We start from the raw sequence: 144,179 nt of genomic DNA, 5'->3' as shown, positions 1-144,179 counted from the left end.
ACAGCTCCAGCCGGCACTGTGCATGTGCGTGACGGTGGTGCCTTCACGACCCCAGCCGGCACTGCGCATGCGTGTGACGATGGTGCCTTTACAGCCCCAACCGGCACTGCGCATGCGCGTGACGGTGGTGCCTTCACAGACCCGTCAATTGTCCGCCCTTTGAGAGAGGCCGTAGCTGCTCTCAGAAGGGGAACAGTTGACGGACTGTTTATTGTTTTTATTGTTTTTCTTTTCATTTTTTCAAGCTGCGCCCTTGGCTCGAAGCCTGGATGCGTTAGCGGAAAATGTTTTATGACAGAAAAATCAATAAGTGTGTGACATGTGTTTATGCGGACTTGAGGATGGTGTTGAGGCATCTCTCGAGGCGGCGGGAACACATTTAGAGCTGGGGAACCGTAGACTTCCAGCTCTGTCACAGAGGGGAGAAGGAGGGGCTGTCACGCCGCTCGCTTCTTCTTCCTCGACTGCTGGCCGAAATTGTGGGTTGGCTGCGCCTGGGCTGCAGCCGGAACCGGAGATTTTCTAGGCCAGCTCGCCCTCGTCCCCTGCCTGGGCTGGGGACTCGGGGCGGATTGCGACCTTCGAGGGAGGCAGAGGTGGAGAGCCTCGTCCTCCTTCTTTTTCGACTGGCATCTCCTCTGCATGGAGGCAAGAGCGGAGCCGAAAATCCCCTCGGGAACGATGGGCATGTCAAGCACATCCTCCTTTTCCCGGTCTGGGAGGTTGGTGAGGTTGAGCCATCTAGCTCTTTCCTGCACCACCATGATCCCCATTGTTTTGCCCGTGGCCTGGACGGCGCAGCGTTGGACACGGAGACAAATGTCTGTGACCGCAGCCAACTCGTCCAGAACAGCCGGTCCAGGATTACTCGACATATCCTCACAGAGCTCCGCTTGGTATGCGGTTAGCAGTGAGGAAACGTTCAGAGCCCTGGCGGACAACGCTGCGGCTCTGTAGGACCGTTCAGTCATGGTCGACTGGAAACGGTCCACCTTTGCTGGCAGCGTGGGGTTCCTGCTTGGTGACGGGCCCATCCTCGGTAGGAGGTGGGCTGCCACCAGCAGTTCCATCGGCGGTATGCGGAGCAGGCCGAGCCTCTCCATACCGTCGCAGTCTAGGGAGGAGGCACCCTGGATTGGGGCCTTGTTGCTAAAGGGTCGGTCCCTCCACGAGACCGACACCTCATCCAACATCTCCGGGAAGACCGGGAGGAGTTGCCTCCTTGTCCTCGTTGCTTGGGGAGAATGTTTCCCCTCGTAACGGGACCTGGCGGTCTCCTTGGCCATTTCGGGCCACGGGATGTCTAGCCTGGACGCAGCGCGCTGACACGCGGCCTGCAGGTCCATGCTCAGACAGGGCGAAGCTGGTGTGCTATCGCCCGGGAGAGCAGCCATCGCTCCCGGCTTTGCCGTTTGAGCCGAAGACATGAAGATATCTTCTTCTTGCTCATCCGAATCAGACAGGAGGAACTCAGAGGTGTCCTCTTCGTCCTCCATGTAGTCTAATTCCAGGACATCCTCCGCGGGCGAGACCATGGTGAGGTCTCGCCGGGAGCTCCCGCCTGGTGAGGCGTGGGGCTCCGTTCCCGCGTCTCTTGCCGCCACCGGGACCCGGCCTGACACGGCGTGGGATCCCGGTTCTGCAGCTGCCGGTGTTAGTGAGCCCCAGACCGACACAGTGAGGGGCTCAGTCTCTGCGGCGGACGCCCCCGTGTCTTGATTGCCAAACGGCGAATCAGTGGACATGAGGGAGTCCTGTTCCAACAAGCTAGCTTGGTGTGCTAGCCGTCGGTGGAGGCTCTTTCGGGTGAAACGGGCACAATGCCCGCACGAGCCGGGGTTGTCGATAGCCTCCTGGGCGTGTTCCAGCCCGAGGCAGGACGAGCAGACCTGGTGTGAGTCTGTGCCTGCTATCTTCAACCCGCAGCCGCATGACCGAGCCTCCGAGTCCCTGACTCCTCTGGTGTGAGGGGGAGAGGCGTCCATCTTGTTCGCCTCGTGGCGTGGAGAGGACCCGCTCGTAACAGGTACGTCGTTGAGAGAAAAAGTGTTACCAACCCGTCCTTAATCCGGAGAAAAAGGGACGGTGTGGGTCCTTTGTTCTCAAAGAATATTGACTGGTGTGTCAATATACTTCTAATCCTTTTCTCCTCCGTGAGAGAGAAAAAGAAAAGCGTCCTCGCTACCGTGGTGTCGGTAGTAAGGGGAAGCTAGCTAGCAACAGGTGCGTAGCTAGCTTGAGAAAAATCAAAACCTTACCTTACTTTCCGGGGAAAGAAACGGCGAGGTCGATTTTAATACTAACTGGCGTTAGTATTACCGTCTTCTTGCGAAGCAGAAGGAGTAGCCGGCGAGCGCCCGTCGACCGAAATGGTTATATTTGGGTTCAGTCTGTGGACCGTTAAGCTTGTCCGGCTACTATAGAGATGTGCTCTGAAGCGAGAAGAGGTGTTTGAATGACGCATGCGTCGTGGCGCAAGCTACTTATAGGGGGTGAATTCCCTGACGCTGACGTCAAGATCACCAGCCAATCAGGATTGGCGTAATGAGATTGATGCTTCTGTTTGCTCCGCGATGAGGCGCATCCCATAGTGAGACATCGAACGGAGTGTTATGAATGAGAACTACGGTTCTATGAGTCCCGGATGACCGCCAGAGTTCCCTGTCACTCAGAATTATTGTGTGCTCGCGAGAAGATTCTGGGAACAGATCCTCTGACGACACCGGCTGATATAGCCGGTGTCATGTGGGTCACAGGTGACTTTGTTGTTATTGGTACTCGAGCTGCGCATGCGCGCGATGGACATATCCAGTGCTTAAAGCACCGCCTCTGGCGGTCATCCGGGACTCATAGAACCGTAGTTACAGCCGTAACTATTGTTTCATACCTCAGCCTGGTTCCTACCTCGTGTTGTGTTAGTACAGAGTTATGTCGGCACATGTTTATATGTTTGCACAATGACTACTTTCACTTTTGGTACTTTAAGTATATTTAGATTATTATACTTAATAAAGACCATTCAAGCAGCACGTTTTTCCTCATGTTTTTGAAAATATACTGTAGAGATGAAAGCTGCAGCTGCTACTAGTGTGTACTGAATGGGCGGCAGCAAAGCGTTATGGAAATGCAAGTATTCTGATTGCTGTCTGTGGTTCTATATGGGTTGTGGCAATCATTTTGACAAATAATAGCTCGCAGCAACGTATTGAAAAAATAACTATAAACTATAAATTAGTTCATTTTTGAAACCATGAACTTTAGTTCAACATTTTGAATTATGAACTATGAACTGAACTAGTTCATTTTAAAATGTGTGAACTGTGAACTGAACTAGTTCATGTAGAAAGTGAACTCTCCCAACACTGTCTGTATGGATGCGACACAAAGGCCTCTGTTGTGGGAGCAAATAACAGTGAAGTCATTCAAAGCCCAAATCAAATCACACATGCAGCCGACTGTAACCTGTAGGGATACGTGTTAGACAGCAGGATGTAACAAAATATTTATTTTTGTTCGGCATATTTTAAGCAAAGTTCCCTAAAACTGGAACGAAATGCTAATCATAGTATGCTTCCATCATTTATTGCAACAGCATGAGATGTTCTCACCAGGGTGTAAGAAAATCACATAATTAAATGAACACAAGTGTCTCCTCTCTAAATCAGGTACATCGTGGCATTTAATGTTTGCTTCCCACCTGAGATGGCATTTGTTATGGCATATGTTATGAATTAGTCTCCACTGTCAACATACCAGGTGGTGATTTTATTTAAGCTGTCATGATTATTTGGGCTCGCTGCTAGAGGGTGTTGCGGAGGGAGCTATTCATTTAATTTCCCTCCGTTTAATATTAGTACATTTACAATCTAAAAAAATATAATAAGGGTTTATTTTTCCATCATGTTGTGATGAGGCCTAATGGAAATGACCCCAACTGGCCTCATAATTAAATGATACAAAATAAAAGCTGTTGTTATGGACAAAGCTAAGGGAGGGATTGTAGTTTGAGTGACCAACATCACTTGCCAGTAAAACATAAGAAACTTACAGTGGTGCTACGTTGTCTTCAACCATCCATCCAATAGTCAGTTCCTGGAACATAAGCAGGTTTCTGGGCACTTCCAATCATTGCCTTTTTACTTGGGGGTTTGGACTCGTAAATGTTTAGGATATTGCTAATGGAGAAGTCTGCTGTGTACGTATTTTGGTGCGTCTGTAAGATGCCAGCACCATATCTGCTGACTGCATCCTCTCCGTGTTTTCTCTCACTGATGCCCCTCTCCCATTCTCCTTGATCATGGCTACTGTTGTCATCTCCTGTCCCCCAGCGTAATGAGTCAGTGTGTGATGTTGGATGGCTGCTGACAGTGTGTCCCATGACTCACATGGGGTTGGTACTGTTGTCCCTGCACATCTCAATACTTCCCCCCCACCCACTGTGCTCCTATTTCTCGCTAATCGTGCATCTGTTTGGGCTGTACCTCCCACAGTGGGTAAGGATAAAAACAAATAAAATACTGTCAAGGTGACACACGACATTAACCCTCTTAAACATACAGGGTCCAGTCGGCCAGCTATGCCAGTTTTCCATAGCCTTTATTGTGTTTCTTCTGTCACATGCTTCTCTTCTCTGGAGTATGAGAAGCTGAAACAATAAAAGCTGGAGAATAAAGGGACAGAGCCAGAAAGCTGGCTGAAGGCACAAAGTGTTGGCCTGTGGAGAGTCCGATGATGACAGAGGCCAAATTGACATTGGAACTGAGGCAAACTGTTGGTTTAATTGCATGCGCTCATGCAGCAGCGATTTGTACTCTCATAGTACTTTGAGATATGTAGCGCTCCTCGTTAAATTGGCGCTTTTTAATCTTTTCATCACACCAGTGTGTTTTTCTTCATCATTTAGATCCACATGCGAAGAAAGATGTGGTTGTTCTCTGTCCTGATGACATGTCAGCTTCAGCTTATCAGCCTGTGACAAATGGTAAACATTCCTGTACTGGTGTGAGGCCTGCTTTTGACAGACACCCTGCCCTGTTTTATGTAAATACCACACTTAAACACTCCTGTTTTAAAGGGCCCGGGCTCTCGTAAACCTTGACAGACCCTCGGGCCGTGCCTCTGCCTGTTAAACACTGACTGTTTATGGATGCCTGTACCTGCATCCCTCCACCCGTAAACACTTTTCTTTGTCCTTCTGGGATAGAGGGTGGAGAGGAGATAATGTCTACTCATCCAGGAAGTGTTTTAGGCCTGTCCACGCTTGTGTTTTAAAAAAAGATATATTGCGTTGATGTTTTCCTTTGTTTTTGTCCACACTCTTGTTCTTTGTTCAAGTCTCTCATCCACAATAAAATGCCAAATCAATAGAAAGGCACGTAGCTTTCTTCAAGCGACCATGGACATTTGAGCTTCACAGCATTTCAGGCCATTTCCCGTGTGTTGTTTATCACCAGAGCCTGCAATCACATATATTGAAAAGCTCAGTTTGATCTGTTGTTTATCCACTTAGGAGAAGGTGTTTGACAAGATCAAGCTTTGATTGAAAAACTTGATGTTGTGTCTGAATGGAGGAAAAACAATGTATTTCCATAATCATTTGCATTTGTGTGGAACTGCTTTTAATCTCCCTGGTCCATGTTCCCAGGAGCTGCAGACCCCCCCCCCCCCCCCCCCCCCCCCCCCCCCCACAGGCTTCCCGTAGCCTCTCCCTGATGTTCCTGCTCTGAATGCAGACGGACTGCTTGGTGCCATTGTCATTGTTGAACCAAAGTTATTTTAATCACTCCGCCAACCCAACCCACCGTGATTTACTAGCCCGTAGCATCCATAGGAATCTACGCCAGCCAATTGCATTAAAGAGATAAATAACCCGAACAATAAAAGCGTTGTGAGGGAGCCGAATGGGCCCTTGAAATGCTCATCGTCCATTTGGTGCAGTAAGCAATGGGGTGGGAGGGGGGGGAGAGGAGATGCTGGGCTTTTAGTAGAAGGTTTTTTAGGGGTGATATTGTGATTGGTGGTTGAGGTGATGTCATGTCATCCATCTTAGGGAGCCACTTCATTAGGCTAATGGAAGGGCTGGACCACTCACCGTTTTCTGTAAATGTGTGTGTGTGTGTGTGTGTGTGTGTGTGTGTGTGTGTGTGTGTGTGTGTGTGTGTGTGTGTGTGTGTGTGTGTGTGTGTGTGTGTGTGTGTGTGTGTGTGTGTGTGCTTCCATTGATGGCAGCTTCCAAGGCTAAAGTGGTTATGAAGACTAAAGTGATTTTATGGGCCTGAATGTGTGTGCGCATGCCTGTGTGTGTGTGGCAGAATCGTCCCTCAGTGCGGTAATGACACTGTTTTAGGTGAGGGGAGATAATGCGATGCGTCTGAGGAGCTAAAGCACACCTTATTCCTTTGATGTTTAAACTACACTTAGGTTCTTTCAATGACTTGCAAAAATGTGAAGTGCAGAACGGGATACTTGCCTCGCTTTAGGGTAATATCAGTGATAGGCTTTGATTTGTCACTGAGTTAAATGAGTGTGTCACTTCAAATGTTCCTCTTGTGCAGAGTGAACAGGACAAATGGAATCGCTCTTTGAATTTGCTGCGCCATTCGGCCTGCTCTCTCTCGATGTCACTCTTCTCTCTCTTTTGTCGTCTCTTCTTCGTTGTCAGTTTTCCACCTGAAACCCACAGGATTTTCAGTCTGGACATGTGCTGTCTTTACGAGAGTGATTCGTCTGATTCCATTCCTCTCTTTGTTGTCCAGGCCATCCCACCTTCGACAGCCCATTTTATCCTCTTCTTTATGTTTTTCAGATGTCATATATAAGTCCTGCCTCTGGTTTGCTTTGTAACATCCTGAACTTATCTGATCTTCTGATCTCTTTTTCCCTCTTTTCTCTGGCCAACATCTCCATTATATATATAATATCGTATACAATATATATATTTTCTCTTTGTAAATCAGTTAAATAAGTGATGGTTAAGCAACAGAGCCTTCAATTACAACCTGATGATGGCCTTGACATGAGGCCAATGGGCCAGCCCATATATGTTTCAGTCGTTTTATAAAAAATAATGTGTTTTGCTTCCATTTTTCATAATGAAGTAAATGTTTACTGCAAAAGTCAACCCATAACGATGAACAACACTATTAGCGTTTTGATTGGTTTCCAATAAACCTTTCTTTTACCTCAGGGAAAATAAAGGCTCGATTTATGGCCCAAAGTTGTGGATAACATAACGCAGTGTGTCATTGCAGTGTAAAGTAAATACATCAACAATGACATCTTAAAACATCAAAGAAAGCTTGGTTTAAGTAACAGACATGATTTACTAGTTTTGAAACTGGTAATCTTTTTTTGAAATCCGCATTTTATTTTAAAAACCAGATACAAAGTGTTCTTCCTGTTTGCAATCATCAAATAGTATTCATCACGAGCAACTCTTTTTATTAGGAACTCTTATATTTTCTGGCATATGATGTCTTGTCTCAGGACATTAACTTGATATTACATTAATGTGTTCACACAATTTAGAAAATAATGTGAGTATTAACGTACTATATGTGTATCCATGCTTGCACAATAGAGGTGTTAATCTAGTGTTATACAAGCTGCGCTGTTATGTTTCATTCTAAAGCCTCCATATCTCTGTAAAAAAGAAAACAAACACAAAAAACTCTTGTTTTCTTGTAGCAACTTAAACATATGCTCACCATTACCATTACGATGTTTCAATGAGAGGCCGGTACCCCCCACATATTGACACCTGCTTCCAGAGCAGAGGCACACTAGCCAAGCTGTTTCTTATGAATATTAATTTCTTCACTATTAACTTCTGTTACTGAAGGTCGCGAGCCCCCCGGAATAGGAATGACAATACTACCTGCTTTTTCTGTATTATTTGTGACAGCCATTAACTCGCTGTCTATGTATGCCCGGATCTGAGGAATGAAGGATGTTGTGACATTCTCATTTTAAAACGTGTTTAGGTGGACATATTCTTTGAACTCTGGGATCAACTTTGATGTTTTGATGGATTGAAGCATGAAAATAGTGTCAATGCTTATTGGATTCCTGTCAAACGTGTGAGAAAGGAGAAGACAGTATTTTCTGATGTCATCTGTGAGAAAACAATCAATTGCTTGATGCAACCAGATACAACATTATTAGAGGACTGAGCTGATGGGGATGTTATTATCTGACGTAACCTGTGGGTCACAGGGTAAGGTGTGGAAGAAATGTGTGTGAGGTGATATATTTGCACATGTTTCTGATGTGTCAGACCCTTTTTCAAGTGATGGCATCAAACACTTGTTATCTCTGCCAGGACATGTGTACCCGTGTGTGTGTATCTGTCTGTCCGCTACTTATCTCGCTTAGAACTGGATCAGCCTAATATTTTTATTCTGCTTGACTGCTGACTCCTCACACCTCTTAACTGGACCCCCAAGTGATCTGCTTCACTAGCAAAAAGCATGTACGGCCTTTGGCTAGGCCAAGAAAGACCCTTACTAGTTGGTTGCATCCCACATTTTTTCCTTCGTTTTTGCGCCAAAACAAACATTTATACAAAGGCTTTGTCGTGAGCAATTGCTGATTCATTCCAAACTCAGCATGTTATGATCCAATAAATTAAGGGGTTATATGAGCTGAATAAACCCCTTTTTGTAATCTTTGCTGCTACCTTGATTGTGATGTATAGATAGATAGATAGATAGACAGACAGACGGACGGACGGACGGACGGACGGACATAGATATATGTATATACTTTAATGATCCCAATTTGAGAAACTGTTTTTCACAACTATTAAAACTATGCAAGTAGCACTTATCGGTTAACATGATGTTGTCAAGGGTCTTGTCTGTGTAAAACAAAAGTATACATTGTGTCTTCTGACTAAATATGGGTAAAATGTTTGCTTCTTTCATTGGAAATTTAAAGGCAAGGCAATGTGGTGTGAATGTTGACATGAACCCCTTTCCCATGGCTTCAGACTCGCTGTGTTTTCAGAGCTGTTTGTGCTGTGTGCCTATCGGTATTAGTGAACCTTTGCATATCAAAGCGCAGCTTGTTTGGCTTGTGTCCGGGTGCGCTGCACACCGCGGTGGCCTTTAACGCCTGTCCCTGGTGCAGATCGATTTTGTGCCTCGCCAGCAGCCCACTGCTAACCTTGAGGTAGGCTTGCGTAATGAGATCTCATCTGATGGCATTGACTCACACCTGACAGCACTGACACTCTTCCCCCCGGCCGGGGAGACAGAGTGGGGAAGGCTGGGTCCTCTGTGGATGACAGTACTGTTGAAAGATTCAACTTGTTTTTCTTCTAACTTCCCTGTTATATACATTTCCATCCTCTATAGCTGTTGCAGGTTTGGATGGCTACAGTTTTCTGACACAAATAACAGACGAATACTGTAAAAGACATATACTTGTTCAGATTAAGCTACAGCAGTTTTTAATCACACTTATTTTTCTAATGTGATTTAGAGTGACAGTATTGCATCACTTCAATCTTCTTTTGTAGCAAATAATCCCTCATTTAGAAGGCTTCTCTTGGTACTGTAGATGGTAGATTTTGAGCGTGTTTGTTCCATGATAACTAGGGAGATTTCAGGGTGGGCTTCGGTTTTATTGGAACCTCAGCAGCTGCAGCTCTTGAGCAGCACAGTTGAATTCAGAGTTCATTCACTGTGAGGGGGGTCTGTAGGCAGTGCTGGGCTAAGCATGGTCCTCTTTCTGGCATTAGCTGTGATAAGAAGCACCCTGTCTGTATTTTCTGGCCCAGATTAAAACCTCTGCTACTGCAGGCTGCAAAGATCATTTTTCACCAAAAGCACACACTTATTTTTTTACCGTGAAAAATCTGTAATTTAATTTGAAAATAATTAAAAAGTAGCCATCAGTGTGATACACAGTACTTCATATCATTTCATTTCAAACCTTTATTTAACCAGGTAGGTCCCATTGAGATCATTGATCTCTTTTTCAAGGGAGACCAGCAGGAACACAGCACAAGATGCCTCTTCCTATAGGGCCGACCATACTGAAGCTCACAGATGCATGTATCAGGCTACAATTGGATGAGATGGGACTGCGATAACCATTATCTGAGTGGTGGGTAATTGAAACAATAATGCACATGTTAACAGCTTGGAAAGTAGCATTGATCCATCATCTAAGATGAACCCCCTTTGTGCATTAAAGCCATGACTAAATGGTGCAAACTGATATTGCTCTCGGTCATGGCTAGGTCTACTTGGCTAATTTAAAAATAAATGAGCAAGAGGAGGGTTGTGAGGTGTGGAAGAGTGATTCTTCCACCTTGAACCAGCAGGGCTTTACATCCCTCCCACAGCCTGGCGTTTCTATCGATAGATTAGCCAAAGACACAGGCACGATTTTGCGGAAGTGTGGAATTGGAATTCAATTCCTGTATACCTGCGTACAGATGTAGACTAGTAAACCATGGGGAGCCAGATCGATGGGAATCTAACAGCCTTAGCTTCTGTGCCGCTCAGGAGCATCCTCTGCAGGTTATGTCCACGTTGTCTTCACATTCTTCCGCTCGTTCTTTCTGCCGTGCATTCCGACCTTGACACGTTCTCCTCAACCGGGCAGACTGCTTTGCTGATGGCGAACTTTCATTGGGTTGAAATGGCACTGAGTCGAGCTAGCCTATAGACAGAATGCTGCTGCGCTGGATGAACACATGGAAAATGAGATCACTGACCTACAGCAAAGGTTAGACTTCAGTAAGCATGAGCAGTCAGATGATGGCGGGGGTAGGTTGGAGGTTTAATAAACTACTGCTCGCCAGAAGCCTATTGTTTTACTTCTCTGCTCAGAACCACATGTGTGTGTGTGTTTTTGTGTTTGTGTGTGCGCGTGTTTATGGTGATGTTTCTGAAGCTGTGGCCCTCATTGCAGCTAGCTGTGTTAAGCTGAAATGCTGTTATTGATTACAATAGTGTGTGTGTGTGTGTGTGTGTGTGTGTGTGTGTGTGTGTGTGTGTGTGTGTGTGTGTGTGTGTGTGTGTGTGTGTGTGTGTGTGTGTGTGTGTGTGTGTGTGTGTGTGTGCATAATTGTGTATGTGAGCCTAATTGTGTATGTGAGCCACAGCTGTGCTGTCCGTCAGCCTCTGGCTTATCCAAGGGGGAAAAGGGGGTTTGGGATTTAGGCAGAGAGAAATACCAGTGTGAGGGAAGGACGAGGGTTTGAGACCAAAGTGCAGAGCAAACAAAGTAATTGTTCTATAATTGACTAATTTCATCTAATCCATATCCTCTCAGAAGAAGATGTTCTTTGTGATTTGATTTTTTGATCATAGCTATAATGCTTTTGTACTTTTTTAAAAAGTACTTTGTTTTGCTTTTGCTATATTGCTACAATGTAAATAATATGTCCTCAGTTGGGATACTACAATGAGGAAAACTCCTAAGTAAACCACCTAATACACATTTTACTAGAACAGTTATTTGTTGATGACACTCATACCCCTTTCACACCAACGCGGTTCCAGGTCCGGTTCGGAGCTGGAGCTTGAAAAGCACCGTTTTTTCCTGTTCACACCGCATTGGAGCCGCCTCTAACCTCCGGAATCCGGTTCGTTTCAAGTACCAAAAAGTTGTCGGTCTAAAAAGCAAGCACCGCATACGTCACGCTTACGTCGGAGGCGGGGGCAGGGGCAAGATCAACCTCTAACAACAACAAAAAGCCTAACCCTGTGTAATGTTGTTTTTATAGGCAATCATTTAAGCTTTGTTAGTTCCAGGTTTAATATGTGCAATAAGTTCATTTCAATAAACATTGAACCAGTCCGGCCCTCGACTAGTACCGATTTTTTTATTTTGGCCCACTGTGTAACTGTGTAAGAACTTTTGAATGTAGCATGGAACGACTGTAAAGTTGGTAGTAAAGTCGTCCCATTTCTTCCATTTCGTTTCGACAGAGCAAAACGAGTAGCGCTTCAATACAATCGGCCATTGTTGTTGTTGTCGATGTGAGGGGTTTCCGCGCGGTTTGGCTTTATGAAGCAGGCACGCAAACGGTTACGTCATGACGCAAACGATGACGCAATGACGCAGCACCAGTCGGGCTCTGAGCAGTGTGAACAGAGCGGGAGCTGAACCGAATAACCGGTTCCGAACCAGAAAAGCTCTAGCACGGAGCTAGAACGGGAAAAGCCTTGGTGTGAATGGGGTATCAGAGAGCTTACTTTGATATTTTAATGTTGTTTTGAGTTTCAGTCTAAAAGAAGACACACAGAAAAAAACGGTGGCAGTGGGAAGGTCGTGTTATTGGTGTGAGCTGCGACATTGTGTAACAATGGTCACCAACTAAAGAGGCACCCCTAGTCCTCATGCATCACTTCCTGTCTCTCTGTCCACTTCTCTCTCTCTCTCTCTCTCTCTCTCTCTCTCTCTCTCTCTCTCTCTCCTCTCTCTCTCTCTCTCTCTCTCTCTCTCTCTCTCTCTCTCTCTCTTTCTGTCCTTGTCACATGCAGTTATACAGGCACACTTATCCCTCTCTGTGTGTGTGCTGTCCACGTGTCTTTATGTGTTCAAGTTAACAATACCCACAAAGATACTTAATAACCCCAGCACGCACATGCATACACACACACTGCTATGATGTTCTCCCATACTCTGTCTTTACTTTGCAGACACCTGTAGGCTGTAGTTAGGAACACACAACCACAACACACACACACACACACACAACCACCCACGCACACACCTGATGTTTCCCACCTCTCGGCCAGAGTGTCAGTCTCTTTATGAAAGGCCTGCCTGGCGCCTAACTGTGAGGCCCTTTTAATTAGAGCCCTGCTGTTAAGCACCGGCCTCCTCCAGTAGTCCCAACCACTTCTCACACTCACACACCCTCTGTCTCTGTCACACTCGCCACCACGGTGCTTCCTTCCCTCTCCTTGTTCTGGGTGCCTGGTTCACATACACTATCAACAACAATAGTTTGTATTAACTGTATTTCATCCAAAATCCTTGGGAAAAATAATTTTCAAAAGAATGATTGAGTTCAGATTTTGCTTGCGTGCTTGGGTTTTATTTTATTCATGAGAATCTGAAACCAGTTAAAAAGGAAAACAATTGTTGGCATGCTGTACGATCTCACAAAATGAGAAACGGGAAAGCACGAATAAACATGCCCTCAGTTTTTAGCCTGAACAGAAATAGTATGAGAGGAAAAACATTTGAATACTATGATATTATACCTTCTGTTGTCTCAGAATAAAAAGTCTAGCTAATATATTATGATGAATTTTTTTAAAGGAGAAGAAACAAGGAACATTTTAAATATTGTCACAAGGGAAAAAGCCGTTTTTAAAAGGGAATTTTAACATATTCCCAAAGGAAAATCTTTGTTTTAGAAAACTGCATGAAAAAACACATTTAAAATAAAATAAAATATGAAGACCTTAAAAAGTTTGCTTGGAGGATTATCATTATGTGGTAGGTGATTGGAAGGAATGACAACACAACTCACCAAATACACTCAGCCTTGCAAGCTTCTGCACAAAATATTCCTGGCACACGAGCTGTTTGATCGCACCCGTAACCTGCATTCTCCATTTCCCTTTTCAAGCAAGTCCAAACCCCCTTAAAAAAAATCCCCAGGTCTCTCACATTCATTGATTCTCCTCTGCATCTGGCTGCTAGGATCAAAGCTCTATTGTGTTGGGGGGCCTCCTCTCTAAGCTGCTTTCCTAAGGAACTTCCACAATCAGGGGTAAGTTGATTAGAAACAATGGCAGGTGGGTAGATATTGTGTTGAATCTGGAATTCTGAGTTAAACTTCCCAAAGCTCCTGCAGTGTGTGTGTCACCCGGTTCCTGGCAGGAGGGGGGATTATAACCACACACTACACACATGATGCAGCTAACCCTGGTCTGAAATCCTAAAATGGGGGTTATAGAACAGCTCTGGTATGGTATGTTCAAACCACACGCGACAAAATATATTAAACGGCCAAGCGTGGCTAGCTACATTTTGCCCAGTCGCTAACTTGTCCTTACTCAAACTTAATCGAACGCTCGTTGGCGTTGTTATGTCGTTTAATAGCTCAGGGAACTGGGTATCGCAGGAACGGTTTTTACTCCATTTTATTCATACAGACGGGAAAAGGTATGGGGGGGAAAGGGACAAGAAATGTATGATTGGAAAAGTTGAGGCTTGCTTAATTTAGATTTGTATTGCGCATCATCAATCAATCAATCAATCAATGTTTATTTATATAGCCCAATATCACAAATGTTACATTTGTCTCAGTGGACTTTACAGTTTGTACAAAATATCAGTATGACAATACTGTCCGTCATACATCAACAAACGTAGGGCGCACATTTGTAGCTTCATATTACTGCCTTTCATTGTAAAGGACTGTTTCCTTTATGCCAATTATATGAACATAGCAGTGCAGTTGTCATCCATTAAGCTACAGTTCCCAGCAGTAACTATCCCCTTTAAATGAACTCTAAATGCTTGGAGGAAACAAGTGCTGCCTGCATCTGTGACTGCTTGTCTTCAGCTTGATGTGGGAAGACAGGTTGTTTAGGACCGTGGAGAATAGGCGATGTAGTTAGAGCAGGGTGGAGGAAAGGGAGGAGGAGAGGAAGGCTGCAGCTGTTGGTCAAGGGTGGGTCGGCAGAAATTACAACAACGCCCGAGAGGAGCACAGACCCTGTAGATAGATAAATAGATAGATTCCTTCAAATAACTCTTACAATCCCGCCTTTCGATGCAACCATCCTTTTCTTCCTCCTGATAGTCTTCCTCTGTTGGCGTCTGAATCGAGCCTTCCTCTTCCTCAGAGGAATAGACAGCCAGCTCCTGCTACGGCCCTTTTTCTGTTCACAGGGCTGGAGTTTTATCTATTATGAATTGTTTTTCTCTCTGTCTGCCCAGGGTTGCGGATATTGCCGTTAGCAGAGAAAAAGAGGAGTGAAGAAGAAGAGCGAAAGTTATTTTGCTAAAGGACATCTGAAGAGGCAGCTTTTCACACCCTCGCCCCCCCCTCTCTCCCTCCCCCCCCTCTCCCTCCATGCCCGCTTAAACACACTTCCACCTTCTTTCTCCTCTTTAAATATTGAGAATCGTTGCTGAATTCCTCTGGCCTCTTCCTTTTGATGCTACCGGCTCAGCAATAGAAATACACTTTGAAGGGATAAAACTGTCAGTATGGCAACATTTCCCCCCCCTTTGCAGGACCTCCCTGCTCCCCCCCCTGCAGGCCCCAATAAACGGGTCTGTGCTTTTCTGGTTCCCAAGCCGCACCCCCTCCCTGGCTCCCTGTGTTCTCGAGTCTGAAGGCCAAGCTCTCCCTCTGGGCTGGCTTTGGCTGCTCATTTTCACCGTATCAGAGGGTGGCTCTCAACAGGCTTGGCTTTTTAACCTCCACCATTACAAACACTCACACTGAAGAAGCAGAAGAAGAAGGAGAAGAAGATGGACCTGTATTGTCTTTACACAGACTGTAGAAGTGACCCAACTCTTTATTTAACCACTCTCCTGCTCCGAGAACACACATCCACACACTCATTCCTCTCTGATTGCTTTGCCTTTTTTCTTTTATAGCGCACATGGCTGCATTTTAGATGCTATTTAAGGTTTCGCTAACTAGTAGGGTGCAGACGCCTGTGTTGTGGGTAGCTGGAGAATCACACACAGCCTGAGTTTGGATGCAGAGCTATTCGGAAAGGCTGCATTCTTGAGCAAATGCTGTTAGTGTTCCCTGTTTCTCCAAAAGGACAAAAACAGTAAATAGCTGCTAAATTAAGCTGAAGCTTGTAAAAGTTGCAATGCGTCTCTAGGCCAAGCAACGGTCAAAACGCGGCTGGAGGATCCCCCCCCATCGAGTTCATGTTAAACAGGAGAGTGAATCCTGAGCAGAGAGTGCAGCAGACTAACATAGACGTGTTACTGCTTAACAGCCCTCTTTATGGGATCGCCTCTTTGTGTTTTAATGAGGAGGCCATAGATGGGTGGAGAGGAGATGTAGAGTGAGAGAGAGGAGGGGGGGGGGGTTGAGTCCGTTAGGCAAGATGAGCGATTAGAAAAGAGTGAGAAGGAATAGAGGATGGAGTGTTAGGAAGAAGTCGTTGAGAGGCTTAATGTCTCCTTCTCTCCGCAGGTCTAATTAGCAGAGAAAGAAGAGTGTGAGCGGCCCTCCTTAAAGTGCTGCTCTTCATTTTCTGCGTCACTTATTTTCTCTTCTAACTCGTACCACAAATGCTTTGAGAGGAAGGAAAACGCTTTTTTTCGTTTAGTTTTATAGCCTCAAAAAATAAATCCACTCTCTTTTGTTAAACAGGACTCTTTTGGCAAGCAAACGTGTGTGTGTGTGTGTGTGTGTGTGTGTGTGTGTGTGTGTGTGTGTGTGTGTGTGTGTGTGTGTCTATGTGCGCCTCATTCCTCTCTATTTACCTCCCTGTGAAAAGTGTTTTGAGCCCCCAGTGCAGTGCCATGAGATTGGCAGTTTGCTGTGTGCTGATAAAGTCACGGTGTGTGTGTGTGTGTGTGGTGTGTGTGTGTGTGTGTGTGTGTGTGTGTGTGTGTGTGTGTGTGTGTGTGTGTGTGTGTGTGTGTGTGTGTGTTGTGTGTGTGTGTGTGTGTGTGTGTGTGTGTGTGTGTGTGTGTGTGTGTGTGTGTGTGTGTGTGTGTGTGTGTGTGTGTGTGTGTTAAGTGTGCCTGCTGGAAGGGAGGGAGAACGAATATAGTGGAGGCTGGACACCTCAGGAATGTTTTTCCGATAACAAGTTCCCCCAACGTTCCAGAGCTCTGTTGTACAATTATGTGTGTTTTACAGCACTGTCTGTGTGTGTGTGTGTGTGTGTGTGTGTGTGTGTGTGTGTGTGTGTGTGTGTGTGTGTGGTGTGTGTGTGTGTGTGTGTGTGTGTTAGTTGTGTGTCCTGAGGGAGTAGAGGTTTTGCAGCTTTCTTTCTGTATTGTGATTGGCCACTTGTGTATTACGCTATTGTCTTTTTTTGTTATTTACTGCACACAAAAACACCTAAAAAATGCAAAATGATAAACACACACACACAAATTCCTACCTGTGGAGAGAGTCCAGGTCAATGCTTATGCGTAGTGTGCATCGACGCGGCGTTGTGCAACAGCAGAGCCGTCTCCAGCTCGCACGTACTTTACGTCTCTCTGCAGGCCTGCCTCATTAAACTTTCAGCTGAACAGTTAAAAAACGCTGCTGCTGTTCGGTCCCAACTGGCCGCGGCGTGAGAGCAGTCAATTAAATGCAGTCTGTCCACTGGGTTTGAAGTCAGATGGAAGGATGGCATTTGCAGCAAAACACCGTGCCGTGGCCACAGGTGGTGCTTTCTGAGCCCCGACATCAACCTTGCAGTCTGCAGTGACCCCGACAGAGCTGGAATATCTGTGTTTCTCTCCTGTCTGACTCTGTTTCCTTGTCCCCAGTCAACTCTGGAGATGGCATCGACTACAGCCAGCAGAAGAGGCAGAACATCGGGGATCTGATCCAGGAGACTCTGGAGGTGTTCGAGCGCTACGGAGGAGAAGACGCTTTCATCAACATCAAATACATGGTGCCCACATACGAGTCCTGCATGATCTGCTGAGCGGGGAGAGGGGAGTGTCCCTGACGTTAAACAGACTCTTGACTTTACCTGTTTCTCAGTTGTTTTTATCTGCCCCAAGCGCTAAAATTAAACCTTTATCTTATCACTTTCTTTATCGTAGCCCTTTCATAATCTCGTCGTCTCTTCACTCATTCTCTTTTTGTTTCCGAGCTGATCTTTACTCTGCCGCGCTCAAACCTCTCTACCCCCTCTATTATTTAGCATATCCTTTCAATAAATTCAGTACAAGTCACACTTTCTGTATCTGCGTATTAATCACAATCACTTATTAATACAAATAGAAGCTTGACAGAACAGATGTTCCTCTTTGAAATACAACAGTATGTTTAATATATTAGCCATGCATTGTTCATTTTTTCATTGCTTTCGTGATTTATTTAGCTGCTGATGAAGAATCCCTCGATGCACAGTGACTTTTATTTCAAACAGCGATATGCGTCAGATGACAAATGTGAAACTCTTTCATCATGTATAAATTGAAAATTACATTATTTTTAATATCAAACGCTCTCCTCTGCTTGATGCAGACTGTTGACTGTAAAAAGCGAGTTCTTTACTACTTCACAGGGAACAGCAGCTGTTGCCAGCTTACATTTTCGTCAGCTACAGCAGATTCTATTGCACAGTGACACCATTTCAAGGAAGAAAAAGTGTCAGGGTCCACAGAAACTGCTCAACCTGCTCCTGCTACATTCTTTGCCTTTTTAAAGCAAGCTTTCAAAATGTGTCAAGAGACGCATTTCCGCCAGAGCTTCACTTAGATATATGCACAATTTTGAAAATATTGAGTCGTTTACATTTTTTGTGTGGAAACTGTAAACACCCGAATGCCGTTATCTCTTCACTTGGAAGCTTTTCATTGGAAAGGCGCTAATGCAGCCTGGGAGGTAAAACAAAGAGGTTTGGTAAGATTATTAAGATGCAGGCCTGTCTTTTCATAAACTCTTGTTCTACATCTGCATTTTGTCTTCTCTACAATTGCTTGTGTTTCGTTGTACCACTGTACCCATTCTGTCACAAACACAGCTGGAGACGAAGCCTGTCTAAACATGCAGGGAAGGACGCATAGGAATGAAGACTGGCAGCATTCCTCCAGATAGCACACACACACACACACACACACACTTTGAACTCAAGAACCCTGCAGTGATCAGTGAATCCTCGGTGAGTATGTGGGCTTATTCGTGACCGTGTCTGACAACATACACATTATCTGTTAGTGCATCCTCACCAGCCAGTACCTGAGCAGGCTTAACAAATCTCGTATTTCTTAATGTGCTTATTTAAGGTGCTCTCTCCCACTATCCTCTCCCCTGCAAAACAGTGGAAACGTATTCCCTGCCACAATAGAAGTTTTAACCAGCCATATTTCCCCCCCGACACACACATATATATATACAACCCTGGGACCCACGGGGGAAACATAGTGTAATTGATTTCTGACACTCACAAGGACACTTGCACGTCTCTTATTGTAAGTCATGTCTCCAGCAAAAGCGACTTTACAGGCCTGCGGATGAATCTATTCTCAAGCAGAAGACAGGTTCATAATGCTCATATTTCAACCTCAGCACATCTTGAAAAGAATGTCACTGAATAGCTGTTCCACGCTGCTGAACCCGGCCGCTCTCCTCTCCGCCTGTTGCCTGATCTCTGCACTGAAAGACGAAAAGGAGTGCAGCGTAAGTCCCCTTTCAACACTAAAAGCATAATTCACCTTATAACTGCGGCTGCGTAACAAAACAAATGTAGCAACAGTGCAGGCACATGAAGTACTTTTAAAGGCGGGTACAATTTCACCTCGCCTGATGAGCTGATCGAACTCTGAACAGCCTGCGGTTTTGTCGAACTGTATCAGTGACGCCCCGCTGTCCCGCTTCACCTGTCCAATTTTACTCAGCCACAGGCCAGCAGCTGGCCAGCAAAGGAGGGAGATCTTAGAGGTAGAGAACTACTAAAAAAAAGGACAAAGTAAAACATGGCTTTTGTTAACCATTTTTGTTCACAGTGCTTCAATAGTGTGCTTCATAACTTGTCAAAAGCTCACATCTCTCCATCTGTTCATCATAGTCTTTGCTTCAAGCCAGCCCACAATGCAAGCCATAATGTACAGAAATTGCCCAGAGTTCACTTCACTTCTCCGCACTTAAAGGGCCAGGCAGTCTGATTGCTTTGGCTCAATTAGGTCACATCACAGGCGCTAATAGGCATTAAATGCTAAATGGTGTCCTTTTCGACCTCCTCAGGAACCCACTGAAGCTCATTAAAAAAGGTGACAGTCTCGAAAGGAACATCGGAGAATATTGTCCCCAATCAGGAGCTACACACACATACGCACATAGTCTAAGCATACACACACACACACACACACACACACACACACACACACACACACACACACACACACACACACATTGAATAATGGCAAACAATACCAAACAACAACACCAAGCTGTAATTGCTCATGCAAGTAATAGAGTGACCTGTGAAATGAACAGGAATGGAGGCAGCCAATGAGGTTATTTGGCCAATCAAAGGCATCAACGCATGGCTGGTCCAGGCGCACGGACTTGAAAGACCTAGCATGACATTACTTGAATTTCTCACTTATCTGGCTCTGTTCTCCAGAATGAAAAAAAGGCTTCAAAAACATATTCAGCATCGAGCAGAAATGGTCCTGATCATCATAATCTAACCCTTTCCCCTTAGTCATAATGAGCAATTGATCATTTTGTGACTGCGGGTGCCCCAACATACACAAGAAAATAAATTGCTTCCCATTCAGAGTATTTCCTCCAGTCATAGAGCACAGGTTGTAACATCATGCTCTACTTCCCAAAGGCAGATAGTATCTGTCACAGATAAAGTCACATTATTATTTTCAGCTGAGAGGATTTCAGGAGTTTTTTTTTTCATTGTCCATTGTGAAAGATCTGCCTCATGGTGTCAGCCGACAATGGCGTTGATCACGTTATTCAGCCATTGTGCAACATCTCTGTCTGTTTAGTTTTTTCTCAGCCCTGATAAGTGTTAGTTGAGTAAATAAATTCTGGCTTAGCTAAACATTCACAAATTCAAAGTAAATAACTTGCTGATAATGTTCTCTGTGTGTGTATTCCAATGTGTTTCTAGTGTAACACTCATTGCTAACTAGATTTTGGAAAACACATTCCGTGGTCACTGCGCACATGCTTCTGAAGCAGTGCATTTGGGGTCTTACGACCTCAACATTAACCACTGAGTGTGTAGCGCGTGTAGCGTTTCTGCACACCTGCCTTCGTCCTTACAAGGTCGGAATAACGTTCCTTTAAAGCGTGACCTGGGCTTATCCTCACTCTGCAATGCAACTGGACTCCCGAGGTCAACCCTAGACGATTTGAGGCCGTGGGTACTCACTCAGCTCTGGGGTTATTATTAACCTATAGCTAGCTCACCTCCTCACAGCAGCTGCCCCTGCCCTGCAGCCAGCAATAACTCCCACTGTGGAACATGCACACCGCTGATTGTAACACAAGCATTGTAGCAACACGGGACGATGTATACAAGTCATACACAGATCAACGCAGTCGACTACGCAGACAAGTGTTTACATGTGTATCTGGCATGTGCCCAACCAGCTACTCCAGCCATCAGGTTGTGCTGTTATCTCCGAAGGAACATTGACTTTCTGAAAGCTGGTACCATGGAGCTCAAGTTTGTCCTTGTGCATCTCCGTCTCGCCACATCACAGCGATGGCAGGCCAACAAAGGCTTTTGTAGTGCAGTGAGCTGCGCAACAAAAAACACACTGTTAGCGTTCTGTTGACAGAGGGGAAAACGGAGATTGAGGAAACTACAGAAAAGGCTAAGACTGAGGAAAGTGAGAAAGGGACAATTATAGCAGAGAAAAGGCAGCGTGGAAGTGTTTGTGGTGTGTGTTTGAGAGAGTAAACATGTTGGATAAAGAGGAAGACAGGGAGATACATTGCAACCGAGACAGACAGGCAGTCCAAGATGAGTCCAGCGCAGAGAGAAATGAAGGGAAGGAGAAACTGTGTGAGCTGCGTCGAGGTGGATGGATGAGAGTGGGATGTTGTGTCACCTGCTAGAGAGAGCTGTCTAGCTCTGGCCAATCCTGAGATTTAGGAGCAACCAGCTGCGGAGAAAGGAATAAGAGACCAAAGAAAAGAGTGGTGGGGGGATGCCGACTCCACCACTTGGTTATCTGTTTCCCCTCACAAGTGATAACTGGCACAACGGTATCATCCAGTCCCTTATCTAAACAAACAAGCCGGAAGTTTGCCGTCTTCCTGTGTTGTAAATCAAATAATTTATCCATGTGGGTCACACTTTAGGTCATCAAAGTTACATGTTGCAACATAACCCAGTGTACAGTGGAGGATCCATTTAGCATTCTGGATGTCTTCATCTGTCTTCCCCTTTATCACTTCCTTCCCTTTATTTCTCTTGTCCCTTTTTTTCTGCTGAGCTGTCTCTTTTATTCCGGTGTTATAGTCTCAAAAGGCAGATTGTTAGGACCAGCAATGAGAGGGATTGTGCCGTGCAACAGAAATAAATGCTCCCTTGGGAATGATTTGTCTTGTTCACGTCTGCCCGGCGGAGTCCACGCTCATTCAAGGAGCTACTGAGCATGTGCGAGACGGGACAACACAATGGAGATGTATCTCTCTGCCTCTCCATAATGCCAGGAGTCTGATTTGCAGGCTTAACTCAAGGGGAGGAAAAATACAAACACTATTTTGTGTCCTTTGTAAAATCCTCTGTGAAGCTCCCCTTAAATATTAATAAAGTCTGCTAAAATCTCACATCCTGATTTACTGTTTGGTCTGGTGAGCAATTCTCTTATCTGTGCTTATGTGTGTTTAATTCCCAAAGGACACCTCGCCACAGGATCTATCGTTCTCTGAACAAACGTGATCAATGAGGATTCTTCCCCTCTCTGTGTCACTCTCCTTCAACCATTTTCTCTGTTCTTCTGCAGGTCTTATCGCTCACAAACACTCATTTATTTTCCTGCTACGGGCTGGCAGGTGCACGGCACAAACAGGAGAACGAGCAAGTAAACAAATACAGGCTTCTTTGGGAGGAGCAGGGATGGATCCACACTGTTAATGTTTTGCGGGGACAGATGCAGCATCAGCTTGACTTCTTTAAGCCGCATTGACACCAATGTGTTCTCCACAAGGAACAAAATGAGGGGTGGGGGGAACTTGTTTACTAAAATACTTTAAGTGTCCCTTACTGTAAAATAGTAAAGTGTGATTTTAAGTGTCATTTCCTCCTGTTGATTGATGATTAGCAGGTTCGAGGTGAGACTTTGGGGCTTTCCATACCAAAAGTGGTTCCAGCTGTCACCGACCCCCCCTCCCACCACCCTGTCTGGGCACCAAAATGCATTTCCATCATTGGATTGCCAAACCACTGGAGCATCTAGAGTACAACAGCCAAGGTGACCTTTAACAAAATGGATAATGGTGAATAGCTGTGCTGGCGAGAATAGAATGGGTTTTTTAAAACACAGGAATATTGCAGCTTTATATTGAGCTGTGATAGATTTTTCCTCACGCCGCTCCACATTTTAGCACTCCTCCAAGTGACACCTCTTCCTGTAGTGTGTGAATAGTAAAGGCAGCTACACACCACCCTGAGACCAAAGAACGCGTACCGAAGGCGTCCCGACTTTTACGTCCGCTACGTCGCCTGCGTCGGCTACGCCGCCCGCCTACGAACACACCGCAAAGACTTCAGTCGACGAGTGGCAATAACTGTCCTTACCAGCAGGCAGCGGTAGTGTGTATTCGTCATTCAAAAGAGGCAACCGCCAATCAGAGTGATTTCTTTGGCCGCGGGAGGTGTGAAAATGTGCCGTAAAGCAACGACGGTGCGGGACACACCAACCTGAGTAGGGCGCCGCGATTGCCTGACGGCCTCTGACTCCCAAAATCGGGTAGGTGTGTCAGGGCCTTAAGGATAAAAGAAAAATAAGTCTTTCCCCTCAGTTTGGCTGAACTTATTGCCTGTATGGCGTGCCCACATCTCTTCTGGTCCACTTATGGCGCATTTCCACTACAGCGCGGAGCTCGCTTTAAGCGTGCCGAGCCGTGTGGGGCCCGTTTTTGGTTGCGTTTCCACTTAGCATAGTACCGGCTAGCGGGTACTATTTCACAGTTTTTCTGGCCCCATACAATCGAGGTTCTTTCCGGGCCAACAACCAGGCTGAGTCGGGCTGAGTATGCTAAACTAGAGAGAGAATCGCTGGCAAGGGGGCTACAACTACAACAAGATGAACATATTTGACCGCGATTTAATTGTAATACACGTTTCAAAATTATGCCGAAGTAACAACATACTGATACCGGTTAGTAAAAACCATGAATTAACGCTTTGACAAGTCTGCAGACAGACGGCAGGCGAAAAACCCTTTTAAAATGCGTGTTTTCTGGCTAAGATAACGCAGTATATTCTCCGACCGTCCACACTCAGAACGGCCTATACAGACATAAATAAACCAGCGAGTGTATTCGCCATGACACAGGCAGTCTGTGGTTTGTACTTGTTTAACTTTTGTCTAGTTTCTGAACAGATATGAGGAGCTGTGAGCTCTGAGGGCTAACAACTACCGGCTGATGTTATTTTTCTGGGGTTCTCATCGAAGATGACGTCACGGCTCCGCCTACACTGCGTTACTATAGATACTACGGGTATTGTCATACTGATATTTTGTACAAACTGTAAAGTCCACTGAGACAAATGTAACATTTGTGATATTGGGCTATATAAATAAACATTGATTGATTGATTGATTGACTACCCCAGTTCCTAAACTGTAATGGAAATGCGCCATAAAGTGAGCCAGTCCTAACAAGGCCTAACGAGGCCTAGCCATACCGAGCGAGGCCATGTAGTGGAAATGCGCCAATAGTATCCCTTTAATCTCCAAACACCAGCCACACAGGCCAGGGATCTGTGGGAAAACACTGACAAAGATCAAGCTAGGTCCAAACTATGCAAACTAACATATGCAAAATCTTTTTCTATCCCTTCCCTAACCCTAGAATCCGGTCGGCAGGTAGGTGTCAAATATAACATGATGGATAGATGTCCCCCTTCCCCCCACAGCAGCCCAGCCCCTCACTCACAGCTGTGGGAGAACTCACTGCAACTTAGGTTTCTGGTTCAGGAAAACCAGTTCTACCCACATTTAGACGGAGATCACAATACACGCCATCTTTATTTAAATCCTCTTTTAGGTCCATCCACACTAACACTTCTGAACGACAGGAAAACGTCTCAATCTATTCTTCTTTTTTCACATTTCGATTGAAAAACAACATTGTTTTGCATAACAATCAAAAGTTGATAAGGGGGGTGACTTATTTTGATCACTTCCAGACAACAATTTAGTGGTTCTCATTTACATATTTAATGTAATTCCTGTGCTGCTGCCCTGGGTGGGACTTTGATTGATTGTTGAATTTTATGATCGCAAAGTTGTCAGAAAAAACATACATAGTTAAACTGCAACAAATATGACTTTCGATCAGTATATTGACATAAAATGAGTGCTCACAAAGACTTATAGAGGCCATTAAACCTACTGATGTATGACGGTTGTGATTGGGTTGACTTCATGTCATCCCAGCACATCCCTTCTAACACATCTTGTCTCTCCATCAGTATTGTCTAAAACTCTAACTTTTAGAAAGACGAATAAATAATGTTCAGTCACTGACAATAACAAATGCACACACAAAAAAGTATGAAGGCAACAGTGCATGAACACGAGTATTTGTCATGTCATGCTTATGATACGGTTAAAATGAATTATAGCTACATTATGTATTTCTCTCTATAGGCTCTGTATATGCTGTGGTTGCTAGAAAGACATATATTTATGTTGCGCTGTGCTCACACCTTCCTCAAATTGTAAATGACCCAGATTCTGCTGGCACTTTTTCACCCAGTCCCCAAACTAATTACAAAAAAAGGAAAGATGTGGTTCTTGTTTGTATGTATGTGGGTTATCAGAGCCTGTGGGCCTTTCTTTGCCTCCTCCAGAGCAACTGGTGTTATCGCAGACAGCCGTGCCTCAACAAACTCACCAGCTCCCACTCACTTTCCGGCGGCTGTGGCCCCCGGGGCTACATCCAGCAACAGGGACCCTACTGAGGGCCCCATTGTCTCCATCAGCATACTTTCAGTTGAAAACCCAGGGCACTTTCTAAGCTCATTGTGAGTGAGCTAACAGCCTCTCTTCAAAAGGGGCTAAACGCATGTTCATTAATTATCTGGATCTTGTTAATTGGATTAATTGTTGAATAGAAACCGTGTTATTAAAAATGACGAAAACACAAGGGCAGGGGGAGCAAAAGGGGGATTAATATCGTTTCTGTTTACTCTCGGGCTGTCATAAGACACAAGCATGCACGGGCACACACACACACACATTTAAGTTTGCTCTGTCTGGCTAACGCTGCGTCTCTATCTCTAACGCTGTATTTCAAACATGCACTGTATGTGACCCAACTCAGAAGAAAAAGCACTAGGCAAGGTATAAATTACCATGCACACCGTCGAGATAAAAACCAAACCCATTTTCAAAGCTCGGAGTAAATGCCAGAGACTCTGTGACTTTTTCCGCCGCCTATATACTAAGAATAAGGCAGGAAAAATGAAACATAAAGTCGACACCATGAACAATTTAGCAATCTCCAAGTCACATGAAAAATGGGGTTCCTCATTCCCGCTGCCTATCTACACTCTCTTATCCACCAAAATCACTTATCAGTGTTTGACTTCAAGGAACGTTTTATCATTCTGGCTTTCAGATGTCACGCTGATATTGAGACCATTTTGATGACGGGACTAATATTGGCCTACATGTCCTGTGTTTTTGGTGAAGGTGCATCTGACAAGACATTATGCAGAAGCCTTATTAAAGCTCCTTTCCCACTACACAATAATCCCTTTCCACTATCTAATGTCGGATTTTGTCTTTAGGGGGAAAGGTCAGCATGAATTCCTGTACTAAATGAATCTGTAGTTATCAGAGGTATTTAGGCAGTGATGGAAACATGAAACATAATTTTCGCCGTTCGGGTGCTATGCTACGTGGCGTGTGTAGAAGTGAATGCATATATAAACTAAATGAACAGCGATAATAATTAATGTACTTGTACTTGTAAAATATACAAATAATGTCGTTCTTCAAACCACAAGAAGAAAATGACTCAACTGAACTTTGAGTGACAGTTAAAAAAAGGAGTGGATTGTCTATTTTCAGTCTATTTTTAACAGACCTGCATAGACATGCTACATTGTGGTAATTAAATGGTAAATGCTTCTGGTTTAGAGCTATTAAATTCACCGGAGGAACATTTAAATTTGAATGTGGACAGTTGCCAACAAAAGTCCAAATTGAAAAAGAAACTTTAAGAAATGATGATTAATTTAAACCCTTTGTCTGAGACTCAACCTATAGGTTTGACAATATTTATAGCAATACCAAAGCTGTATGTGTAGGGTGGATGAAGGGCAAAACAGCAGGATCCAGTAAATGTGTTGTATTGGTTGTTAAGGCAACTGCCTTCCTGCTTTGATGTGGAGGCTCCTGTAGCTCGCTGCACTGCCAAATGCTGTTATCCAGGGCCGGAGGAGAGATGAAAATATTAAGCAAGTTAACAATTTGTATATGTTGTACGTGTGTGGCATAGGCGTATGTCTTCTGAGTTAATTACACAAAGACACAATTTCAGTCTAATTAAACTTGTCCCAAGACATTACCTGATCTAGTTTATTTTCACACTAAGCAGGATGTGAAGAACTGGAGGTAGCTAGTTTGTGTGTGTTCCATTGATCAGGGATGTTAATCTTCGGGGGAGAGAGGTCCTCTCAAGGACAGCACAATGAAAAGGCTCTATTGATTAATGGAGCGTTGATCAATCGGTCCCAAGACAGATAACAAGATGTACAAGTCACAAATAACAAAATATATGTTGTGGGTTGTGGACAGCACAGGTTGATTATTTGTTCATATTTTGGCAACCTAACATCAATCTTCCACATGCAATTCCTAACTGAATACCCTCATTCAACTCACCAATTACTTACATCGGATTACTAGTAAACATAACAGATTGGTAGACTCATAAAGGTAATTTCTAAACAAGAATTAGACCTCGCAAAATGTATGTGACAAAATAAACTTCTGTGCTTTTAAATACTAACTGGAATGTTGTTTTCACACAGGATCGACAGCATGAAGGATAATGCTGCTGATCTTGTGTAACAAGGAGGGGGGAAGTGAGGCAACATAAAACCAGTTGGAACGGGTAAAAATGGCTATTTAATTGAGCAGCTGATTATTTCCCCACAGATAAAAAAAAGAGCTGAACATTTGAGTGTTGAAAATCAAAACGTATACAGGCAACTATAAAACAAACAAAGATATACAAATAAAACCTCAGCCTTCTCCACTTTGTAATCACAATATTGTCACGAGTAGGCCTACTGCCTTCAGTGTTTAGGTCATGAGACCACTGAAGACAGTGCCATACTGTTAGGGCACAGATAGTTTATTGGAGTCTAAAAATGTTATGTTAAGTGATATAATATCTATATTCGTTAGGAAAAGAAATAAAGAAGTGTGCTTTTCTGTGTTGACAACACTTCAGGGGTATTATGTGCATGCCTGTTCACTGCATTGGTTCAAATGTCTGTCCTTCATTCCACCATTCAGCCTGCCCCGCCCTCCTGGCTCGGATCTGAGCGTTCATTGGTCCTCCCATTAGTCCCCCGAAAGCCCCACTGGCCAATAGCCGACGAGGAGGATGGAGCCTTTCCGGTGGAACAGTCGCTCGCGCCTACAGTGGTGGAATCGAACGTCCCCGAGCGCACACGGCGTATAGGAGAGTACGGCGCACGAGTCTCTGGAAGGAAGATAACGGTTTCTTTTTTTGCCCCCGCTCGACTCAAACAAGAAGAACAAACCAAACCTGCATTTTAGGGGGGTTTACAGAGTCTTCTCAGTACAAGGAGGGAAGCGAAGGATTGGAGCCGCAAGTTTTTTTTTTCTTTTTCGTTTTTTTCTCCTTTTTCCTAAAAGAGGGATTCTGTGTTTCACTGTGGTTTGTTCTCCGTTCTCGCCGCAAAGATGATGGTCGGAGAGGTCGAAGTGAAGGAGCGACCGAGGCCGAGTCCCGACTATTTGATGCAATTATTAAACGAGAAGAAGCTCATGACCAGCTTGCCAAATCTCTGCGGCATCTTCACACACCTGGAACGGCTTCTTGATGAAGGTAAGGGGCCGGGGAGGGGGAAGAGACCACGGTGCGGTCCGATATCTGCTCGGCTTCGCTGGGCGTCCATGCTGCAGCGAGACCCGTACGCACACTGGCAACACAATATGCGGACCTAGGCAGGCAAAATAACACTCACAACACCCCACGAATAATTTCTCACATCCCAACAGGAGTTGTAACCCTGGTGATTGTTTCACCCTAAAACCACAGCGAGGTGGGGGATTTTAAGTTGTGTTAACACCACGGAGTTTGTTTCTGCACTCCTCACTTTATGGCGACTAGACGAAAACTTTATATCTTTCGCACAAAAACCAGAAATGCCTATCACTATCAGTGTATTAACACAATCTAACAACGGAGAGGTTTTTAACCACTCTTTAGGTGTATCCAAACCGTGTCTCAGTTAATTTGGACGGGGCCTGTTTCCACATGTTCCTCAGCAGTTTTAGCTTGGGTTAGCCACATTTGTAGCTAGCGTGCCTGGGTGTCTACATTCCGTTGAACTCTTCAGGAACCAAAGAGCGTAGCGTTAACTTCGCTTTTAAATAGAGACTGAACCCGTGAAAAGAACGTGTTAGACACATGTCTAGAAGTGTTACAAAAGTTGTCTTTCGTTGTCTTTATTTTAGCAGTGAGGGTTGTGTGAGTTGTTGCCCAGCGGCCGAGCTTTAAAGCACGGAGGAATGTGTCTGCTTGTTGCCCAAACAATGGCCAGTGAGTTGCTGCTGGGAGGAAGGGGAGTGTACGAAGATTATTCCAACGATCTAACTTTTCCATTAAAAAGGGCACCGTTTATTGTCTCCCTCACACATCTACTACATTACTTCCCTTTAAGCACGGGTATATCGGTTACATATCCTTGCTGCAGCAGTCGTCGTGTTTTTGCCATTCAAGCGTGCCTCACCAAAAATTGCGTCGCCTTTTTGTCGGCGGCGCCGTCCAGACGGGATTTCTCCCTCGTTGGTGTTTTCTACGCTTTGTCGCCGATCTTGGCACAAGCGCTGATAGACGAGGCTTATTCAACGTTTATGTTGATGGTATCAATAGCTTAAGCGGAAGGTTGGACCTATGCTTTATGTAACAGAGCTGGGGACACTAGAGAGCGCCACAACCCCCTGGCAGACTGTCCCCGTCCTGTGGGTACTATCCGACTGGACACCATGACACTGGTGAATAAAAACAATAGGCACTCTGAATACTTTTTTTATAGACAAGATGGGACATACCGAACAGTGCATAGTTGCATACTTGATAGTTTCGGTTGCATGTCTGGATGAGTAGGTTTGTAGTTGCCAAACCGGTCTGCAGAGATTGTCTTGCTTCACTGATGAGTGATAAACAAAGCACTCAGATTTGTTCCTTCCTCACTGCTATAAAATAAAGTTACATTTGTATAATATAAATACCCCTAACCAAATGAAGTTGATCTTATTTAAAATCTGAATGTTGTTTTTCATCTAATTTGCCCATTGCATGCAAACACATTAGATTCAGGTTGAGGCAGGCAGAAGTTTAAGGAGCTGAGCAGAACACGTGTTTTGGAAAAAGAGACACATTCCCGTGTTTGTTTGATGATATAATTCTCTTTGCACTCAGTTTGTCAACACAAGTATAACGTTTTCCACACCCCACTTATGCATACCATAAAGGAATTAATTTTTTCAAATACTGATTGGTTTATTGAGCTCAATTGGAAGTTTGGGGTTTTTTATTGAGGAGAAATAGGGAGGAAGCGGACATGTTTTTTGTTCCTGCTCGCTTTTTTGGCTAATCCCAGCCCCTATTGATATACAATAAATCAAATGTATCATGCATGCACAGTGTGTCCCTCTCCTTTACTCAGCCATGCAGCTTTTGGCACACAATTAAAGTTAACCCTCAAGGCAATAAATAGGTTTTAGGTGTGTGTGATCAGCAGTTATTTTAAAATAGAACAACACTTACTGGCTTTCCGTTTGCGAAACTTAAAAATAAAATAAAAAATCCAAACCAGAATAACCAAAAGTGCAGCAGTGATGGGCGAAACTGTAAACTCAGGAATATCAGTTATATCCTATTGTTTAAAAAAAAAAAAAACACGTTTGTTCCTGTGTAAGTTTCAAAATCACAAATAAACTGAACAAACAATAGCTGAGCTATTAAGCTATTTTCAAGTTTCCTGTGTGAATACTCACATTTTAAAGTAGGCCCATAGTCAAATTGTTTGCATTTTGGCTTTATCCTTTCCTTTATTCCACCTATGCAGAGATGAACTGTGCTCAATGCGGCAGCAGTACGTGCTTGTATCATGTATTTGTACGGTGTAAATACGGCTGTTCTAATTTCGACCATTAAGGATTTCACTGATTTATTTTTTGCTTCACTTTAAAAAGAAGTCATTTAGCTGATGTTGCTGGTGGAATTGATTCACTTTTGCTTTTAGAGAACAAGCTTTTTCAACATTTAGTTTGATGTCGGGCTGTAGCTTTAATTGGGTGTCTTTAGAGAAACATGTTTGTTATTGCTGTAGCTCAATCTTGTAATGAAGCACCGGTCCGTTGCTCATGTGCCACATTCAACCGATAAATGTTCCATGGCAGGGACACTTCCAACTCCCCAGCTCCAGTCTCAATCCTCCACAGAAGTCTGAGGTTTACAAGCGTTTCCACAGCACCAGCCCAAACTTCACCCTGCCGATAGTATTGCGTGTGTGTGATGAAAGCCACCCCAGAGCAGAGTGTCTCACTGTCTGGTTCCAGTTAGGGGCGGTTTGGTTTGCTTTACTCTTTGAAAGGGGCTGAAGCTCTCATGTGATTATCGGGGCCACCTTCCCCCCCACTTTGTGTCCCATACTGATGAAATTCCCACCTAGAGTAAAACAGAAAGCACAATCCAGTCAAAAAGGAGAACAGAATGCTCAGTGCTTAAAGAAATAGCCCACACGGCCACACCTTTGACCTAGAACTTTTAAAAATAGCTGTCACGTGTGTCTTATTTTTACAGTGTTACATTGTCAGGTGCTGCAAATCCTGAAGCTCAGAAAAGTTTTTTAAATGTATTAGATTTTTGTAATTTGAGGTTAATATTTGCACGATAAACTTTTTTTTTGATGAATGACATTTTTTTTGTTTCTGTAGTCTTTTCTGTGGCCTGCAATAAATATAAACATCACACTTTACTGCCATTTCCAGTCAGACAGGAGTGGATAGTCTCCAGATGGGAATTGTTAACTTGTGGTATTGTGGTGTGAAAACTGTTGACGAGAAAAGTTATTTTATCTGGTTTGGTGTGTGTGTAGTTTTATAATCTGTGTGTTGCAGGAGACTTCTCAGTCTCGTTAAACACTTGTGTCTTTTTGAATGCGAAGAGGAGAGAGAAGATGCTAAATGAAAAGCTATTCATTCCCAAGCAGAGGTAGAAACATAACCAGTCATCGTGAGGTTATAAAAAAAAAAAAAAAATGCCAAAGATAAAGTTAAGTCCTGATCTGTCAACAAGGCATCAGTCTCCGGAGGCACGAAAGTGTTTGTGCGATATTGTTAAAATTACAATGATGGCAATTCTCTTCCGAGAACTGTTTCATTAGCTTAAATCTAACTGTGAAATTCCCTGCTTTTGTCAGACTTAAATGAGCCCAATAAACACAACAAATATAACTGGTTCCAGTTAAATGCTTGAAACTTTCCCAAATTGTCCATCTCTCAAGAGTATACCCTCTCAACAGCTGCAGTCCCCCTCACCCACCCTGCATGTCTTCACAGCTGTTTCCATGGTGGAAGAAAACTGACACCACCCTTGTGGTTACGACTGCACCCACCCGGACGCCCCTGTTGCTTTCCCAATATATGTGTAGTCCCTCAAGGTCACTCTGGCCGATTGACAGGCCCCTTTTGAAATCCCCTTGCGTTGCAGTTGTTCATCTCCCTGAGGTGACACCTGCTATGGAGTTTTTTTATTTCCCTTTACGATGTGCCAGCCAACAAGCTGCTTCAAATTGCTATATTTTCTCTTGGCAGGAGGAGACAGCCCATATAACATCCAGAGATGTAGCGTGGAAGTGAAGTGCAGGCGATGTTGTCAGGTGGCAAAGTATAGGAGAAAGAGAGAGTTTTCATTTGGGTTTGTGAAGTCTTTGGATTTATCGAAAATATTTGTATTCCAAGCTCCCCTTTCCTTACAGGCTCATTTTCGAGCTGTGTTTGTATAGATTAAATGGTCCGTTGTTCCATAGCACGCTGTGTGGCGGAGTCGCACGGTGCATTGTACCATTTGTTCCAGCCTTCAGCCCCCCCTCTTTTGCATCTACAGTTTTGTGTCTGCTTGTTTGTCTCTGTGTGCCGTGATTTAACAGGACCTTCCCGGGAGAGCTGTCAGAGTTTTGGAGGACAAACTGTCCACTGTGGTGCCTGTGTGGGGAACTGATCCTTTGGGAACAACTGTTTAGAGAACAGATTTTGATAAATGGGAGACTGCTCAGAGTCTGTGTTAGGTTTTCTACCTGATGTCTCATATTTCTGTTAATCTGTCTATGTAGTTCTCCCAATTTTGTATTTGTCTGTCTGGTGGTTGCAGCGCTGTTCTCTCCTGCTGTTGGTTGACCCTTCACAAATCTCGGCACAGGGCTGGACCTGCATTAACCTCTGACACGCAATCAATTTAGCGGCTAACAAGACTGAGCACCGCTCGCAAAATAAGATACAGCTTAGAGCCTTGAGAGAGCACAGGAAGAGAGGAATGGGGGTGTTAGGCCAGGACTGTTTTTGCAAGCAGAAACCTGTTTTATTCCCCCACCCCAACCCCTTTCTCTTCTCCCCACATTCTCTCCCAAAGCACCACTTATAAGCTGGAATTTAATTAACCGAGAGCCATTCTGTGAGCTGGTTTACTGAGCCGTCGCCTCCAGTGAGGAAGCAGAATTGGAGGCTTTGTGCCGTCTTCCTCTGTCTGCCTCTCTTGCACCCATGCACCCCCTCTCTCTGTCTCTCCTCTCTGGTAATAAATTAGGCGGTGGCATGAGTCTGACAGGGTGAGGCGGAGGGGTTGCGGCGAGGCCGAGCGTCGCCCTTGCCTGTCTTCTTCCTGATGTGCCTCCTACCCAGAAGCCCCACCACAGTGTGAGCTTCAGTCTCTGTTCTAGCTGCAACCCTGGACCCAATCTCGCTCCCCTGCCACCCCCCAGCGGGTGCTGTGTGATAAAGTCATCCAACGACAGCTCTGGGCTCTTATCCTGGGCCCCAATCCCGTGAGTGCTGGGGCCTCCTTATCACAGCTGCCTCCGCCTGGCCTCATGTCTCCGTGCCCTACCCCGACTATCTGGCGCGCTGTCACCAAAACTAAGTGTCCTCCCTTCCATTACTGCCGGCTGTTAGACAACACATTGCTCGAGGCAGTTTATCTCTCCCTTTTTAAATTCCTCAAGCCTTAAAGCAGAGCAATCATATTAAAAGTAATGGGGAATGAGGTAACGTAGATGCACAGTTAATTTTGCTGAAGGGATTTCATTGTATGGTTTCTGTCAAGTCATAGTCCTGCATGTGCATGTGTGCTATGATGATAACAAGCCGTGTTAAACAAGGAAGACGAAAACAGCGATGTTGTAATAGTTATGTCACAACAGCTTCCCGACACAGACTTGTTCATTAAATGCGGCTGTTTATTTCCTTTTCTGTAACCAGGGCTCCACCCATTGCCCTTGACCGAATGTTTTCTACCATGTTTTTCTACATTATGTTGTGTCTCATGCAATAACATCTACGGGAAGCAACGCCCAATTCAGACAGGAACAGTCTATGGAGCAGGAGGTTCAGCAGTTTGTTTTTCCTTCAGTCAGACAAGGAGGAGGAGGGGTGGGCTGTTTCCCTGGCTGTAGTGACAACAGGAACCCTGCTCTTCATGTGCCCTCTCCCACAGAGAAGGTCTGTCTCTTAGCTTTCTTTAGATTAACTTTGATCACATCATGAATCCTAGCTCCATTCCTTCCTCCACACACTTGTGTGAGTACGCAGCACACAGAATATTTCTCAGTTCAAGTATGGGCCCCACCCTGTTACATTCTTTGAGTGCTTCAAATAACTCTCCCACCCCCTCACTCACAGTAGTCCCCCTTGTTGCCTCTCTCTTTCTCTTTGTCCAAGTTATTAGGCCTGTGAACTGAAAGAGATATAATGAAAAAAAGATTTTAGGAATCATACCAGAAAACATTTGTCACAATTTCCTGTTTCCTTCCCCTTTTTTTTAATCATAGAAAAATGAGCTGAATGCTCACTCTGTACCTCTCTGAATGGCCCACCCCTCTGCATTCATTTTCTCTCCTTTCAGAGGAGGAATGGCAAGCGAGCGTTGGCAGTCAGCTCAGGAATTTTACCGGGAGCCCAGTCAGAGCACTTAACCTCCAGCCTGGTGTTTGTTTTCCCCACACACTCTCATAGTGTGTTTTAGCTCGTCCTATGTGAATGCTGTCCACAGTGAGGCACAGGAACCTCTACGTTGCTTTCAAAAAACCCAAAATGAACATTGATGAATTTGATCTGTAATTTGATTTATTGCTTCAAGGCTGACACTAGCAACACTCACAAACAATCAAGTACTGTTGTGTTTTCTTAAACCTTCTAAATGTGTGACACACTCCCCCCTGTCTTACTTATTTGCCACATTTCCCCCTCAATCTCTAGCCCCATCCTCCCTTTAAACACCCCAGTGTATCAGTCTGCCTGTGGTTTGCAGCCGTTTCCTGTGTTTCTCAGTAGTTGTAGGCTAGCCGATAAATCAAAGATGAATAATTTACTTGTCCCTCTGCAGCCGTGTTGTTTCTGCGAGGCTTGGCAAGAGCAGGCGGTGCTGCCATAACCTTCCCTTAGGGCCACAGAGAGGGAGCTGGCATGAGGTAGAGAGGTGGAGGTATATTCCTCTCGGTATCACTGGAAACTCCTGTGTTAATCTGACTCCGATGCTTCTCTGACTCCCACAGCTTCAACTATTTTTTTTTTTTTTTCATGTCATAGCATTCACAGCACTCTCTTGATATTCTGCAACACACTTCTCTGGTCCACTGCCATTGTTGAGATTAAAAGCTATACTTTTGTCATTCATATCTTAACTACCCTGCTTGAATGTAGTTTTTGTGAACTTGCGTTAACCTCCAATGTCCCTACAAATTGTAAAGATGGCTCCTCTCACAATAAACCTTCACTTTTCATGTTATTTCCATTTATCTAGGGCAGCATTTGAAATGGATGTGTACCCTGAATGTTGAAGATGTGTTGTATAGATGTTTGCTACACTGTTGTTGGATGCATTTGTCCCTCTCGATATCTCTGGCTTTGAAATTGACAAATGTTGTGAAATTGAGGTGAAGGTTGCAGCTGTGATTATAACTCTCAAACATTGGGCTTTTTGATTCTATATCAGCAGCTGTCACCTTTTTAGAAATAATACCTTAGAAAACCTCATCAGTGTTTAAAGAAGAAATGAAGCTTTACTGATTGTAAAGTATATTTACAAGACAATGAAACAGATTTGATCAGATGTGTTGGGTTTAAAGCGCACACATGCCAGTAGCTGAGGAGAGTTGCCTCAAAGCAATCATGCTGAAAGGCTTTCTGCAAGTACACTGCGCTCTGTGTCAGTACGGCTTTGAGATGTGTATGTGAAGAAGTTAATTCCACACTGCAGCTATTTGAAGTTCATTGGGTTTGTACCACTTGTCCAACACTACCCTACCTTCATTCGCTGTCAGCCCATACAGTCATCAGATCAGAGATCAGCAAAGTACTGCTTAACTTATAAAATGTATGCTGACATGTTGCTGTTTGTAGAAGAATCACACAGAGCATTCACTTGTATTCACTTCTTGGCCCTTTCAGTCGCACAACGTGATCGTCTCGCCTAACAAGGTCTACATGTGTTGTATTTTACGGTGGCTGTCTGGCCTGCGGTTGTGTGCTCTTATGTAAAACATGATTTGCTTAGCATAATTTATACCGTGTGCAACACCTTCAACCCGAACTGATTGTAGCAGCACATGAGGGGAAGGCAGAGGTGTGCAACTGCAAGTGAAACTTTTTGTGTGACGCTTCTGTTTGTTTAGTGTTAGTCGCTGTTTGTGCTGCGGCTTACGTCTGTCCGTCCTTATCAGTTCATTGGTTTGGAGGAGATTACAGAGCTGTAACAATGGGAAGTTTTGTATGATGAGTTGTTAATTGGTGAAACAAACAGCCCCTTTAGCAACGTGTGAGACATGGGAAAGATAGGCATAAAAGCCCACATATAACTGTCAGGAAAAATGTGCCGTGTATGAAAGGGTTAGTGAGCATGCTCAGTTGATTGATTGTGTTCGCTGGAAGGAAAAAGACGAGCAAGGCTGCAGAGAGCGAGGGGAGGTGCTGAGTGTGATAGAGAACAGTGGGGGGAGACAGAGGATTCCTATGTTCTGTGAATGAGGTCATTTGGTTGGCTATGAGGAAGGTCAGTGACCCCTCCCTCAGCTCCACACTCCACCCCTCTGTCTCACCGTGCCTCCCCCTCAGATAATCATACACAATGGCTTTTTGTACTTTAATGGGCCGGACTCACACACTGGGTCATTCCTACCCGTTCACACAGAAGCGTGCACACAAGTGCTGTCTGTGACACTAGCCCAATACATTGAAATGTTTACGTATTGCCTTTAACACTTGGTGTTAGGGCTGTGCGATTATGGCAAAAATCATAATCACGATTATTTGGTCAATAATTGATATCACGATTATTTTGACGATTATTCATTGACCATTTATTGAACTTCAAAACAAATAATATTTTACCAATAAACAAGATCAATAAATGTGTTGGAGCGCACTTCCAAAACCATACTAAACATATATTATTATGATAAAATAAAATAGACCAAAACAAATTAAATCAAACATGTTGCAGTGCACTGTCACAACCTACTGAAAACTCCTTAACATATAGCCAACATTTTGGTAAAACATATTCAACATATTCCACTCAGTTAAACGTTGAAGGCTGGCCAACCGTCATGGTCCAGAAGTAACAGGAAATAAATGTTGAACTACAATTTAAGACCAAATAAAAACGTGTTGGCCACCATGGCAAATGCTGGTAGGGCTGCTCATGTCATCTCTTAAAGATTTTTTGCAAGAAATACCAGCCTGTTGACATGGTCTGGTTTCAGAGATGAGCGCAGGCAGGTGACGATATTGCCACCTGTACTGAAGACCCTCTCTGAAGAGGAACTTGTGGCAGTGCTGCCACATGACACAGGAAAAAAAGAAAAGACTCTGAACCCTTTCTTTGCCATTATATAAAAATAGTGTTGCTACAAAAGTATAAATTAGGCTTACTAATAAGACAACTCAGATCTGAAGCTACACAGTAATCTGCTGCAGCAACAGTGCAATAAAAAAGACAACATTAATAGAATCAAACCCATTTTTTGTTGCATTTTATTAGAGTATAAAAATAAATGCCTTTTAAAATAGGATGCAAGCAACACTAGTTTCTGAACTGATAGACTATAATCAATTTAAACAGAACAGATCTTAATGTTTGCATTCTTATACCATTTTGTACAATAATTATCATGAATAAGTTCAAACAAACTAAAACTTACAGCAGATTAATAACGGTATCTAAATTGAGTTTTTATTATATCAAAAACCTGTTGAAATGCTGCTGTTATTTTTACTGTCCCACAAAAGCGCGTCGCAGCCTCCAGGAATGCTTCTTTCACAACTTCGCCGTCTTTGAAAGACTTCATGTGTTTCGCAAGAACGTGACTGACACGATAAGATGCTCTGGCAGCAGCCTTGCTCTTGTTGTTGGGCCTGGTGAAAATGGACTGCTGTGCATTTAGCTGTCCTTTCAGGCCCCTCCCCTTTTGGAGCGTAGGGCAGAATTAGGAGGGAATTCCGTCTCGCAGCGTTTGTGCACTGTTTTGAAATGCCGCTCCTAAATTACGCGTCGTCGATAAAGCCACGCTCGCATTGCAGATGAGACAGATGGACTTTGAATTGGAATAGATACAAAAATAATGATCCTCCCACTCGGAGTGAACATTGTATATTTTGGGCTTTTTTGCTTCTGCCATAATTGCGGTCTTGTGTGTGTGCGGACTGTCGCTCCTGTTGACCATCCATGCTGTTGACACGGACAACGTCAGCGAACTAGTGCACTGCTCACCAGCCACGCCCGGACACATGGGGTGAGGCCGGCCAATCACAAAGCTTTGATGCGTTCAAGTGCATTATTCTGGCACGGGAACATTATGTTACAGGACATTAACGATAAAACAGAATATTGTTGTTCTATTTTTAGACACATCTCGCGATCGACTGGGAATCTCCCCGCGACCCTTCTTTTTAACTAGTTGCTGCTCTTGTTCTGACATCTTCGCTTGCGCTGAACACTCACAACACATGTCACTCCCACGTGGCCGAGTGGGCTTTTAGGGAGGGGCGAAAGCGCACCCAGCAAAATAATCGTATTTTGTCAATTATGCTGTTTTCCTAATCGTCGCAAGCCATAATCGTAATCGCGATTAAAATACGATTAATTGCACAGCCCTACTTGGTGTATTTTCTTAGCTGCTAAACGTTGCTTTATGTACAGTTCCAGGGCTCGACATTAACGACTGCCCGATGGCCCGGGGCCATCTAGTATTTAGCTCGGGCAATGAAGCCTCACCTGCTGGTTGCCCGATCGGGCAATCTATTATGCCAGTATCATGCAGCTCGCGGATCCAGTAATGAGTGACCCGACAGTAAAACTAAACATATCTATAACTAGTTTAGGTAGTTTGAGAGGTCATTAAAATAGCTAAGTGTGATATTCTAACCTGAAGTGTGTGTTTTGTCCGCTCACCGCTGCATGTGATCATGCAGAGCTGCGTGTCGACTCGTCAGCAGCAGCTGATCTCTCTCTCCCGTCAGATTAGACTTCACTCGCGTTTATGTCCATATCGATCAGATCCAGCTAGTTCTAGCTAATGATATGACTACCTGCTTATTAAAAGACACCTAAACAATAAGTGTGGCTATGCAACTGGGTGAGGTCACAAAGTATAGCGCAGCATTATGCATTTGTTTACATGCCCACCGGAACCCAGAGGCATTACCAACAGATCAACGCACAATCAACCCACACAGGACATCTCTTTCTCCACATTAAGTGTTAGACATTAGAGTTGACTATTCTTGTCTGTCACATACTCTTCTTGTCTGTCACATAAGTGGCACAACTGAAGCGGTATTGTGCTAAAGGGAAATCATTTTGACCGGACATTTTGACCGAAGAGATTTAGATTTGCCGGCTAATGGGAACTATGACGTCGCCATTTTGTGTGCTTCGCGGATGCGCTCGGCTCCTCTCGACTGCTGCTCGGGTCTGCTCGGGTCTGCTCGGTCAGCTTCCGGATGAGGAGGCATTCGTTCGACCAACTTACAGTAGATAACATTACAAACATTTTTAACAGGGTTCATACTAGTGTAAATAATGTTTGTTTTGGCATTAATAACTGAATGTAATGTTTTCTACTTTTTTACATCTGATGAAGGCATTTGCCTTCATCAGATGTAAAGTGTCTTGACCAACAACTTAAGTGTTTCTTAAAGCTATGCAGGGCATGCAAGCGAGCAAACACAAACAAGAACAAACAAGTGAAATGAAGAATAAAATTGAAATTGTACAATATAATATTGTGGTGGTTCATCTTATAATTCAGTCTAGAGAATGCACCAGACAGCATCTAAGACCTGCAAAAATCTAAATTTTCTAGGTGGACGGAGGCCCCCCAAACCCTTCGTGCCATTTCGTCCGCGCGCATTTTTCAGGGCAATCTCTATTGGGCTCAGGGCCATCTGTAAATTAGCTTAGATGGCCCACAGGGCCATCTCCCAAAATCCTTAATGTCATGCACTGAGTTCTATAAGTTGCTGAGTCATGTGGTTTGTTTCTGCAACCCAAGGCCCTCACATCTATATTGTTGCACCACAGTTGTATATAAAACATTAGAAACCTCTAAAGAATGGTTCTGTAACATGTCCTGCAGCAAACAAAGTGCCCAGAGTAATGTTAACCTGAATGCTCAGGGTTTATTGTGTGTGGATTGGTAGCCATATCCTTGTATAAATCTGTTGTCTCACTATGCCCTACGTCGGAGAACTGCTAATAAAAGTAAACATCAAAGCTGGGATCTGGCCTAATTTTGGAGATCAACTCCCAACCAGATAGTACACATTACTTTGACTCCTAATGCAGTTTAAAGAAGTGACTTTAGAAGTTAGTTTGATGTTCCAAATAATGCAGAAACACATCAACCTGTTTCTCTTGATTTTGTAGACACTATTGCCTTATCTTCCATCTCCGCTCAGTGTCAATACGTAGGAATGTGGCCCATAAAAGACAGAAGTGTTGCTTTATTGTTGTCTTGGATAAGATTACAGCTATAGCTCCTGTCTGTCTGGTTTTAGTGTTCTTTCTTGGGGAACGTGCCCGGACACGCACACTGACAGGCACACATAACAGTGGTTTGAGATTTATTTGATTACAATTGCTTTAATAGTTAGAATTGAGCATTTAGCTTGGATATATGTTTGTTATCACCCCCAGTATGTGAGTAGATCAAATAATGTATAGGAAAGCTTAATGGTGCTTAAGGGATGGTTAAAGGCAGCTGGGGACAGACGGTGTGCAGACACAGCCGAGCAGACAGGTGTGTGTATGAGCAAGGTGCCAGGGCGCCAGCTGCTGTTGACACCTTAAGGTGAAGAATAGTCTGCCAGGAGATGGACTTGTCTCTCTCTGTCCCCTCTAATCCTTCTCCCTGTCCCACCCTTCCTCTCGTCTCACCTGATCTTCTTTCTTAGGGAGTATTGGTTTGACGTGAGATTAGGCTGTTTGTGATGGTCGCTCTTTCGGCAACCTTATTTTGATTGAGCGTGTGACACTTTCGATGACCCAGACCCCGGGTCTACCTCTGCTCCTCCTCCCTCATCACCATGTTTATATACTACTCTCTGTCTGCACAAACACAAGTACTTGATGTTTAAACCATGTACATGCATTTCTTTCATCCTTTTATTTTGCCTTCCATCATTGCCATAGTGTGTTCCAGATGAGGAATTCAGTATCCTGCTTTTTCCCAAGGGAATGACTCATTTTCCTGGCTTTGTCTTTATACCTATTTATTTGAGGAGAGACTGCACCCAGCTTTCTTCTCATCTCTTGTCTCTCCAGATCTTTCTTCAATGGCTTTCTTCTTCCATCCGCTTTATCTCATGCAGCTTCCCTCTCTACTCTTATGTGAGTATGTGAGGCAAAATTACAGGCTACATTGCCTCTTTCTTGTGAGGACCAGTGGTGACATTAAAGGCCTGCTACGTGGTCTGTCACTTTGCATCAGCCCAGCTCTCACTGTCTGCGCTCAGGACTCTAGTATTCGCTTGGCTCTCCGCTCAATCACTCCCAGGCTCAGGCGCTGGTTGGTAGGGAACAACATGCCTGCACCCGCTGGCTGTATTTGCACATATTCATTTGCAATTGTTTGTGAAGTCCTCACACCAAAGTGCTTTGAGGCAAATCGATGTTTAAAGGCTTAAGCACACGGGAAGCTCGGTTAATGGCAGTGACTCTTTCTCCCCTGCCTTTGACACTCTGACCCAGTTTTTACAACGTCTTTATTTTTAAAATGCTCTAAATGGTACATTCAACATGACTTGGCAGAGCAAAGAGATCATCTATTTGATCTCCACGACGAGACATCCCAAGCAAACACACAGCGTGCAGATCCTTTGATGATTTGCAGACTACAGGGTCAGGGGGAGTCTTTTCCCTGTCTTTACATTGTCCACCCCTTTTTTAAGACGAGCGATCTTAATATCTGAAAATGCTTCAGGCTCCAAGAGTATTTCTTCAGCGTCTCTTAACAATGCCAGACCTGTTAGCTCTTTATAGAGAATCAATGCGAACCAGTTTAACTGAGAACTACCAACACTAGCAGACAATCAACGTTTGTATACTTGGCCATGAACAAGTTCTGGCAGAGCGCCACGCATATCCATCCAGATATTGAACTGATTTGTTGTGGCTATTTTGTCTTTTTGAGGTAAAGTTTTGATTCACATCCCAGGAAAATGATATGCGAGGTTGTAAACCTGACGAAGAGCCGGAACAAAGAGATAGCCCCTTGTGATTCTGTGTGTTCACAGCCACTGAGCCTGTTGGTCTCAAACTTTAGATGTTAGATACAAACCCTTGCAGGTGTATAACAACAGCTGACTCCTGACGTACACTTTGATGTGATATGTTTGTCTTCCTCTGTTCATTACTCATGTCCCCGAAGCCTGGCTCAAATACTGTGTTGTATTCATAGAATTAGTGTCAACTGTAACTAAAATCATGCCACGGTAACGATAGGTAAATATAGCAGCATGAAACACTAGCTGATTTCAACAGGTGAAAAAAAAGTCCCAGATTATTAATACACACATGGATATACACTCCCTGAACACTCTGACTGAGAGGTTTTGATTGGACGTTATGGCCATTTCTACGGCTTGGTTAGTTTAATGTTTAGTGTGTATCAAACAGGAACATATGACATTGAACTGTCTTTATTAAGCCTTTGTTGTTGTTTTTCCCTTCAAATGCAACCCAATACAAGCACACAAGCTACAGCATGTGTATTAGCCATAGCATTGAACCAATGTCTGTCTGGCACACTCTTATCAGCAGCTGAGGATGATAACATTCATAAAGGTAGGAGTTATTGCAGGGCTGTTGTATTTGATTGCATCAGATTATAGAAGTGTTTTCTTAGTAATACTCATTTTATTAAAGATAATTTATTTAAACTGAAGCCTGTATCTGATTGCGTCCGATTATAGTCTTTTCTTGGTCTCTTAAAGGAAATGCTGCATTAACAGCAAATCTCTTTGAGATAACTCTGTCTTGGATAATGAACTCATAGCTCTGCTAAATGCACACACCTTGTCTTATTTGGTGCTGGCTACAGGACAGTGTTTCATTGTTTTCTCTCTTGACAGAAGACACTGAAACCTTAACAGTCTTAAAAGAACGTGATTCAAAAATAATGACTTCCAAAACATTCAATTGTCACTTTATTCTAGTGTTGCAAGGTGTACCGATACTTGAAAGGTACCGTGATACCCTGCCGTTAAAAACGATACGATTCCTCCGTTTCATTAGTATCGGTACTTTAAGAATGACGGGGAAAAGTACTCGTGTGTGTTCAGCGCTCTGCTTCCACTCCCTGCACTGCAGCCGTGCCTGCAGTCCCTCCCTCCCCTCTCAAGCACGCTCTAAGTCCCTCCCCTCTTTCGTGCACGCGCTAGCTGCCAGAGCATGTGAGAAAACGGGGAGCAAGTGGCTGCAAGTGGGAGTGCAACTGCCGCTGCGCCTCGGCTTGTTGACAAAAAAGACGCCAGAAGCGAAATTTGGAAGTATTTGAGCTATATCTCTGACAGTGAGGGCAAGCCTACGGACACCACGAGGCCTGTCTGTGAGACATGTTTTAGATCCCTGCAAACCAAGGGAGCCAACACATCAGACTTGGCTAAGCACCTGACGACCGGCATCCAGAGCTGTTTAAAGAATTTAAAGACAGACAGGTTAGCGAATGTGATAGATAACATAATTACATCATGCTCAAGCCCATGCCCTCACATCTAAGTCAAACAAGTGTAATTTATTTTGTGACAAACAAACGTTTTCATAGTTTGATGAGGCAATTAATGGCAATGATAACTGTCTAATATGGCTATCTTTTTAGCTAACTTACCAATGTGGCTAACATCTGCAATATACATTTTGTCAATAATTATTTATATTACTGTACTATTACATGTTAATAAAATATGAAGTTAACTATCAAAGAAATCACATAAACTCAAGTATAAAGAAGAGACCATTTTGTAAGAAAACACTTCACAGATAAACTACAATTTTATTGATCATGAAAATAATAAAAGAAAATGATCGGAAAAGAATCGGAATCGCAATTCTTGACTTAGTATCGGTATCGAAACCAAAATGTTGGTATCGTGACAACACTACTTTATTCTAACGTAGTTTTCTTTGTTAAGAAGTGACCTCATCCCCTGATTCTGAGAAAATGAAGGGAATGAGGTTGTTCCTCATTCTGGCTCTTTCCCACCTCGCACTTTTCGTCAGTTTGTTTACGTTCTCCATAGAGAACTTCTGGCAGGCTCATGCGGCTCCCATCTGTTCCTCGCCCAAAACTGCTTAAGTCACAGACTCACAGTTGATGTAAGGATTTGATGAAGGTTTACAGTAAAAATGCAGCCACAGTCTTAATCTCTTTGTGTTGCCACTTCAGTGTTTCACCGTGATGGCAACTATCACTCGAATGTTAACATAGCTTATTTAGTTTCCTTCACATTAGCCATTGTGTGTTTTTAAAATGTTCATCAACTTTATTTAATAACTGTGAATTGAGATTATTTTGGACGCATGCAGAACCATGGGAAAGTTCACCTATTGGATCAGAGAACGATGGAGGCTAGATAACAGATACAAAGTAATCGTACGATAAATTGTCCTTCGTCCCTCCTATATTCCCCATTGGTTGTGAGCACTGTTGTCTCCTTAGTTACAGGGACAGGAAGTGCCGTGCATGTTATCTTCTGCAGTCACATTGACAGTCGGAGCCTTTCCTTCCTCCCTCTTCTCGTCTCGTTTCCTCTTCTGACAGCTGGACCTTTCCTGCCATTGTTGCCTGACAGAGGGGGCCGCTGTGTGTAGGGGCAGACACAGTTGAGATGTGTTTGATAGATGAATAGAGCTCTGCGTTTTTAGATAATTTGAATATTGGTCGACAGTGTTAGCTCTGCTGTTCTCACAACTCTTTGGTCACCCTTTAAGAGATTGTCTTTCCTTATATCGTAACAAGAGCCAGTCTGACGCACATCGTCAATCTTACGGGCAGTGGGGAAATGGGGAATACCCCCTGTCACGGGCCAAAGGACATGGTTCCTGGGCATCATGGGGGCCATAGTCTGCTCTTCCAATCCACATACATACACCCCCATCTGCATGCATCCTGAATCTTCATCCTGTTATTCTTCCCAGCCCTTATCTCATATTCTCAGATCTTGTTGATCTCACAGCATGCATCCCGTGCTTCATTTTACATCGCATCCCCTCCATTGTTGTGACTGTGACTGTGTGAGTGCAGTTGCACGTTTGGAAAAGTATGCCTGGAGCCTCGGTGGATAAAACAGTTGTGTTTCTGAAAGCCTAAGTAGCGTGTGTACATCGACCGCAACACCGGGCGTAGAGATAAATGGGTTAAAGCACAGTGAGAGAAGGATTCTTGAGGTCTCACTGTCTCACTGTCTGCCTGATTTAACTGGCAGGTAAAGTCTGTGAAATGAGTTCCCACGAGATGCAGAAGAACTAACAATCTGCTTGGCTGTTTACGCTCATGCTTTTTTCACGCTTTGGATGTGTGTTTATGTTCATACTAATTAATCCACCAGTTTTGACTGCTCCTGTCCTAACTGAACATCCTTCTTAGTATGCATGGAAACACACAGATATGGTTATATCGTATGGAAGTAAAAGGTTTGATTCTTCTTTGTGTTGTAGCTTTTTGAGGCAGTCACTTTTTTCAGTTTTTCGACCAAGTATATCCCTTCAAAATGATTTTCAGCTCATGAGGCTTCTCTCTTAAAGCCAGCCTGTTAAATGACTATTGCTGTGACTTCCAATTTAACGCTACATATCACTCCCTCTTCAGATGGCAAAAGCAGCAGTTAAATAGCCTATCTTTTCGCCTGGTATTTTAGAGGGAGCCTGAGTCTGCATCTTGTGTGCACTAGTTTGGCTGTTTCCGCTGAGCTACGTCGTTGGGCTACTTTAAAAGGTGAACCGAGGAGAGGGTAAGCATTGGCACTGAACTCTATCTTCTGCCGTGCTGGATTAGACTATTTTTGTTGAATAATTAGCATTATTATGAAACTACCCTAAGAAGGAGCTTTTAGCTTTCTTTAACTACCACACTAACTCTCCCTGCTGCTTCCTGTAAGGGAATTAAATCTGTGAGTGTGAAAGAAAGAAAACAGTTTCTGTATCTTTCCACCTAGCCCACCCGCCCTGGGGTGCCTCCCCCGAGTGTAAGTGTGTGCGAGTGTGCATGCAGTCACAAGTCTCACCCCAGGATCCCGTTGAAAGTCCCCCCACGCAGAGAGTAATGAACGTTGGACCCTTGCGGCAACCATTAAGAGTAAGCCATTATGGTTCAGTATCGAGCCAGCCCTCCCTGCCAGTTTCCCCTCACTCTATGGTAGACCCCACTAAGTGCACAAAACTGGCACTCCTATGGCTCATTGAGCTGCCAGCGTGCCCCTCACCAGCACACAGACCCATAAAGCAGTTCCACATCATCAACTGTGATGATCCCTTATTCTAATTTTAGCCCACGGTTTTAGTGTCTCTGCAGATACTGTCTGAATTACGAATTTCACTGTGAAGCTCTCGATGGGTTTCGATGGTGCTCTGGGTAAGCAGGATAAGATGGGTTTTTGTCACTTATTTTAGAAATCATGGAAATATGTACCATAGTAGTTGAGCCAAATGTGACTAAGAAAACCACTTTTTTGATAAATATGTCTCCAACATGTAACTAAATAGGTCATATTCTTTTAAGGCGAGACACGGCAGGCAAAAACATCGTTTTTCAAGTATTGGTCAATTTTGAGATTTTGTGCTATTTTGATTCTATAACATGTTTTCTTTCAGGCTTTTGGAAGGGAAATGTACAAAATACACATTTAAGTGTTTATTTTACTATAGTTTGTCTATTTGCGTCTGTAGATTTCTCCTAAATTCACCAAAAGTTAGCATTCTAACGTAACATAAAGTACCGCGACCGCTGTGTGCACCATGTCATCAGAGGTATCGCTGGAAAGCTGTGTCTCTCCTGCACAATCTCATCGGATCCAAATATGGTCATTTCCTTTGTATCAGCAACCAATCGTGAAAGCACAAAGGGGTCTTAAACCAAGAAACAAAATCTCATTGGCTGGTGTCAATTTCTGACAACGTGATTCGTTCAGATGCGTCACGTGGTGTGCTAAAACACTTCCTGGTTAGCTTTCCGCTATAAATTGAAATCTCAAAATGGCAAAAGAATGGCGAAAAAAACGTTCACAGAGAAGACGACAACAATTGTCACTTGCACGAAGCAAGGTTATACAAAAAACAAATGATCCCGAACATGAAATACCTTCACGGAGTGCGTCGATGCGCAAGCTGTCATCCAAAGAACAGGAGGGTTTAGCTAGCGCCTCACTGCAATCTTTAAAGGTCGTTTTCTCAAAATGAGTTGTTTCTCCTACTCTGAGTTCGAAATTTCAACTTCAGTAGCACGTAGATACACCAATCCTTCCAGTTACATTTCTATCAATATTATGAAGGCTTTTACAGAAGGGTTTGTTCATATATCATTCATAGCCTGAATTATACAACATTGTATACCTAAAAACATGACGAAAATTGATATTTTAGGGCTGTTGACAGTATTTTCTGATTTATGGAGTGATAAAAATAGATATCCAAAATCCCTTCTGTAAAAGCCTTAGATACTAATATGACTACAAAATGAAACAAGAATTTTGAACCTGGCTTTATCCAAAGTTCAGATTTCGATTCCTGAAATGTGTTAAAATATGTGCATATTTAATGAGATAATGAATAATTTGCATATTTAAACATGCTATTTCAGAAAACTTGTAATACAAAAAACAATTGCCTTATTGTAAGTAATTAACTGGAGAAATTTCTAGCTGATACCTTTAAGTTAAAAAAATTACCCTATTCACCTGGGGTGTCTCGCCTTAAGTCACACATGGACAGACATGTCACCATTACATAGATGGCTCATCAGCCAGTGGAAGATGTTTATTGAACAGCTGCTTTAATAATCACCATCCTGTAATTTCATTTTTTGGACCCATGCTAATCATCATTGTTGCCAGATCTGGGACCATGACACAATTTTCTCTGACTTTTTGTTTTTAAAAGCCCGTCTTTGTGCTTTTTCCACCTACTGCATTCTGTAACATCGACATTTTGGCCACTTGACAGTTGTTTTAAAGACTTTGCCTCAGTGATTATGCTGATCTCATAGTGGGCATCATAACTTGGCTTACTTTTAAGCTGAGTTTCCCAGGACAATTGCTGTACCTGTCACAGCTGCTGCCACAGTTGAAGTGACAGCAGTCACTATAGCCAGATGGTGCTCGTTTCCCATGCAATATTTTCAGTTGTCATATTTAAACAGGCATAGTTTTTCAAATTCAATTTCAGATGTGGTAATTTTCTGGAATATAATTTAACGTTTATTCAGTCCCTTTTCACCACTCAGCTTTGCCTTTCCTTTGGTCCCTCTCTACGTGTCTGCACTGTCTGTTTGCTTTGTTGAATCGCCAAACTAACATGCTATGACACGCTCCTACAGCTCACCATCGCTGCCAGCAGCCACTGAAAGCCGCGTTCAGCTTGGCTCTTCTTCCCCTTCCTGCATTCAGTAACAGTGACAGCAGGACAAAACATTGCATTTTCCCACCTTTTATGATTAATGGTTTTGCTGATTACTGTTCTTGGCCATCACCACACCTCCACATTCTGCTTTTAGCATACTTACTCTCAGTAGTTCAGCCAGAATGGAGGAGTTAAACTTGTCGTTGTTTCTGGCATAGATAAATGTAAAAATGTTTTTAATGAGGGTTGGATTTGAAAGACAAATGACTTTAGACTTGTTGTCAATGTAAAAGTAAAATAAAAGCATTTTTGATAGTTTCGAAAGATCTCTTTGTGTAGCTATACAACAAATAGACAAGTTTAACATTACATGTTTCGATTTGTATTGCAAACATCCTACATTTAGTCTGTATTCATGATGAAAGTGTACTTAGTTCTGTCTTTAAAGGTAGAAGAGGGAATATTCCCACATGTTACCTTAACAACCAACAACCTTGTGACATTTGTTTCCACTGCTTTCAGCCGTCATGGTAAAATAATATAACCAGCAACAGTTTAAGAAGAATGTGACAATGATGGGTAATAAAGGGCAATCTGCATTTCTCTTCTGGCCCTTTGTCAGCGGACTTACTATGTTTCAGTTGATGCTAAAGCGAGGTAAAGGAGAGACTAATGGCACATTTCCACTGCAGCGGGTAGCTCGCTTTAAGCGTGCCGAGCCGTGCGGGGCCCGTTTTTGGTTGCGTTTCCACTTGGCCTAGTTTTGGCCCGGGGCTACTTTTTCACCTTTTTTCTGGCCCGCCTAAATCGTGGTTCTAGGGCCAGGAACAACCAGGCTGAGTCGGGCTGAGTATGCTAAACTAGAGAGAGAATCGCTGGCAAGGGGGCTACAACTACAACAAGATGAACATATTTGACCGTGATTTAATTGTAATACACGTTTCAAAAATGATGCCGAAGTAACAACATACTGATACCGGTTAGTAAAAACCATGAATTAATGCTTTGACAAGTCTGCAGACAGACGGCAGGCGAAAAACCCTTTAAAATGCGTGTTTTCTAAATGGAGCTTGGCTAAGCTAACGTTGTATATGCTCTGACCGTCCACACTCACAACAACGGCCTATACAGACATAAATAAACCAGTGACTGTATTCGCCATGACACAGGCAGTCTGTGGTTTGTACTTGTTTAACTTTTGTCTAGTTTCTGAACAGATATGAGGAGCTGTGAGCTCTGAGTGCTAAGAGCTAACGGCTGTGTTGTTTTTCTGGGGCTCTCATTGAAGATGACGTCACGGCTCCGCCTACACTGCGTTACTATAGTAACTGCCCCAGTTCCTAAACTGTAATGGAAGCGCAGCATTAAAGCGAGCCGGGCCTAATAAGGCCTAACCAAACCGAGCGAGGCCTGCAGTGGAAACGCGCCATAACTAACACCGTTTCCTTCTTGTTTCCTGCTGCATTTGTTCAGCAGATTTTCCTCTAAGGCGGTTTTCCTCCTCCTAACATGTGGAGTGTTATTTCTGTGGGTTCACTGTCTCTGGAGAACCTTGCCTACAAACGCACAAAAGCTCATTAGCTCGTGTGGGTGTTTTAATGTTAATATGCCGTGTTTTCATATACTAGCATGTACCAGAGTTAGTCAGGTCAGAGCTCGCACACTCCTGTGCATTGTTGGGTCGTAGCTAAATGGTATGCAAGTGGTTATCTTTATGTGTTTTCAGGCAGCTTCAGCTCATTATTGATGATCAGGCATAAGGTGTAGCTTTTAGGGATGTAGCTGGCTGGGATGTATAAACGTAGGCGACTTGTGTTCATTTACAAACCCAGCATGTACGTTCTACATACGTTCTGCACCCGATTGTTTACCTTTTTCAAAAGAGATATTACTAGGTAAGCATTTTGTTGATGAAGAATGCATCTATTGCCCATTCCCAATATGGATGAAAGCTTAGTTCGCTCTGTGTCCTGGCTTTCCTTTTACCCATGAGATGAGTAAGCATGTGTGTAATGTATGGGAGTGTATTTCTGTAATTACATTTTTTTTGTACCTGGCTTGCGGAAGAGAGAATCCAGAAACCTTTTTATGTCAGTTGTTTATTTATTGGCCTATCTACTTAAAGACCTGACGCTGGAGCTTTTTACCCAGCCTGCCTTAGGAGAATCCCTGACACACAACATAAATCTCCCCTCCGGCTGCCAGCAATTCACCCCGTCATTTCTGTCTCGAGCCTTTGGGGACCTGCACTTGTATCCACATCATGTCAGGGTTCAGTAACTGTGTAAATATGTCACTGTAAAGCTGTTATGAATACTTCAGTACTATTTTGAATTGGATAGTTTTAAAATGCACTGAGAGCATTCACATTTCTCTTAATAAATAGGTTAATTCTATTCTGCGTTGTTCACAATACCCACATACCTTATGTTCACTAAAAACGTTGTTGATAACTGCTATTGCATATTGCCCCGTCCATACTGGCTGTGAAGTGATCCCTTTTGTTAGTGTAACTCCTATGGGATAGGAGGAAAAACCCTATGTCTTTGATTTGTGCCGAAAATACAGCCAGGGCTAATGCGACGCCTCAGGTTAGCCAAATTAAGTAATGTATTTATTTTATGTTGCCTCTTTGTGTTACTATCCATCTCCTACAGCTCAGCAGGGAGAAACTAAGGGAAAACACAGACAGGAATTTCAACTAAAAACACTACCCAATAGGTAATATAAGGAAACAAATCTATCCGTTTTGCTCCAGCTTAATTACAAAGCTAGTTGAATGTGAATGAGCGCTATCGTGGGGATAGACGACGCTATCGTGGGGGGCTAAAGCGCTTTGTGTTTTCTAAAACTGAGTATAGTCACACATCTACAGCAATAAACGCTCCTATTCCATTCATTATTGCCTTTTCCCTCTCTGAATCTGTGGAAGGGGGCTGCTCGGATGCCATTGGGGGAACAACTTGCACCCAAGTGTGTTTTATACAACTGCAAGTAATGGACACGCTTGGATAATGGTGTCGCGAATGAGTTGATGTATGTGATGTAGCCATTCCCATAAATGGGCTGAACAACGGTGATTTACAAACGGATATACTCATGCTTTACTGAGGAAATGTATTTACTAGCCTTCTAATTCCTTGGTTAATGTCCTTAACACCCCATAAACAAATCTCATACTGAACGAAGCATCCTGCCCTGAACATTTAGTTAAAAACATGTGTACTGTCCAAAGTCCAGGAAAGCAGATTTCCCTTACTGAAACGATCATGACAGGATATTTCAGACCTGAATCTGGTGTTTTATTGGTAAGAACTGAAATAACTGCTGCTCTTAACTATGCTGAGAGTACAGCGTACTCATTAACAGCATAGCTATAGTTAGTGTGTGAACATCAAAGGATTGTGCCGTGTAGGCCTACTGTTAAATCAAAGATTAGGAAGTAAAAATGAGACAGAAGCACGAGGAAACTTTTTACCCCTCACAAAGCAGGAGGGGGAGAGAAGAGGCAGCTGGGAATTGACGATAAGACCAAGAAATGCATACGTTTTCATGGCTCAGTAACCCTCACCAATGCGCACTATATTTCTGCTCCCTGCTTTAAAAGAAACCTGCGTCTTTCATATGCTTGGCCTGCCAAACCCTTAAACTGTTGAAGTGGAGTGTCGTCTTGGATAAAGTCGCCAGTGCCGTGAATAAAGGGCAGGAATGCATTAAACGCCCAAATCCTTTCGTTTGCAACGGCTACCCGGGCTTTGTGATTGCCAAAGTGCACAGCTTATAAAGTGAAAATGCTTGTTCCTCGCCTGAGTCTTGTTTCACTCGGGCACATTAAGGTGTATCTGTGATTACTGTTGTTTTCTTTCTGACACAACCACAAGGTTTTTATGTCTATATTTGCCTCAGCAGCGTAGCCTCTCTCTTCTTCCCCATGTGTTCAAATCATTAATTGAGAAAACAGGGAAAGATTTGAAAGATTGAATCCCTGTCATTCACAGAGGTAAACATTTGATCATTTAAGATGAATTGGTGTTAAACTCCATCAGTTTCAGGTGCCAGATATTATCAGGCGAATACCAGGCAACACACGGCATGTAAAGCTGCTTCCCTATGGCGAAGCTGATCACACTGATTACATTTCTTATGATCTCTCTCTTCATGCATGCATGCACGCACACAACGCTTAAGTGACAGATGTGCTCAGCATGGTCGGAGGACGTTTTGCTGTGAGCTACAGGGTGAGGACAAAGCAGTTCTATTTCTGGGCTCTTAATGGACATGTTCCCATTTTCCAGTGGAGCAGGTCTAGCTGAATTATCTCCCCAGTCTTTAAACTGATTACAGGATCTCCTTCTTGACTACTCCACTGCTGAATTCTACTCGTTCTCTCTTTTTCTCCGTCTTTGATCTCCCCTCCTCTCCGCTCTGTTCCCCTAGTTTGTCCTCATGCTGTGTTTCCATTGATTAGATCACATAAGGACGGAGAAGCTGCAATATCAGAACATATGTATACCTCATTTGGCTGTTCTTTTCTTCGTATGCCTTTCTCCTCCCCCCTCTCAACCGCTTCTGAACTATTTCCTTGGTTCTGCCGGTGCCACTTCTGTGTGATCATGTTTTGAGCATGAAGCTGAGTAAGTAAAGGAAAAGCCTCCATATCCCATGATGCCAAGTTCACAGTGGCTGAGTCCATCAAAATTCACTCAGATGTGCGGATTCACTTAATGGATTTGTTTCTCTCTGTCCCTCCCTGGTGCACATGGCTCTCCAGTCTAGACCTAGTTCTTCTTTGCTCTATCAAGACGTTATTGTCTCTTTGTGGTTAGGAATCAGACCTTTTGCACGTGTTGCGTTTTCACATGTCGTCTGCCCGGTGAAGAACCAATCGCGAATGTGGTGGGAGTTACGCAAAAGCACTAATTGTGCCGATGATTTGCTTGGCGTGCTGCTCTTAAGCATCATTACATGATGTCGACATCAGTTCATTGCTCATCAGTAAATTCATTCTTGCAATTCTAAGAATGTAGCCATGTTTACCTCATCAGTGTCTTATTACATCGAGATTGTATTCTACAGACTATTAACTGCTTAAAACCTAGTGTTTAATGATGGGCATATATTAAGGACTATCTAGTAGCCATAAAGTAATGGCTTGGTATTCATTAAACCATTATCAGAGGACAAATATACCATTATGTTACAATCTTTCTTAGCAGATAAGATTTGCTGTTGGTGAAAATGGCTCCGCTGTCATCATGGAACCAAAGTATTAAACGTGTGTCAGTGGTAACAGGTGGCTGTTTATGTTAGCTCCAGGAAAGCTTTGTAGTACACCTTCAGTCAAGTTATTACATATTAGAGGTTTATCAAGGTCAATAATGAACTTTTAAATGTAACTTTTCACACTACACTTGAATCCCTGTCTATCGACCCACTGCCATTGCCCTCTCCTATTAACTTCCTTTTGGGTATTCCCCTTCACTTTGATCACCAAAGAGATTAGGAGTTATCGTCTCCTTTCTTCAGCTTTCAGAGGGCATATAGATCTGCCTGTGACATTTCCTATTTCCACTGCAGGTTTGAAAAAAAGGGTAGACATTGAGCAAAAAGATCAACTGAAATATATGTTTCAATTTACATGGAGGCTCGGTGTCAGTCAAGTACAACTGTGCTCTGCTTGCTCAGCACTGTTATAATTCTCTCTTTTCCCCGTCTCTGCCTCATCAAACCTTCCTCCACTCCACCCTCCAACTTCTCTCAAGGTTGATTCTTGGTTCTCCCTGACAGATGTCTGGGTGAAACTCTAAACAGAGATATTCTAATCTCTTCCTGTGTGTGTGTGTGTGTGTGTGTGTGTGTGTGTGTGTGTTCAGCCAGCCCCCATAGGTAAATAGACAGCTTGTGTGGGTGTGGGTGGGGTCAGGTTGAGGATGACACACTGCCACTGAGCTGAGAGACGGCTAAAGGGGAGTAAAGTGGTGGCTGGGGTCTGTTACCTCCCCTCATATAGCTGTTAAACCCGTACAATGCCAAAGTTCAAGAACAAATCTCACTTTTGATAGCCTACCATTTTCTTACTCTCGGGTTGTCTTCCTCTTTTTGCAAGATGGTGATCTGGTGTCTTTCTTACAAAGGCCTTTTCTGCCGGGGTGGACAGCTACACAAATGATTTTGTCGTCAATTCAAGGCAGGGGGTAATTTTTAGATGAGCGCAGCGCTTCAGAATAGACTTGCCACGCTGAAATTAGAGGTTGTCAAATGCTGCACGTCTCCACCGATTATGGCCCAGGACGGCCCCCTTATGTTAATGTGGCATTTCAGCCAGAGGAAATATAATTTAGAGGGGGGAGGGGGGGTGGTGCAGTGCTGGTTGTTGTTGTGGAACAATGTCACATGTTCACACTTTTACTTTCTCTTGTTATCTGAAGGGTGGCTGTTTTGAGTTGCATTGGAGTTTGCAAATAGCACACATTATGTTTGCTGTCTAGTGAAAAGAAGTGATTTTGTAACCCACAGAAAATTGGCTCCTCTTTACTCGTCATTGATGTCTCCTACACACATACTTAGCCCACCAGTGGTCTGTTAAATGGCTCCTCTGTGTTTATTAATTGCTACAGCAAGTAAGATACTACGATTTATTATAACGTCTTCATTTCATTTTGATAGAATGCCATTTAGTACTGATCATCTTTTCTAGAAATACTAACTGAGTGATTGGGCTGTGGAACATTCACAGAGTAACAGAGATTACACTTCTGCCCTTGTGGTTAACGGTCTCCTTTACCACTAGGCCATCATGTTTATGTTTTATGGACCTCTTTTGGTCTCACAATAATGTATAGTTTACTGTCCTGTTTTTCCCTCTCCCATTACTGCCATGTTATGTCCTGATCCCCTCCCTGTATGATGTGTCCCGGCCAAGCCCCTCTGCTTGTACAAAAACCTTGAATGTGGCCTGAAACCGCTGGCATTGGTTAGGAGGACTGATGTAATCTGTCTTCTGGGCTAGATACCATGAGGGTGAATTCATCTTTAGGGACCACTGGGAGTATCTGTGAGGACCACAGAGTGCTGAGGTCATGTTATTTGGGAAGGAGTAACTCTGGGCCGACTCTCCTGGCCTGTTTGAACACTTAGGATGTGTCCCGCAGGTGTTTTCCACACAGCTGCAGACCAGATGTTTGTGTGTATGCTTGTCAGTGTCCATGAGCCCATCGATCACACATTATTCTTCTGTCTTTCGACAGAGTAAATCCCCAAAACCTGACTCCATGGATAAATCCACATTTTCTTTTCCAGTGTTTTATATTTAGCTCTTTTTTGTTTGTAAAAGTGGACGATTTTTAAACGACACAAAGACTAAACAAAAACCTAATTATAGAGCTTGGACCCACCTTCCACTTTAGCTTCAAAGCTTAGAGGTCAGGCAGGCTTTACCGAGGGCATCTAAAGTTGAGTGTCAGGTAACCCAGCTGGAGTTTAATATAGAGTTCCTAACTGCTAGAAATCTCCTAACACCCGCCCTCACTCCACCTCACACTCACCAATCCTTGAGGCCTTACCAGCCGTGCCACTTTGTTTTAACTGTGGCAGCCGTTTCACAAAAAAAGACTTCTCCGCAGATTTTTTTATCACATTTCTCTTTCACTTTACTGCTGTTTTTTTATTTCTTGGGTTCAGCAATAGCATGAAAGACATATAGTGATGACACCTTTGGGAAGTTAGAAAGTGTGCGTGTCCTCTATTAACGAGTGTTACAGCCACAAACGTCAATTCTGATCCAACACTGACACACTCACACACGATGAGCAGGAAGAATAAATGCCTCTTGTCAACCTGCACTGCACAGCATTCCTCTGCAGTGTGAATTCATGTAAGCTACGGAGGCAGTCAAATTGGGATATGTGTGAATTGGTGGTGAGCGTGTGTGAGGTAGTGTTAATTTCGTTGACTAAAACTATGACGAAATATGTTCGTCAACGACCTTTTTTTCCATGACGAAAACGAGACGATGACGAGACGGCACCGACGGCAGTAAACAATAACTGTAACGAAATCATCATGCAATATCGTTGACGAAAAGTGACCAGACGAAAATGTAGTTTACTAAATAAAAACTATGCCAAAATCTCCCTTTACTTTCGTTGACGAAAAATGAGGAGATAAAAGTACATTACATCTCTGATAGTCAGTTTTTCTCCCAGCAGTTCCATTTCTTGCGCTGCGGCTGGGCAGCAGCTGTGTGTCTGTGCTGCGGCAGGGCAGCAGCTGTGTGTCTGTGCTGCGCGCGGCGGTGGATTTGAATTACACCGGGAAGCGGCACACTGTGAACTGTCAGGAAGACTCGGGTCTAACTCATGGTCTAACTAACCTTATTTAACAGAAAATAAAATGGCAACAACAGGGCTTGGGAGCAGTGGTCGCACTCGCGTTAACCGAATACCCCCCCGTCAGCGCGAGTGAGTGATAAATTGTGCACTCGACGGATAATAATGGATTATGACGGAAATGTTACGATCCTGTCCGTCAAAATGTCTGACAACGAAAAAGTCTAAAGCCACCACTGCTTGGGAGAAAGAAACAACGTGATATTTGGGCCCATTTTCGCTACAATGAGGCGGAGAAAGGAAGGGAAGCAATGTGGCCATAACACAGCTGGTAAAAACACCACAAACCTGAGCAGATACTCTCTGCAAAGCTTCTTAATCATTCAACCTGTGTTTTTCATCAAATAAGGACAAGATATAATCTTATTTATATATATATATATATACTAAAATGACAAATTATTGGTTTTGGCTAGACTAGTTTGACTGAAATGTTCTATATAATCTGATGACTAAAAAAGACTCAACAGTTTTCATTGACAAAAAGTAGACTAAAATAATTTGTTTTCTTTGACTAAAATAAGACTAAAATGCTCAGACTTTTAGTCGACTAAAACTTGACTAAATAAAAACAGGATGAAGGTGACTAAATATGACTAAAACTAAAAAGCAAATTTAACACAGGACTAAGACTAAATAAAAAAATAGCTGACGAAATGAACACTAGTGTGAGGGTTTGAGTCTCTGTTGGCAGTGTGTGAGAGAGTAAGAGAGAGGTCCATTAGTTTCATTTGACAGAGGGATCAGATCTGAAGGCATATACCTGAACGCTTCTCTGCGTCTCTTCTCCACACCTGCCCTGCCGCTCACACAGGCTGCTCTATTATAGACCAGCCACAGGGAAAAGCAGACAGAGAAAATAGACAATGGCCTCAACCTCCCATAATGCAGTGCTTAACTTTATCTCTGCCATATAGAATAAGTTGTTCACAAACACAGATTCTCCGTTTTTAGTCGAACATTTGTTCTATCCAGGTATAAAGCAGTCTTTCTTTTTTACAGTTGCAGGCTAGGGTATTTATTTATGAAGTACTCTCCAAAATATCCTCACACAATTGTTCATCTATAAAAGACAAACAATACTCAAGGCACTTGACACATTTCTGCTGTTTCTCTTTCCTTTCTTACAACAGAGATTGATATGCTACATTAAGCCTTTGCCCAGAAGTCAAAATCAATTTGACAGTGATGTATCAAAACCTCAAGAAAAAATAAAATGTTTGATTGTGCTGTTTTTTCTTTTCTCTGTTGCTTACCACAGTGTGCGTATGTTTTATGTGTTTCAGAGATCAACAGAGTGCGCAAAGACATGTACAGCGACACAGTGAATGGCCTTGTGGAAAGACATCCTATGGAGCTGCCCGAGCCCCTCGGACCCATCGTCCACCAGCAGGAAAAACTGTTTGTGCCCGTCAAAGAGTACCCTGACGTAAGTCGCTGCTGTACACACATCACAATCTATTGCTGCCGTATGCAAGTCTCAGTTATAGCTCTGCATTTCTCTTGTTGTTTTAGAACTTATGAGGCAGATCAAATACATCTAATACTATGTCAGTATTGAGTGTTAAAAGAAAACCAGATATTTGTTCTGTTTTTACCAACAGCCAAACCAGCAGCTGTCATTATTTAAAAATGTGTAATTTGTGAACACATGTAGTTATTCTTCTGGTCTTTGGCAATGCATCTTTGTGCAGTGTCATCACTGGAATAACAGTTGCCGATAGTTGAGCAATCTCAGCGCTGAGGACATACCGTCTTTTTCTTCTTCTTTATATTTGACAATCTTGCTTGATTCTCAACGCAATCCACATATATAGTAGTTCTGACTTATTTCCACTGCTTTTTACTCTTTTAATTTATGATGGGGGGAAAACACAACAGTTTTTGTCAGTTTGTTAAACAACAGTCGCTGGACTAAAAAGCATGTATACCCAGTTGTTAATGGACTCCAGTTAAAGATATATCAGATGGCAGAAGCTCATTTGGTCCTTGTCTCAGGAAAACATGGACTGCTGGGGTGTTTATGGGCCCACTCGGCGGTAGATTAGTCCTGAGAGGGAGATAAGGAGGGGATTGAGAGGATGAGTGTCACGAAAAGTAAAGTGCAATTCCATAAATATTCAGTTGGAAAGAAATATAAATCTTTTGGATTCTCAGAATGGTGGAATACATTTATTTTCTGGGATTTAAAGAAACACATGTACACAATAAACTGGGAAACAACAGTACAGGTTGGAGCGATCATGCTAGATGAGGAGATGAGGAGGATGCTGGCCACTCTGAAGAAGCGAGTCAATAAAAGCTGAGGAATGACATATTTGTGTGTCTATAAGAAGAGCCATGGAGTGTGTGTGTGTGCAAGGTTTTGACCACGGTCAGCCGGCCACCATCCTGTCCTCATGGTAATCTTTGGCACCCACATGAATGGTTGTTCCACGTGTTGAGGAGCAGCGTTTCTCGACGTAATCCCAGCAGTTTGCAGTGAGGAAATGAATGGAGGGAGGTGACTAAGGATAAGAGACACTGTGGAGCGGGGCAGGGCTCAGCCAGGCCTGAATTGCATTTTCCCCCTGACAGAATTGATAAAGGGCACCAGGGACTGGCCTGGATCAGCTTAGCTGCAGCTCAGCCGAAGACCAGGCCCAGTCTCTGGACTCAAGCTAAATCAACCAACCACAACACCTTCCATCTCCGGTGCCACTACCTCAGGTCCTAGGGCTGTCCCCTAATCAGAATCGGAATCGGTTTCATTACAAAGTAGGTTTATTATCTTGAGAACATCACATTTAAACACCTAAGGTAAAAACGTTACATGTTTTGCTGTAGGATCCTATGTGATGTGTGTGGGTTTTGTGCTAACCCTGTATATGGCCCGTTAAATGTTATAGGAGACAGAAGAAGGTCTATGTGGAGCAGAGTGTTCCCCCTGATGCTGTGCAGACACTTCTGGAAAGACTCTCACACACTCTGACACACACAAGCCTATTAAAAGTGCAGCATCCTCGGGTGACCTCTGTGTTCCCTTTGCTCTACGGGCTATGTTGCTCTGCGCAGAGCAGGGCTGCAACTCAGGATTTTGTTTACGAGGTGTCGGGAATGCTACTTAATTAATTAGGCTTCCCCTGGTGGCTGAGATGACTCACTGATGACCTTAACAGACACTAATATATACACACATTAGTATGTACACGAGGATGTGCGAGTAGAGGCAAAACGCATAATGATGCAAAACTTGGACATTGTTCCACTCTGTTTTGGTATACACATGCACGCCCCTTTCACCATGTGTGCTCGTTAAGTCTGCAGCAAAGAGCATATCTTTGTTACCTATGAACGTGTTGATTTGAACCAGGGGAAATCAGCCACAGGTCTGCTGTTTGGAACATGGTTTATGTGCAACAACTGTTATTCCACCTACAATTACATGCACATTTTGTTACTTAGAATTATATTGACCCTTTTTCAAGTCATCTGAATTTGACCAATGTGACCCTGCATAATGTATTAGGTTATGCAGGGAATCCTTTCACAGCTGCTCTAACTGCCCTTTGCAGATGCATCATAGGCAGAAAGGAAATAACATTTCGCGTTGCATCATTTTAACTGCAAAAAAAATGTCCGAATCGTGTGGTCGGTTGTTCGGCTGTGTTGTAGAGTAAGAAACAAACAGTCTGAGCTGCATTACTTTATACCCAGTTAGTGTTTTCAAGGAGGATAAAGACTAGCATCATTTAGTGGTGGGGTAAGAGCGGAGATGATGTAGGATCAGTTTGAAAAGCAAGAGGGGAAATTACTGATATACGAAGGAAAGAGAAATGTCTCTTCCTATCCCCAGCTGCCCACCGCTTGAAGGGGAGGACACTGTAATGCTGATTATTAGACTGGGGAATATTTTCCCCCTCTCACATTTCCGTCTGATTTCCCAGATTCCCCCTATCAAAAAGGCAAATGCATGTGAGCGCGCCTGTGTGTGTGTGCCTGTGTGTGTGTGTGTGTGTGTCTCGTTGATGCAATTATGGGTTCTTCCAAGAAGGCACGGACCAATGATGGTTGGAGCCTCTGTTTTGTGTTCTTGGCAACAACTCGCCTGCCATGGAAGATTTGTCATCATTCGTACTATTTCCCCCATCTTTTCCTTTTTCCACACTCCCCTTGTCATTTCGGGACACCAGCCATCCCCTTTCCTGCCTCTCAGTTTCCACTTTTATTTTAAAACATAACTCCCACTTACCTTTACCCGCCACATCCTCATGCTGAGGTCACGCTTGCTCGATGGGGCTTTCTCTGTTTCACCCACGTGTCCCCTGCTCTGGTTTCTACCGGTAGATAATTACACTTTCCTGGTGCCTGGATGCAGGGCAGCATGTCAATTCTACCAAAATAACTTGCCTTGCCAGCACGCCTCTGCTCTAATTCCCTTAAGTGTGTCCTTCTTCTGGCCTGTGTGTGCTTGCCTGTGTGCCCCACATGTGTCTGTTAGTGTGTCTCTATCATTCTGTCTGCCCGTGTGACTGTCAACACACTCCCTCACCATTCTTCAGTCAGCCATTTCCTGATGTCATCAGTGGTGCAGAGCGCTGTGAAGCGTCACCGTGGTGACTGAATCTTGAGTGACAGCTGAGTCGTAGTCTATCTGATAACTTCAACCTTCAATTAAGCGCTATCTGTGGCGCCGCTTCTTCCCGAGCACACGCTCACACACATTGATAGGAAGCTGACTGACGGCTCAGCATGTCATTTCTGTTGACCTTCAGGCATCTGATAGGCTGATGTCTTTCATGTGCACCTCTGTCTCCTCTGCCTACTTTATTCCCTGTGTATGTGTTTAATGCCCAGGTGGGTTGTGGGTATGCCATTGGGTAGTATGAAATGCTTAACAGTGAAAATACACTACCCGTGCACCCCACAGATGTCGCCATTGCTGTGCTGACTCTATGAAATGGAAACTCAGACGTAAGCGCTTGAGCAACTGCCTGACAGGAGTGTCTGAACTCCTCTCACCAGTGTCAAGAGGCTGAGAGAACAACATGAACACTTCCATAGATCTATGAAAAACGTTGTGCTATACCGGCATCTGGTGTTTTGAGGGTTGTCATGGTATTTTTAACGGAATCCTTTTGAACCCCCCTCCTCACCATCACAATTTACTTTTATAAACTACACTTCCTCAGCAGAACATACGTTTGATCCCCCTGGCAGGTTAACATTTGCTTGGTTATTGGTCCGTGTTTTGAAGTTAAATGAATCCAATCGAACATCTTAATGACTTCTTGGTCAAAATAAAACAGGGAGTTTTTGATCAATAATGGCTCTCTGCACTCAGCTGTCTGAGACAGGAGATTGGTTTCTTTATTTTATTGTTGTTTATCAGAGTATTAAGGTAGAAGAAAGGCTTTCATTAAGTCTACTTTGTCTCATACATTTAGAACTTTAAAAAAAAAGAGTAAGAAATGAAATGGTGTAAAAAGATCTCTTTGTGTTTAGCTATGACAAACAGCTGTGAGTGTGTGAGTGTGTGCCAGCCTTTAGAGAGAGGGGAACATTTAGCTTCATTGCTCGATGATGCTTCACTTCGGTTGCAATGCAGAGATTTTAAAGTACCAAAAAAGACTCTGGTGATTTGAGCAGTCAGGCTGTTCTGGACCTTTCTGTTTCACTGCAGTAAAAACCAGCCAGATCCCTTCACAGAGAAAGTCATTAAGCTTGTTCCCATGTGGGTGTCATCACTTATCATGCCAGCTCCTGATATCCTTCTGACCCCCTTAAGTCATTACCAGTCCTGAAAATGTACCGCCCCACACCTCGCCTCACCTCGCTGATAGAGCTGCAGAGTGGAGGATTTTGATATCTGTAGCTGGCCAGCCATGCATGATGATGATGATGATGATGATAATTTGATGAACGGGTGGTCTTCTAGTTAGCTATTTGATGATGAGTGTAATTACAATGATGATTTAAACAGAGAGAACTCTATTTGTTGTAGTCAGTTAACATGATGAAGGGCAACAGTGTAAGCTGTTAAATGTGTATTTATAATTGTGCTAATTCAAGTGAGTGCTTGCATATTACCAACTAGTGCTTGTATCCTGTAAGTGGACGCTGTTTAGTGCTTCCTGGGCCGGTTTGTCTCTGCAGACGTTAAGCTGAGGGACGGAGGGAGGTGGAAAGAGAAGGACAAAGGGAGCAGGTTTACCCTACAGGATTTAAAGGCTGCACCAGCAATGTAGTGTCTGAAGAAAAGGAAGACTTAAAACTTTGCAAAACTAATGTAGATATCATTTAGTTGAAAAATAATCTCATGCTAATATTTCATTTTAAATAAAAAAACATATTTTCTTCTGAAAAATAGCTGACTCTTGTTTACCATGAATTAACCCGTTAAATTGACAAGCTTAGTCTCTTGAAATCAGTGGTGCTGTCACTGAGGTGCATAAGAATCCACCAGCTACATCCGTATCTGAGGCACCAACAGGTCAAATCCATAATTGATCACCAGCTGCATTATATGATCAAAACAGGCACTGAGTCCCACACTCACCCGAGTAAGAAGGCGAGTACACTGTCGTGGTCATATGCAGCCTCTTTCCCTGCAAGACTCTATCACATCAATTAGTTAAGCTGCAAGGTTGTCAGTGGTGTGTGTGTGTGTGTGTGTGTGTGCCCGGCTGGGTCTCTATCAGTGTATTGCAAACCCGGCAGCCGTCCTGTGTGTGACTGAGGAACCATTAGCAGTAACTTTATAGCTGTGAACATTGCAGTGTGAGGTGAGTTTATTCTATTTTTGTGGTGAATAAATGATTCACAAGACACCAAGCTTCTGTGACTTGCTTGCCAGCTGCTGAATATAGTGAAGACAGTTAGACCTGAAGTAAGCATCAACTCAGGCTAAGGCTTACTAAAGGTAGGCGGACCTTTTTAAGTTCAACAGAAATTCCTTTTTAGGTGACAAGCGTTAGTTTCTCTAAGCTATTAATGTTATTTAAAAAAATAAAATAAAATCTGATGGCTTTAATTGGTCGTTTTCTGATCAAATAATAAGAAATATCATCCATAATAGGAATGATTCTCAGTATACCTGTATGAATGTTTTTATCTGTTTGACAACCAGCTGACTAGTAACACAGTCAGCCAAAGTTGATGAAGCTGTGAGGGAGAAGCTCATGACTGGTCAGCTGATGCAAGTGTGACTTCAGTGCTTTGCCTGAACTAATGCACTTCTCTAACAGAAGAATGGGCACATTTTTGTCAGACAGGACCAATCCTAAATGGATACCGTTTCCATCCCTCCTCGTGATGACGGATAAGCTAGCATTTGTTCTAAGCTTTCCCAGCTCTGTCAAAGTACAGTCTCCTACTGACTTGTGATTAACTAACAGGCAAACAAACACTGACGTACAGGCTAAATCCTTATTACTCTTTCTGCAAATATCTTATCTTAGAGTTCATCAACTTTGCTCTGTGCTTCTTTCACTCATGTCTCCCAAAACCAGTCTTCCCTCTGTATTTCCACCCTGCCTGCAACCCCAAAATAAACCCAAACAGAATTATCAAAGGAGCCATGGATTAGGTGCTAAATGCTGGATGTGCTGAATAGAGCGCTTTGAAGTATATGGGGCATTAAGGCAAAAATGTCACCATTGGAATCTAATTCTAACTTTGACTCCTTCATCGCCCCCGCCTTCATTCCACAGCTTTATCTCCACTGTCCCTCCTGTGGACGAAGTTTGCAAACTGCTGTATATGAGCCACCTGTGTAGTGCTTCCCTGTCTATGTATGAGTGTGGGTTCTGGGGATCAGGCCACAAGGCAAACAAATCATATGGATTCACCGAAGGATGGAACATTTTCCACCCAAAGATGAACGAGGGATGAGAGGCAGGCTGCCGGCTGACGGCTAAGGAGGTTGTGTGTAGCCAGAGAGACATTGATTTTTGCTATGAGAGACCGAGGCACATGAGAGGATGACATGCATAAGAGGAAAGGCCAGATCCTGTGTACTAAGACAAAGAGGAAAAGAAAGCCTGCTCTGTTTCCACAAGTCATAAATGGATACAGAATAAAGGGGAAGGAGACGCAGTGTTCAACTCAGTGTTCTCTGTAAAGCCTAACAAATCTGTAACTTAAAGTGAAATGAGATAAAGGAATTCTATGTATGATGAAAAGCGGAGTTTTGCTGTGATAAATGTTTAGCCATTGCTTTGGTATCATCTCTTTCAAAGTGTTACTTATGACTTTATGGGAGGGTTGGAATCAAGTGAGTGAGAGGAAGAGGAGCGATGGCAGTGTCTAGTCCAACCATAGATTCCACCTTGCTTTGATACATTGCACTGAATGAACTTTTCCTCATTTCCATAAGCTTTGTGAGGCCGGCTAATAAGTGATTGGTATTCTCGCCGTGGCCTGGCCCCGCTCTTCGATAAGCTGTGTGCGCACACAGCCGGAGCCCTCAGCATGATCTAATTTCCTGTCTCCCAAACACCACAAACAAACGCCGTCAAAGGCACAATTGTTCTGCTTCCCTGAGAACAATTTGGTTGGTGAAACTGTTGTTGTTTCTCAGTTCTGCACACAAAAAACAAACCACAATGCACACACACAAACCAATGCAACATTAGCTCTGGGTGCCGAGGGTGTCTGCAAGAGTTCACTCCATACATTGTGGTTTCACAAACACTGTGGCGTAGACGTAGATATGCTCACAACATAACCCGCCTGTGGAGTAGCGATTGCTGGGGCTAAACAAAGGCCCTTTTTAATGTCAGTGTAAGCCCTTGTCCTGAAGGGGGCTTTGTGTGTGTGTAAGTGTGTGTATGTGTGTGTGTGTATGTGTGTCTGTCTTTCTGTTTGCACACAAACTGTTTGTTTATACTGTATGCTATTCTCTGTATTAGGGTGTCTGTTTGAAAAACTGAGATAAAATGGGGCCGTAATAGAGAAGTGAGAAAAAGAGTTGGTCAACCAAAGGTCCCATTGTGTCTAATCTTTGAATTCAGTAAATGAGCAGAGGAAATAAGAGCGCAGCAAAGAGAAAAAGAGACTGCTGGAAGTTTCTTAGTCAGCGAAATGCGTAGTTTATGCAACTGTTCTCATCACCGGATGGGTGCTGACAGGAGGGCCTGATTAAACAGAGCTGCAATTGTTTACTTGAACACCAGAATGGCCTTTTGCTCTCTATTTCTAGTCATTGTGCGATCAGGCAACAGTGGTTGGAAATAATCGGTTTATTTAAATCATGACTGTTAGTATTTTTATGTATTATCTATTGTTAAAATACAAATGTCCCTGCCACTAGCGACTGCTTCAAGGGTCCCAGAGGCTGTAAGCTTTTGAAATCCAGCCAAAATTCATGGTGGTTTCTAGACATTACTTTAAAAAGCGGCCTGGAAGCCAGTGGAAGTGCTGTAACAGCAGAAATATTGAAGATGAAAACTAGCTTTTTTTAGTAGGTGCGGAGGAGGCTAGATAGTTTAGCGAGGGGGGGTGAAGAGCGGATAGTGTATTTGGCAGGGAGGGCACTGTATCCATCCTACTCCTCTGGCAGTACTGAGTGCAGTTCCTGGCAGGCTCAACGGCTCTGCACCCTTCTGATAACTTACCCGTTTGGCTTTCCATTGTCTCTGCATTCCAGTGGCTTAAAATGGAGGTCACCTTTTCTAACAGCATATCAACATCCTCGAGAATAATGTCAGACCCTCAGTGCACAGCGGGGGGGAGACATTGAGCTTTATTTCATCAGAGTTTATTTGGCATCGTTATTTACAGAGTTACACTTCCAATTGCGAGGTTTTAATCAAATGAGATTATTTCTTACTCCAAAGCCAGATTGTGGTGGGATGCTGGAAGCACAAACATAATCGTAAATGTATGATGTGTGTTTGCATTTGAAAAAATATTCTTGAGTGATGTTTGTGAATGAAACTTGTGGTAAGTGCATGGCCAGACATGACGCCTGCCCTGTGCCGTTCCTCAGCCCACATTTGTGTTTGTGCACATGCATCAGTCACCATTAAAACACATCTGACACTGTAACACCAGCCGTCCCCCACATGCGCTTACTCCACGGGGTGTGAGGCGGCTAGCAATAAAACCTGAGCCCCACGCATGCACCGCCTGCCCTAACCCTCTATCCTTGAGCGACCTCTCGGATCAAGTTGAGTTCCACATTTAGAGTGGAAAAACGATGAGAATGTGTCGGCCTTGCTTATAATAGCTCCCCTAGTACTGGAAAAACAAGACGTGCGTTTCTTTTCCACCCTCTGCTCTTGTGCCTTCATCTCGCTAACCATTTTCTCGCCATCAGGTGCCTTATTTCTGTCGGGCGCAATTTTCCTCAGCATGTTCATCTCCACAGAGAAACACGTTTCACTGCGAAAGGGAGGATGGTATTGGCTACAAAGTGAAAGGGGCAGATGATAAAATGTTTAATGCTCCTGTTGAGTCACTTTGGGATTTCCCTCCTGATATTTTTAATCATTTATGCTTACTGTCCAACTCTTGTCTATTTGACTCATTCTTTAATTTAGCTGCAAATATATTCAATATTCTTATAGTGGGCAAATCTGATGGAATTTGATCTGATTATTATTTTATTATTATTTATTCCATGAGGCTTGCGGGAACTGTCACATGTGGCCTATACGGAGAACCACATATAAATATGGAAAATGTAGGTGTTCATTTTGTGTGTACCAAATGACAGATAGCATTTTTCAAATATGCCACTGCAGTTGCTGGCGGGGCAGGCTGTATAACAGCAACCAGGACATTGCCACTGTAGCTTTTGTGTGATAGGTTAGAGGCCGTGTGTGTTTCTGTGTGTTGTTGAGAAGAACCCCAGCACCACCATAATGCCCACAGCTTGGGGTTCACCCTTGTCTGCGATGGGTGCTTTGATGCAGCCCGACAGCTCGCGCCTGTGCTCCTCGAGGCTGTGTGTTTGTGTGTGCGTGCATGCGAGTCAGAAGCAGGGCAGCAGGCCACCGTGCGGCATTAGTGGCTGACCTCCGAGGACAGGTGCCCCTACATCCTGCCTACATCCTCTCAGTAGGCGCACACTCTTTCACAAATAGCCCCTGCACCGGTTTCCTTGATTCGAGTTAACCAAACCGACAGTTGCCTTGTGACAGAGACACGCACTGAATAAATCCTGCGTAGCTGCGTGCTAGGATCATCCGCAGGGACACCAGCGTCTCTCCAGCTACAGGGAGTGTCTTTCCTGCTGGAGACGGGCTGCGATCGCAGGCAAGCCCAGAGGCAGGGACAAAGGAAATGGCAGCCTGGAGTTTTTAACTGTTTTCAACACAATAATTTCCTTAGTTTATGGAAAAATACACCAACAACGCATTCAATTTGTTATCCCTCGGTAATTAAACGTGACTTCTCAGACGGCCTTTTGGATTTTGTTGAGGCATTGATTCAGTGCGAACGCAGATGTGACTGCGTTTAAGAATTCAAAGCGGCGGTGTCACGGCTCATTGTTACACTTCAAGAGACAACCAGTTGTGCTTTTCTGCGTCAAGGAAAGCTTTCCACTATGCCAGTTAGCATTTGGGTATTTTCAGGTTTGGAGATTTTGCTTGAGTAAAAATACCCCATTATAATAGTGTAATTTGCTGCCCTTCTCCCCGGCTCTCCTCCTTTCCTTCTGTTTTTATTTTGGCTGAAAATTGTGTTTGATTATTTCAACACATTTTCCGTTTATCCCGTTGGAAGCCAGTTTGAAGTGGAGAGGATGACGTCGGTAAATACGTTTCCCTTTGGTACAAAGCTCCAAAGCCACTCACCAGTGAAAGAGGGCCTTGATAAGAAGATTGTGTCAAGCACACCATCTCACCTGAGAATTCCCCCCCCCTCTTCACCCTTCCTTCTCCATTTCCTCTTGTTTTCTTCCAACCATTCCTTCCTACATTAATTCCCTGTAGTTCATTTTCTATTTGGAACTATTTTGTGTGGTTGGTAAAGTCAGAGCAAAAAAACCCAAATGTCTGACGGGAAAAGGAAAATCTTATAATTAATCTGTGAAAAGGCCCATACAATAATTGGACTCTATTCTTCCTAGGTGATACTAAATGCACTTCTCCTCTCTTGTAGTGCTGTTAGGAGAAAAACAACCAATGTATCTAATTGAACAGTGTTGCAGGAGAAACCAAGGCTGACGGGGAAAGACAGAATGTGTGGTTGATTTTGTGTGGTGTGTGTGTAGTTGTGCAGCAGTGGCTCGGTATCCAGTAAAGCTGAAGTCATGCTAACTTAGAAGCTCAATAAAAGTGGAATCTTTGTCCATCTGTATGTTTGTTTTTGCATACACCATACTAAGCAATGTCGAGATGAATTTGACCTTTTTCTATTCAGCCCTTGTTACTGAAATAATGTAATTGCCTATTAACTCTTCTCCCTTGTGCTCTGCTTTTATATGCAATTGCACATGTGATGTAAAGTAATATCTCACTGTATATTCACCCATAGACTAACTGGTTTCCTTTTGTATTTGCAGTATAACTTTGTGGGGAGAATCCTTGGCCCTCGTGGACTCACAGCCAAACAGTTGGAAGCAGAGACGGGATGCAAAATCATGGTGCGAGGCAAAAGCTCCATGAGAGACAAGAAGAAGGTAAGCTCATTTGCAAGTGTCTTAATAACAATGTTACTTTGTACATTATTATATTAAGTCCCAAGTGTTACCAAAGCATTTCACATATACACTCGCATATTTATTTCTCCACAAGGATTCATCATATGTCTTGAGATATGACACAATGATGTGAAACTCGCTGTGACTGCTGTCCACAAACACGTCTCACTATCCCAGTAGAGACACAAACACACGCTTGGTTCATGCTCTTGGCTGCATTCTGACATCTGATAGGGCTGTTTGCTAAACGCTGCGCTGCGGAAAGGCAGACGGCGAATGCCAGGGGCCGCCTCTATTTCTGGAGCTACTGCGCTGAGGTTGGAGACTTAAAAGGTTAATGTTGTGTGTGTACACATCCTGAGACCCAAGGGGTGAACTTAGGCAAAACAAAATGGTAGCTTACTTTAAAGGACAAAACATATTTCCCATTAAATTATGCAAATGTAGTAAACAGCCATGTCACAGAATGAAAAGGCTGGCTATGTTGCACAGGTGATGAAAGCTTGTCAGACTATGGCTTGTCTTTATTGCCCTACTATCAGGTCAACCTGCATTAGTGTGTTTTCACGCCTACAATGTTGACTCGGTGCATAATTTGGCAGAGTATATATTGAATATTAATGCACCATACCATAAATGCTACAGTAACTTCAGTGTATTCAAAATAGTGTCAGATACGATTCCTTGATGTACTATGACGACAAACAGTTTTGAACATTGTGGTTTAACAAGCATCCGTGCATGTATTGCTTTGTTATAACTTTTTTGAGCTTTTTTTCCTTTTGACTTTCTTCTTCATTGAGTGAGTCGCTTCCTTATTTTTAATTCTCTTCCTTTTCTTTTTTTTTCTGTACCTCCCACTTGCTCTGATGTGCCAGGCGGCGGTGCTATACAACAATGCATTTACATAAGTGTGTTTCACCCCTCTTGGTATGGGAATCACCTTCTCTCCACACACACACACACACAGACACACACACACATGGCCCACAGTGCATAGTAACAGAAAACAATTCAAACACACAAACGTACACAGATTTTCAGCTGAGTCATAATCTTCGAAGCCTCAGTTTGCTGCAGAGCCAACGCTTTCTTCGCTCTCTTTTTTTTTTAAATGGCTCCTCAATTCATATTTTAATTTCTGTCTCTTCGTCCCCTTATTTCCCTCGGAGTGTTCATTAGAACAGAACAAGATGAAGATCTCTGCTTATGGTTTTTACTTTGGAATATCCTGAAGTAGTTAAATGGGAGAAAATGTGCTCAAACACACGTCTTAAAAGCTAGTCTTAGCTCATTACATGAATATTATGATCCTAATAATCTCTTAACATTTTAAAATGTAATGGCTCAGGCTAGTTTGTTTTATATTAGTCTGGATATGTCTAAGGCCAAATTACTATGCTAACACAATCCAGTTTTAAATGTATACTGGAAAACAGCGGAGCAGGATATTGTCTTTACTCAGTATGTTGATATGAGAGGAAGTCAGGAAATTAGCCAATATTATTTTATAAATAATCCTGGCTGGTTTTTATAGAAGTTAGGAAGAAAATCAGTTTTATTATTAGATGGGTTTTTAGCGCATTTAAAATAAAAATAATTGCATAATTGTTTTAACAAAAGCTTTATATCTATTTAGAAGGACATTCTCATTCCTCTACTTTTCTGTCCCTTACCTTAAACTACTAATGTATTTTCAGTAACATTGGGTTAAGCTGTGGGAAAATACAATGTAAAAAACACCCTGCCCGTTTTATATCCTCTGCTGTCTCCCATGGCAATAAATCACAAAAAGCGTTTGGACGGCCAGAGTGTCATAACGGAGGCTCGGGCCAAGACAAAGGCTCCGCCGCAGCATCCTCACCCTCAGTATCTCCTGCTTGATGCCCTGTGGCAGCAGAGGAAGCCGCGGGAGCAGCTTAGCCAGTGTGTTTATTCAGGATCCATTAGCGGCAGCGTTTTTATGCTCTCAATAATTCAGCTGGTTGCTCCCTCCTGGGCCGCACTGCCTGGCGGGGAATCGGCTCACTGGAGCTATGCAGTGGGAGAGAGTCGAGCAGACACTCATGAGGGGAAGGGAGTAAAACAAAAGAAAGAACAATGGCGAGAGAAGAAAAGCAGAGGTAGACGATGAGGAGGAAAATAAGCAGGTGATGAGAAAAAGGTGGTAATTCACAAACATAATGCTTATAATGAGGGATGTCATGATCAATTTATTTTCCACTTCATTTTCCTTTTTAGATTATTTAAAAACTGAGTTGAAATTGTTATATTAAATTTGTGGATTTTCATTTATTGTTTCCCTAAAATAATGATTTTGATTGCTGTTATTGAACATCCCCCACAAATACTGTTGAGCCTGCTGTCACTTATTACCGTTCCCATCCTTTTTAAAGCTAGCCTTTTGATTTGTTAGATGTGACAGAAGATTTATTTTATATTTTACCACTGCTGTCGCTTTTAGGAGTTTACCATTTTATGATAAACAAACAATTGTTATTATTTGACTATTTTTATCTTGGTCACTTGTAAAATGTCATAGCTAATGTGTATGTTTGTTTGACTATATACAAACATATTCAATTTAGCTTTTTAAAATAGCAAATATCACATATATATAATATATATATATATTTACCAAACTCAAATATATACTTTTATATTATGTCATTCATGATCACAGTATAATACAATTGTGAAATCACTAAACCCACCTGTGTATGTGTGTAGTGACAAACGCAGGATAATGATCTGTCCCAAGACTGCCCTTCACACTCTGATCAAACTAAACAAATATAAAGTGTCTATGAGAGCGACTCGGTTAATGCAGCTTTCCTGTCAATTCTCTGCATTGAGGCTTCTGGACTTCCTTCTTTTGACACATTGGTTGAGAGAGGAGGATACACTAATCCTGTACAGAGCACTTATTTGAAGGTGTGTATATGACACGTCTTACAGTCCCTTTATTTATTCTGCAGCATTGTCTTAGTTGGAAGGCTTGAGTTACCGTCCAAAGGGAAGACGCTTTCTCCTTCTCCATTATTATTGTCAAAACAGTTAAAAGGATAAAGGACTCGTTGTGGAGCTTTATTCCAATCAAACTTGTATCTAATGTGGCAGCTTGACTGCCGCTGGTTTTCACTCTTACAGTAATGCCTAATGCAAAACAACAGGAACAACAGCAATTAAATTACATGTACGTTATATCGACCATAGCACAAATAGGATGGGGATTTCCCTCCTTTTGCTGAGACACTTTATCTAATTCTAGTTTGGCTCCAACACAGTGAGATCACACTTGGCACAAAGATAGCTGTAATACTTTGAGACAAACTAAAGTGTTCTTTCAAACTTGCATTTTAAGATGTGCTTTATATTAAATTAATTTCATTTAGTTTGTTGCGGATTTTCCTGGCACATAATGGCTAAAAAGCTGGTCTCAGCACTGGAAGAACAGAATAGACCTTCAACCCCTGCCAGAGAATAGACAGTGCCACACCCCAGCATCTACATTTTATTGCTTTTATTTATGAAACTAGTGTGTGACATTCCCAATCAATATGTTGGACTTGACTGGCCCGTTGGCACTGCAGCATGCCCACTTTTTGTTTAGAGTTTAAGCTGACTTGCTTTTCCTTTCTTATCGCCTTGGTCTTGAATACTTGTCCCAGTGCAGCTGAAAGCTAGTTTCTTAGGAGTAAATGGGGAGCTATTGTGTTGATGAATAAAGGGAAGCAATGTTTAGGTGTTTCTTTTAATACATTGGATATGCACGTGGCTGGAAATGTTTTTTAAGGAAGGACATTTAGTCTTTTAAGACTGCTAAAGTATGCATCATTTTTCACAAAGAGCCAGGAATCCTGACATTTAGGATACCTGTTTGGGATTTCCTTCTGAGTTCTGAACTAGTCCTCTTTGTCCTTTTAGATTTAGATATTACATATAATGTTGTATTTTATAAAAAGAGATCTAACCCAAAGCAATCATTGGGTAGACCAAAACCACTAAGCTTTCAAAAGGCCTCCATTCTTGATTAACGTTTTAATATTACAAGGTCGTCTGTCTTACTTGTAAAGTCAAGTAGAAAGAATTTGAACAAGTGTATATTGAGTTTTATCCTTCCTCTACAGCCCCGCCTGCTCTCTTGTCCTTCCTTGCCCCCGCTGCACCTGTTTGGTGTGCTGGCATTTAGCCTCAGTTGCACGACCCCAGTTGGGAATGTCCTTTAGCATCAAAGGAGAAGGCACTGTTCAGAGCAAGAGAGTTGAAACAGTGCAAACAATTAATTTATGAGTGTTAAAGTGCAACATCGCTGGAACACAATTGTAGCGCCGCGTAGTCAATAATCCTATTGAGGCAGCAGGGTGTTATATTAAGTAGGCCCGACCTTCACACACAACACCAGAGATTGAAAGCTTTGTCTCTGATAGTGTGCACCCTGTTATGTGTCCTTGAGCCATGCAATGAATCTCTTCCAGCTTACATGACCGTGTAGTGTAACTACACAGGTGGGGGCTGGTGTAATGATAGTACCTACAGGATCAATAGAGTAACATGCAAACTAGGGATGGGAATTTGAAAGCAAATGTATATTCGACCCCCAAAAAAAGGATTAACCGAAATGTACATATCCTATAAAAACAAAAGTGGGAAAGATACACATTTCTTTCATTTAAAAAATACAAATAAATACATGTTCAAATAAGTATAAAAACCAAGTCGAATTTGTCAAATGTATTGAACTGGTGATCACAGTTTGAACAGTTGACAGCTATAGGCCTACAGCTTTCATGCTTAAAACATAACTTGGTTTTCTGATGGATTTGGACATAAACGCGAGTGAAGTATAACCGGACGCGAGAGAGAGAGATCAGCACCTGCAGCTCTGCCCGCTGTGAGGGACCGGTGAGCGGAGCAAAACACATCTTTATACCTAACACTAGGGGTGTAACGGTTCACAAACATTTCGGTTCGGTACGTACGTCGGTTTTTTGGTCACGGTTCGGTTCGGTACGTTTTCGGTACAGCAGAATTTTTTTTCACAAAACAAAACATATATATATATATATATATATATATATTATTATTATTAAACTGTGAATAATGTATTCACTCAAATAAATACAAAATATAATAAAATAAACATTAAGGTGCAGCATTTCGATGAACTGAAATAATCTGTATTTGAACTTTACTGTACTAGTACTCACAAAACATAAACTATTAGTTTTGGGTTTTTAATTTTTATTAAACTGTGAATATTCACTCAAATAAATACAAAATAATAATAAAATAAACATTAAGGTGCAGCATTTCGATGAACTGAAATAATCTGTATTTGAACTGTACTGTACTAGCACCTAAGCAGCCAGTTTGACATTATGACTTGCTTGTCATTGTATTTTCATGTTTTTTTAAAGAAAGATGAACTTGTCCACATTGCTTGCCGAAAGGGCAGATCTGCTGGCACTAACAATGTCTCCTGCTGTGGAGAACACCCTCTCTAGGGACAGAGGTAGCAGATACAGCCAGGTAGCGCTTTGCTAACATGGCAACATAAGGATATTTGGCGTTTGTAATAGCTTTGGCTCGGTCTGAACTCTCTGCGAGTGGTGGAAACTTACATGCTAGTGGGAGTTGGGTTTGCACTTCAGTCTTTTGGTACCGGTGATATTCACGTTCGGGTGATGCCTTTTCAAATGAGTGTGCAAGTTTGATGTATTGCCAGCCACGTAACCAATGTTAGTTGAACAATGCTGACAAACAGCTTTGGTTCGGTCCACCTGTCTTTGTCCGTCATCCTTGTACGTAACTGCGAAACCAAAATGTTCCCAAACCGGAGACTTCAATGATGCTGGAGGATTTTCGAGCTCAACTTTATCTGCGTTCGCCATTAATTTGACAGTTCCTCAAATTACTGACTACATTTGAACGCATCCCTCTGACCAGTATGCCTCTCATCCAATGAAATGACTTGCTCGCTCTATGCCGCGTTGAACCCAATGTGAGCAAATTACTCTGAATGCTGCGACGCAGCACCTGAGATTACTTCCAAAAAGTTGTTCACGTTCTCAATCTTTTACGTTTAACGTTATATTTGTTCGGTACACTTCGGTACACACCTGTACCGAACCGAAGGGCCCGTACCGAATAATTTCGGTACGTGTACCGTTACACCCCTACCTAACACATTTAGCTATGGCATTGTCGTATACATTGATTTTTATTTATTTTTTAATTACAATAAGAATATTCGAACGCCTGAATAATTTTGAATATTCGATTAATCGTTCTCATCCCTAATGCAAACAGCTAGTTTAAAGGGCCTCTTCTTTTTAGTGCTGCCGAAAACAGACTGGAAAGAGTCAGAAGAAAAATAGTTTTCTATTTGTGTCACCCGTTTGTATGTGGTGTCATCCATGTTGAGAATTGAGGTTAAAGTTTGTTGGGGTCCAACTGAAGGGTGTGAAAGCCAGAAGGCAAACAGGTGCTGTACCGGCGATGGAAGTCAGACGACATTACTGGCTGGCAACCTTTCCCACTGATCCTATTCTTAGATGTTGTTCCTAGATTCAATGTCCGAGCTATTAATTCTTGCTACATATTTTGCCAACCGATAACCCTCTAGTATGTGGTTGCTTATTGCCGTGGCATTTGATGTGGGCCAACATGCACATACTCTTCAAAGGCCTTCCCAGTATTCCCATTAGCTCTCGCCCCGCCGCCCCTCTCTTTTCTCACTCTCCCACAGCTCCACCCTTCCTCCTGTTTGTCATGCTGTCACTTTCTCTCAGAGGACACACAGTGACCTTGTTCACAGGCAGTCATGCTGGTGTGTGTGTGTTTGTCTTTTCCCAGATCTCTTTGCCCACAATGCTAAATCAGAATCCTTTGGCATGGCCACACTGTGCAGGCACACACAGACCCTCATAAACACACACACAGACTGATATGTGATTGAGTTGAGTAATCTTGTTGGGTCCAACTTGGGCAACAATATGTTGATATAGTGCATTTATCCGCCATGCGCTTTCATGCAGTGCCCTGCATTCAGAGACAACCTTTGTGGCCTGTCTGTCTGTGTCTCCTCTAGAAAGTGCTGAGTCACCTTCTACTCCCCCGTCCCCTAATAGGCCATAAGCAAACAGCCATGGTGAAATAATGGCCTGACTGCTGCAACTAGGCCTTCCCCCCTGTGTGGAAAAGAGGAAAACGAGAGTGGAATATTGAACTTTCTTCCGTGTGTTTTTGTGTGTGTGTATATGTGTGTGTTGTAAAGAGCAGTGCCATGGCAACAGGTCTCTGTGGAGTAGAAAGCAGGTGGGTGGCACTCAGCTCAAGCTCTAAGCCTTATGTGTGTCTTTTTGTGCGTGTGCATGCTCCCTCTGAGTCTGCGGTGCTCGTTTAGGGTATTGAAATCATGTCGGGTGGACTCCCTGTAGAGCACTTCAATGCATAGTTTGTAGCTAGACACCCTTGCAGTAGCTCACTACTCATTAATGAACAGTGATCTGAAATTGGGGTGTTTTGTATGGGCGGCAGTAAATGACAGTGTTCATCAACAGTCTGTACAAAACCTGTAGCAGCAGCAGGAGAGGAGAGGGCTGGGATGAGGTTGACTGCTTGAGACTCTGATCTCCTTTCGGAAAAAAACCTAAATTCACATTTTGAAATCTTTTTGAGTTACAGTTCTCTTGACGTACCGGTTTTGTTTTCATAAAACAACCGTTAAACCTCATAACATTATATTCCTGTTATGATGTTTAATGTGGTGCCACACATCAGAGCATCTGATGTCATGTCTGCTTCAGACGACCTAGACCTCAACTCCTCACCTCGGGGGGGGGGGAGAGAAAGAAAGTAGTCTGCTTTCAAACCGCTGACTTTCACCGTTGTACAGTGACACGTGATACAGTGACACGTGATACAGTGACACGTGATACAGTGACACGTGATACAGTGACACGTGATACAGTGACACGTGATACAGATACTTTTTAGAGCGCTCTTAGTGTCTGCACACTACATTTACTGTCAGTTGGGCGACACCAGTGGTTCTCAAAGTGGGGGGCGCGCTCCTCCTGGGGGGCGCAGAGGCATGCCAGGGGGGGCGCGAGAGACCAGGAGGAAAAATGGTTATTAAAAAAAAAAAAAATCATAATTTGAAATATTATTGATTCGAAAATAATATGGTACAGTACTATTACGTCTGGGTCTCTGTGTTTCATTAAAGCTCGACTCTGTGTGTGTGTGTGGAACTAGCCATGTTGTGTGCGCGAGAGAGAGAGCGCACCGGTACTGGAGATCGTTGTTGTTAGCTTCTGGTGCTAGCGAGCTACGCTAACAGATATAAGGAGTTTTTTCAACAACAAAGTGGAGGAGAGTCCTCTCCTGCCAGACTGAGAGACTCGGTGAGCTAAAGGACTCTCTCAGTGTTATCTCAGTGGGTCTCAAATGTTTTGGTCACCATTAATGTAAACAATTATTTCCGAGTCACACGTTTATATGATCATTATAGTTATACAAAAATAAGAGAATAAATGAAAAACAGGTATGAAATACTATATGACAGTAAAAAAAAAAAAAAGTTTAAAAGGGTGATTTGTAAAATATCCATAAAGAAAAAGTAAATCTGTGTACAGTTCTGTTTCAAATGGATGTTGAGAGAGGTATCCATAGATCTCTTCATTTTGCTCTCAAAGTACACCAGATAGATGCTTTTAACTTCAATATTTAAAAATAAATCTTCCCGGGGGAGCTTGCCCCCGGACCCCCCTATGTAAGGTCCACACACCACCTATACAAATAGCACTTTACCCCTGCTTACACCTATATGCGGCGAGCTGATTATCGAGCCTTCATTGTGACAGTCGCGGGTACACTGTGTATGTGCGTGGGGAGTGTTGCAGTAGAAAATTCCACTGTAGCGACCGATGTTTGAGCACCCTCTATGAAACGTCAAGCTACCCCACAGCACCCCCAAAATAAATCTCTTGCACCGCCACTGAGCCTGACTATTTGTGTTGGGGGGGCCCCGACTTTTTTTTTTCTCCAAAGGGGGGGCCTGACAGAAAAAGTTTGAGAACCACTGGGCTACACAAAGAGGGAGGAAAGTAGCTATCATAAATGTAGAAGCATGTTTTTTATTTTATGCAATTGTCAGGCTACTATTTGTCTCAGAATATCCCATTTTACCTTATTACAAAAGATTAAAGTGTGACTGTCCTTCACGTGGAGGCACCTGGAACACATGCAACAAACCTAAGCTGAAATCCGGAAACGTCAACTTTTTTAATTGTGTTCAAAGACTCTGAATACAGCCCATTTTGCATTGCAGGTCCTGCTAGCACTATAATTTGGCCGCCTGTGAGTGCCTTGGCGCAGCCTTTTCAGGGGGGAGAACGACTCCCTCAGTGAGCTATTGTTACCCGGACTCTATTGTCCACCCAAACACAAGTCAGAGACAGAGGCTCACACTTGTGCACCTCCACACAATCCTGCAGCTCTTTGAACTTGATCCATGTATTATAATTGCATACTGACTCGTTAAGGTGGTGTGGCTTAAATAATCCCCATCCATCTCTCTCTGATCCCTGCACCCATCCATCTTTGGCTGATATTAATTGCTGCAGGGCTATCTGTCGTCTTTGTCTCTGTGAAGCGAGGGATCTATTAAAGAAAGGTGTCCTTTCAAAGTTAAAGCAAAATAGCTGACTAAAGGGGCGCTCCTGTTATCCTGCTTCTCTTCACAGGGCCTATTTGCCCTCTGTGCATGCCTGCATTTCACTGTCGCTTCCTGTGATACGCTGTGTTACTGCATTGGTGCTTCCACACACCCACACTGTCACATTCACTCACCATATCTCTCACTTGCTTTCTCTCCGTCTTTCCAGGAAGAGCAGAACAGAGGGAAGCCAAACTGGGAACACTTAAACGAAGACCTTCATGTCCTGATCACAGTGGAAGACACACAGGGCAGAGCTGAGATGAAGATGAGGAGAGCGGTGGAGGAGGTCAAGAAGCTCCTCGTACCTGCTGTAAGTACATACCACACACAAGTTCATGTAAACAGGCTGTCCTCGCCTAATAACTAATAAAAGTTCTTAGACACGCACAGAACATGGTTTAGCTAGAACCTTTTAGTTGTGCAGAGACGGGCTGTTAAATGCTACACTATCTTATTCCTAACGTCAAGATAACGGGGCTACATATGGGGAGCCACTGCGTTCCCACTGTTGGCATCCTGTTTACTTCCATATATAAACCAGGGGAACAGGTTGGCTGTGCCCCCAGTGGAGTGGAAAAACACACCAACACACCCTCCTGTGAGCGCCACATTTTATCTCCGCTCCCCCTGCCTGAACTTCCTCTTACACTGTGCTACTGGTAATGGCTGCTGATAGGTTTTTGGCTTGCATTGTGTATTTTCCCTGTAAACTGTGGTGACCAGGTGGACAGGGCAGCTGAAGGCCCAGTTTTGCCATCAGGTGGCCTGGTGGTCTGCGGAAATGGGGCCAGCACATGTCGGGCCATGCAACAAAAGAGGCCGTGTCTGTTGAACTGTAAAGTGTTGAGCTGCTTTCCTTAATGCCCTTTATCCTGTAAATACAGAAGTATGTTTTACATGTACTTTATTCAGGGTTCGTACGGTCATTGAAAACCAGGCCCTGGAAAAGTTATGGAAAACAATATTTTTTCCAAAGTTTTGGAAAAGTCATGTAAATGTAACTAAAGTTGCGTCAAATATAATTTACATTTTATCTAATCGCCGAAATAATCTGCAGTCGCGAGCTGTTATGTGCCATCATGACGCGCATGGTGTTATTTTTTTATATATGAAGCGCGAGCTGTGTGCTCGAGTCTTCTTCCTGCCTGTCGGGCCGGCTGAACTCTGCTAGCTAGCATACATTGTCACTATCTGCTAACGTTAGCTTTAGCCTTCGTTTTCTAATAGTTTTTTTCATAGGCTATAAACAGGTGGTATAAGTATGGATATTGTACTTGAGTAAAAGTAGAAGTACTCAGATCTTGTACTAGAGTAAAAGTAGAAGTATTCAGGTCTTGTTCTTGAGTAGAAGTACTCAGATCTTGTACTTGAGTAAAAGTAGAAGTACTCAGATCTTGTACTAGAGTAAAAGTAGAAGTATTCAGGTCTTGTTCTTGAGTAGAAGTACTCAGATCTTGTACTTGAGTAAAAGTAGAAGTACTCAGATCTTGTACTTAAGTAAAAGTAGAAGTACTCAGGTCTTGTACTTGAGGAAAAGTAGAAGTACTAAGATCTTGTACTTGAGTAAAAGTAGAAGTACTCAGATCTTGTACTTGAGTAAAAGTAGAAGTACTCAGATCTTGTAGTAAAAGTAGAAGTACTCAGATCTTGTACTTGAGTAAAAGTAGAAGTACTCAGATCTTGTAGTAAAAGTAGAAGTACTCAGGTATTGTACTTGAGTGAAAGTAGAAGTACTCAGGTATTGTACTTGAGTGAAAGTAGAAGTACTCAGATCTTGTACTAAAGTAAAAGTAGAAGTACTCATATATTGTACTTTAGTAGAAGTACTCAGATCTTGTACTTAATAAAAGTAGAAGTACTCAGGTATTGTTCTTGAGTCAAAGTAGAAGTACTCAGATCTTGTACTTGAGTAAAAGTAGAAGTACTCAGGTCTTGTACTTGAGTAAAAGTAGAAGTACTCAGATCTTGTACTTGAGTAAAAGTAGAAGTACTCAGATCTTGTACTTGAGTAAAAGTAGAAGTACTCAGATCTTGTAGTAAAAGTAGAAGTACTCAGATATTGTACTTAAGTAAAAGTAGAAGTACTCAGATCTTGTAGTAAAAGTAGAAGTACTCAGATCTTGTACTTAAGTAAAAGTAGAAGTACTCAGATCTTGTACTTAAGTAAAAGTAGAAGTACTCAGATCTTGTAGTAAAAGTAGAAGTACTCAGATCTTGTACTTAGTAAAAGTAGAAGTACCAGAGTGTAGGAATACTCTGTCACAGTAAAAGTACTGCATTCAAAATGTTCCTCAAGTGAAAGTAGGAAAGTATTCTCATCAGAATCTAGTGAAAGTAGTGACAGTAAAAGTAGTCGTTGTGCAGATTGGTCCATTTCAGAATAATATATATGATATGTTTTCTAATGATTGATCATGAAAGTGTTCTCAAAGCTGGTAAAGGTGCAGCTAGTTTGAATGACTTTGTATACTGCAGGGTAGCTGGTGGATTTACTCCAGGTGGAACTAAAGTCTGATTTAAACCTTGATTATATTTCACATCATTCATCCACATCTGTGAAGTAACTAAAGGTATTAAATACATGTAGTGGAGGAAAAGTACACCATGTACCTCTGAACTTTAGTGGAGTAGAAGTACAAAGTAGCAAAACATTGAAATACTTAATAAAGTACAAGTATCTCAACATTTTACCCACGTATAGTACTTGTTGAGTTTATGAACTTAGTTACTTTACACCAGATGCCATAAAGATAGAAAGACTAAGCCTTGCACAGAGGCATGAAAATACATTTTCAAAATGCTCAACAGTGCTGCCAAAATTATAAACTGACTGCTACACAATTAAAATAAATGCTTTTATATATTTCTATTAGATGTGACTCTTTGGCGTTTCTGTTATTAACTGCTGCTTTAGTTGCTCTGACTGCTAAAATCCTCTGTTGTTCCTAATTTTAAAGCCGATATTCCGTGGGGTCGGGGGCTCAAATCCTTGTCACCTTTTTCATACCTGATGAGTTTGCATCCCTGACTACAGTTGCTTCAGCGTGTAGAAGCTAGTAAGCCTACTATTTGATTTGTTTTAGATAGGCACTACATGTTTCATATGCAGACCTTATTTTCCTGTTCCATGTTCAAATAAATCATTTTCAGTGGTAATTTTTTTTTGGTCATGGAAAATGAGGTAAAGGTCATTGAGAAGTCTTGGAAAAGTCATTGAAAATCATTGGTGAAAAAGTGTATGAACCCTGTTTATTGGTATTCTTTTACTTGGGAGGAACAAATGGAGCAAGTACAATGTTTGCCTCACATGTAGTTGTCTGCAACCTTTTAGTACCAGAATTTGGATGCTTTCTATAATAACTGCGATATCTCAAAGAAGACCACTTTATTTAACTATGAACAAATACACAAGAAGGCCACAAAGACTGAACATTACCATTGTGAAATGAAAGTGTTTCATCTAAAAACTTGCCTGAAAATTATTAACCATATCTGGGCAACTTTATTATAATTATCATAATCTGTAACTTTTAGTTTAGCTCATCTGAACTGCACTGGTTATGGATGTAAGATGTGAAACAAACGGTGCCATCATGCCGGGGTCTCCTGTCGAGTGTGATCATTTCTGTCTCAGTGAGGCCTCGGCCCAGCCTGACAATGTTCAACGCACTTCAATTCATGTCCTCTTGTTTAAGGATTGCTTGTCTCTACTCAGCCCGCTTGTCACATTTTTGGGCACTTGTTTTGTTTCAGAGAGCAGGAGGGTTTCGCATCTCCACAGCCTCTATGTACACAAAGAGGATGTTGACATATGCGCACACACACACACACACTTAAAAATGTGCGTGCACTCACCAACTTAGCGGATGAGGCTGTCTCTGCGCGCAACAATGTTCCAAAGAGTGATGAATGAGTCACTGTTCACACACATGTGTAGACAAATACACAACAAAACCCCTTGGGCGTCCTTTTATGTCAATGACAGCTCTTGGCAGCTAATAGTCATCTGAATGGAGTGCCACAAAAATAGCTTCCTCACAGTTTCCTTTTTCTAAATCTCCTTCATTTTGTAGCCTTACAAGTGAATCAAAGATGGTCTGAGTCAGTACCTGAACCATTTATTGGGTTAAGGAGAAACTCTCTTCTCTTATTTCTCACACATGAGAAAGCAGCTTCAAGCTCTTTCAAGACACTAATGACATTTTCCTCCTAAAAAGTGTTACTCTACCCTTAATTCAAATAAGAGTTTTATGGAGCAAATTAATGACCCAATGCAAACCACCACAGGTCGTTTTTCCTTCAAGCAAGGCATCTTTGTTCATTTCAATGCAATGAGAAGATGCTTCCATTCGATGGATGTGTTTATCTCAGCCTATCAAATGAACCTGTAAATTCTTTAATTCGTGAGGAGAAAATTACACAAGTGTCTCTCCAAATATCCATGTGTGTTTGGTTGGTGCATTGTCTACCCCAGATTCCCTAAAGGCACCATATTTTCTCCATGTCAAGCGTGTATATGTATGCACACGAGTGGGTGGGAAGTAAAGCCATTTGGCAGTGATGCCCTTTATCATGCTAAACTAGATTGGATTAAAATATGGACATGCTTGGAACGCACTGTTCTAATGAAGGGCATCTTCTCTACATTTGGCAGCGTAAAATCGTCTTTATAAAATCAAAAGGAAACAAAATGTTGGGTCATGCTTTTTATTCCCTTTCAAAGTACAGGCTTTACTCGTCAATGAAGACAAACCAGCTGCAGAAATCAAACAAAGACGGTGTACAGAATGATAACCAAAAGTAGTTTTGTCTACAAAGACAGTGGTACATTTATGTCAGACTTTTAATATAATCATTTTGATTTCATATAATCTTATAATTGAATTAGTAGCCAGGATATCTGACATTGAAAAACATATTCTTAATTATATCAGCTGAGCAAGTTGTATAACAGTCACACTGACAGTCTTAATTTATTCAATGATTGTGTTGTATATGCAATAATCTCAAGTATTTTTACTTTATCATTCAACTAGTTTTTCTGTTTTTCAAAGGCTTTAAACTAATAGATTTGTTCTAATAGATATTATAGACTAATATAGTTTTCAATAACAATATTCAGTAATTCCACTTAGACACTGTTTCAAAGATATATGGGAATAACCAAGTGTGACTAACGGTAGAGTAAGTATGTTTTTAAATACTTTCTGTCCGTGTCTAAATTATCATCAATTCAGTTGTTACTTGACATGTTGGTTGAGCAAATATTGACTTTGGTACGCCCTGTCAATGGCTGCTCCTTATTCAGAGATCGATTGACAGTTAGAATAGGGTGCTGATAAATGTTACAGGTTCGTAGTTGCTCTGATTCGCCCCGTGGTGCGCTCTCCAGTTCTCAGTCCTGTGAACTCTTCAACTCTCGGTGAACTGGAAGCAGGGGTGCATCAGCGAGATGAGAGAGATGGGTGGGAGAGCTTGATTGAGCTACTCTTTCAAGTGTGGATTTACTCCACTGATCCAACCCTCAATACACACACAATAGCACACACACACATGGATATGCATGCCCAGAAAAATACGTCTACTTGCACGCACATACACACTTCCTCAAATATTGCGCTCATCCCTTGAGTCCTTGGTTAAGGCCCTCAAACGGAGCCGGCAGCAGAGCCCCACTGCACTTTGGGCAACCTCGACTCAGATTTTCGCAGAGCTCTACTCATAAACCCTAACTCGCCTGCTCCATTTTAGGGCTGCAACAAACGACTAATTTGATAAGCGATTAATCTATCGATTAATGAAACGATTAATCGACTATTCGGACTATTACGCCTTGCACAATTTCTCAAACGCTCTTATTTAGCCATAAACTTTTAGCTTGAGGTTGTTTTAGGCATGTGGAAACTAACAATGAAGACAATAAAGATGAATACTTGATTCAAAAATACATATATTATTAAATTAACTAAACACATTTTGAACAAAATTAACATTGCTTTTTATTTAAATTAAATAAATAATATTTCACATCAAAAGAAACAAGTGTTTTAACAAATCGTATTAAATAATGTGATGACAGAACTGTAAACAGAATAGCTGAAACTTTAACAAACTAAATAACTCAGTTACCTCTAATCATTAACCCATGTTTGTATCATGGAGTTAACTCCGTGTGTTGCTGCTAGCATACATAACACCTGACGTGGAAACGTTACTCGTGGACGGGGCTACAGAGCTACTAGAAAGACGGTCGAACCCGGTGCATTCCTCCGTCTGGATGTGGAGCACTTTTGCTAAATGTTTAGACAAATTGCTCGTGTTACATGCTAAACTCTTATTGCACTTTTGGCAACGAGCATTCTCCACATCGAGACTGGTAAAGTTTAACCACACATCGGAGCGAGTTCTCGCCGCCATCTCCGCAGTGTGTGTTGCTGCATGTAGCAGCCACGTGTTTGTAAACTGCCCCGCCCCCTCGCACACAGACGGGGGAGAGAAAGATCTCTCTTCTGGATTGGAAAGATCGAAAATACATCATAGACGTATTTTTTTGTCTTTTTGCATATTAGAAACGAGTTGGAGACACTAAGACTGCGATATAATGGACGCTTTCACACTGCGGTACTTTTCCCACAAAGGTTCATGTGAACTTAGTTCATGTGAACTCTTTTATCGCGTTCACACCAAAAAGAGCCGGTACTAAAATTAGTTCATGTGAACCTTTTTACCCCCTCGAAAGTCCCTGCTAGAGAGCAGGGACTTTCGAGCGGCTCTTTTGTGAGAAAAGAGCTATATTTCTGATTGGCTGGAAGGATTGCAAACCACGCCCCGCAAAACTCCCAAAAAGTTTTGTGAAGCTGCCATTTTATTATCCTCGCATTAGCATTATTAGCATTAGCATTAGCCCAGCGCAGAAACGCAGAGAGACTAACTTATGGCAACACAAAATAAAACATGGGAGTGGTAGAGATGAGGAGGTGTCGGCGTTCTGGCGATTTACTCGGAAGGCTTCAGTAGAAGCTGCTGGGACTCCCAGCAGCTTCTACTGAAGCCAGTCCCCAACTCCGGGGACTTCCGGCCGGGGACTCCGGGTGGCAGTATACGCCGTGAAGTGGTTTGCGGCCTGCCAGTAAACCCAAAGCAGAAGAAGAACAAGTGACGTCAGCGGCTTCATTTGCCTAATCCACCCCCAGGGATTTTTTCCAGTGTGAACGCGATCTGTACTTAGTTCATGCGAACTAAAGAGTTCACATGAACTAAGTTCACATGAACCTTTGTGGGAAAAGTACCGCAGTGTGAATGCCTAATGCTTATGTAGCAATAATACATGACATGTATTTTTTAAATGTCTCCGGTACCGATAAAAAGACCAATAACGTTGGAGCTTAACGGCGCGTAAAACACACGTGATGACGTCACCAACGAATCGACGACTGAATTAGTTGGCAACTAATTTGGTAATCGATGAAGTCGATTTGTTGTTGCACCCCTACTCCACTTCCCCCTCCTGTCCTGAAAGGTGTGGGGAGCAATACTGATTGACCTGCAGGGAGGTATTGCCCATAAATCGAAATCAGACCCAGGCCAATTGTAAGAATGATCATAAGCATGACTTATGTCTATGATATTTAATAGTACAATAATGTCACCTCTCAGATGGCATACAGATGATGTTGTGTAATAAGAATTTGCCCAGCTCTCTTGTCTCAGATGTTGCGTAGTAATCTTTTCGGTTCTAAAAAGAGACTGTTGGCTGGGTTCCTATACTGGTTAACAGTAATTACCACCTCTTAAAGGTATTGACAGACGTTACAATAGATGGTTACAATGTGCTCGTTTGTATCCACACACATGTGGCTCCTTTTTGCTCCATTAGTGAGTTTGTATATGTCTATTTGTGTATTGATGCACACATGTGCCCATTCCTTTGTGTGTGGCGTACAATCTGGACATTGTCATGGATAAAATAAATTCTCCGTGGTCCCTTCAGGTCACCGCGCTGTATGAAGTGCTTATGGCAAAATGACAGACAGGCAGACACTTGGGCATGGCCACCTGAGACCAGACAAAGGCCTTGTCCTGAGGTAACCCTGAGTGCTTTGGCCCAGAGGCACCTATTCTTATTGAAATTCTGAGAAACGTCTCAGTTTTTTAGCATTTTGTTTTAAGGTCCTTGTGCTGAGTTTCTCCCAGGTATAGATAGATGCAGTGCTTTTTAGGGATTCATTAAGAAGTCTTTATATTTTTCTCAAGCAGACCTTTGTACACATTAGTCAGGCTCAGACAGCAGAATCATATTCTATTTAGAAGTCCCTTAAGCTATTCTGCTTTTCTCTTTTTTTTAAGCAATTTTATTTTAAGTGATACAATTCTTGATAAAATATCCGCTGTACAGTGGCTTTGCATTATTTTCAGTTATGATGATAGAGAAAATGAAGCATATCATTATGTTGCATTGCACACTGCAAGTGGTACTGTTAAAAAAATCCTCAGCAGGTTAAATCCTATAATGTTAATGTAAACACGTTGCCCTGGAAACGAACCACCAGTACCTCACCTCATGCATTCAATGAGGTTACATGCTTATTCTCTGAAGTGATACATCAGCCACGTACATGATCGTATTTAAATCTAGGGACAGCTGTTAAACAAATGTATTTAAAAAAATAAAAAGGTTCATATACACTTGTTTAAATGTTATTGCTAGAACTAAAGTCCTGCATTCTATTTCAATAATGGGAGATTCCTGATTTAAGAAAGTGTCAGACATTGATGGCAGGCACTCACCGCAAGCTATCTACAGCACATCTGCACGTCAGCACGCACGCACACACACGCTCACACACAGCGCCCGAAAAGCAGGAAAGGTTAGGTTTGAAAGAAGAACAGCACACAGAGAAAGAAAGAGCAAGCTAGCACAGGGGCGCTTTGGCCCTGGAGAGCCCAGTGCATGCCTCCCTGAATGAAACTGTCATTGCTGAGAACAAAGTGAGCCCGGTAGCAGCCCGAGCAGACCCAAGCTGCCCCAAGCACTTTTTGCAGCACAGTGGGAGCCCAGTCCTGTGCTTCTGCTCCAGCTTAATTTTCCCTATTGAGCTCCATCTCCCCACTTTCCTCTAAATCATTCTATTGAACCTTTTTTGCTGCTCTATTTTCGGTACTTTTTATACTTATGCAATTCTAGTGCACATTATGGGGATGATTTCATTGCTCCACTTTATTTTCTATTTTTTTGGCAGTTGATAGTGAAGTGAGAGCTCTCTCTCCGTTGCCATGATTGGATCATTGTAGCACTTCTAGACCAAGGCTAAGGCTCTTCTGGGCAAACCTGTATGGCTGCGTCTTTGTTCTTATCTCCTTGCTCTCCTGAGTCTTCAGGGCCTTCTTGTCTCTCTTTTTATCTTCTCTTCCACTTTTCTGGACCACCTTTGAGGAAGAACATACAGTAGATTGTGTTTCTGTAAAAACTAGACAGATGGACCTCAATGGACGCCAAGTTTGCCAATCTGCGGGGTGTTGTGTCTGTACTCGGCAGTATGCATCCGGCTTGGCAGAGTGCTACCATGGCAGCCCCATCAGAACCATTGAGACAGGAAAGGCACATGCACAGAGAGATGAGGAAGAACAAGCAGTTCAAGCTAGATTTAAACGGTGGAAGTCTCTTCTAGGCAGCACTGTACCAACTTTGCAATCAATAAACACCTTGATTTCTTGCTCTCTTTCTCGCTCTCACTCTGTCCTCCTCTCTTTCTGTCAGCAGTGTATGACAAATGAGTACAAAACACCATCTGGCTGCATCCATCTTTGTGTGCCTCCCCAATTAATGATGTTTATTCTCTGTTAGGCCTACCTATCACAACCATTCTCTTCATATTTACTCTTAATCTACTCCACCGCCCCCCTCCCCAGCGTCCCTCGTCACGCATGATATCCAGCCATGTTCTCAAAAGCAGCATCTCACATTTCTGAGCCTCAGTGGGTGGTGCCCAACACCAACTAGCGCAGCTGTCTACCATAGTGATATTACTCAAAGGTTGTATATACAGCATCAATAGTATTACTTTTGGGCAAGAAAACCTTTAAACTGACAGATACACACAACAAAGTGTGATGAAGGCACTACTATCTACTCTTGTCCCATGAACTGGTGCATTTCTGTGCATTTAAATGTGATTAATGACAAAAGTAGCTATTTTGTAACTCTGTGAAGTAGGCTTTGAGACCTTGGAAGTAGGCAGTAAGTAGGTAGTTTTAGTCAACCTTGCAGCCTAGTTCTCCCTGTAGTCTGTTATTACCTTCATCAGGCTAATGAACGTTGGATTGGATCATATTAACCTTCTGATCTCCACCTCCCAGGACACTTAAGTTACAACAGACTGGACTGCACTGTTCACTGCTCTCATTATATATGTGTGCGTTTGAGAGAATGGTGAGCTCATCCCACCTGCAAGTAGACATTGCATTTCCCTCCTGAATGTTAATCATGTTTTTAATTGGCTTCCTTAACTTGATGACCTATACTTGAGATGGCAAGCCTGCACCACTTCTGTTTTCTTACTTGGTCTGCAATGTGTGTAGTGTTTTATAGCTTCCATTCACTCTCAAGCAGTTGATATAAGAGCTGACCTAGAGGCAGCGTGACCTTTGACTCCCAGCCACCCTCTTGTCCTCCACTTTCATCATTATCCATCTTCACATCCTCTCACTCTTTGCACTCATTCATCCAGCCTTTTGGTCCTTATATGACCTTCTCACCCTTTTGAGATGGGCACTTGCAGGATACCTATTGGAAGCCTGCGACCAGGAGAGCAAACACTGAAGATGTGTCGAGTATAAATCTCCTCAGATAAATGATCTAAAGTTATTAAGTGGGTAACGGGAATTGTCCACTTAAACCGTTTTACCACAGGAAACAGATGTGGCTTTTTAGACACTTGTGTCAATGATTGCTGCTGCATGTACTTTGATTGGCTAGTGACAATGATTGGCCATGTCAGGTGAAACAACCTTTGAAAGCCTTTTTTCATTCACTTCTTGGTCCACTTCTTGGAAGTCCAGCAAGACCCTGACTGACATCCCACTCCAGACTGGGCATAAAATAACACTTGCAACCAGTCAGATCATAACAAAAAGGCCAACACAAAGGGACACTAGGAGCTTTGTTTACCTGGGCCTTACCTCAGTACCTCTGAGAGAGGATGAGAATAATACGTTTCTATTTTCAAGCTCAGAAATGTGCATTAAGGGAAACCACCATCCTACTCTTGGTCTGACTTCTTTCTACTCCTTTCCCCTTACTCAGTTTCCCCTCCCCCTCCTGTTTTGTGTCCTTTCTCCTCTCTTGTATTTTTGCCCTCTCATGCTGTCTGCTGCTCTCTTTCTCTCTCTGATAGAGGAGCCAAGTCATCCACCACTCACTTCTCTTAACGTATCTGTTAAAGCCTAAAGGCTAGCACAAAGGTACACACCACAGAATCATCAACTATTCCTTTCACACTAAATAAAAGGCACGGATGCATTAATAAAACTAGAAATATGTTTCCCATAGATTGTGGGGAGAGGATGGCCACAAAAAGCCTCTGTTGTTACTAGTTCAGGCCTAATTTGAATAACTCCCAAGTCGCACACATTCCTCCAGTCTAAGCTTTTTATTGCTGTACTACATACGGTAGCGATTGAGCTTCTTTCCATGTGTGCCGAGTCCCTCCTGTCAGCTCAAACCCAACAGCAGGGACTTGGTCTGGTCTTGGTCCAAGGGTTCCTCCCCTGCCTTCCCTCCCCTCCACCTCTCCATCTGCCCATCTCTCCTCAGCTCCAGCTCTATGGCTCTCCTGGGGGGCAGACAGGTGGTTGCTACCCTAAAGAAACGATACCCCTGCAGGTAACAACCTGCCTGAGCCTGGCCACCTTCCCTCGTCCTGTCCTCCTGTTTAATTTCCTGGAACTGCGACTGAAAGGCAGGCAGACTTCTTTGGCCCAAAATCAGTCTGCATAGACTTGCTGGCTTTGCCTCCTATTTGCTGCTGAAACACATAGAAAAACAATCTACAGCAGCCTTGATCAGTTGGAACCGCCTGCCATTTAATGAAGTTCTAATTATCATTAGATAACTCCAGCAATTTAAAGAGTCCCGGCAAAGAAACAGTTGATTGCAGTGACTTTGTGATCATGGGAGCAATTGCGTTAAATTTAGATAGAATTTCTTGTGTATGTGCATTTCCCCGGAGGCAGACGACCTATAGTATGCTCATTATTTGTTGGGTTTGTGTTTTAGAAACGTGTGCTTGCACGTACACAGTGATTTAAGAATAAGAGAAGAGGCAGTGGGACTTTGAATTCCACTCTGCCTGCTGTTACCCTCATCATCGAGAGTCTGCTCACGGAGCCAGCCACAGGAAATGGTGAAAACTCCAAAGCGGGGAAAAGATTCAGATTGCAATAACATTTGTGCTGAATGCCACGTTACATCTCCTTCCTCACCTTTCCTCGCTTGTTTCATCCCGCTGTCATTCACCCCCACACTGGTGTGAAAAACAAAATACGCGTATAAAATATATAAAATATTTTCACACATGGAACCAATGTACCATAGATTAATGCATTTTTATTCCATCAAATTCTTATCAATGATTGATCGAGCAACAATAAATCACTTAAACTAACACACATTAATCTGACTTGCTGAACAAGCACAAAGACGAGTGGTGCAAGTAACTAGTATTTTAGCTGGTAGCTTTGTCCTCTCATTCATTGTCCTGATCCTCAGCTTCATCACGCTACAATTAGCACTTTCTCCTTGATGCTCTCCTGAGTTCTTCCTTCCCTTACTCCTCCATGAAACCTTGTCCTGTTCCACATCCATCTCTTTCATCCCTCTAAGGGGAATTAGTCATGTTTCTTCTCTCGTCTCATTCATTTAGAAGTCAGCCTCAATCCCCAGTGAAGGTGCATGCTATGTACACTGGCCCTCTGCACCACTTACAAAATTGCTTTGCCCACTTGTACTATACTTTTTCTTTTTTATTTAGTCCACATACATGCACATGCACTCTGGTCCCTAACCAGCCGGCTCCCTTACATCATTGTAAAATAACCTGCTTCCTAATCCACCAGGTTGGTTCCTCCAGGGCCTTTTTCAAGTGTCATAATACAGTGTGCAGGAAGAGGGGGCGGGTAACGAGGCAGGCGGAGGAGCCCGGGCAGTTTTAATCTGCCCTGCTCCTCCAGTGGAAAGGAGAGGGACCCAGCCGGCCCCTGGCCAATCTCTCTGCCTCTCTTTGAAGGTCCCCTTAATCCCCTTTCAGAGAGGCAAGGAAATGCAGATGTGTGGGGGGATGTTTTCATGTGTGTGCGTCCATTGTAAGGCAGGACCCTGCATCTCCAAAGGTCCAATGCTGATTGAGACATTGTCTCTCTGCCACTCTGCTCCTTTGTCCTTCTCACATATTCTGCTTTATGCATTGTCCATCCACAGTATGTTCTGAACTTCCCCCAGGGCATTACCAGGGCCAGGCTTCAACATCTGCAAAGTGGGAACACACACATATGCACACACCGCTTTCTTCTCTGCCTCTCCAGCAACTTTGTGTCCCAGTGTTTAGTCAGGAAAATAGGATTGTGTAGAGCTCAGCGTTTAGGAGCCCAAAGGCCGCCCATCAAATTCAGCTCCTGCAGTCTGCGATGTCTCGCTTTGCCAGCCGTCGCTCAACTCATTTCAAACTCCATTCTCTCAGCCCCACCAGCCGACTCTAGACTGATGGCTTTTGGTGGTGTCTCCAGCGTGGAAGCATTTTTTTTTTTATCTCACATGGGTTCGTTGGGTTTGTTTATCACCGTCCCCTTCTTTTCTTTTCTCTTTTTGTACTTAAGGGGGATGTTTGTAATACTTCACTTGCTGTTTACTTCACGGACTTGCTTTTCCATGATGTTTGTTGAGGAGCCAAAACCCAAAGGCTCTTTTTCTGTTCAAAAAAAGCCCCGTTGAGTCCCCAATGTTTTCTTTCTTCATCATGAACACACAACATCTATAAAACTATCATGCAAAGAAAACGAAATATCCTCCTTATTAATGTATTGTAAGGAACTGATTTGGCATCCAAGCTTAATCAGTTATTCAAATCAGTAAAAGAGTTGCGTTTATTCGTCTTTTAGTAACATGCTGACATATTTTTGAAGTGTAGAAAAGATTCAGTTTCATGTGAATGAATTGGACTCCCAGATCTTTCACATGTTCATCCTAGCATGTGAGTATCTGACGGGGATGTGGGCAAAATAGGCCACGGATATCGAAAGAAGGTTTCTCAAAAATAGTTTAAAACATGTGCTGGCTGCATTTGCCCAGGTAGATCCCTCCAAAAGGTTCCAGCTTTGAATCCACATCTTGCAGGACGTACTTTTCCCCCTGTTTTAGGAGTCAGGATCTCTGAATGATGCAAATCCCCTAGCAGTATTTAAAGCTCCCAAATCATCCCTGGCCAAATCCCTTCAAGATATTCCCTGCTCGATTGGATAGCATTAAAGGATCGCAGCGACAGAACAATACTCCGTCTGGCAGCCGGGTGGAATGGGGGATAAAGGGAAAGAGAAATGGAAAAGAAGTGAACGAATAAGGTAGGGACTGAAAGTGCATATTTAGAATATGAGCTGGGAGGACAGGGACGAGAAGGAATTTGGTAGGCAGGGAACAGATGATGAGAAAAAGGGGACAAGAAAAGCAGACAGCTGTTTGTTGGGCTGTGCAACATGGTGTGACTGAGTGATCCCTCCTGCTCTTAGTCTGTAACATCATCTGTTTGTTCAATCCGATGCAGGCCAACAAGCTTTTAATAATATATCTAAATCTTCTTGTTAAATCTGTATATATTTTCTAGGTTATTTATATGAAGTTTAATCCGCTCTTAATGCTATTATGTTACATGGGAAACCCAGCCCAGTTTCTGAGGATAAACAAGATCACTCAGGATTTCGGCACAGCTTTCCTCCTTGTACTTTTGGAAATGAAAAACTGATATTATTCCTTTCAGTTTTTAGAAAAGTGCAGTGAGCTGGTAAGGAAAAAAAAACACATTTTCTTTCCTTCTCTTGTTCCTGTATTTTATCCTGTCGGTAGCACAAGTCTTTGTATTGGTGCGTGTGTGTCAGTTGATATTGATGGGACTAGCAGAGAGAACCAAGGCTGCCCACTTCACTCCTTTAAGCACAATTATTGGCTGTTATAAGCCCCATAGATCCAGGTGCTAATGCCAAGGCCCAGATTGCACCCGCCACCCATACTTACCTTGCCCTTTATTGATTGCCTCAGCAGGAGCTCTGGGAGCAAACTAGTCTCCACCAATTAAATAAAACTTCACTGCAACATGTAGTCGCACCATCAACACCCACCCTCGCTACATCAGATGGCACACATTTACTCTGTGGACTTAGCACTTATGAGCTTTGTTACGATGAGGAAAATGAAGTCTTAACACAAAAGTTAGTTCCTGACTTTGTAATGTGCCACTTTCAGCTGTACCCCAGTAAGCTGCGTGATTGACAGTAATGGGGCGGAGCAGCCGTGATGAGTTTGTAATAATCTGACTGGAGTCAGGTTCACTTCTATGCTAATGAGCAAGTGTGTTGGTGGTTTAGCATGACTAATGGTGCCAGTTGCTAACAGAGCTGTCTCGGAGTGAGGAAGGGAGCAAAGGAGGAAGGAAGAAATAAAGAGGCTTTGCTGGAGTGTTGGGAAGGTATAAATCAGAGAGGAGAGTTGCAGGAGATTGCGTTGTTGTTCTTTCGGGGAAAATAAAATACAGTTGACGCCTGATTCCCCTCGGCAGATGTGTTCACAAAAGCTGAGGAGCAAGGCAGAAGAGAGATAATTGCCTTTGAAAGTGCAGCTGTGATTTTTTAGAAAGACATGGATTACTACTCCAACACACTTTTAAGTGCTTTTTTATGATTTAGAAGATAGGTTTGTTTAGCGGTTCATGTTTTTTTTCTCCTGATTGCCACAAGACCTTATTATTGACAAGTGAAACGGCTTTTGTGTGTTTTCATTTATTGTATATATTAGGGTTGCCAGAAACTGACCATGATCAAAATCGATTATTCGGCAGCCCTGGCGAATAATAATCGAATAATCGACATAAAAAAAAACTCAGACAAAAGGAATTCCGTTGTTGTCTTTACTGGAACATGTTTAACAGTATAAACGACAAATAAACCAACATCAACATGATGTTGGTTTATTTTTTGTTATTTTCTAAAGTGCCTGCCATTGCCTTTATTTGGAGATGCGCTATGTGCGCACAATGTATTTATTGCAATGCTGCCATTATTAAATACAGGCTGCTTGTATTAATAATTGCAGCATTGCAATAAATATTATTATAGCAATTTATTTATTGCAATGCTATTATTAATACAGGCTGTAGCCTGTATTATTAATAATAGCTGCATTGCAATAAATAAATTAATAAAGGCAATGGCAGGCACTTTAGACAATAACAAAAAATAAACCACCATCATGTAGCCTGTATTAATAATAGCAGCATTGAAATACATTCAATAATTAGCCTATTGTTCCACGAGGAGGAACTCTTTTTACCTGCCGCTTTGTTCATCTTTAGTCGCACGTGTGAGGGAGGGTGGGGGTTCGGGTGGGGGTGGGGGCGGTGTGTAGCGTGCTGCAGCAGCAGTCTGCTCTGCACGCAGGCTTCCTCCAAGTTTACAGTAAAACAAACTGGTGGTGTGACCAATGGCCATTTACAATTGTTAATACTATTACTATTAGCATTAGTCTATATTTTGGTTGAAACTAAGCCAGAAAAAAAAAAAACATAAATAATAATTAAAAAATATATAAATAAAATCGATTTTTAAAAATAATATTCGATTATGGAGACTGTAACGATTAATCGAATAATCGCTGGCATCCCTAGTATATATGTAGCTTTTAATTCCTCATATTTGATTGATGCATGGTTTTCCTTTAGAAAGAAAAAGGTGTGTGGGTGGCATGTTTGTGATGTTGCCGGAGTAGTTTATAGTCTTTTCCATGCAACAATGGAAATCAGGTTTGCTGCACATGTGTTTCTTATTTCCTATCCAAATCCAACAACCAAAGTTTGCTTTAGTTGACTGGAATTGATAAAACTTTCTTGTCACTTATTTATTTAGTGCAGAGATGTTTTGAAGCTTGCTACAAGTACTCATTCCTTCCTCTCCCTAACCCTATGCTTCTGGAGAGTGTGGAATTGTTGATAAGTCGTCTTGGCAGCGTTGCGAGAGTAATCATTTTCCTCCAGATGTTAGAGTTTGGGAAGGAACCAAAAGGGAGGCGAATTAGGGAGGGGAACGGGAGAAAAACCAGCTGCAGCAACTACCAGTTCCACCCCTCTACATGAAGTCATCTACTCCTTCCTCCACGAGGCTCCCAATACCACCTCCTCCACTCTATTCTGCAGATTCTGTTCCTCCCTCCCCTCTCCTTCTCAGTTCTACACATTTTGCCTTTCTCTGTATCCCAGGAGGCCGACAGGGCAGGCTGTGTTTACTGCTGAGGTAATTGGAGTAGTTGGAGAGAGCCTGGCCCTGCTAAGGCCTACGATAGGTGTGTGTTTGGGGGTGTGTGTGTGTGGGGGGGGGGGGTAGGTGTGTGTGGACTGGCAGTGAGGCCAGGAAAGGAAAGCAGGCCTTAGCCAATGTCAGCCCACTAGGGAGAAGACAAATTGGTTTTCACTATGCTGTCTGTCTTTTCTTGTCTCATATTCTCTAGCTATCCCTTTCTTCTCCTCGCAAATCTCTCCATCTCACCACCAACTCAAAGACAATCATTCATGCTTTCTCTTGTACAAGTCTGCAGCGCTTTTTCTCCTCGTGGTAATCTTTTGTTCCACCTCTCTTTCTATTCCTCTCTCTGCTCATCATTTCATCTCTGCAAGCTGAGCTGTTAGCTGAGCTGCATAGACGCTGACTGTTGCCAGATATGAGTTAAAAACTCCCCCTCAGTTGCAGCCATAGACATGAGCAAATTCATCCAAGCTAATCCAGGCGCCTGTTGTGTTTATCTGGGGTGAGATGGATGGGAAAGGGCCTGGAGTGGGGCTGCTGGGGAGAGTAAGGGTGCAGCCCTATAAACATGACGAGACAGTTGCTCATCTGTTGCTTATTCTCATCCACATGCACGGTATACAACATTGAACATAAGTTGTATTATCTGTAACACTTGGCATTAGCTACAGTTTGTTTGTCATCAACATATGAACACAAGCTTTGATCAGAAAAGAGTGCAGCATGACAGTGATTTAGCATGCATCTAGTGACCTCATTGCAGGCTTGTCAGGTATTGGCATGGGGACACGGCTCACCTACTCTAGCTCATCGCACTCCCGTCTCCCTGTCCCTACCTCCTGCTCCCTTTCCCTCCTTCCCTCATCCCTCTGTCTTGCTCCTTCCTGATAGCTTTTACCGCTCTGCTGATTTCACAAATAGGCCTCATTGATTGAATCTGATTCTTGTGGATAGAGCAGCTTTATTGAGTGGCTTTTTCGCTGATGGACAGGAGCGTGTGTGTGAGTGTTTGTTACGTGCGTGTTAGGGATGATAAAAGGAAACTTCCTTTCCTCATTCCTACTATTGTATAAACCAGCAGCTATTCCTCTCCCGGGAATTCTAGCAGACAGATCATCACCGACACAAACACACCACCGTCTACACACAAAGTCCTAGTGACATCTCCGTCTGAGGGAATGTTTTATTATGGGTGGTGCATTCACTCTGAGGAGTCAGTGAGTTGTGGTGACACCTTGAGCGAGGCAACATTAAAGTGTTAACTGCTCTCTCTGGCACTGTTCATCAAACATTCATCTGAGCTGTGCTTCCGCTGCAAGAAGCTGGCCCAATCCAACCGGGGCTACACATTTGAAGTCAGTCCACTCCAGCTGTGACGCCACCATTATCTTTTGTTTTCTCCTGATCTGCAGCCATTTTGAATCCCCTACCCTACTGGTTGTGTCCTAGTGCAGTGTTTCTCAAACTTTTTCATACCAAGGACCACCTAACCAGTAAAAAAACACTCGCGGACCACCTAACTCCACAAATATCCAAAAACACATAGTTTTTTTACAAATCGCCTGAAAATGGTACCAACAAGTGGCAACATGTGTGATGAAGGTGTTTATCTGGGCTATATCATGCAATCGAAAGTGAAACTTAAGCTCGTTCCATTGCGAAGATATTCCCGCGAGAGTGCGAAAAACTTAAATAAATGTATTTCTTTCAAATGTGAAATTTTACCAATATACTCACGGACCACTAGGGGGCGCTCACGGACCACCAGTGGTCCGCGGACCACACTTTGAGAAGCACTGTGTGTAAACCAGGACGCTAACACTGTACCACAGAGAACAATAACTGAGAAAAGTAGGAACACTTTTCAGCAGGGAATTTGTGTTTTGATGGGGGGGGAATTGGGCTTGTTTCACAACAGAAATGATATGTCAGGGTTTGGGAGCTTTAGCTAACAAACTGTTTGTGAGAAGATGGAGCTATAGCATCCGCACTCCACTGGGGATACACACATTTCACACACAGCAGCGCACACCTCATCCTCGCAGCAGCATCTGTGCTCTTCCTCTCTCGCTGCCCTCTATTTCGTGTGTCTCTCCTCTCAACAGGAAGTGTGCCACCTATGCAAAGTTGGATAGATGGTGGCATCCTCTTACCCCGCGCTCATTTAACCCTCAGAACCCTGCAGATCCATCATCATACAGCACACACATATCTCTGCGTGCAATTGTCCTTAGCCTGCAGCCTTTTGCTGAGCTACCCACATTGTTCTCCCTTTCAAACATTCACTCTTGTGAGAAACCAACCCCCAAATGTGCTCATTATTTTTGTCTAATTTAAAAGGTCAGTCTTCTCACAAAGTATTTAAGTGTAGCCACGAAGGATCTGTAGTTCTCTGGTTTGCACTCGTACTTCAGGAATACACCTTGTTCATGAGTACATCCTGTGCTTCATGTAAGAGGCACGACTAAGTAGCCATTTAAAGGATTGTTGGGAGACAGCAGGCCTGTGTGCCAGGTAAAGCTAGCTAGCAAAGAACGGTTTCATCCTTCATGGATTTGAATTTATACAGCTCTCCATACAAAGACTCTTAAAAGTAAAAGCAAATGTTTGATTTATTGTTACAACAGATGTTTTAAGCTTTGAAGACTTTACACATTCAGCCCCTTCTTATGAATTTCATCTGGAGAAGTTGTGTTCTATATTTTGTCTTTTCCTCCCCTCACATTTTTCAGCGTTGTCTAGGAAGTCGGCTTGGCTCACTTCCAAAGAACAACTGGCAGAGTTGTTGTGAGATACACATACATGCAGAAAGACAAAAGGAATAGAACAGCTGTTTTTATTATGTGGTAGCAGCCTTTTTTCAGTCGAAGTTGTAGAGGGCAAGTTCTGATTTAGTGTTTTGATGTAAATAAGGAGGAAGATGGAGAAGAGAAAGTAACAGTGATTGGAAATTGTTTTCAATAATGGTAACTTGCTCCCTTTCAGTTGTTAAGCGGCTGTTTTAGGGATTGTTCATTTGTTTGTGTACGCATGTTTACATATTAGGGATTAGGGCTGTCCATTCAGTAGGGTTTATTTGCCAATATTAGCAATGGTTGCCATTGACCGACGCCATGTTAATTAGCCTATCATGGTTATCATTGTTGACACAGCATGTGAAGTTGTTCTCTGTGAACCTCTAAGGTTGTTAAGGAGGAAACGTAATGTGGCTTGTCAAAGGGTTACCTGGGTTTTTGCACGGTTATAGGTTTCTAGATTACATTTGTGTAATTCTAGTTTCTATATTTAACCTGTTAATTTAGTTAACAAAAATGTGGTGATTGCCTTGATACAGTTCTGAACACAATTAATAATTCATTGATAATACATTTGAAGTACCATATGTGTGTACACTATAAGTAGTGTTGACTTTAGTTGCCTTGTGTCTGTTTTTGCAGTAAAGTGATATAGTTTGGTAAAAACTGAGGTTTCCTCATTAAATGAAAAGAGAGCCAGAGCAGAGGTAGCAAGAGAAAGAAAGCAGTAGAGATTTCCGTGCTTCATTAATTGGCAGCTCTGTGGTACGCTAAACGTTGCACAGACACATACACACTCACACACACAGTTGAATAATGTGAGTGCTCTGAAGCCACTGCCTTGACTTATATTTAGTCAAGGGAGGCCAGCCTCTGTCACCTTTTCTCTTGCTTAACCTCGCTCTTTCTCTTCCTCTCTCTGTGGCCGTGTTGAAGAGGAGTCTCATGGGAGGGCTTAACTCCGAGCCCTCATTCTTTTTTCTTTTCTTTCCCTCTCCCCTTCCATGTCTTTCTTTCCTTATCATCCTCTGAGAATAGAGCCGCATACTGTTGTTAAACTTGGTCCAGGAGACACAATCTGTGCAGAGATAGAATAGAGTACGGAGGAGTTCAGTATCTACCATCCTGCCTTTATTACTGCCACACCTAACAGGCCTTTCTCTGTGTGCCCATGATGTGTTCAAGTGCAGATGCACAATGCAAAAGCCACCTTTTTTGTATTTGTGAGTTGAAATGATAAAGCATTTTAATCTAACTTTTTAATAGCAGTCAATAGTTCACTTAAGGTGGAGCCGAGGGCACCAAGGCATGCTGTCTCTGCACCCTTCACTTTGGAGTCATTCACATAAGGGCCTGCTTAAATAATGGTGTACAACCTGGAAAATCACAGGAGCTGTTGTGTTGTCATGGTTATTGAGTGTTTGGTTGCTTCAGGGGAAATGGAGTTTGAGGGTGGAGGTGGGAGTGCAGAAAGGAAAGGGGGAGGAATGAATGGGTGTAAGTAGGAGGGGGGTACTATCTTAATTGCTTTCCGAGAATAATTTCGGTCCCCTAATTTGGCGATAATGACAGTGGCTGCGGCTTTTGTATTTATTTATCCAAACATTAATTGACAGGACTGACATTAGCCTGGGCGTTTATTGCGAATTTGATTGCGCACAAGGGAGCAAAGAAAATTACAGTAATTATCCTTCTGATATAGATTATGAATATGCATTCCCACACTTAATGTGTCTGTCAGCGTTTTGGTAACAACATGGCACTTTGCCATGACAACAGCACTTTAGCTTATCTCAATCTCTGTTTCCCTAAATACATTCCCAATCCAAGCGGTGCTGGAGGAGAACAGATGACATGCATTGTCTAAATGATTTAGCTGCCCCACTGTAGATCTCTAACGACGCCCGGGCATGTAGTTTGGTGAAATGGTCGTCATGTGGCTTGTTTCAATTGGCCTATAAAGGGGCCTCAGCTTGTGAAATTAATTGGAATTGGTGTGTGGTGTGTTATTGTGAATGGACATTAAAATTTCTGTTTTTCCACAGGCGGAGGGAGAAGACAATTTGAAGAAGATGCAGCTGATGGAGCTGGCCATTCTCAATGGGACATACAGGGACAACAACCTCAAAACACGTAAGTGAGCCTCCATGCACACGTCGGCCAGTTTAATATATTCACCATAAACAACTAATCTTTTAACATCATTGACCTTACTTATGTATATATATTTGTTCTGTAGTTGGCATTAAGTAATACTGTTTACCTTTTTTTTTAATAATGTCTAGTCTTAACTACTGTGTACATACGATGTTTTATTTCTCACCACTAGCAGAACTCTTCTCTCTCAAGCTCTCCAAACATGTTACCTACTCTACTCCTCCATGAGTACACCAACTTCCATTCTGTTCTACTCCGTATTTCTTTCCTCTCCATCCATTCCTCCATCCATCCCCTCCTGCAATCCAGAAGCCATCGCTCTGTATCACTTGCTTTTTTGCGGATGCTAAACTTTCAGCACATTGCTCCACTCTGCATGTTGGTCACTAGCTCACATATCGACAGGGTTTGCTCCTCAATCACCAATTTCTAAATGCATAATCACATCCTGGATCCAAATATATAAAAAAGATTTAAAGGCCAAACTATTTCATCATCTAACATATTAGTTAAAGACTAGTGCACTTACTCTCTGGACCCTTTCCTAATAATTATCATCAAAATGTAATTCAAACGTCAAAAACTGGGTTTTTCTGTATTATATTTGTGTGCAAATGTATGAAATGAAACTAGAATTGATTAATTTCACCGTTTCATTTTCCTAATTTAACATCTGCTAATATGTTAACCATGATGAACTGGCCCACCATCTAACCGTAGTTACCATGGCTCTGAAATAAATTGACCTGCCTTTGGGGAAGCTTGTGTGGCACAGCTCACGGTGCGCGCTGATGCAGAACCACTTGAAAAAATGATCTTTGTGTTCATTTGTATTTCTCCAACTTAAATAGACTGCTGACTATGTGTGGGATCAACATTTTATAAGTTGTAACAAATGAAATATAGGTTACTATTATGCTCACTGATTCCTGAAGAGTCTTTAGTGAAACTTGCTCTTATTTGAGTGTTTCTCCTCTCCACATAATCAACAGCTCTATTTCTGTTGGCATGTGTGTTGTTTACCTCTCCTATGCCATTTCCAGTAGATGAATGTATCGCTGCCATGGTGATTTGTATGCTTTGAATGCATTGGGGATGACTGCAGCATTGTGTGCTTGTATTTTGGTGTAAGGGGCATTTTATTATTTTGTCTGGCTATGTTAATTTTCCTTTGCAACAGATTGTGGCTTTTGTGGTTCACCACCATGATCATTGCATGGACTAATTTTTCCTTTTGCTCCCTTCCTCTTCCCTCTACCTGCCATTCCCGTTCCCCCTTCTTTTTCCTCCTTTTGTATTTTCACCTTTCACTGTTCATCTGTGATTATGACCACACTACACCTTTATCTCTTGTCCTTCTTTCTTTCTTTTCTACTCCTGTCCTTCACTCTCTTGCTTATGGCAGCCACCCTTGCATTCTCTCTTGCAGCGGCGGCAGCAGCCGCTCAAGGCCAACGTCTCATAACCTCCACGGGTCAGGTGTTGCCTCCCCAGGGGCTCCGGCCCCAAACACCCGGTGGGGGCCAAATCATGAACCTCATCCGGCAACCTCAAATGGCTGCCATGATGTCCAATGGCGCCCCCACTCTGGTGCCTCCCTCACCGGATGGTGGGCTTATCTACACCACCCCTTACGATTACCCTTACGCCCTGGCACCCACCTCCCTGCTTGAGTACCCCATCGATCACAGTGGGGTTCTTGGTAAGAGAGCCTGGGCTAGCATGGGTCCAGCAGGTACAGCCAACTTTGGCCAGCCTGGACACGACGGCAGCTTTTTTTACCCCGGAGCGGGGATGCTGGACGCGGCTGCCATGAGCCACAGTCAGGACTTATTGAAAGGTAAATATGTCGTGTCCACCTGAAGATGAAAAACAGACAAACTTACAGGGTGGATGTGATGGTGAAGCTCTGGGTGATGAGATTACCAGCTTTGTGGCTCATATGGACACTGTATTAAAAAGGCAAAGGGTGACAAAAAGGACCCTGTGAGGGCTAGGCTCTTGGAAAGTTTTCTTTATAATCTAGACTAAGGTATATTCACAGTTTTAATGACGCTTTCGCCAAACATTAATGCTCTCAGGTTTACATAGCCTCTTTTTCTGCAAGGTTCATATAAGAGGACTTGCCTCGCTGTGAAATGAGGCATGCAGAGAGAAACACACTCGCATACACACAGCCTGCTCCCTAACCCCTCCATGCACTGGCCTGCAGGCATATTCAGTCTGGCGGCAGATCCCCTTGGATTTCTGCAGCTTTTGAAATTATTTCTCTGCACTGTTCACTGCAGGCGGGCCTTGATGCCTGCAGATAGTTCCCCTCTCACTCCCACTGGTGATGTTCATTACATTCCTCCAGTCTTCCCTTTTTTTATTCTCCTTCCCCTCTCTCCATTGTTATAGCTTCACCCCTCTTGAACTTTAGCTCTGTGCTAACACCTGACGCTCCCCTTAGTTTCTGTGTCAGGAGGACAGTTCAATACAAGGGTCTGTATATTATATTCAATCTCATTGGTGCTTAAGCTCAACACATCTGCGACCAAAGAGAACCATTTTCAGATATTGATGCAACAGAGTCTGATGCATCATATGTTGTATCGAGGCTTTAGTGAACAAAAGCAAAACGCTTCCCCCTCCAGACAGAAGAAGCCTTCGTCAGTTGCTTGCCAGCTTTAATTTGACACAGTAGTCCTCTAATGTTGTCCCAGGGATCATCAGGCAGCAGCAGACACGAGCGTGATTTTAGCTGACCTGTGTGTTGGATGCGCCTCTGGGAGTCATGTGCAGAACAGACTGGGGCAGTTGAGTGGCTTCCCTCTCTTTAACTTGCAGGGTTACACCAGCTTAGTGCATTTTATTTACTCATACTATCGATTGGTGCCTTCAGCAACACAGGGCCCTGTGGAACACACTCTTGCTCACACACACTCATGCACTTGGTTCAGCTGCCTGTGCTACTGTATCTAGCCGACATTGACTGCTCTGAGAATAAAGAAATGTCAGGCCATCTGCTTCTTCAGAGTAGTGTAGGTGGCTGTGTAGTTATAAGCCAAAACTCCCTCTAACCTGACAATACCAGGAACAAATCTTTGGAAAACTATAATTGTTTTCCAAAGTCCCCTCTACCTTTGGGAGGGCTGGATTTATTTTCAGTGTTCCTGTGAGCGTCAGGTTTTGTAGCACTTGAACATACAATGACACGCAAACAGTTTGTGTGTGTCCTATACACCAGGCAGAGTCAAGCACTGCAGCAGGAAGGAATCAGTTGTGACATATATAAGAGGAGAATGACAGGCTCTACCGCCAGTGGACAGATTGAGTTGGAAAGAAATGGTGAAAGAGGGAAAGAGAAAATGAGAGAGGGAGAGGGAGAGGCAGGTGCTGTCTGGCACTATTCAATTACCATCAGAGCTGTATTGGATTCCCCACCTTTCAAAATAAAGAGACAAATTCCTCTCGATTCCCCTGGATCCGAGAGGAAGAATCACATTATTTTTCCCAGACAGCCCAGGAGCCTGTACCCTTTGCCTGCCCCTTTTCAAAGAGTCCTCTATATAACTCTGAGCACTGTGGATTTTTATTACTTAAGTTATGCATTTTTAAATACCTAGTAAAACTCCAAAAATGATTGCGTAGTCTTTTTTTCTACTGCATTTTTTACAAGCAAAAGAAAAGCTCTGTGGTGTGTGTGTGTACATGTGATATAATCTGTATTATGTTCTATTCTGTCTATTATTGTATTCAAGCATTAGTATGCTAATGGTTAAAAATGTGAATGTTATTACTGTAAAAGATGACTGTTTTTTTCCCCTGCTCAAAGTGAATGGTTTCTAACCTTGTGGACCTATTACAATCTAGGTGCAATGGCTTCTAAAGTGAGACGGCATGACACGCGGGTCCATCCTTACCAAAGGATTGTGACCGCTGACAGAGGTCAGTTTAGTCTCCTATAGCTACACTCTGCTATTGATTGATGAATTTCAATGATTATTATGCCTGTTATGCCTCAATGCCTTAGTTGGGAATTTGTATCTCGTCTGTATTGTATTTTGTTTTCCTTTCCCCCTGCCACCTCTCCCACCCCATACACCCACACACCAGCTAAATGGTTGATTGTGGTCTGCACATTTTGTTTACATTAAGTACTTAACATATACAGTATATGTAGAAGGTGTATATGTCAAAGCTCAGGCAAAAGTCATTTGAACAGCTTTTGGTTTATGCAGCTGTGACACCAGGACAGCTAGTATTTAGCAGGCAGCGTCGACATGTATAATGACATTCCTCTGATGTGAGATTAGAGCCTAAAATGGAGCAGGTTTGTTCCCATACATGATTTATCTCCGTCGCTCATAAGGAGCAAAGCAAAAGGAGAAACATTTCTTTACTGTATCTGAGACCTGGTAGGCAGAAGACACGTAGCACTGCTGCTACCGCGCAACATTTCACCTTTATTTAGCACGCACAGACATAAGCTGAGGTAGCTTGCATTCTCTCCACTGTATTGCATATAGATTGAAAAAAACACATTTAAACATTTCAGTTGTACATGAGGTACTGTCATTTTTATATTTGAGCATTTTATATCAAATGTATTTATGGTTCCTGTGTATATTTATATTATATAAAGATATACTGCTAAATAAAGAGAAAGAATCGGGAAAACATCGATTCATCTATTCATTGCACATGTAACACTAGTCACAGTTACCCCTCACATAACATTAGTGAGTCTCCTCACGACTAATCACACTGTTTGTAACGTGCACTCCAACTTTAAAGACACTAAAACACTAGATTTTTGTTCTTATTCTGTTTGTCTGTTCGACCTCTCTTGGCTCCTGTTTGGATTTTGGGGGCAATGTGCGCTTAAATTAAACCGCCAAGCTTCCTGGTTCAGGGTGGGGGCTTAGAAGTTGGCATCATGATGTGACGGCGTCATGATTATAATGAGATTAGCCGGGTTCATCTCACATGGCATGGGAATTAGGAGCAGGGGGCGACATAAGAGATTGCATTCATTTTATTGTTAAAATGATGTCATTCCAGTCTCTTCTTGCTGACACTAATATCCTTTCTATCTTTTTTTTCTGTTTGTTTTGTTTTTGTTTCTAACCACCTAGCCGCCACCGGCAACTAACACATGACCTTCTGACCTCTGAACTCTTCACCCAATGACGAGCCGCCCCAAGCCTGCCTGCTGATCAGTTAACTGGTAATTGCCTTTTGCTAGCCTCTCGGACGCAAGTGAGAGAGAGAGAGAGAGAGAGAGAGAGAGAGAGGCGCCTGCCCATACAGTTACCCTAACACTGACAAAACATAGAAACCAACGCAGAATCTTCACAGAAACACAACCAACCCAACAGTTGTGTAATATTCATTTTTTCCCTCTGTTCATTGAGTTCAATTCCCATTCTTTCTCTTTCTTTTTCTTCATGAATCATATAGTGGGTGGATGTGTTTGTGATATTACTCATAAATCTGCACTGAATTATATAGCAATAAAGACCCCCACCCCACCTGTCCGCCCACCCTTCTTTTAATCACTCTAATTTGGTGACCTCACTTGTTTGAATCAAAGTTCAATGAACCAATCTATTTGATGCAAACCGTTTGGTTTCAGAGTAATGACATCACCCCCTCCCTCTAAACAGAAACACGATTAAAAGCCCCCCTTCCTGCCCCACCCTGTCCCAACACCCACCTATAAGGAGAGAAAAAGAAACAGAAGGAAAGAGAACACACACTCACATTAACTTGTTTAATTTCTGTCATTTTTCACATGTAGTGCAGTTGTTGAGCTCTAAAATGTCATTATGAGCTGACACATTCTGGGTGTGCCCCTCCAAACAGCTTCCTGTCTGTTTTTAAAAGCATGGCTGAAATGATTGCAAAAAGAGCTTTTTATGATTTATGTGTTTTTCTTGTCTCTTTTATTTTCATTTTTGTTTTCACTTGATTTTGTTGTTCAAATTTGACTAATTAGCTTTGCCTGAAATTGACAAGCCAAAATTATGCAGGTGGTTTCCTCTGGAAAACAAAAAGCAATCTTATGTTTGAAGCAGGCAGCAGTAATAAGATATGATGAGGGGCATGATGGGAAGGTCACTAGTTGGGCTGATGGGTCTGTGTGTGTGTGTCTTTAATTAATACTACAATGAAAGTAGGGTGTGCTGAGGCTTCGGGGACTTTGGAGCAGAGCTTATTAGCTACTGACCATCGCTACGCCCCCATCCACACTACATCCATTATACAGTGCCTGATGTATTTAGAATAATATCTCAATGAGTTAGCTGAGCTGTGATTGAAAAGACAAAAAAAGTATTAAGTGTGCATATTTAGCCAAAGGGTTTTCCAATGAATTATATATCTGCAATTATGCATCTGCCTCACAGAGGCTGTGGTTTCAGAGTTAGGAAGGTGTGAGTTTGTGGTGCCTGCCTTCAGCTGGAGCTCACAGCCAGTCAGTTAGAAGAGTTTTGACCCATTAATGCTATTTTTTCTGAGGAGGTGAACGCAGGCAATTAACACTAAATCCACACGCTACCCAATTACAGTACATTGCTAGGGGGAAGGGCACTTTGAAGTTCTGTACATAAATGCTTTTCTCATGAAGCTTCTATATTCAGTTGTTTCACCAGCCACATTGCCAAAAGAGTGTTTGTTCCTTTATGTTCTTCATTTTCGCATCTCAACATTTGGCCTTTATTTTCTTATGCTTTTATTTCTAACCCCAGTCATCCGTTGGGACATAAGGGTGGGCATAATCTGAGCCTTCCCGCCAATAAGAAAGATACTTGTTAGTGTTGAATATTTCATTAGCGAAACATTTATTTTGAACAAATGACGAACCCTCCGAAAGCGCATCCACAATGTGTCGTCGCGCCCCCCCCCCCGTGATCGTAGTCTCGCTCCTGAGCCCACAATCTTTTGTTCAACTCTCTCAAGAAAAAATAGGATGTGAAAGCCATGCCTGCCTGTTCAAATTGCTTTATACATACGTCTTATATATATAAATATATATATATATAAATATATATATAAAAAAATGTAGATATCTGTCATTGCATATACAAATACAGAAGAGATAAAAAAAAAATAGATAATTTTACAGGGTGCTGGAGAAGAGAAAAACATTTAAAAATCTATTTTTGGCAATTTTAGCTTTTGATACTTTACTTGCAGTTACAAAATCAGAAAAAATAAAATAAAAAAAGTAGTGTAGGGGGAAAACAGAAAAATGGAGTGGGTGAGGGAAAAAAGTGCTGTTACTTGGATATGATTGGAGAGGAAGACGAAAACCAAAACAGTCATAACCGTTGAAAGGTTAGCGAGAATCAGAGCGAGACCCCTGGAGAGAGTTTTAAAAAGATCAAATCAAAGTGCCTTATCAACAGTGGTTTCTGTTTCCTGAGTATTCCAGTTGTGTTCAATAATATCCAGCACCCACGAGACGGCGCAGAGAGGATGGCTAGTGTTACACGCTCTGAATAGTCGAGCAGGGTAGCTCCCACCGTACCGTGGCGCTACCCGACTTATTCTATGCAAAAAGATTAGCAGTCGTTTTGACCAGCTAAAAAATGTGCCATGGTTTTGTCTTCCTGAAATAATTTTTTTGTTTTCCTTTTACTTGATGGCCCTTTACTCTGCTGTATGTGCAGGTTTTGTTCTCTTTTTATTTAGATTGTAATGATCATATGTTGATTTTTGGTGACTGTGACTAACTTCCTAGAACAAATTGAACTGCCAATAGCAAGCAGTCGTCTGCCAGAACAAGTTTTGATCATGAGCCGATGAAAATACATAACGTTCAAGGTAATGGAAAGGAGGGAGTGTTTCCCCGTTGTTTCAACAGCCGAAAACTGAAAGCATCCAGTCCGTATCTCGGCATGTCAATTTCACAACAAACTATCAATACAATCACAAGATTTATAATGGCCGAGTGAGATGCTGCATAATGAAACGAGCAACTCCATTTCACAGCTAAATAGTTTTCAGTTATTGAAACAACTGACAGTTTATTGCTGGAAGGTGAAATAAACTCATAATATAAAATCGAGGAGTTTTCAGATCCCAATATTACCCTTGGCAGTTTGTTTTTCTACTCATAGCTCTTTCATCAAGCTGTTACACCGGAAGGTCAATGAATTATTCTTTTTCAGTGTTATTATTTTAAATTGAAATGCAATATTAAAGTGGAGCAAGTGATGGCTATTCAGCATTTGACAGTATTAAAAAAAATTCCCTCTGCAATGTTACAACTTGCTGTGTCATTGTGAAAGGCTGGATAAGTCCATCAGGTGAAAGGTGAACTCTATACCTACCGTATCTCTCTGGCCTGCCTACTACATGTATAATAATGTAATTAACAGCCATTGTTACAGGTTTATAATGTATTTTTCTAATCTCATTTTATATGTATATTAATCCTGTTTCTGAGTGCTTTTTTTTTTTATGAAACCCACTGCAGCTTTTTTCTTCCCTAAACATCCCCTCTCTTCCTCCCCTCCCCTTCTACATCTTGAAAACTGTCTCTTGTGGGGAGTGTTGCCTTTTCCCTGTTATATTTGGTTTTGTTTTCTTGCCAATTCCCAGCTTGTTTAACTCATTAGCTACTTTATTAGTTTCTTGTCATAAGTATTTTTACATGCTTGCATTTAGTTTTCATGGTGTATGCTGTTATTTTTCTTATTAACCTCTTGGCATTTATTTTAATAAAACATTCTTAGTAAGAATTTTACTAACTTGCTGATATTTTGTCTTGTGTTTTTAACCAGTTTCATGAATGTATTACCTTGGTCTGGTTCACGGACTAACACATTAAACCTGGTGTCTGGCCACCACTGACACTGACTGATTGACACGCGCAATACATAAAGTCACACACACTAGTCAACTGCACATATGCTCTACACACACACATGCACACACAACCTAACTGGAAACTGCACGAGTTGATAAGCGTCCTCACTCCCGCTCACGCACTCTCACCTCCGCTGGAGAAATCTGCTGACACTCTTCATACTTCCCGCTCAGTCACACCGCTGCTGTGTGACTCTTGTTAGTTGTCCTGTCTTTCTGTGTCACTGACCCCGTGAGACCACAGGAAGTGTCACAGTGTCTGGGGGGGGGGGGGGGGGGGGTTTAATCCGCACATTATTTAAGTTCAATGGTTATCTTCTGGGTCAGCTCAACAAAGTACATCAGGATTAAAAGGGTGATTTGTCTGCACACAAATTGTCCACTAGTGTCCTCTAACTCTAAGCATTAATCTGTGCAGGGCTCGTTCTAATCTGTGCTGCATATTAGTCAACTTGTAAGGATTAATTTAACTGTGAATTATGTATAGAGCCTCTCATGAGCACATGTAGATTTAGTGAGTTATTTGCAACCGACACATTGATGAGTTGTGTGATAGCCTAAAGCTGTCCCCAGTCTTTTCTCTCCATGGCTTGTTATGCCTGGATAGCAGCATTACAGTTATCCCCAGCTGTTGCCTGTTTGGTGAGCACTTCTCTCCATTCAGCTTATTGATAGAATGGCTAATACTGGGCCATTTGGGAGCACCCATAAGGCTTAGACACACACCAGTACACCATGCCAATATGAAGTACTTTGGGATCAAACAACCTTCCTCTTCCTTCCAGTGTAAAATGCCGATACGGATTTCCACTATCTAGTATTTATTGTTTTCCGTCTGAAACACTGCCAGTGTGTGTTCATTCTTCTCCTGTGTCAGTGCTCTCGTCCCTGGGTTCACTCAGCTCTCTTGTCTCTATTCAGCTTTGTTTCCCCTCCTCCACTAATTCAAGGTATTGACACTGACACACAAGCAAAAGATTAACTTCATTAATCCCTATTATGACTTTAACCCACTGAGTGATGCCTCCAGATTTATTTCTTTGTTTTTTTCCTCCTTTTTAAATCTGCACAACAAAAAACAACTTGGCCTTAACTGCTGCAATTCTCTTCATGTCTCAGCAAGCAAAGAACAAGGATTAAAAGTGTCTTACATCAAACTTAATATTTATCTCCTCTCTGAAATTAACATATGTGTGGCTTTGATCTGAAAGCAAGCGGGTGTTTCCCCCTTTAGCACCTGCTTGAATGCCAGCAAGTAGAGACAGAGATTGGATTACTGGCAGCCAGCCTAAATCGTTTTTTTCTCCTTTAACATCTGGTGTTGTCAGCCTAAAGCTTTTTTTATTTTATTAATGTAGGATTGGCCTTTAATGTTTTTGATCGGCTCCCCTGTGCCGTAAGCAACTCAGGCTAAAATCCGTCCATTAAATCCTTCAATACAGTATTTATGCTGTCAAAAGCCTCGCTTTTTATATGTCAGAGGTTTAAAGGCCTCAACCACCAAGCTGATGACAAATACGATAAATTGAGCTTTTATAAAGAGCACAAATACTGCCTGTGATTAAAGTGCCTTTTTCCCTATGATTGGGAACTATATATTTGTGTACTTCATCAAGTGCCAATTATGTCTTCCTTATCTCGCCAAAAGCTTTTTGTGAAGCATTAAAAAAAAAAATGCTTGATTAGCATAATGCACAATACTTTTTAAAATCCAAACTGGGAAAGTTTGACCAAGCATTGGAAACTCAGATGTTTCCCACCATTAAACGTTGGTTTAATGGATCCTGTTTTTTTAATCTGATCACCTGAGAACTGTTCGTCCAATAGGATCGCAGTATGCAGTGAGCCTGTCTGCATACTGCTGCTCTCTGTCGCAGGGCATTCAGTGCATTTATCTACTAACTACCTTCTCACCTGTCAATCTTTTATTTTTCTTCTGTTCTGTTTAACAAACATTCCTCCAATGAGTTAAGCGGCAGGTTAACCAATCAGCATTGGTCTCAGCGATTTAGCACTCAGGTGGTTAAAGGGCAAATGCTACCAAAATACAGAATTATTTTTTAGCCCCACTGGATTTTTGTGTTTTTCTTTATTTTTTTGACTGTGATAAGTATGCATTAAAAAGTATAATACATTTTTTCCTAAAATTATACCAGTATGGTATATATTGTAAGTTCCTCATCCATATAGTGGTGCACTAAAATCTGTGAGATATTTTCTTTTGTGTGGAGTTGTAAGTTTTTATGTGAAGTAGCCTTTATTTTGTTTTGTGTTACCTTGTTTTTATAGAGGGTTAGACTGAGAATTTTGAGTAGGGTGTAAAACATGTAATGCCAGTTTTTGTTGCTCACACCAAAAGAAAAGGAAAACAAATGTCATGTGTGCAATAAAGAACCATATTTACAAGCTTCCCTCTGACTGTTCTACCTGGACTGATCCTTTGCTTCTGCGCTCATGCTTCTTTATCGGGGACATCATTTATTTGGATTTGCTGTGACTTTAAAGGTAGGTGCGCTTGCATTAGCAGGAAATAAAATGTGAAAGTTCAACACTGGAAAAATAGCTCTCATCTAAGCTCTCAAAGTGAGATCGAGCCCTCTCGGATTTTATGAGCGAGTGGTAAAATGTGGATGTCTGCAAGGGTCACAGCAAAACCTTTCTGTCTGGAGATGGTGTTCAGCTCTAAATCCGGTTCTGTCTGAAGTCTTTTAACTAACTTTTAACGTCTGGAACAAACACTGTCGGAGTTTCACACCAGTTTAGTCCAGTCTGTGTTTTTGCACTTCCAGCAGTCATGCACGACAAATGACATGACTTAGTTTGACATCGGGTTAATAGTTCATACCTCTTCTGCGAACTGAACACTCCACATTTTAGAGACCGATCTATTTTGAATAAAGGCTGACGATTCCCAGTTATGTGTCCTCGAGTCCCTGCAGAACAAACTCACCATGAGGTCAACCCTCACTAAAGCTGTGGATCATACTGAATGAGCTGTATCGTTACCATGTTCACCAAATCCATATAAAGCTATATTGCAATAATGTTTTGGTCATACATCCAATACAACTATATTCTTACAGGAAGAGCTTCAACTGAGATTCTCATAAATGGTATTAAAAATGTAAGATTTAATGTCTCCACTATAATACATTCTCAGATTGATGTTCTCCATTTAACATCAAGACGTTTTTAGGAGATTGATTTTAAAAAGGTCAGCATTTTTTTGTTTTTTGTTTTGTAAAGATATAAGTGTTAACAGTAGGCCTAGTGGTCGAAGTAGTGGAATAGTTTTAGCCAAATAGCCTCCTGTAAATGTGTAAGAATCTTAATCATCTAAACCTTTATTTGTTTTAATATTTAATATTCTGGCTGAAAACAGAAACGTAAGCCCATAAACAGAATGACTAAAGTTATGCATTTACATTTTAAATCTGGTATCTTTCCTCGATTTTGATATTTCACATAAGCCATCTGGATGCAAAACGGTGTTGCTCAATCAGCTCATGGCAAGCACATGGTAAATCAAATCAAACACAGGATGTGTCTTCCCTTTTTTTGCAGTGTCAGTATGAGATGTTTGCTGCAGGCTACCACCTACCACACATAATCCCAGACATTTAGCCTAATTATCAAACCCATTATGTCAGCTCTGGGTTACTCAGTTTGTCAAATGCATGAAAATGTAGCATCTAAAGTAACGGACAGTGGCCGTTTCTCAATCGCGAGGATGCTGGCTTGGTAGTCGCGTACTTCCAAGTCACTTCCTTCAGAAACGAAGCAAGTATACTTCCAAGCCACGGCTACGGAAAACGAAGAAGAATGGAACAGGCTAACAAGTGTGCCACTCTCTCTAACGGTTTCAACATAAACTGTACCAAATATAAATACCTCACGATGTCTATCTAATTATGAACTTGCTTTACTTTCACGGAACACATTTTTTTCCCTTGATAACAAACAAATGTAACAAAGTAACATATTTACCAACATATGTTCTGCGCCACTACATACTTACATTTAAATGTGTGCTGCGTCGGGTCAGCCATTCTCCGCAAGGGTTTTTGAAATTGGTCCGTGCGCAAAGCATCGTGGGGATTTTAAGGACGCGAAGTCTACCCATGTGCAGCCTCGAAATTTCCCCCAAACCAAGGACGCGGCCTCTGTGGAATTCCAAGTATGCTGGAGATTGGAACAGTCCTTCGGCGGCACTCGATGACGTAGCATCCTTGAAATATTGGCTTGGAAGCCAAAATCCTCGGGATTGAGAAACGGCCACTGAATCAGCACTTTTGAAACAGAGGGGATTCTGGGATGCTACAATGCACGATCAGTTTGGTATTTCAAGCCAAACACTTCAGAGACATGTTTTGTATATAACTGAGAACTATAATATATTGATGAAAAACAGTATAATAGGGGACCTTTAACTAGTCCTTTCGATGATGCAGTAATATAAACAAGGGCATATGAAGTGGACGTCTCATTACGTCTCTAGCTAACAAACTGCAGGAAAGAATCCAAAAGGACATGGGACGCTTCTTCCTCCCTCTGCTTCTCTCTTCTCTCTTTTCTCCCATCCTCTCGCTGGAGGACAAGACTGCTGATGCTGAATGGGACAGTGGGGAGTGAACGGTTGGCGAGGGAAAGCTGGAAGAGACTTTAATGTCATGCAGGAAGCGAGGTGGCTCTGGCCCACGGGGAAGACGCATCAAAGGAGCATTTGTCGCAGAGACCAGCTGGGAGTCTAATCAGAGAAAGATCGTGTGTGTGTTTTGAAGGGGTAGAGTGGAAGGGTTGCATCAGTAGTGACAGATGAACCAGCTTCCTGTGGAATCAATGTAGGGCATTCATCACAGTGCAGCTGTTACTGTGTGTGTGTGTGTGTGTGTGTGTGTGTGTGTGTGTGTGTGTGTGTGTGTGTGTGTGTGTGTGTGTGTGTGTGTGGTGTGTGTGTGTGTGTGTGTGTGTGTGTGTGTGTGTGTGTGTGTGTGTGTGTGTGTGTGTGTGTGTGTTGTGTGTGTGTGTGTGTGTGTGTGTGTGAGCGTTTGCAGTTGTTGCAGGTTTGAAGCTTAGCTTGATGAATAAAACTCAGTAGTTCTTTGGGCACCTGCGCCGAATGACACAGTCGAGCTGGATTTTCTGTGTTTGCAGCCGACTGAGAGTGTGTGTGAGAGAGTGAGACAGAAAGGCAGCAATCAGAGAAAGAGCAGCAGGTTTATTTATTTTATGGCTGGAGAGGGAGAATTTCTCTCTTTCAGGAATAAGTAGCAGAGTCATTTTGTGACTCTTTCAGAAAGTCATCACTCTGGGTTGTAAAGCACAGCTGGTAATGTCCTCTGAAGAGTTTCTGAATTTCCAAGGAAAGCTCTTAAGGATATTTCTTGCTTCTCTTTGTTATTTGCAAAAAGGGCTGTTGCGTTATACCAGAGATGATGATTGAGATATTACAATAATCCAGCTCCTCCTTAAATGTTGAGTGTTCTCTCTGTTATTGCTGTCTCCCTTCCTCAATGACCCACACACAAAAAAGTGTGATTCATTGTCCAAGGAAGAGAGGAAAAAAAATCTGATATTATTAATTGTATTTTGTATTTGTTCTAATCTTCTATTGCAACAATATTGTTATTGTTCCTTCTTTTGGACACCATTAGGGTGTAGTGGAAATCTGATAGGGCTGATAATGTGTCATAGGTCAAATGGTCTCCTAAATCAAATTATTCATATCAGTGGAAACTCCTATTTTGACATGTTTATAGTGATTTGTCCATAACCATGTCTAATCAGACAGGTCAGTTGACATGTCCCTGGTCCGTCATGTCACCACTGACACACTAATGTCACTGTAAGGAATCAAATTGTCGAGCCATCAGTCCCATCGCTCAGCTCAGACCAAACAATGAATCTTCCTCTCAGTCCAGCTGCCGGCCGCTGACTGATCCAGACAGCTGTGAATACTGCAGGCCCGCTGTGTCACTTGATGCTGACAGAATGTGTGTGTGTGTGTGTGTGTGTGTGTGTGTGTGTGTGTGTGTGTGTGTGTGTGTGTGTGTGTGTGTGTGTGTGTGTGTGTGTGTGTGTGTGTGTGTGTGTGTGTGTGTGTGTGTGTGTGTGTGTGTGTGTGTGTGTGTGTGTGTGTGTGTGTGTGTGGCACTGCGGCACTGCCTATGTATATTAAATGTCATAAAATGTGGTTGTTGACTCGGAAAAAACAAAGCAGCCACACATCGATAACTGCACAAGGGACTTTTTGGTGGTATAAACATTTCTGTATGAACACAGCAAATCAACTGACATCAGTCTGAGAAGATTAATGTACATTAAAATGTCAGAAAGTGAAATGTCTATTGGCCTAAATCTCTTTCCTTTTCATCACATAACATTATGACCCACCGCCAACAACAAGAGAGAGTAACAACAACTATATAAACAGAACAATGACCTTAGTCCACTTGCAACAACAGTTAAAAAGTGATGCCTCCCTATGGGCCAATATTTTTAAAATGAAAAAGCTATGATGTTGACTTTGATTACCATGCAACGTCCTGTTCACAATTCTTCTCTATGTAAATTCAGAAACCATCTGCTGTGTTGTGGAGAGTGATTATATTGAGAGACTAGTGCATCACCAATAGAAGCAGCAACACACCATTACTACCACTCTTCTTCTGCTGTTCATGATTTTAAAATAGACTTGTGGGATGTGAAGGTGAACAGGAAAGGTGGTCTCCCTAAAGCACACAAAAATCAAGCTTTGTTTTTGTTTTAACAGAAGCTCAGGGGCCTTTGAAGGGAGTTTAGGTTTCTCTGAGCCAGCTCTCCTGTGGTTCGAAGACTGGACATGGAAGCCATGTAAACAATATTTCACAAAGTCGCTCATAAACACAAATACACACACACACAATAGAATCCATTATGAAACCCCGGTTTTATTGTGTCTGATAGGCCGAGTATATTTGTCTAGGTGTAAGAATATCTCCTCTACTCTGGGAACTGTATATGTGTGTGCATACATCATGCATACTGTGTCACTTTTATGCATGATATGTGCAAGTGTGTGTGCATCAGGGTTCACTTTAAAATACCACAATGCTGTTAGTGTGTCTGTGTGTGTGTTCACCCTGGGAAATGAAAATGCTGACCCAATTTAATACACCTGTGTCTCGCTGCACTCTGGCCTTGCACTCAATCACACACACACACACACACACACACACACACACACACACACACACACACACACACACACACACACACACACACACACACACACACACCAAAACACACACTCACCCACACATACATACATACTCTCACACCTCAGCCGTCGGGCTCACACGTAAGAGCACTGCCTCAGCTATACAGATACATTCGGCTGTTTCAAATATAACGTGTTTTCGCCCCTCTCCCTTCATATATTTTCCTTCCCACTTCAGAGTCAGAAAAATATAATGCTCCAACATGAAGACGGAGTCATAACTTCCTTCATGAGTTTCACTTTTCTTCATGTGCACCATTAGGTGGTGTTCAGACACTTGATTTAAACAGAAGTGGGTTTACAGTTTTAGTATTTATAAATCAAAACAGTTTGAAATCGAGTCATTTAAACAAAACTACATAGGTGTAACTCGGGAACGCAGAGATCTTTAATAATACAGCGAGGATTAATAATGTATATAAAATGTGGAAACAGCGGAAGGGAACCTTTGTTTTCTGATGCTTACATGTTATATGCCCACTGTTAAGGATGGGCCTCCAACATGGGTGTGTTTCCCCCTCAGGCTGAGCTCCCAGCATGCCTTTCAGGACCCTGTGTGCTGCTCTGTGCCGGGTGGCCTCATACTGAGCGGTAAGGCAGTAATGAACTTCCTGCCATCCGACTCACACACACACACACACACACACACATAATCTCATCCACTTCCCCGAGGCACGGAGCGATGTCACATTAGCATGGTGCTATCTTTTCTTAAGCGTGTGTGTGTGTGTGTGTGTGTGTGTGTGTGTGTGTGTGTGTGTGTGTGTGTGTGTGTGTGTGTGTGTGTGTGTGTGTGTGTGTGTGTGTGTGTGTGTGTGTGTGTGTGTGTGTGTGTGATCAGGGAGACAGATGAATGCATTGTCCCAGGATGTGTACTTCCTGTGTGTGTCTGTAATTAATCTGGGCATGCGGTGGGTGTAAACATAAGGAAGGACAGTTTTTTTTTGTTCCCTTCTTTTTTTCTCTCAGATTAAACTGTCTTGTCAGATCTGCGCCCGCACTAAATCTCAACACACTGCCCTGGCAGGACACACACACACACACACACACACACACCACACACACACACACACACACACACACACACACACACACACACACACACACACACACACACACACACACACACACACACACACACACACACACACCGCCTGTGACATGCAGAGGTAGGGTTTCTTTTTTTGTACGTTTCGATGATCACATTTGCATGGCATTTTCTTTGAAATATATACACTTTTCCATTTAAGCCAACCTACAAAGAACATTAATGTCCATTTAACTTCAGTTTTTTATGTTTTTCATAATATGACTTGATCTTCAGCAGCAGCTGTAGTTTGCCATATGTCAAAATGTCTATGTTTTCTGAGCGCTGTTGCACCTTCATTTCAAGGTGCTGTTTCTAAAGTCAGGAATAAACTTTCAATCTCGACGTACTTTTGAAATATCTTTCGCTTTTCCTCCCTACTTTGCTTTTTATGTGCAAACAAGTGAATGAAAAAGACGGTGCCGCCACAAAAATCAGTTGTATCTGTTTATGACTCTTTCTAAAGACATCTGAACCTAAAATGAAGATTTTAATTTCAGATTAATATAGTTCAGAAGAGAAAAGATTGTCTTTCTTTGTGAAGTTGCTGTCAAATCGCAGTCCATTCTGTATCAGTGTAGCTGGATCCTTCACAGGCTTTTGTTTCAACCCTTTCTCTCATCATTAACCTCACTTTGCTGTTATCAATCACATCTTTACCCCAGCATCTCTCCTGACCTCCTCTCACACTCTGGCTTTTCCTCCCCCCTCGGCTGCTTCCCTTCACCTCGAGTCACAGTATTTCCTCTCTATGACCCCCATTCTTGGTTGACCCCCTTTGATCCAAGACATTTCATCTCTAATTGTAGCTGACAGCCATATCAATGTTGCAGCCCGGCGTAATGTAGCACCAGGCTGTCACTGTTGTCTCTGCAGGTGAAACCACACTTTAGTGAGCACAAGGGGAGCTGTAATATCATCCTGTTAATTATTAGGATGGCACATCTGGAGTCTTCATCAATACTGCTGTAAATGGCACAGACAGGAGACATAATTGTGCAGTAATTATAGAAATGAGGGAATTTTGAGCTTCTTACCCCCTACGGTTTCAGCTTTAAAAGATATTGTGTGATTTTGTATCGATGTTTGAAAACTTATACCTGCATACAAAACAACACAATTACAAATGTGACATCTACGAGAAACTTTTAGATGATGGAGATAAAGTCATTGAGAGGTACAAATATCCTCATATATTCATGTATTTTGGAAAACCTGCTGGTGTAAACAGAAGACGTGGGAGATGAGGAACAATAATCACACATTAAAATGAAATTGCAGTCAAATAGAGCATTATAGTAAATACGGTAGTCAAAAATCTTTCTCATATAGAAATATTTTTGGATAAAGAGACATGGAATATACCAATGTAGTGTCCATGCTTTATTAAAAATGTTTAATGTTCTGTTTTGGCCATTTTGGCCTATTGGGAATGTTAATGTTAATTAGTGTAACCTATAGATTAGGTCTTTCCCCCCTGAGTCGTTTAAAAGTTTATTTTTAATTCATTTCAATTATTTAATTCTTTGTATCCATTTTCATTCTTAGTTCCTTTGATTTTTTTTATTTTTAAAAAAAAATATTTTGTTATATTTTTTTCTCGCAAGTGCATTGTCTGAACATGGTTTTCCCACTAAAATATGCTGGAAATTCCCAGAAGAAATCACAGGTAACAACATCAATAAAGACTGCATTTTTTTATGGCGCGTTTCCACTGCAGCGGGTAGCTCGCTTTAAGCGTGCCGAGCCGTGCGGGGCCCGTTTTTGGTTGCGCTTCCACTTGGCCTAGTTTTGGCCGGGGCTACGTTTTCACCTTTTTTGTGGCCCGACTAAATCGTGGTTCTAGGGCCAGGAACAACCAGGCTGAGTCGGGCTGAGTATGCTAAACTAGAGAGAGAATCGCTGGCAAGGGGGCTACAACTACAACAAGATGAACATATTTGACCGTGATTTCATTGTAATACACGTTTCAAAATGATGCCGAAGTAACAACATACTGATACCGGTTAGTAAAAACCATGAATTAATGCTTTGACAAGTCTGCAGACAGACGGCAGGCGAAAAACCCTTTAAAATGCGTGTTTTCTAAATGGAGCTTGGCTAAGCTAACGTTGTATATGCTCTGACCGTCCACACAGGGCCGCCCCTTGCCAACTTGGGGCCCCAAGCGACATTGTGAGATGAGGCCCCCCCCCCCCCAACCGACAGGAGTGAAAAAATGTTTTGCAAATATAATTCCTGTTTATTATTATTATCAACACAGTTACTTTTTTATACAGTGAGGTAAATGGTAAATGTGCATGTATGTCATTCAGTATGCGTTTACAGGTGAATACGTCAGCATTTCCTGCCAAATACTAGCCTCAAAAAGATTAAAATATAATTAATGCAAATAAACTACTTCTACTAATAATAATCATAATCAATTTAATAATAAAAATAATATATTATTTTATCATAATATAGTTGTAATATAGTCAAGACAAAACATGCTTATGACATGCTCAAAAACTGATATTTCTTAAATCTGTATTCAAATGTAGTTCCCTCTGTCAGCAATGTATCAACAACTACACACACATTTCTATCAGTATTTCTCTGTGTTGTGGTTGACATGATGATGACTGCAGGAGTTATTCATTAAAAAATGCTCCATGTTTTTTAGGCTGTAAACTTGAACTGTTATGTAAGCCAACTAAACAGACAGTGTATCTCTCTTCCTCCTGTACATCAGCAGATAAAAGGCATCACATACTTGAATGAATGGTAAATAAAGAATGCTGGAAATAACTGCATCTCCATTAGCCTATATGCTCTGCAGAGACCTTCTTCATGTCATGAATTGCAGCTGATGTTTTAATATGGCAATTGGCAATTTGACTTATATAACATTCGCAAGTTGTACATTTGACTCATACAATAACCCACCTTCGAGTGATGCTCTAGTTTCTTCATGTTTAGTTTTTTGCGCCGGACTGAAACTGTCTTTTCACCGACATCTCTTCACCTGCACTAGTGGCCGTATCAAAGCCGTGATTGGTCAGATGTCGATTATTGCAATGGTGTCGGGTTACAGACGTGCTCCCCTTGTCACCTCTCACTGGAGCGTCCACACTACAGCTTCAAAAAAAGCTTGGAGCTGGGCGTGTCTGAAGCTTGGGGATTGTATTCAAGCACCGCGACCAACAACCAATCACATGTATCTCCCGCCCCCGACATAGAAAGCAAAAACCCCCGGGGATTTTATGGGAGCAATATATATATAAACTCCCCAAACAGGCGAAAACCTACCAGTCTCTGCCACCTCCCTCCATGCCTGGTTCCTCCGGTTTGTATCCCGGTAGGTGAAGAGGGTCTGCTCATACAAAACCGGGTGATTTGCTAAGGCGATAATTAGTTTCTCCTCCATCTTTTTTTGAAATATAGAAATGAACGGCGGGATATCTCTCCCAGTTTAGACGCGGTTTGATTGCTACGGCTTGATCTGTCAGATTTTCCGAAACGGGATTTGATTGGCTGGCGCTGGCTACTCCGGCGTCTCCGACGCTAGACGCCAGAGACGGACCGCTCTGCTACCCACAATTCAGTTCGGCGAAAAAAAACGGCAACGTGACGTCACCCCATTCAAAGTGAATGGGCAGATTGAAGCTGTCGACGCTGCAGACGCTGTAGTGTGGACGGGCCGTCACTCTCGCGGGGGGTGCGCGGATAACTGAGCGGAGAACTGCGCACAGCAGCTGAGGCCCTCTGGGCGGGGCCCCCTGCGCAAGACGGGGCCCCATGCAGCCTGCGTGATTGGCCTGTAGGGAGGGGCGGCCCTGCGTCCACACTCACAACAACGGCCTATACAGACATAAATAAACCAGCGACTGTATTCGCCATGACACAGGCAGTCTGTGGTTTGTACTTGTTTAACTTTTGTCTAGTTTCTGAACAGATATGAAGAGCTGTGAGCTCTGGGTGCTAAGAGCTAACGGCTGTGTTGTTTTTTGGGGCGCTCATTGAAGATTTCGTCACGGCTCCGCCTACACACTGCGTTACTATAGTAACTACCCCAGGTCCTAAACTGTAATGGAAGCGCAGCATTAAAGTGAGCCGGGCCTAATTCTTTCACACACACATAAGGGTTTTGGGCCGAGGGCGACACCGCACTTCCGGTATCCGCCATTTCACACGAGGTGCAACCAGAATATCATAGTCTATTGCCTTAATCAATATAGTCAACTCTAAAATACCACATATATGCATTGGCATGATAATATTATTGTGACAAGTGGGGTATTCACCTGGTGTTTCCAGAAGATAGACGTAGATGCTGCCAAAATCGACCGAAGGCCACTTTCGAGAGTCGTTTTTCCATACATCTGCAGGCAGTCTGTAAGGGCAATCGGACAACCCACACAGCTCTAGTTTACGCTGGTAACGACCTAGAGCACACCCCTCAAGTCCAGAGATGTAATCCGAAGACATGCAGCGATTTCTTCGGTCGTTAATTCAGAAAAAAAACCTAGTGCGCTCTGCCTGGCTACGTTAGCTAGCTGTTTATATTAGCACCTCCAGGATATTAGCACCTCCAGGAAAATGGCGTATTTATATATATATATATATGGCGCACGTTGCATTGTGGGTAGCTCGTGACGTCACTGTGTGTGAGGCCGAGCGAGGCCTGCAGTGGAAACGCGCCATAAGTGAGCTGCTTCCAGGCTATCAGTCTTGTGCGTGCTGGCTTCCTGGGACAAGTGAGACATCATTTACTAAATGAGTTTCACCTGAGCCTTTCCTGCAAGGAGGGTCAACATGTCTGCTGTGACAAAGGTTTGCTGCATAAATTGTATAAACAAAGATGTTACTGCTGTCATATGCTCTGATGAAAGCTTCCCTATTATGCTCAGCTTTGAGGGAATTAGATTCATTTCTGCTTATTGTATTTAAGGCAGAGCACTCCACTGACATCCAGCCAGGAGACGTTCACACCTGTTTCCTGTAACGCTGCCATGCTTGTTGGAGGTAAGTCTGGGTTGTGTGCATGTGGGAGACGGGGGGCCACAGAGGACTTGTACATGTCTGCTCTTATCACAGTCTGCATCCCCCCCTCTCTGTGTCTATCTGCCAATATCTGCCCATCCAGCTCTTTTTTATCCGCTGCAGAGCCGTCTGTACAGCAGCTCTCTCTCTTGTTATGTCTTCCACTGCATCACATTGCCTGATGGAAAAGAAAGAGGGGAAAGGACAGACTATTGCCAAGTTTGAGGTGATATGCTTTGATGGAACTTGGAACTGTTACACTTATGAGAGTGTCAATGAGTGCACGCTTCTAAACCTTTGGAGAACAAGGTTGGCTGGCTTTATTATAATTATTATTATTATTGTGAAGATGAGGGCGAGCTTGTGAAATTGAAAGGATGAGTCAGCCTTCCTCAGACTGTTTTTGTAATCCTTTAGCGACAAGTGAGGGGATTTGTGTCGATACAAGTGTCAATACAAGTTCTCTGGATAAAGGCTTTATTGACTGCCTTTGTTTTAGCAAAGAATCCTGAAAAATGTAAATCCTGGCTGAGGTTTGTTTTTGTTGTTCTGCATGGTCTCGACTTCTCCATCCCATAAATTATCTGAACCCAGCAAGGATTCCTTCTGTGGCTTTATCTGACTCTGCAATGATGCTGCATTTGAATAATAAAAGGAGAGTTTCACAAGTGGCAAAAGGACTTCTGCACAAACAACTCGATAATGCACGTTTTAAAACCGCAAATGTGAGAAACATTTGCATTCACTGAGCTGAGCAAGATCAAAAGGGTTTCCAAGGTCATTAGAAAATATACGCGATGCAGTTCTGCCAGAGCAGATAAACCAGCAAACATAAAAGACTTTAATTAAATGTGTTATGCGATACTTCAAGTGTCTTTGAACAAACTGGATGAATATATAAGCAGACTCTAACAATAGCCTGTGTTTTTCTGACGGAATCAAGGCGGCACACAGTCCATAGAAACACAAATAATCCTTATGAATACATTCTAAAAATGAACAAAACATATGGACATGACAGCAATGCAAATGAAAGGAAAAACAACAGAAGACAATAACATCCGCTCTCACAATAACTGGGCGTTATCAATGAGCTATGTTAAGCACAGCTTATCGGCCAATCTGCTTTCTCTATCTCCTCTCGCACGCACGCACGCGCGCGCGCGCGCACACACACACACACACACACACACACACACACACACACACACACACACACACATACATACATACATACATACATACATACATACACACACACACACACTCTTCCCCAACCAATCATGTAGGCCTGGGGCAACTTTTTATTAACGTTGTGGTATTACTTCAAACCCATTAAAATAGGCCCCTCCTAATCTAAATCCAATAATTTGTGCTCTTCTCCCTCCCGTCACTGGCATGATGCTTTCCTCTATCTAACCCAACACTAAAAGAGAAGATTCATTATCTCTTGTTTGGACAAGGATTATGCTGATCAGGGCGGCTTAAAGCAGAAGATATAAAGACTCTTAATACAATTCTTCAGCCGTTGCAGCAATGTGCCATCTAATTTAAAGCAGTCAGACCCCTTCACACACACACACACACACACACACACACACACACACACACACACACACACACACACACACACACACACACACACACACACACACATACACACACACACACACACACAGACACACACACACACACTCATACCATGTATACATCACTTCAGGGGACATTACATTGACTTACATGTATTTCCTGGAGACTTATCCTAACCTTAACCATAACCAACACATGCCTAACCCTTACCCTTACCCTTAACCTTACCCTAACCAAGTCTTCACCCTAAAATTAATGATTCCCCTCATGGGGACCTCCAATTTGTCCCCATAAGGGTGGCGATTCCCCACACGTGACTGTGTAAACAGATGTAGGTCCCCACAAGTATAGTAATGTTAGGCCACACAACACACACACACACACACACACACACACACACACACACACACACACACACACACACACACACACACACACACACACACACACACACACACACACACACACACACACACACACACACACACCCTTTCCGACACCTTCCCCTTCTTACCTAAACTCTTCTTTACTCCATTACCAGTCACCTCTCAGATCCTCCGTATTTCTTCATCTTATTGGACTAAAACTTACATAGACATGTTAGTCTGGGCCAGATTTATTATCATAACTCCTTTAACATCCCTGTTTTACCCCTTAAATCCAAAGCAATAGTGAATTAAATATGTTTATTTAATGATTGTATGTTCTACAAAGCTGTCAGTTTCTGTGTCAATTTACAATACATTCAAGGCTTTTATTGGTCATACGAACATAGCTAGAATGTAGTTATGAAGATGAAAATCTTATGTCACAGGCTCCACCAACAATGCAATACAATAAAGCAGAAAGACAGAAAAAAAATAGTGCAAGTAAATAGTAAATATAAAAAGAAAAATAGTAAAAAAAAAGTGCAAAGGTCTGTATACAAGTTATTGGAATATGATATATAAATAATGTCTATGTAGCAGCCAGATTAATGTTATGGATAAACATAGATGTGGGATATAGAAAAGCAAAAGCAGATATTTAAAAATATATATAAAATATTAGTTTTTGTTCTCATGTGATTACCGTAGTTGAGGAGCAGCTGGAGTGCCTTTTTTATTGGCTACTATTCACAGAGGCTCCAGAGTACAAGTGTGTGGAATCTAAATGATTTGCGTTTCCAAAAGGAGTGAAATCCTTCAGCACCTGAACTTCATCATTCAACACTTGAGTATTTAACTCTTGTAAAGCCCTTTATGAACACTTATTTTCACTTTGTCAGCCGGGGCCGCCACTTTAAAAAGGCATGACATTTTATTTTGTGCAATCAGTCATTTTTTAAGGTTACCTGCCACTGTTTGTTTTTTTCATTAGGAGGTGTAGAACAAAACGGTGCAATTTTTATTTCATTATTTAGAATTTGATGGAAGCAGAGCCTGAGGGTTTGCGTTTAGATATGGCAGATTAAATCATGAGTCAATCATTAACCTATAGAGCAGCACAGAGCTAATGTTTCACTGTCATCTAAAATCATCATCTAATAAACATGCAAAAACTATCCTGGAGTAATGCAGAATACTATCATGAGTCTTGTGGACGTGAGCTCTGGGGTGACTCAGTCATCCCCCCCCCCTCCTCAGAGGGTTAATGATCATAGACCGCATCGCAGTCCTTTGCAATTCAAACTCCAGTTCATTTCCTGCCGCTGTTTATGTGCCACTGAAGGCGCTTTTTATGAAGGTATCTGTCTTCTTGATGCCAGCACCATTTGACAATTCATTGTCAGCTGAATTGGCTGCAAGAGTGATTGCTAGCCACGGTGCTTTAAACTGAAATATTATCAGAGGATATTTTTTTCCTGGCTTACTCACCCCCTTGCCTTTGTTTATTTGTTATTTACTTGTACACCATAATGGTAAATAATCTGCTTCACAGTATCTGAGTGCATTTCCGTTGATGCATCTATTTGGACTTCCTGCATATTTGAATTTTAACTACAGGAGGAAAATGCAGATGTGAGCAAACAAAAGCAATCATTTACAGAGATGTCTGAGGGGTACGTGCTTTACAATGGGTGGTTGCAAGGGAAACACACACACACACACACACACACACACACACACACACACACGCACACACACACAGATCCAATTAAGATTCATTATGTGACCAGGTTTCTGACGTGACCAGGCAGTGAGTGCACATCTTCTTCAGTCATCATTAACGTTAATTTACAGGCAAAGAGTCCTCTCTCTCAAACCTGAAGAGCATTGGAGCAAAATATCAAAATCTTTAAAACAAATACATAAAATATGACTTGTTCCAAGAAGAGAATCAATATTGCATGTTTGTCTGGAGGAAAGCTGCTGATGCATTTGCTGTGCTGACTTTTCCAATTTCTACATCTGAGATTACCATCGCTTTCGAGCATGCTGCTCATTTTGAAAAACAGAAATTCATTCAGTCCCTGCTCTAGCTGTATGCCCCGAGGCTCTGTGAGAGAGGGAAAGTGTATTAATGAAATGAGAGACTGACAGTGTTATTTAAATCACCTCAACAGCATAACCCGAGGCCTAACACACACTCTCTGCTGCTTCCAGACCAGCAACCTGTCTGTAGTCTGACTCACTAGCACTAGTTTGGGGTGAGGGGGGGTATTCCTGGATTCTTGTGCCCTCTTATTTTGATATAAAAGCAGAGTTAGTGAAGATAATGCTGGTCTGGCAGCTTGCCTTTATCTTGTTTTTCTTTGTTGCAGGTGACTGCCACACTTCATAGTACGGAAACAACTGAAACGTTGACTATAATTAAACAGATTTTACATAACTGTATTAGGTTGGGTGAAAGCAATAACACTTGAAATCAAACATATTCAGTTCAACTTCATAGTATTGCTTTCAACCAACCTGATACTGTTATTTGGAATTTGTTGAGAAAATACATATCTTTAAAGTCAAGGTTTCAGTTATTTCAGTGTCTTTCAAGTTGTTTGTGTTAGTTTAGAATAAATGAATACTTTTTTCTTCTGTGTGTCGCCTACTGTTATAAGTCATGAACGTTGAGCCGGCCATGACATATCCACAACAAGCCACCTACAGTATAACTTAACACCTTTCTATAAAGTTCAAGCTCAAATCGCGTAATTTAAACTGAAAATGCAGACATCTTGAGTGAAACAATCCTAAAGACCTACAGTATTTTCAATTATGAAGTTATTCTACCTTGTCATCTCTTTTTTTCATATTATTTATACCAACATTAATGTATTTAAAACCTACTGTGTGTGTGTGTGTGTGTGTGTGTGTGTGTGTGTGTGTTTCCTTCTGCGGTGCCTTCTGCATGCCAAGGCTTCAGAAGCTACCTGTTCTCCCAGAACAATTAAGCCAAAGCTCTTTACAGTATCTCCGCTCCAATTAATTTTAATATTTAAACAGCCATGAAGAGACTTCTGAACCCACTAACGCAAGATTAGAGTAAACTCAATTAAATATTGATGGCCATAAATAAACATTCTAATTTGGAGAGCCGCGGTGCGTAGTAAATCAAGAGGAAAATAAAAATGGTTTCAGCTGAAATGCTTTGCTTATTAGCTGAGCAAATGTTGAACCTGGGGGTCAGGAGAGGAGGTGAGAGGAAGGACAGAAGATTAATGTGGACGCACGTCACAGGGGGCAAGTGGGAAGAAAACAAGAGGACGTACTGCAAGTGTTTCTGTGCTCACTGAGACATTACCTCCGTTTTATTTACATGACTATATCGTCTTTTCTACAGGATTGAACTCTCTCTTTGTTTTAAAGCTACAATACTTTACCTTCTACATGTGTTACCTATGTGATTTATCACCTTGTTCTCTGTTATTACGAAGTGAAAAAGTCATTAACAGACCAGCTGGTTATGTGCAAATCATTAACTGTTATTATACAATTGCATGGCAAAGGTGCTAAACATTTTCAACGTGTGTACAAAGCACGTGTGTTGTGTTTGACAACAACACAAATGTGTGTAAGTACATGAAGATTTTAAAGTGAAGATATATTCAAATGTGCATTACTCCTTTTTGGCAGACTGCACTATAATAATGACAGCTTTTTGAATTTGTTCCGCTATTAAACACCTGGTTTCTACAGCAGAGCTTTATTGTTTAACAGATTAACCATCATTTAGGGGTGTACAGCAGTAGCATTTTCTTAAGATTACATTTAGAAATGGGTCTGTTAGCAGCCTAGCCTATAGGTAAAGACAAAACAACAACTTAAAAAAAAACAAGGAAGTGACAGTCAGACAATTTCAAAGCTGTGAGAAATTCACCAAAGCTGAGTGAAAGCAGTGGGTACCTAGCACCGAAGATGATGCTGAAAATAAGATTGCAGTTGAGAGAATTGTTTTGATGTTTGTAAAGGTTTATCACAAAAACGTCTTCTGTGACATTTTCAAATCCGCCCTTCATCCTCCGAGCCTATCAGAATAATTTTGTTTTATCTTTTAAAGGCTGGAAGATGTTGCCAAACTTCCAGACAGAAAACAAGTGTTTGAAAGGCTGTCCACGTGCTCGCCTCTGACTGACAGTGAATCATTCATGGAGCGCCAGAAACATGATGAGAGCTTGATTAAGGACAAGGAGAGATGGGCTCCAATGTTAAATCAGTCCAGACTGCATGCTGATTAGACCAGAACTTTTACATGAAAATCTGTAGGAGCTGAACAATCTTTTATCAGACAAGGTGGTGAATTTACCTCTAAAAAACTGGAAACTTTTTAAGTCTGGGAAGGTCATAACATGAACACATTTATAAATGAGTTTCCAGTGCAACTAAAAAACCTTTACAGATTATTTCTAATCATTGCCCATATTAACGTATTGCAGATTTTAATGATGCAGCACCTCCTGTGACACCTTCATGCACATGTAGAATCAAAGGCAAACATATGTACACACAGACAGAGACACACACATACTTTAGCAGAGATTTTTTCATCTTCAAGCTCATGAATTCATAAGACAGCGTGCATTCGGAGCAGAGCTGGCTAACATGACAGACTCCTGACAGCTCCCGTACACAGGCAGCCTGCTGTGTGTTTCAGATATACAGTATATTTAAAAAAGTTATTCAGGAGGGAGTGTGCGAAACACCACATGAATAAATAGGAATCAAACACTCGGCGGCGGTGGTTTTGGCACTTTGAGCGGAGATATGGGGTAAGGTGTCAAGGGGTAAGGCAACAGGCTTTGACAAGGGGGCAGCCGCTGTCAGAGCGCCAGGTGGTGATGCGTGAATTGGGGGAAAGGAGACGTGACGCGGTGGATTCCTCTGCTGGTCGCTTGAGAGGACCGGAGGCTGGGGGAGGGGCCCCTAAACACACCGTCCACCTGTCAGAGCTTCACACACACACACACACACACACACACACACACACACACACACACACACACATTCACATGCATGATAGGAGACATGCAGAGCTGCTGTATGTGGATGCAAAATGACACGCGGTCATTTGACAAGGCTGGGGTTATAAAGCAGAGCGAGAGCCATGACCTGTGAGTGGACATTATGAAAAGTCACATTAAAGGCTAAACATCCATTGACACTGATTAGCCAGATCCAGTACAAAGATAATGCCGATATGCAGTAGCCATATGAAATAGTTATTTCGAATAATAAATCTGTGCTGTGTGATCAAATCACAGAGAAATGAAAGGGCAGGAATAATTGTTTTGCAGGTTCACAGTTTCTCTGTAGCTACAAGCTGAAACTTAAAGCTAGCATTTTACTGATGTGCACAGCATATTTGATTTTTCTTGTTCTTTTATTAAATCTGAAAAACACATAAATAGAAAAATACTTATATTCATTATCTTTCATCTAACATGCATACTAGATGAAAGCATACGTGTCCTTGTATTTCTCATATCGACATTAATGCGTGTTTCTGTTTTTGAAACAGTGTTAATGAGTTCTTGATTTAATAGTTTGAATTATGTAAGATAATGGGAAAGGATAGGATACAGCATGTTTACTAAACAAGAACATATGGACTGTCATAGTCACTTTCAAAATTACTTTGAAACTTGAAAACAGTGGGGTTTTAGATTCAATGCACATTAAGTGCAATTTTGTATTTTGTTTTTTATTGCAACATACTTTACTTCCTCAATGTTTGTCTCAATACTCTATAGTGACCATTTATATTGGTGTGTACACTATGTTGTTCTCTTTATTTGACTCCTTGGGTTATTCTGGACTTTCAGCTATAATGATATGCATGTCTCACTCTCTTCATCTCTCTCTTTCTTCATCTGCCTCTTAGCATTTCTGCAGGGTAAAGCCGGACAGTGGGCAAAGTGTTTTTTGGAGCCGGCATGGGAAGCAAAGGCAAAAGCCAGAGAGGGAAAAAAGCATCCATTCACAGCGCCATAATACTCTATTCATGAAGCTCCATGTGCTTTTATTATTTAAAGCATTCTCCCAGCACAGAGAGCTCCATCCTGTCTCATTGTGAAGCCATCATCAGAGGGGCTATTTCCACAGAAGCAAAAAATAGTCCCTTTTGTGAAATAGCCCACTGATTATCTGAAATGGGACCCCAGGGCCTCTAAGGTTGGGAATACTGGATTTCCACAAGCTTCCACATCCCACTGGTGGATTATGGGTGTTTTATTTTCTAGCCCTTCTTCCCCTCATCCTGACTCCGCTTGATATCATTACGCAATCTTGAGATACCATCTGTTAGAAAAGGCACACTGTAATGCATCAATTGTCTGCATGAAAATATATAATCAAGCTCAACTAACACGTTTTCAAGGCCAAACGAGATAATAAATGTTGTCTGAAACATTATTCTTGCAATGCATCAGTTTAATGGAAAGGAAAAAAACGTTACATTTGCTTATTTGTCACCTTGAAGGAAAGGTTGCTAAAGTAAAAAAAGAATGCAGAAATGAATCCATCAATTAACTTTGTGTAGGAGATGTGCATGTGTGTAGTTTTGTGTGTATTCATCCTGCTCACTTGGATTACAACAGATTGTCCTGCCTGTTGTTTGTTTGTTAAATGGAAACATCATCTCATGCAACTTGACAACGAGGCCTACATGAAAGCCATGCTAATTGAAGATGTATTGATAGAAATGCGGTGCTTTGACTCTCCCCTTTGGCAACCCTTCAGCTGACAGCTTCATCGTCACGCAGAATTAGAGTGCTGCAGGAGACACTTTAAATACACGTTGAGAGACAGGTCTACTGTAGAGACGAAGACAGAATCTCTGCAGATATCATAGTTCCAGCTCTGACAGAGACAAAGACAGACATGTACTCTAAGAGAAAGAACAGAAAGGATTAACAGCTACCTGTCACATGTACTTTTTGTGTGCAATCAGGGTGATGCTGCTAAATACTGGTAATCAGGGCAGATTCATCAGAGCCTTCTTTTCCTTCCAGAGAAGGCGGCACTCTGTAATTATGTCGGCATCAGGCTCTGCGACAGCCACCCGCGCTCGTTGTAATTTCGCCCAATTTACGTAAGAAAGCTTCAAAGGGCCTATAATTTGAATCCCTTCAGTTTTATGGTAATGCTTTAGCATTGGCTGTTGCACCTTTGTGCACCCCATCAAATAAGCACACGTATTAAGATGCGTTGGGATGTGAAGGGAAGTGGCTGCATGACAGAGAGGTAGAGGCTCGTTCCCACCTGCAGTTCAGTTCATCACACCAAGGACAAAGAAGTATCCATCATGATCACGATGGATTTTCACAAACGAACAAAGAGCTGTAATCAGAACCAGAACCTGTTTCATTGGGAAGCAGCCCTTCATGTGCAGGAATTTGCTTTGGAGTGTTGCTGCAAAACATGAACATTGTAAGAGAACATTTAATTCAAAAAGGTGCATGAACATAAGCAAAATGAAGATAAAATAGAAGAAAATGACTATACAAAGAATAGACGTGAAGTTATATGGACAGGTAGTTATGACGACTGTCTTTCTGCATCATCAGCATCATGTGGACCTATTCTGTGACTGACAGCAGGTCATACGGCACCTTATTGCTCTTCATGGGTTTATTCATCTCCACAGGTTTTTACAAAGAGCTCAAAAAGAACAAGCTGTTTGTGAGCATTATTAGTAAAAATCATAAAAATATCACATATCATGATAGTGATGGAGAAACAAAGAAAGGAAAATAGTCTATTATGGTTGTCACCACAATTGTTACTCCTTTCTTACCCACAGTCATGGTTGGTCTGTTCATGTTGACATCACAAACAATACACAGAATAATCAGCTTGGAAGTAAAGACGGAGCTTCCTTTTCAGATGTTCACGGTCCAATAGTTTAGTCCACATCATATTTTGATTGACAGCTCTCACAACAGCACAAATGAAGGTTAATTATAACCTTATCAAAAGGGCAAAGTGTGTAAACAGAGAGGTGTAGGTCATTAGTGGACACACACAAATGATGACACCAATCCTATGCAACCTCTGTTCCTCCGCCCTGTGAGTACGCCTCTGTCCAAATGGACAATTAGAGTGTGTAAAAGGAATTGACAGATCTGGAAAACGAATGGCTAAGGTCACAAGAGGTCATAGGTTAATATAAAGTAGTGAGTTGCATCTAAGAGCTGCACAATGTGTTCCAAACAGGAAAGAAAAATCAGTGTAAAAAACAGACTTTCTCACCCCTCCCCTCCTGCTCTGTCTCTTCCTCCTCTAAGGGTTTCTTAATGACTAACCTGTCAGGATTAGCATCGCTTCCTATTTCACACTGCGGTATCCAGCTTTTTCCTCATCCTCTAATGAACAGCCCCGGCTCCAAGGACAGAGCAGACAGGGGTGAAGACAGATGAAAACCTCAAAAGCGCACATCAGACCACCGAGCTTCACATTTCAGGACTGTGTCCTCACCACCCGCCTGGATCCAAGCCGGCTCTTTTTCTCTTATCCCACCCCTTTTAACGTCCTCTGTCATTCCCTGCTTCCGATGATTAGGACATCTTAATTAATCACTGTACGGCTCTAATGAATTGACCTGCCGGGGTGTATTGATCCCTGGGGTATCAACAGCTCGCCTTTGTGAAGTTTAATACCCTCTTCTGAAATTAGAAATCAAACATCTTGAGAAAAGGGGGAAGGAATATCACACTGAAACCACTTATTTTTAAGAGTGAGAGTAGGTCAGCTGAAGAGACACTGGCTAAAGCCACTCAGTAAATATGTGCATTAGACAGAAAGCAAATCCTCATCTCCATCCCACACACTCCGCTCCCCTTGCCTCAGCTTGTGTTACATGTGTCACATTTATAGAAATAACATTCCTTTCATCAAGGGAATTAGTGTTATTTCAGGTTGTCTTAAATCAGAAGAGGAGCTTACAGCTTATTAAAGTGTCGTCACCGCACCACTACGAAGGATGCAGGGGGATTTGGCAGCCTTCTTGAAGACTGGATCGCGCAGGTCTTTTTCTGGGCCGAGGTTAGATTAGGCATTGATCTGAAAGGCTAATTTGATGCCATATTACAGCTGTGAAATTACAGAACTGTACGCCTCCCATTTAGAATACAGGCCGGACGACTCCCTCTGCACTTCTCAGAAATCAGTTATGTAAATGCGGACTGTGTAGCAGCGAAAACTCGGCCATGTACAATGTGAGTAGCAAAAGTGGAGTAACAGCCGAAGAATCCAATTATTATTTGTCGATTGCTAATCAAACATTTTTTCCACAACATTAAACATGCCACATATTCCCTTTGTCAGTCTAATATGTCACATTAAAAGTCATGCAGGTAATGGATTTACTTTATACACAGTGTGTGAGTGTGTTCAGAGGGTTTGATAAGGCTATGTTTACCTGCTGCTACAGCACAGTAATGGTCAGCTGCTGCCCTCTTCACCTGTTGATAAATGGCCCCTTACCATTGTGTTCAGCTACACAACTTTGCACTTTTGCTAATGATGAATTAATTTGGCTGATTGGCTGTACACACTCTCGATAAACATAAATAACAGTGTCATAACAGTGTCAATAACAGTGTCAATGGTGGGCAGTATACGATGTAGCCTAATCGAATAAAAAGAGCAGGTCAAATATGACTTCTAGTTTGTCATCATGCAAACAAGCACAAGCAGCAGCAGAGCACATATTTACATCACCAATACATGAAGAGCTGACACATAAAACAAGACAATAGTGTAATTGGATGAGAGATGAGAGGGGTTCTGGGGTTGCCAGGTTATTTCTGAGAAAGACCTCTAATTTTCAATATGTAGGTGCTTAATACTGATCTACAAAGGATCAAAACATTTTTCTTGAAACATAAAACCTTTCAAACTGATTAACATTACACCTATGCCATTTAATCACAACATTACATTTCAAATATAGTGCAGTTGTAGGTGTGCACATGTAGTCCCGCTGGCTGTGAGTTGTATTTTATGTCTTTGTCCGAGCGAAAGGCTTTCGTAGCATTATTTCACTGCACGGCCGTGTTGCAGTGTGACCGACTGAGTGACTGCCTGGCTGGAGATGCCAGCAGATTTAAGCGGAGAGGACACTCTCTCGGTCTCTGATCCACACACCACAGAGCGCCAGCACAATGGAGTTAGTCAGTGAAGTCTATCTGCCATAAACTAAATCCCTCTCACTCTCTGTGCAACTCCCTCCATCCCCTCTCAACTGCCCTGTCCCCCTTCTCTCTCTCTAAAACACACACACACACACACACACACACACACACACACACACACACACACACACACACACACACACACACACACACACACACACACACACACACACTACAGATCTGCACATACACACACAATGAAATGCTCTTTAACTTTGATAAATGCCCAAGCGTAACAACCACTCTCCCCTCTCCCCCTCACCCTCTCTCATGCTCTCATGCTGATGCATTCGTGGGGATTATGCGCAGAGGCGGTGCGCCATGCGGTCCCCCTGCCGCGCCGGGCCCCGTGCCGCCGGCCCCTGTCTGCATGGCTGACTGTATTAAACATAAGCAGCTTTTCTTGATAGGGCTCTATCCAGCTTTAATTACCACAAACTCACAAAGTCTATGGACAGCACTCCTCGCTCCCGCCACTCTGCAGAACAAACAGGCAAAAAAACCTCGTCTGTAATGCTGAATAGTGGAATAAGAGGCGAGAGACATGATGGTGATGAAGGTACAATGACAATTCTGATGTTAGCAGAACATATGCAAGTCACAGTTACCATCATTACAGTCATCAACTGTATTACTGAAAATGATGATGATGATAGGACACAATTCATTATCGCAGTCATTGTAACAATGGTGCCGCCTGAAGGTAGAGGTGACCTGGATTTCTTCATTACATCTGCAATGTAAATGCTGATTTTCAGTCAAATTGTGTGCACAACAAGTTAGCACAGCAACAGTCTCTGTAAAATACAGCTGAACTCTCTGTAGCCAAATTGAATTTGTTTTGGCATACTGGAATTTGGGATTTTGACCACATAGGACAAACAAAGAGTGTAGGGATAATTTGACAACCTTTCACGCTGAATTTAGTCAAGTTTCTCTGACTGAAAGCCAAGACTGGATAAACCATGGAGGGCTGAGCAGGAAAACCTCCATGGTTTGCATTTCTACCGTTATAAATATAATTAACACAATGCTTATTTTAGAGGCCCTGCACACTCACACATGTGTTATTATTTATTCAGCTTGATAAAGCCTCTGCTCAGGTTTCCAAAGCCACCGGAAGTTATTGCATATATGCCTTTAATCTGTCAGTTCACATATGCCCCTTTCACACCAACGCGGTTCCAGGGCCGGTTCGGAGCTAGAGCCTGATAAGCACCGGTTTTTCCTGTTCACACCGCAGCGGAGCTGACTCTAAGTACCAACAAATATATCGGTCTAGAACAGGGATGGGCAACTTTGATGGTGGTGGGGGCCACATCATTTATGTACTGGCCACCAGGGGGCCGCAGATTCACTTGGAATGCACACACACACAAATTCCATGTGTTGTATGTAATTATTAACAAATATACTAAGTCTGACATCTTCATTGACATTTTACAATCTTTCAGGGAACACCCTCTAATAAGCTCACTAAACAAATATCAGTTCACAGAAATGTTATTTAATTTTTACAAGTGGCATGTTTGTATTGAACAGGTTATTTAACAGTGGAATACAACTATTTGAAACTATTGGAAAGCACGGAAAATGTGTGTGCATTGAGATTAACCATTAAAATGACATAAACATGAAGTCATGAACACTAACCCAGACATTAGTTGTCTAACTTGAATCTAAGACACTTGTAGCCAGTCTCTGCATTCCCCTTATTCCACAATAAGGGGAATATCAACACAGACACCTGTCAACCCGCACTCTGCTGTTCCTCAGCGCCGCTCCCCCTCCCTCCCGCTGAAATTATGAATGAAAAGCGTATAGTAATCATAGATAACACGGCAGGGTCCATGACAGTTTGTTTTCATCTGATTTAATGGCCTAATTACAAGCTGCAACTTAACGTCACAGCAGGCATAACAACAGCCGGTGTTTCTTGTGAGTGTTTCCCCGGGAAACAAACACAATACACACAAATGCGTCACAGATTATTTTGCGGTATTTGAAATCCTGTACGCAGCTCGCGACGTAACTAGGAGTCTAGTGGACGGTATCAGTACTATAAGCCGCATGCGGCCTTCGGGCCGCCATTTGCCCATCCCTGGTCTAGAACGGTCTAGAAGCAAGAACCGCATACGTCACGCTTACATCGGAGGCGGGGGCAGGACCAACCTGAGCAATAACAGTTTATGGCGAGTAGCCTACGGCAAATTAAAGTTGTAACAAGCAGTAGCGCTGAGCAAAGTGACTAGAATGCAACCACACACTTATTAAAAAGAACACACTTTATGAAGTCAGGCAACACTAACCAGGCTTAGTTTGATTCTGTTTATTTATACCTTACTTTGACCATCCGTTCGCTGTTATTGATCATTGTGGAGAGCAGGCAGACGTTTTGTTTTGTATTATAGCAGCTATCGGATGGAATCAATACATGGGCTGCATAGGTTGTCAATGTCATGTCCGACTATCACAAGTAGAATCATAATGAAAAATACGCCGGTAAAATGTGCCTGTAGAAAACGGCTTATGTCACAATAGGATAGCAACAAGTAGTCAACATAGTCAGTTTAGCTTCGGTTGCTATGCTAACATCACCCATTTTATACCAGAGAAACTTTCATAACAGCGTTGTGATGCTAAACAGCGGGCAGCACTGCAGCGGTCGGTAAATGCCGCTGAAACACATTAATAAACAATGAACCACGGCACTAAAAGTACAAGTAGTTATTTAAAGGGGACCTATCATGCAAAATGCACTTTGTGATGTCTTATATACATAAATATGTGTCCCCGGTGCATCGGGGAACTCACACAGCGTCAGAAAATAAAACCCTCTCTCTTTTCCTCTGTACCCAAATCTTTTAAAAACAGGTGTACAACAAGCGGATACAGATTTGCTGCCGATATGACGTCAAATCGGCAGCGGACCCACAGAAAGTTGCTATCAGAAACAATGCCTGACGTGTTTTGGACGTAATCTCGTCTTTGTTTATATTAGCAAGCCTCGCTAACACTCAGAGCTAACTGTACTGTAGAGCACATGTGTTTTAAAAAGCAGGAAATAAAAAAAGGAACTCACCTTGTGATAAACCCGCAAGAGAAAAAGCATTTGAGCTCCATACTGTTTCAGAAATAATCTTTGATGTGGTTTAGAACAGCCAGGATGGCGTTTTATCACAGCAGAATTTAACTTTATCTCCTGTATAATTCTGATCAGGCATTAGCTCCGCCTACTCCTTTTCCTTTTTTTCAAGCTAAGGACCCGAAATCCGCGTTTCTCTAACAGGGTAAGGGGTGAACTGTTTGGTATTTTAAGCAAAAAACTTCACAGACATGTTTTGTATAGGTATGGCTCTATGGAATGCCATTCAAGCCAACATTAAATAAATAAATACATAAATAATTAAATAAATACATATATATATATAAAAATATGCCTATGAAATAAATTCTGAAATTAATAAATGAGGCAATACATATGTATACATGTAGCTACATTTAAATACACATTTATTTATTTCATGGGACTTTTATTTCACAATGAAACATTTATTTATTTCAAGAGACTTTTATTTCACAATGAAACATTTATTTATTTCAAGAGACTCTTCTATTTCACAATGAAACATTTATTAATTTCAAGAGACTTTATTTCATAATGACACATTTATTTATTTCAAGAGACTTTTATTTCATAATGACACATTTATTTATTTCAGGGGACTTGTATTTCATGATGACACATTTATTTATTTCAAGGGATAATATATTTTTCCAATATAGCATAATAGGTCCACTTTAATTTAATCTGGTTTCGTATGATTAGATTAAAAGCAACACGATCATCGACCCGACGCCGTTGGAGAGAAAATCAGCGACGTAAACTGTGACGTCATGACGCAGCCGCGGCAGTACCAGTCGGGCTCTGCGGTGTGAACAAAACGGGGGCAGTAAAGAAAAACCGGTTCCGAACCAGAAGAGCGCCAGCACGGAGCTAGAACGGGAACCGCGTTGGTGTGAAAGGGGCAATACAGTATTTATGTGAGAAAAAATAACCTCTCTAAATGTTTTGTTGGACCGTTTGAGCATTTATATAATTATTTTGACAATTAACACAACAATTAGATGTATCCTTTTATCCCTTTATTGCTGGTATAATTCAACAATATGCTCTGATTTTACACAAGAAAAGACATTGAGCAAGTGAAGTCTGTAACCGCCTGAATAGAGGTATAATCAGGCAAAGTAGAACAATCCGTGTGGGTGTGGCATGCCTGTGAAGGAAAAACGAACTGAACAAAGGGGGTTGGGTTGCAGTGAATCTGAGGTGTCTAATTGGCTCATTCCAAACTGTTTTACGGACAGTGTTTGATCTTCACAGTTTGGTAAGGAGGAAATGTGCAGCACATCAACAATGAATTGTCAAGCGTGTCCACTGAGCATCAGATGGTTGTCAAAAAACAGATGGTTGTCAAAAAACTACCTAAAATCATCCAAGTGAAACAACAGAGCCTATTTTTATTGTATATACTGCCCCTAGGTTTAATCCTCACAAAACGTAACATTCCCTTCCACTGCTACGCTGACGATGTTCAGATTTATCTGCCTCTCAAAGGAAATGACAAACACTCACTACAGCAGTTGATGGATTGCCTGACAGAAATGAAGTCCTGGCTGAGCAGACATTTTCTTAACCTTAACGAGAGCAAGACTGAGGTCATCTTTTTTGGACCCCAACCTCCAGCCTCTTCTGTTGACATTCTGGGTCCTCTTAAAACAAACATCCTCCCCTCTGTCATGAATCTTGGAGTGACCTTTACTAACACTTTTAAATTCGACAAGCAGGTCAGCAGCGTAGTGAAATCCTGCTTTTTTAAATTAAGAGTATTGGCCAAAACCAAGTCTTTTTTATCTTTTAAAGACCTGGAGAGGGTTATCAACGCCTTTGTGACCTCGAGACTCGATTATTGCAACGCTCTATACGTGGGTATGGACCAGGCCTCAATTAAACGCCTGCAGCTAGTGCAGAACGCAGCGGCACGTCTCCTCACCGGCCACAAAAAGCGTGTCCACATCACCCCAATTCTGGCCTCACTACACTGGCTTCCAATTCTGTTCCGAATTGATTTTAAAATCCTTTTATTTGTTTTTAAAGCACTAAATGGGCTGGCTCCGGCCTAGCTGAACTCCTCCAGCGCTACACCCCAGCCAGAGCGTTAAGGTCTGCTGACCAGCTGCTACTGGTAGTGCCTAAAACCAGGCTAAAAACCAGAGGGCTCCAAGTAGTAGAGGACCTGGGTTAGATATGTATGCACTTAATTTAGGAGAGAATATCTCAACTGTTGTAGACTAATATGACCCCACTGAACAACTTGGGATGTGTGCCAAAATCTCTATCCGGGACGAAAAGCCCCAAAATGACCACGCCCTTTTTTAAATGACCACGCCCCTTTTCATCGGAAGTGCTACTTCCGATATAGCTGTATCTTCTAAACCGTTTGAGCTACAGATTTTCTGAGGTGCTCAAAATGTTCAGAATGGCCATATCTAGGGGAGGGGGGTATTAGACATTTCTAATTTGATATTTTACGAGAACATTCGGTCCACTTATTACCATACAACTACCCAAGTACTGGAAATTGAGTTATCCTCTCATGAATTATGTGCATACATGCCTATCTTAACTTAGGTCTTCTACTAATTAATATAACCATTGAATTATAAACTAACAAGACTGCTTTTGAGGTCCTCAAAATGTTCATATTTTACTAGAAATGGCTAAAAACCGTTAATAGGTCAACTTACATACAACTACCTATACACACTGGAATGGCCATTATATTTATTAATTTAAACTTTCTGGACTTAGAGCAAAGTTAAAACATTTGTGTCATGTAGAGAGCTTAAATAAATTACCCAACAGCCAACAATACTTATTTAACACCACATTAGTACTGTTTGTGTCACGTAAACCAGGGTGAGGAACATGAAGAGTAAGACAACAGAGTCCAGGTCCCCGTATGAGGATGATGAGCAGTGCTCATTCAGTGATAGGGTTTTTACAACAATCACCTCCCTTGCATTTGCAGTACTTGCAACACTTGATCCCAGCTACCCTGCAGGGACACCCATTCTTGCGAGCACACTTGCCACATGTGCAGGGATCTGGCAGGCCTTCGGGTTTTGAGATCACAAACTCAGGGACTAATGAACTACCCAATCTTACAAAACCATAATTCTCGGCATTCATAATCGAGGTGGCGTCTCTAAATGGGGCTTGGACCCACAGCTGCTGTTGGTGATACCCTCTATGGATATGTTTTCTTGCATTAGTTGATGTGCAAGTGGTTCTCTCGAAGTCCATCTTGAGGGCATTGCTATCAAATGCAGGGAGTCGCAGGTCGTCAAATGTCTTCAGGTCTGTTGATGGTTTGAGACACTTGACCAAGAATGTCTCTGCCAGCTGTATTGCATTTTCTGTTAGCTGTGGACTGTCGAAATTCAGGATCAGAGAGGAATTTTCTGGTTTGCGGACAGCATTCAGGGCTGCAAGTTTAGTTGATATCTTGCTGGTTGTATCGCACCCAGTCAGCGCATGGAGTGCTGGGAGACACTTTGTGAGCTCGTCTCCCAGCGCTAAGCAGATATCGTGGAGTGGTAATATTGATCTTCTCACTCCTGAGTTGCGGACGAGCCAGAGCTCTTTGAGACCAAGATCTCTCCAATTGACTGTGATGTGGTATAACAGGCACACAAAGACATCTGTGTCACCTGATGACAGCGTAATGGATGTAGGTCCTGACCGGTGGCTTAGAATGTCCTGCACATGGAACATCATCCTGTCGTCAGCTTCCTCGTGTGTGCAGTTGAGCCGAGGGAATGGAGAAGCACACCCAGCTGACACCGTCCATGCCTGTGGTGATATACCAAGGTATAGAGGTTTGGTACCTTGGTAATTGGTGGTGAGCCACTCAACATAGAATGCCTGGAAAGCAGTTTTGCTGATGGAAGACGACCAGAAGTTCTCTAACACCACTGGGACATTTTGGTTCGGTGATATCACATCAAGGACAAC

At 42.5% G+C, this 144,179-nt stretch overlaps 2 protein-coding genes across 5 annotated transcripts in view; both read left to right on the top strand.

The window, feature by feature from the left end:
- pacrg (PARK2 co-regulated) overlaps nucleotides 1–17,858 on the top strand; it is a 226,272-nt gene extending 208,414 nt beyond the window's left edge. For both annotated transcript variants that reach the window (XM_034231684.1, XM_034231683.1), the window contains exon 5: nucleotides 17,443–17,858. In XM_034231684.1, coding sequence (XP_034087575.1) covers nucleotides 17,443–17,603 — 161 coding nt within the window. In that variant the 3' untranslated portion in view covers nucleotides 17,604–17,858. The remainder of the gene's footprint in view (nucleotides 1–17,442) is intronic.
- Nucleotides 17,859–28,479: 10,621 nt separating this feature from the next.
- qkia (QKI, KH domain containing, RNA binding a) lies at nucleotides 28,480–113,946 on the top strand. 3 transcript variants are annotated; one of them, XM_034231703.1, is made up of 8 exons: nucleotides 28,481–28,921; nucleotides 59,100–59,242; nucleotides 70,307–70,423; nucleotides 80,338–80,481; nucleotides 102,565–102,652; nucleotides 104,082–104,516; nucleotides 106,532–106,606; nucleotides 107,797–113,946. In XM_034231703.1, the coding sequence occupies exons 1-8, from the start codon at nucleotides 28,777–28,779 to the stop codon at nucleotides 107,811–107,813; spliced, it is 1,164 nt and encodes a 387-aa protein (XP_034087594.1). In that variant the 5' UTR covers nucleotides 28,481–28,776; the 3' UTR covers nucleotides 107,814–113,946. The 3 variants fall into 3 exon arrangements, with proteins under 3 accessions (XP_034087595.1, XP_034087594.1, XP_034087593.1); XM_034231704.1 differs by lacking the exon at nucleotides 107,797–113,946 and having other exon boundaries at nucleotides 28,480–28,921; nucleotides 104,106–104,516; nucleotides 106,532–107,342; XM_034231702.1 differs by lacking the exon at nucleotides 107,797–113,946 and having other exon boundaries at nucleotides 106,532–107,342.
- Nucleotides 113,947–144,179: the final 30,233 nt, after the last annotated feature.

The sequence above is a fragment of the Gymnodraco acuticeps genome, unplaced genomic scaffold (genome assembly GCF_902827175.1).
Source record: "Gymnodraco acuticeps unplaced genomic scaffold, fGymAcu1.1, whole genome shotgun sequence".
Lineage (NCBI taxonomy): Eukaryota > Metazoa > Chordata > Actinopteri > Perciformes > Bathydraconidae > Gymnodraco > Gymnodraco acuticeps.
The sequence above is the reverse complement of the archived record's forward strand: the minus strand, read 5'-3'. Positions and strand labels throughout refer to the sequence as shown.

What these genes read in the sequence shown, in the direction of transcription:
- qkia (XM_034231702.1), top strand. Translation starts at nt 28,777, where the DNA reads ATGATGGTCGGAGAGGTCGAAGTGAAGGAGCGACCGAGGCCGAGTCCC. An exon ending in CCATGAGAGACAAGAAGAAG is followed by an intron (nt 70,424 to 80,337) that starts GTAAGCTCATTT and finishes CCGTCTTTCCAG; the next exon opens with GAAGAGCAGAACAGAGGGAA. An exon ending in CAGTCAGGACTTATTGAAAG is followed by an intron (nt 104,517 to 106,531) that starts GTAAATATGTCG and finishes ATTACAATCTAG; the next exon opens with GTGCAATGGCTTCTAAAGTG.